Source organism: Colias croceus, chromosome 9 (genome assembly GCF_905220415.1).
Source record: "Colias croceus chromosome 9, ilColCroc2.1".
Lineage (NCBI taxonomy): Eukaryota > Metazoa > Arthropoda > Insecta > Lepidoptera > Pieridae > Colias > Colias croceus.
The window spans coordinates 10,001-111,419 of NC_059545.1; the positions used below are offsets into that span (position 1 = coordinate 10,001).

Below are 101,419 nucleotides of genomic sequence, written 5' to 3' on the forward strand. Positions count from 1 at the left end.
TATTTATTTGATTGAAAGCAAAATAAACATCTCTGGACAATATTCCAGAGGAAAGCATACAACACCCTGAGATGGCGGGTGCTTTTCAATAAAAAAAAAAAAAAAAAAAAAAAAAAAAAAAAAAAAAAAAAAAAAAAAACCTAACCTAACCTAACCTAACCTAACCTAACCTAACCTAACCTAACCTAACCTAACCTAACCTAACCTAACCTAACCTAACCTAACCTAACCTAACCTAACCTAACCTAACCTAACCTAACCTAACCTAACCTAACCTAACCTAACCTAACCTAACCTAACCTAACCTAACCTAACCTAACCTAACCTAACCTAACCTAACCTAACCTAACCTAACCTAACCTAACCTAACCTAACCTAACCTAACCTAACCTAACCTAACCTAACCTAACCTAACCTAACCTAACCTAACCTAACCTAACCTAACCTAACCTAACCTAACCTAACCTAACCTAACCTAACCTAACCTAACCTAACCTAACCTAACCTAACCTAACCTAACCTAACCTAACCTAACCTAACCTAACCTAACCTAACCTAACCTAACCTAACCTAACCTAACCTAACCTAACCTAACCTAACCTAACCTAACCTAACCTAACCTAACCTAACCTAACCTAACCTAACCTAACCTAACCTAACCTAACCTAACCTAACCTAACCTAACCTAACCTAACCTAACCTAACCTAACCTAACCTAACCTAACCTAACCTAACCTAACCTAACCTAACCTAACCTAACCTAACCTAACCTAACCTAACCTAACCTAACCTAACCTAACCTAACCTAACCTAACCTAACCTAACCTAACCTAACCTAACCTAACCTAACCTAACCTAACCTAACCTAACCTAACCTAACCTAACCTAACCTAACCTAACCTAACCTAACCTAACCTAACCTAACCTAACCTAACCTAACCTAACCTTTTTTTTTTTTTTTTTTTTTTTTTTTTTTTTTTTTTTTTTTTTTTTTTTTTTTTTTTTTTTTTTTTTATAGTGGAGAATGCATTTAGGCATACCCAGAGCGCTCGGGGAAAGGGCCCTGGGTTATGTCGGACTCACACCGCAGAATGCGGCGACTACCGACTAAACTCCACTGTGTTCCGTCACTCCGCTGTATTGGCAGGGTCGCGGGTATTTGGTCGAACCACTTCCGCAACCCCGTCAGCGGCAGCCTATTTTTTATATAGGCCCATCGCGATTAAGGCCTGGCTTGAGTTCGCCAGTTTCTCCTTCCTGGGGGGCGGCGTGAACGGAACACGTCTCACGCCGCCTCACCGCACCGGACGATGGATTATGTCCCCGTTCCACCGTCCGGCACCCATCATTAGGGAAGCAAGTCGCGACCGTGTACAGCGGTTGCGACTCGGCGACTGCGCCCAATAAGACGTCGCCGCCGAATAGGATCTGCGTTGGGATCTCCCTCGCGGACTCGCTCTGCTTCCTCCTTCTGCGACATCACATCTTCACAGAATGTGATAGCCGCGCGCCACGACCTGTCGCTGCCAACCATTGCGAACCTAACCTAACCTAACCTAACCTAACCTAACCTAACCTAACCTAACCTAACCTAACCTAACCTAACCTAACCTAACCTAACCTAACCTAACCTAACCTAACCTAACCTAACCTAACCTAACCTAACCTAACCTAACCTAACCTAACCTAACCTAACCTAACCTAACCTAACCTAACCTAACCTAACCTAACCTAACCTAACCTAACCTAACCTAACCTAACCTAACCTAACCTAACCTAACCTAACCTAACCTAACCTAACCTAACCTAACCTAACCTAACCTAACCTAACCTAACCTAACCTAACCTAACCTAACCTATCCTAACCTAACCTAACCTAACCTAACCTAACCTAACCTAACCTAACCTAACCTAACCTAACCTAACCTAACCTAACCTAACCTAACCTAACCTAACCTCGTGGCTAATAGCCACGTACATAGGATCTACACGGACGGCAGCAAGATTGAGGGTCGAGTCGGAGCCGCCCTTTCCGTATGGGAGGGGGAGGCCGAGACGAAGGCCGTCAAGCTTGCTTTGCCGCCGTATTGCACCGTCTACCAGGCCGAACTCCTAGCGCTCCAAAGAGCAGTAATTAGAGCCTGCAAGAGTGGAGTGTCGAAGGTCGGCATCTTCAGCGACTCCAGATCGGCCCTCCAGGCAGTCACACTCGGTTCCCCCCACCCCCTTGCTGTGCAAACAAGGGCGGCCCTCCGAAAAGCTGCTTTGCAGAGGCGGGAGGTCGCTCTGTTTTGGATCAAGGCGCACGCAGGGCTAAGGGGGAACGAAAGATTGGACCAGTTAGCCAAGGAGGCCGCTCTGGGGTCGAAGAGGAAACCCGACTACGATCTGTGTCCTGTTTCATTCGTCAAACGTATCTTGAGACAGGATACGATTGACGAATGGGACAGGAGATACGATGTGGGGGAGACGGCTGGAGGCACGAAGCTCTTTTTCCCAAGCGCTGCTGCTGCATACAAAATAGTACGGAAAATAGACATCACACACCACACCACACAAGTACTGACTGGACACGGTGGATCCGCCTTCTACTTGAACAGATTCAAGCTGAAAGAGAATCCATCGTGCCTGTGTCAGCCCGGAGTCGACGAGACGGTTTCTCACCTGTTGCTCGAGTGTCCGATTTTTGCAAGAGATAGATATGTTATTGAGCAAAAATTGGGCATCGTGATGACGGGTGAGAATCTGCCTGCGGCCCTGGGGGACAAAATGAGGAATGAATTCCTGGGATATTGTAAGTACATTGTTGGGGTGGTAAACAAACGAAACTGTGATAAGCTGTGATGTTAGGGTTAAGTTTTATTGTTGTGCCGTACTGTTTCAATTGTATTTTTATTGTAATGTTTTTATTAATGTAAGTTTTAAATGTAATATTGAATTTGTAATTTTATGTTTCAAATGTGACTTTTTATTATTGTTTATTATAATCAATTTAAATTTTTATTGGACATTGTTAATTTGTATTTATTTATTTTTGTATTGCTAATTTGTAATTGTAATTTTAATTGTATTTAATTAAGGCCCAAATTGTTAATAAATAATATTGTGTTTTTATTTGATTAAAAGGCAAACAAATACCTCTGGACTATATTCCAGAGACAAGCACACAACACCCTGAGATGGCGGGTGCTTTAAAAAAAAAAAAAAAAAACCTAACCTAACCTAACCTAACCTAACCTAACCTAACCTAACCTAACCTAACCTAACCTAACCTATTTAAGGAACAGATTCAAGCTGAAGGAGAATCCATCGTGTCTGTGGCAGCCCGGAGTCGACGAGACGGTTTCTCACCTGTTGCTCGAGTGTCCGTGAAGTGTTGTGCCGTATTGTTTTATTTCTATTTATAAATTTCATTGTAATGTTTTTAATTTATGTAGGTTTTAAATGCAATATTTAATTTTAGTATTTTATTTGTAAATTTTAAATTGTATTAATTTATTTTATTTTATTTTTTATTATTCCCATTGCAATGTTTTAATTAATGTAATATTTAATTATGTAATTTTTATGTTTTATGATTAATTTGGAAATATTATTGTAAATTATTGTTAACTTGTATTTTTTACTTAAAATTGTATTTATTTAGGCCTAATTGTGAATAAAAAATTCTTGGTATTTATTTGATTAAAAGCAAAATAAACATCTCTGGACAATATTCCAGAGGAAAGCATACAACACCCTGAGATGGCGGGTGCTTTTTAAAAAAAAAAAAAACCTAACCCAACCCAACCCTTTTTTTTTTTTTCAAGTGGGGAAATCTTGCCTAAGATACCCACGGCTCCCGGGGAAGGAGCCGTGGGTTATGTCGGATTCCTACCGACTAAAACCCCACCGTGTACCAACGCGCTGCTTTAGACGGGATGCGGGTACACATTCGCAATCTTCCGCATGTCCCGCCCAGCAGTTGCCCGTTTCCAGGCCCTCCGCCACTTGCCCGTTTCCAGGCCCTCCACCAAATGCCCACCCCGGGGCGGCGCAAGCTGTACACGAGCTCACGCCACCCGCTCGCCGATGATGGATTGTTCCCCGTTCCATCATCGGCGTTCCCCAAACCCTCGACCCCAGCATCGACCGGCCGAAGGGCGCGCGCCGAAAGGCCCTCTGAAACGTGATTCACGCGTCGAAGGACCCTCCGGCGCACTTTTATAGAGGTTTCCCTCGCAGCCCCCACCTCACACCAGAGGTGGCGGCCCTCGGTCCGGCCCCACGGACCGGATTACGAGTTGGCAGACGGCTGTCACAGGACAGCCGCCGCCCTACACCCACCTACAGGAGTCACCGCGTGTCACAAAAGTGACGCGTCGGGATCCCGCCCCCTGTTTTGTTGGTAGTTAGACTACCAACAAAAAACAACGCGCGCGGCCTCTGGCCGCCATCCACCGCCGCAAAGCGCAGCCGCCTGCCAGTCGGTCGGAACGAGACCCAAACGAGGCCCAATCGACCTTCCAACCCCATTTTGCCCAGCCAAATTGCCAGGCCGCGACCACTAGCCGCCATACCTCGCCGTACCACAACGGCACCTGAGCCAATCCTGGCCCCCCGGAGGATCCTAGCCAGCTAGCCAGCCATCCAGCCAGCCAGCCAGCCAGCCGGACAACCAGCCGGTGACAGCATGCCAGCCAGCCGCCGCGGCTCAAAGCAGCCAGCCAGCCAACCGGTGGGCCGGTTTCAGCCAGCCTGCCAGCCGGCCCCCTAGCCAGCCAGCGAGGCAGCCGGTGTGACCAGCCGGTTCCAGCCAGCCCGGCCAGCCTGCCTTCAAGCCAGCCAGCCAGCTATATGGATCCCTGGCCGTCGAACCAATCATGTCGTCAGACGACAGACCGGCCTTTCAGCCCCTCCGCGTCCAATTAGCTTCACTCAGAGTACACGAGTGCACTCCAAGCTACTGAGCCCCCCCGGCCACGACAAGGCTTGGAACTGATGGGGGGATCAATCGATTGATCAATCAATCGATCAATCAATCAATCGATCAAATTAATAAATCGATCAATCAAGCGATCAATCGATCAATAATCGATCAATCGATCGATCAATAAATCGATCAATCTATCAATAATCGATCGATTGAATCGATCAATCATTCAATCAATCGAGCAATCGATCGATCAATCAATCAATAAATTGATCAATCAATCGATCAATCGATCAATAATCGATCAATCAATCGATCAATCATTCAATCGATTGAATCAATCAATCATTCAATCGATTGAATCAATCAATCAATCAATCGATTGAATAGATCAATAAATCGATCAATCGATCAATCAATCAATCGATTGAATCAATCGATCGATCAATAATCGATCAATCAATCGATCAATCAATGTCTGTAAAGTCGGTTTACTGACGATAGTTGAACGTAACAACGTCCGATTGTGCTTCTTTGTCGCTCGTTCCGTGCTCTCGCTCGCACTTCAAGCCTTACATGGAACGTCTCAGATGAGTCAGAGCGAGGTAACGCCGCATGAGTCATGTTTTTTCGTTCGTGCAGCCGGCTTTATCAAATTATAAGACGTTGTCACGTCAAAAATAAATATAAGTATGGATGAAGGTACAAACATTGAAAAAAATGTTAATGAAATAGTGAATCAAAATCCAAATTACTTAAAATAACCGTAAATAGTTTTCAACCAATTATTATGTATTGCTAACTCTATGAATATTTTTTTTTCAACACTGAACTTAGCGCAACCTGCTGGTGCATTTGAAAACTAATTCACGTTCCAAATAAGCATCAGCATAATTATTCGGCATTGTGCGCCACTGAGTCGCATTATGCTCTGTAATTGGAAAACTACCACTAACAGGAGTACTCCGCTAGGAGTACTAGTGTTCTGTGGTTCATAACAAGATGGCAATTCGAAAATGAAACGTCATACTCGTTCTGTCAATGTCATTCAACTGTCACAAAGTACCTGATAGACCTGATAGAGTTGATATTTCACGTAATTATTTTTTATTTATCAAGAGAATTATTACATATTCTTTAATATTAAAAATCAATCGAAAAAAAGATATAAAAATTTAAATAAACCACGAATTTTGACTAACTTGAAATGTAAAGTGAACGCAATGTGGTGTTGGGCTATTTGTGTCGGTTGGTAAACGAGATGTCGATAGAGTACGTGGTAGTAAGCGAGGGCGAACAAGATGAGCCCATCGAGCTGCCGACCGAGGAAGACGGCTCTTTGTTACTGAGCACGATTTCCGCGCAGTTCGCCGGAGCTAGTGGTCTGAAGTATAGATCCGGAGGTCGACTACGTGGATTGCGACTGTCGGATGACCGTGTCCTACCGCCAGCAGAGGGGTGGGCGGCCTTTCGCTATTTTTGCGCCTTCCCGCGATCGGATGTCCCAACTTCTGCACCTCGACCGCGCTGCTCGGATCTCATAGTACTCGGGCTACCGTGGAAGACGGGCGAGGACGCTGTGCGTGATTACTTTACCGCGTTTGGAGAACTGCTTATGGTGCAAGTGAAGCGGGACACGAAAACGGGACTTTCTAAAGGTTTCGGTTTTATTAAGTTCGCTGATTATGAGGCTCAAATGAGAGCCCTCGGAAGAAGACACATGATCGATGGTCGTTGGTGTGATGTACGCATCCCTAATAGTAAGGATGGAGGCTCTGCAGCTCATCGCAAAGTTTTTGTGGGACGTTGCACCGAAAGCCTCACAGCTGATGACCTCCGAGAGTACTTTGGTGCGTTCGGACAGGTGACTGATGTGTTTGTGCCTAAACCGTTTCGGGCTTTTAGCTTTGTAACATTTTTAGACCCTGAGGTTGCCCAATCCTTATGCGGGCAAGACCACATTATTAAAGGGGTGTCAGTGAACATTTCAACTGCATCCCCCAAGCGGGACCGCAGTGCGCGCTCCCAACTGCTGGGCTGGGGGCTGCTAGAGGGTGGCGCGCCGCGCGTGTACAGCTGGCCCCCCGACGCCTGGCAGCACTCGGCCCATTCACACAACGCAGCATTGCCTGATACCAAACCCTACCTCAAATATGAGTGACGCCTATTGCGCCTTGTTGATTGTTCACAGATTTTATATGAAAGCAAATATGTAAATAATATAATATAGTATTGTATGAAGTTCAATTATTTGTATTATTTAAGCATTGTATTGCATATAACAACCATTGATCATCCTCAGTTATTTCTTATTGCATCATTGCAAACCTTTTATTTAAAGGAAAAATAATAATACACAAAATTATATCTAAATGCTTTTATTTTACAATGAAGGATGTCTTTAACGTAGATATTTTGCAGCCCAATCAACACGAGATGCACCGCTACCCACGGCAGCCGCTTCTAAACGAATAAAAACATATTATAAATAAATTATAACGAACAACTTTTAACATTTTAGACTATAATACATATTAGGTAGTCAGTTTTTATTTCATTTATTCCTCACTTACTCACTTATAAAGACTACTACTACCTATCCTCACTTATAAAGACACACAATACTACAAAATGTAAATGTAATTTATTTAATTTGTTTATTTAAAAGACAAATGCTCTGAAACTACTGGACCAGTTTGAAATAAGAATTCTTTCACCAGAAGAAAATTACTAGAATATTATTCCGGAATGACAGAACATTATTAGGAATATTGAGCCATTGAGTTATAATATGTACTATGCATAGAGATATTATATGTAGTAAGTACATATTATTATCTCTATGGTACTACTACATAGTACATATTAACTAAATGTATTGAGCCTATTTATTCCGGGTCATCTGTGCCTATTAAAAAATGTTATTTATTTTTTTCCCATGATTCCCATTCGATTTTTATTAGTAATTGCCACAGTCTAAACTCTAAGACTCTAACCCATACGAAATAACTTGAGATGTTATTTTCAACAATAATATAATTAATATTATAGGCTTTCCAAAATGTATCCAACCAGTTTTACATACTTGGGTACTTTGGGTACCTACCTAGTAAAAACTAATATTATGTCGCATTCCAGCAGTCTCAAGTTAAAATTGTCTATTTTAAGACGAATTTATTAGCTTATTTTCTTTTTTCATTAAATGACACCTTTTAATCGCAATACCTACATATTAAATTATTAAGGTACTGTCGGTCCGCCCCGGCTTCGCTCGTGGTACATAATATTTCGCAATAAAAGGTAGCCTATGTTCTTTCTCAGGGTCTAAAGATTTTCTATGCCAAATTTTTTTAGAGGTTTAAGCGGGAAAGCGTAAACAGACAGACATAGTTACTTTCGCATTTATAATATACATACATATAATATCTATACTAATATTATAAAGCTGAAGAGTTTGTTTGTTTGTTTGAACGCGCTAATCTCGGGAACTACTGGTCCGGTTTTTAAAATTCTTTCGGTTTTATAAAGTTCATTTATCGAGGAAGGCTATAGGCTATATATCATCACGTTAAGACCAACAGGAGCTCAGCCACGCGGGTGAAACCGCGGGGCTCAGCTAATTCTATATACATAATAAATATCATGGACCTTCCTTTACCATAATTTGAAAATAGATGTCGCTACTGTTAATAACTTATATTAAAAAAATATTAAACTTTCTTACAAAAACTTAAACATAAACATACATCAAATCACTTTTTTTATATCTTAAATATTTGTACTATTTTTAACCGACTTCAAAAAAAGGAGGATGATCTCAATTCAACCGGTATAAATATAATATGTTTTTATTATGTATACAATGTATGTTCATCGATTGAGCCGATTTTACTGAACCGATTTACGTGATTCTTATTTTGATTGATGCAGAGTATTCCGGACTTTTCATTACGGAACCCAAAAAATATTAGACACAATAATTACAATAGGGTAACAAGACCTTTCGTTCTGTTTCATCATACCATGCAAAGAACGGAGCGGGAGTGGACGAAAAAGGGAAGTGTCGATACGGGCGCCTGTGACGTAACGCGTCGTGTTCAGATATGCGGCCGCGGCGCCTTCCGCCAGCGCGCCCGCGCCGCACGCGCGCCCTCGCGCTTGGCCCGCCTTGGACGCGGGGGCCGCTTGCAGCGGCGCGAGCACGCTGCGCCCGCGCTTATCGCCCACACCGGCCCGGGAAATGTGAGACGAATGAACCACTTCTCCCCTATACGACAAAATTTCGAAATTATTTTTCCAACGTAAAGAGGAGATCGATCGAAAGTCCCAACATGTTTCCAATTTATGACCGACCCCAAAATGTCTGCGAAACGGTCCTGTGGCGGCATCAATGCGACAGCAGGTAGATTGCTAAGTTCGTTAGTGTTTGGAAGAATATTTTCCGCTTCACCACGCGTACTGCTTCTGAAATATTAATTAACTTCATTTACGATTGAATTATACATAGATGAAACAGGATGAAACTTTTGATCTTAGAGTTTAATGCTCTAAGCTTTGGGTCGACATAATCTCATTATAGCAGTGTAGGTAACTAGCCGAACCAGATAGCCCAAGTAAATTTTCAAAAAGAAAAGCAAGAGTAGCAGCTATTTTTATATAAAAAAAAGACGGGTTGCACTCCAGGAGTGCCGGCAGAAGTGAAAACTTGATTATTAACGTTGAGTTCTCTCCATCCGTCTTACGCTTTTCGTGTCCTGACGCGAGTTTAAGATTTTATACCCATTACAGAAAAAGTGCTTGTTGAGTAGTGCCTTTGCCCCCGTAGGTTGCCCCAAATAATAAAGCCTTTCCTTCGACTGCTTTATTACTCTTCACAATACATAAGTGTTATTTATGCTAGCCGTTATGCACTACTGACTTTAAATTCTAATAAATCTAAAAAGCGTCGGGGAAACAATGTGGACGCACACATATACAAAAAGCTCGATCAGCGAATTGTACATGTGTGTCCCTACATTATTCCCCCCCTTTTTCAAAAAAAAAAAATAATAATTATACACTCCAAAAAATACAAAGACAAACACAGAAATTGCCGTAAAATACAAATGAGATAACAATGCAATACTGAATACATATTAATTCGTAATATTTCATAATGTCACAACAATAAAAATAAGATCTTACATCTAAACGGCTTAGCCTAATTAAAATTGATCGGATTACACTTCACTACACGAATTTATCCATATGTTACAATTAATACAAGTTTAATAAAAATGCTAAATGAGTGACGATATTATTACCTATGTAATCCGATATAACTCACTAAGTAAATAGGTACTAATTATTACAAAAACAGGAAATACTAAATAAGCATCTTCAATGCGTAAAAACAAAACTATCGTATTACTTTATTCTTTCGCAATAGTTACACAAAAATGTAAAATATGCACAATATAATGTTAATCATATTTATGTAAAACATAAAATGAAATGATTAAACAATAATATGAAACAATAAAAACTTTTACTTCAAAACGTTGTATAGTGAACAATTAATATAAAAATTTGTATAAGACGCAATATTACATGTAAACAAATATAAACTTACATTCTAACAAAAATGTATATAACACACAAGTATAATAAATTGAATTACATACAATACAGATAATACTTCGAATTAAAGACAATAGCTAAATACTGTGTGAAAGTACTATATCGCAAATCGCACGGGTCGTCGGATTACGCGACCGCTCCTAGTTACGCTTATGGGTGGCGCATGCTTAACCGACTTCGATAAAGATGTATTATGTGGAACAATATTGTTCTCAACTGTAACATCATCTTTTAATATAAAGGCTGGCTTTAACCTGTCAATGGAAACGCGTGCGACTCTATCCGGAAATTGTATTTTAAAAACTTTAGAACTACGTTCTAACACTTGATAAGGACCATCATAAGGCGGTTTTAGAGACCTGTGTACTGCGTCATCTCTAACAAAAACGTGACTACAACTTTGTAAATCGGAATAAACGAATATTTTCTTTGCGTTCGTCTTATCTCTCGTCGGACGATACTGAGATATAGTTTCACGGATTTTCTCTACCAAACTATAAGGATCGTTTACATCACAGTCATTTGTAGAATTATCGTAGAACTCGCCAGGCAAACGTAAAGTTTTACCGAAGGCCAATTCTGCGGCACTAACATTACTATCAGTTCGTATTGCTGCTCTCAACCCTAACATAACAGTGGGTAATTCGTCTAACCACGTTTTATTACTACTAAGCAGTCTTGCCATAAGGGCTGCCTTCAACGATCTATGCCACCTTTCCACCGCGCCATTACTTTGTGGGTGGTAAGGTGTAGTACGAATTTTATTAATGCCCAAAAATGACATTAACTTTAAAAATAGATTCGACTCAAACTGACGTCCTTGATCGCTAGTAATACGGACGGGACAACCATACCTAACTATCCATCCTTCATAAATATGCTTAGCAACGACGTCTGCAGTAATTTCTTTAACGGGAAATGCTTCAGGCCAACGCGTACATCTATCTATAATTGTTAATAAATATCTAAATCCCTGTGGAGATGTCGGCAATGGACCAACTAAATCCACATGGATATGCTCGAATCGCGAAACTTCCGGGAATTTCCCTATATCCGAAACAACGTGACGCGAAATCTTCGACCTTTGACATGATACACACGCTTTGGTCCATTTCCCTATATCTTTATTCATACTAGGCCAAAAAAATTGTTTAGTGACCATCTTACGAGTCGTACGTATACCGGGATGACTTAAATTGTGAACACTATCGAAAGCAATTTTTCTAAAATACTCTGTTAAATAAGGTCTAATAATATTATTTGAAACTTCGCAATATACTCCTTTTTTACAAGTCGGTAAATACATTTTCTTAAATTTTACATTATTATCGCTATGCCCACTACGTGTCATATTAATCAAGTACTCGTCTTTCGCTTGCGAGTCAGCAAGTTCGTTGAAGTCGAGTACAGTCGGGCAAACAATTGTTTCTACGCGCGATAAAGTATCGGCTACAATATTATCTTTACCGCTAATATGCTGTATGTCGACCGTAAATTCACTTATAAAAAGTAATTGTCGCGTCCTTCTAGGCGTTTCTTTACTGTCATTACCTATTTTAGAAAATGCATGACATAATGGCTTATGATCTGTATATATTGTTAAAGGACGGCCTTCAAACAATTTCCTAAAATATTTAATAGCTTGAAAAATCGCTAGTAATTCCCTATCATAAGTAGAATACTTTTGCTCGGTAGGCGAAAATTTTTTGGAAAAATATCCTAGGGGTATCCACTTACCTTTTACTCGCTGTTGCAATACCGCACCCATACAGGTATTGGAAGCGTCGGTCATCAAGGCTAAGGGAACATCTAAAAGGGGATGTGACAATGTGACGGCATTTTGTAGTCCTATCTTACATTGCACAAAAGCATTATCACTAACATTGTTCCAAATAATTTTCGATTTATCATTTTTCCTAGAATTTACTAAATATTTATTGAGTTCGCATTGATGTGACGCTAAATGAGGTAAATGTGGTCTATAAAAATTGATCATTCCTAAAAATCGTCTTAAATCCGATACTGTAACGGGTTTAGGAAAATTAACTATGGCCTCGACCTTGTCTTTGAGTGGTTTAATTCCATCTACACTTACTTCGTGACCTAAGAATTCTATACGCGACTGTCCGAAGCTACACTTGCTTAAGTTTATAGATATGCCGTATGTATTGAAACGTTCGAATACTAACTTCAAATGTTCTTGATGTAAAGTCTCATTTTCGCTGGCAATTATGACGTCATCTAAGTAACAAAACAAAAAATCGAGACCTTGTAAAACGGTATTGTTCATAAAACGTTGAAACGTTTGTGCGGCGTTCCTTAGGCCAAAACTCATACGGGGAAATTCGAAAAGTCCAAAAGGGGTAATAATAGCAGTTTTTTCTATATCGCATGGGGCAACTTTTATGCAGTGATAGGCTCTATTTATGTCTACTTTTGAATATATTTTTTTATTAGCCAATATAAAAGTGAAGTCGTGTAATCGCGGAACTGGATATCTGTCGGGCTTTGTAATTGCGTTGAGCTGTCGATAGTCTCCGCACGGCCTTAACTCGCCATTCTTTTTAACTACAACATGAAGCGGACTAGCCCAAGCACTTTTAGAAGGCCTACAGATACCTAATTCTTGCATAACCCTGAACTCTTCCTTCACCTTTTTGTATCTATCCGGGGGCAACGGTCTAGCTCGAGCATGAATAGGTGGGCCGCTCGTCTCTATATAATGCAAAACGTTATGCGATGTAGTTTCTTTAAACGACATCGGCTTAATAATGTCAGGAAACATACTTAATAAATCGTAATACGGGTGACTTTTGCACACAGAATTTAGCGATTGTTGCGTACACGAAACTAAGGAGGCTAATACATGTAAATCGGTAACTTGATCTATTAACTTTTTTCGATACAAATCAACTAATAATTTATGATGTGTTAAAAAATCAGCTCCCAATATTGGCTGTTTGACATCTGCTAAAATAAAATCCCAACGGTACGGTCTTCTTAAATTAAGATTTAAAACAATAGATTTAATGCCATAGGTTGCAATTTCTGTACCGTTAGCAGCGTATAACTTAAGATTGGATCGACATAATTTATTGTATTTAAATGGATTTCTAGGTACGGGTAAAACGGAGACATTGGCACCGGTATCTACTAAAAATTTTAAGTTAGTATTTAAATCTGTTACCATGAGACGGCTGCACGGCGTGATGGTACAGACCTCCGCCGTAGTCTGCACCTGCCTCGCTAGTTTTCCGGCTGGGCGGCTGCTGCGCTGGGGCTGGGGCTTCTCTTCCAGGCACACGGTGGGATGCACTTGTGAGCGCGCTGCCGGAACCTGAAGTGGTAGCTGCACAACCAGTCAGGTGCGCCGGGACGACGTCGCTTCGAAGATGACCTTGAAGACTCTCGAAAATTGCGTGACGGTGTTCTGGGTCGCCGGTGTACCGCTCGTGATCGTGAGCGCTCGATGTTTGAGAGACGCTCGTTGATTTTCGCCAATTCCGCCGAAAGGGTGCCGAAACGGTTAGATGTAGGCATCGCCATGTTAAAATTTAAATTCTTCCAATAAATTGTCTTCAAAATAATTTTATTTTATTATAATTTCTTGTTGTTCTTTGTCGGGGTCACCAATGTTGAGTAGTGCCTTTGCCCCCGTAGGTTGCCCAAATAATAAAACCTTTCCTTCAACTGCTTTATTACTCTTCACAATATATAAGTGTTATTTATGCTAGCCGTTATGCACTACTGACTTTAAATTCTAATAAATCTAAAAAGCGTCGGGGAAACAATGTGGACGCACACATATACAAAAAGCTCGATCAGCGAATTGTACATGTGTGTCCCTACAATCGGTATCTCTTTTTGAAGTGAAAACTTCTTTAGCGGCGTTGAGCACTGTAGGGACACACATGTACAATTCGCTGATCGAGCTTTTTGTATATGTGTGCGTCCACATTGTTTCCCCGACGCTTTTTAGATTTATTAGAATTTAAAGTCAGTAGTGCATAACGGCTAGCATAAATAACACTTATGTATTGTGAAGAGTAATAAAGCAGTCGAAGGAAAGGCTTTATTATTTGGGGCAACCTACGGGGGCAAAGGCACTACTCAACATTGGTGACCCCGACGTGATTCTAAAGTTTTTAAAATACAATTTCCGGATAGAGTCGCACGCGTTTCCATTGACAGGTTAAAGCCAGCCTTTATATTAAAAGATGATGTTACAGGTGAGAACAATATTGTTCCACATAATACATCTTTATCGAAGTCGGTTAAGCATGCGCCACCCATAAGCGTAACTAGGAGCGGTCGCGTAATCCGACGACCCGTGCGATTTGCGATATAGTACTTTCACACAGTATTTAGCTATTGTCTTTAATTAGAAGTATTATCTGTATTGTATGTAATTCAATTTATTATACTTGTGTGTTATATACATTTTTGTTAGAATGTAAGTTTATATTTTTTTACATGTAGCTTTTGCGTCTTATACAAATTTTTATATTAATTGTTCACTATACAACGTTTTGAAGTATGTAATTTAATTTGTTTTTATTGTTTCATATTATTGCTAATCATTTCATTTTATGTTTTACATAAATATGATTAACATTATATTGTGCATATTTTACATTTTTGTGTAACAATTGCGAAAGAATAAAGTAATACGATAGTTTTGTTTTTACGCATTGAAGATGCTTATTTAGTATTTCCTGTTTTTGTAATAATTAGTACTTATTTACTTAGTAAGTTATATCGGATTACATAGGTAATAATATCGTCACTCATTTAGCATTTTTATTAAACTTGTATTAATTGTAAAATATGGATAAATTCGTGTAGTGAAGTGTAATCCGATCAATTTTAATTAGGCTAAGCCGTTTAGATGTAAGATCTTATTTTTATTGTTGTGACATTATGAAATATTACGAATTAATATGTATTCAGTATTGCATTGTTATCTCATTTGTATTTTACGGCAATTTCTGTGTTTGTCTTTGTATTTTTTGGAGTGTATAATTATTATTTTTTTTTTTTTTTTTTGAAAAAGGGGGGGAATAATGTAGGGACACACATGTACAATTCGCTGATCGAGCTTTTTGTATATGTGTGCGTCCACATTGTTTCCCCGACGCTTTTTAGATTTATTAGAATTTAAAGTCAGTAGTGCATAACGGCTAGCATAAATAACACTTATATATTGTGAAGAGCAATAAAGCAGTTGAAGGAAAGGTTTTATTATTTTGGGCAACCTTGGGGGAAAGGCGCTACTCAACACCGATATAACATTATTGTATGTGTGTATTATGAAAAACCAAAAAAACAAACAAACAAAAAATTAACTAATATCTATAAGACACTAGTCACTAAGATAAGGTAGTCGCATATACAACAATAAAACTAATCAAACCTTCTTGAATGTGATATTGGTGGTGGAAGAACTAATGCGGTACCAACTGCAAAATAAGGAAATCTGGAAAACAATTTATAGTATACGGTAGAATTAAACGATGTATTTGATTTTACTAAATTTTTGAATAGTAGTTGTATCATACCGAAGAGCTTGCACAGCGGTGGGGCGGTCTCGCGGTGGGTAACGAAGCAGCGCAGCCAGCAGAGCCACGGCAGCTTGAGAAGCATTCTGCACAACCCGCCCGAGGGGAACGCCGGTGCTGGCAGGAAACCTGAACCTTAAAACTTCAGCGAGACCATAACCTTCGGGCCACTCTTCACGAGATGGAGTCCCCAATATTGAACAAATTTTATATAACTGATCTATTTCAGAATTGCCCGGAAAAAGGGGTCGACATGTGTAAAGCTCAGCCATAATACACCCAAGAGCCCATAGGTCTATCGGCGCGCCATAGTGAGTATCGTGCAGTAAAACTTCCGGTGCACGATACCATCGAGTAGATACGTAATCTGTGTAAGGTGGTCGAGATCGAACTTCCCTTGCTAGGCCTAAGTCAGCTATTTTGACAAGTTCGGGTCCAGCGCATAATAAATTTTCTGGTTTTAAGTCACGATGAAAAAAGCCATGTCGATGCATATGTTGAAGACCTTGCAAAACTTGGTACAAAATGTTTCGCAAAACTGGTTCGGCAAACGGCCGTTCTGCATCACGTATGAGTTGGTACAAATTGCCCCGCATATATTCAAACACAAAATAAAGCGTATCGTTTTCTCTGATCACCTCGCGTAACTTTACGATGTTTGCATGATTGAGTTTCTTTAGTGATTTGACTTCTCGGAGATTCATCGCTTCATCCCAGGAATAGTACTTGCGTTTCATTCGTTTGATAGCTACTTTTTCTCCAGTATCTCGGCGTTGCGCTAATGCCACCGATCCATAAGTACCATCACCGAGTTGCTGTAGCATTACGTAGCGATTCATAATAAAATTTATTATCTTCTCTAGGTCGTAAATATATTATAAACTCACTCATCGGTTTGTACTTGAGATTATAATTTAAGAAGTACATAAAATTATTTTAGCATAGATAAATTTAATGGAATGCAGAATACCTTACAATATTCATGTATGCAATATCGAAGTACTCATTGTAAAAATGTCGGAGATAAACAATTTTTTTACTTATTCTCATTGTTCTTTAACCATACTTTATATTTATGGCTAAAAATTCTTCATAAATTACTCAGTCTCGAATGAAACAATGATGACAAAAATCGTTGCTATGGAAATTTCTAATGAATTCATTGCACGCTTATCTATACATGTAATAGATCTGTGTGGCATATACATATTTATATTCCCTTTTTTGTAAGTAACAGATAAATATACTTTGAAAATGTTCACTTTAAAATCAAATCCAAATCCGTTACCTACACATAATCTTATTTTATAATATTATGTCCTGAAAATAACTTCCTATTTTAAAACGAAAATGATTCACTCACTTGGAAACAATCTTGGAAATTGAAATTGATTCCTTATCAGTTGACACATGTCATAAGTCAAAACAACACTGACTCAGTCATGAGTCAAAAATTGAAGCCTATCTTCAAGTACCTATGCTCGAAAAAAACTAAAAATACCTTTAGAAAATACTACAGAATATAAATTTATCATAAATTAATGAAGTTTTAAATAAATTTGACCATTATTTATTGTTCGCGTTAATGTCTTATTGATGATAACGTGTATTCTGTAAACATTTGAAATTATTAAAATCAGCAAAGATATATTTTATGAAAAGTATCTCCTCAAGCTTTACCTTAGCTCATATTCAAATGAATATCTTGCAAAAGTCTTTAACTTCGCTTCGTTTCGTTTTAAGCTTTAGGAAACGATATTCCGCTCGATTCGTCAATACACAACTCAATAATGTAAAGGTTATCAAATAATGTGCCCACTACTATGTATTTACAATAATTTAGTGTGTATTGAATGCTTCTTAGATAAATGTTTGAGAAGCATACAGTAATTGTTTAAAATACTTTTTGTTAATTTTAGGTGAAAGAAGATTTTGAACAAAATGAAAAGACTGAAATGGCAACTGAGAATAAGGATACCGAAAGGAATTGGCCTAAGAGAATAGTGACCGGGTTGCAGCCGACAGGCACTCTGCATGTTGGCAACTATTTCTCAGCAGTGCAGCGGTGTGTTAAGTTACAAAATGAAGGCAATGATGTTATGATATTTATAGCTGATTTACATGCATTGACAACTAAACAAGTGAGCATTGTTATTTATATATATGTAAATGATATACATAATATATACTTTTATAATAAATATTATGACCATCAGAAAATACTTTGATACACTAAGCTCAAAGCTTGGTAAAAACCAAAAATATATACTTGACACAAAAAAAATAAAGCCTAAAAAACTAATATTTCTAGCTGTTTTATTCACGACTGTAGTTCAAATTGTATTTGGGGACCAAATTTTTGCGAGCAAATTGATGTTCTATTTTTGCCCATCAAACCACTATTTAATTCAATAAATCTAATAAAAGATTTATTGAAAATGACCCTTATTTGTTTTAGAACAAAATTTGTGGTAGAACAAATGCACAAGAAATATTTTTTTAGTGGTTAATCAGTTTAGATAGGTACATATACGAAACGAACTTGAAAACATTTTACAATAGTAAAGGGTCAAACTAGGAGTTTAGTGTTTGGTTAAAAAATAAAACATAATTCTGCAAATCTCCAGAACAGAACTAAACTGAAGCATGAGGGTAAAACAGTATCTTTAATTTGTCATTCATTCGCATGACCTTGTTTACATTTGTATAGATTAAATATTGTCTTTGACTAGAGTTTTTATTATGTTACTTTTCTGAAGTAGATCAGAACTTAAATCATTCCTGAGTGGTTAATAAATATGGAATGGAGTGTTTGGAATTCAGGATCCATCAGCGCTCCAAGAGCGCACACTGGAGCTGACGGCGTGCCTGCTGGCGAGCGGCGTGGACCCGGCGCGCACGGTGCTGTTCGCACAGTCGGCCGTGCCGCGCCACGCCGAGCTGTGCTGGCTGCTGGCCTGCCTCGCCACGCACGCGCGCCTCGCGCACCTGCCGCAGTACAAGGAGAAGGCCGCCGCCGTCAAGGAGGTGCCTCTGGGCCTGTTGCTGTATCCCGTCCTGCAGGTATCTTGTCATTCGAACGTTTATTTTTACTCCTAGGCCACCGACTAGGAGTTCTAAATAAACGGTACAATAATCGTTATCGTTTATTTATTACATAATTGCAATGATTGAAAAAAAAATATTGGATAGCGTGATGAGGAGCATTATTTTGTGCAGGCGGCCGACGTGCTGGTGTACCGCGGCACGCACGTGCCCGTGGGCGCGGACCAGCTGCAGCACCTGCAGGTGGCGTCGCAGCTGGTGCGCACGTTCCGCCACCGCTTCGGGCCCGCCTTCCCCACGCCGCGCGCGCTGCTGCCCGGTACGACATACATTCATTCGACTCATATATTGCCAGAGTCCATTCCATATTCTTATTAGAAAAGCAAATGTAACCCTGTCAGCATTAAAGCGTTAAAATTTGGTACAAAGAGAGTTTGACACTTGAGATGATGTAGAATAATTTTTATCATGGAAATTCTGAAACGGAGACTATGTGGATAAAACACAGGAATTCATGATTTACACGCTCATCGAGGCCTATGTCGGAAAGCTAGTGGAATATAATATCGTTAATTCTGATAATATAAATTCGCAAGTTATCGGCTCCTATCCTAGTCCTCGGCTCGGTATCTTAAATAATTAACAAGTGATAACTGCGTTAAAAACAACCGACTTCAAACTTGCACTTGCAACATTTACAAATACAGACAAAAATGCTCATAAAATAAAAACTACTGGGCCTATCTGAATAAAATTTTTATGAGACCAATTTGACACCATCCCGCATCGAACAAAAAAAGAATCTCGTAAATCGGTTCAGAAACCTCCGAGTAATTGGTGTACATACATAAAAAAAAACATACCGGCCGAATTGATAACCTCCTCCTTTTTTTTGAAGTCGGTTAAAAAACATAAGATACACGTATCTACTATATATATACTGTGTATTCTATATCAATAATAATAAAATTGGAATAAATAAAATTGGAGCGTTTGTTTTTAATATTAAAATAAGAGCTAGCGCGCACGAGCAACTTTGTCTCCGCAACTTTTTTGTCTCCGCAACTATTTTGTCTCTCCCACCCATGGGCTAGTATGAAAGTGCGCGCACGTAGCGACGCAACTCCCCATACAATTGATGGGAGAGACAAAATAGTTGCGGAGACAAAGTTGCTCGTGCGCGCTGGCTCTAACCGATTTTTACTACATGTTAATATATTGTTAGACGTAACTGTTTACGACCTACCGTCACTTTATTTTATATTTTTGTTCACGCGAATTGTAATATGCATTGTCATTGTGTCATCTTAGCGTCTGAGTATTGATCACATCCAAGAAGCTTATATCTAATGTGGGCTGTATGTTTACGACCTACCGTCACTTTATTTTATATTTTTGTTCACGCGAATTGTAATATGCATTGTCATTGTGTCATCTTAGCGTCTGAGATCACATCTAATATTAAAATTTGTGTTGTAATTAATATAAACCTGTGCTAAAGAAAGTAATGTGTATTTAAATTGCTCATTGTGTATTGTGTCATGTTAACATACAAGTTGAAGCAAATAAACCGAAAGTTTATATGTATGCAGTTTTATCATTTCACAATTTCAATGGGTGTTAACAAAGAAAACGATAGATGAAGCCATCAGCGATACATAAAAAGGGAGTTTTTATTCAGTAACTTTTGATTTAAGGACGCTATAACGTATTTTTACAAAAACACGCTGTTTTTCGGTACCATTTTAACTTAAAGCAATTACAGGTGAGAACATAGTAATATCTTAATTTAAAGATAATATATTCAGCTCTACGTTCATCTTATAAAAATTGTACGACGTCATACAAAATTGTCGCTGAAATACGTTTTTTCCATCACAATAAACGCATAAAATGCAAAAAATGGGGTCTAAACCGGTACCATTTTAGGAAAATTAAGAGCCTAATCTATCTTCTTAACTATATCTTATTGAGGGATATATAGTCCTTTATATATGGTGTAATTTTTATGAATCTAAATGAAAATTTTATTTCAATAATGAGCTAAATTAAAAATACTTGTCGATTTCTTCATACATTTTGTTCTCGCGGTTCGTCAGACCGCGCTCAGAAGCGCTCTTGGAAGGACGGGTGTATCGCTCCTCGTGCCAAAAATAAAAACGAAATAAAAAAGATTATTGTGCGTGCACAGTCTTTTTCGTGATTTGAAATATTTGATACTTTATATGAGTAAAGTTCTGTATGAGTTTCATATTCCAATTATTTGTAATTTAAAATTATGTTTTTAAAATTACCTTGCCTGAGATCCTCTTTTTTATGGGTTGTTGAATAGATTGGTGGGGTAAAACAATTCAAGATGGCGTCGACAAAAATTTGGCTTTTTTTCGTGATGGGTGTCATTTTCATAGTTTTTGGGGTAGCTATTACCGAATATGAGGTCAAAACTGAAATCCAAGATGGCGCCGACGAAAATTTTACATCTTTTCGTCATAGGTGTCATTTTCATGGTTTTTGGGGTAGCTATTAACGAATATGAGGTCAAAACTATAATCCAAGATGGCGCCGACAAAAATTTTACATCTTTTCGTCATGGGTGTCATTTTCATGGTTTTTGGGGTAGCTATTAACCAATATGAGGTCAAAACTGAAATCCAAGATGGCGCCGACGAAAATTTTACATCTTTTCGTCATGGGTGTCATTTTCATGGTTTTTGGGGTAGCTATTAACGAATATGAGGTCAAAACTATAATCCAAGATGGCGCCGACGAAAATTTTACATCTTTTCGTCATAGGTGTCATTTTCATGGTTTTTGAGGTAGCTATTAACGAATATGAGGTCAAAACTATAATCCAAGATGGCGCCGACAAAAATTTTACATCTTTTCGTCATGGGTGTCATTTTCATGGTTTTTGGGGTAGCTATTAACCAATATGAGGTCAAAACTGAAATCCAAGATGGCGCCGACGAAAATTTTACATCTTTTCGTCATGGGTGTCATTTTCATGGTTTTTGGGGTAGCTATTAACGAATATGAGGTCAAAACTATAATCCAAGATGGCGCCGACAAAAATTTTACATCTTTTCGTCATGGGTGTCATTTTCATGGTTTTTGGGGTAGCTATTAACCAATTTGAAGTCAAAACCAAAATCCAAGATGGCGCCGACGAAAAATTTTACATCTTTTCATCATGGGTGTCATTTTCATGGTTTTTGGGATAGCTATTAACGAATATGAGGTCAAAACTATAATCCAAGATGGCGCTGACGAAAATTTGACATTTTTCGTGATGGGTGTCATTTTCATGGTTTTTGGGGTAGCTATTAACGAATATGAGGTCAAAACTAAAATCCAAGATGGTCGTCGAATTTCAAGATGGCGTCATGGTAATACTGTCGCGTTATGGAGCAAGGCGGCGATTTTGGTATCTATGAATCTCGCCCAAGAAGTTTCACTCCTGACACGTTTTCTCGGCACACACGTTCTTTTTTATTTTATTCTCTTTGTTTAAATGTTTTAGATAAACTTTTTTTTAAATAAAGTTTAGCGAATATATTTAAAGTTAATAATATCTGTCAGAATATTAACATTATTGCCACAGAGTTGCGTTTTATATTAAATTTCTAAATATGCATTTCAATGTTCTTTAAAATTGTTTTTTTTTTAAGACTTTCTACAAAACTGTGGTTGTTAACGTTTTTGTTATTTTATTTAAGTTTACTTTAAAGGAGTAAGAAAAATATACCTAATTATCGACGGTTACATTGGGGATTTGGTAATAGCTGTCTCAAAAACTTTGAAAATGACACCCATGCCGAAAAGATGTAAAGTTTCGTCGACACCATCTTCGATTTTAGTTTTGACCTCATGTTGGTTAATAGCTACCCCAAAAACCATGAAAATGACACCAGTGTCGAAAAGATGTAAAATTTTCGTCGGCGCCATCTTGGATTTTAGTTTTGACCTCATATTGGTTAATAGATACCCCAATAACCATGAAAATGACACCCATGACGAAAATATGTAAAATTTTCGTCGGCGCCATCTTGGATTTTAGTTTTGACCCCATATTGGTTAATAGATACCCCAATAACCATGAAAATGACACCCATGACGAAAATATGTAAAATTTTCGTCGGCGCCATCTTGGATTTTAGTTTTGACCTCATATTGGTTAATAGCTACCCCAATAACCATGAAAATGACATCCATGAAGAAAATATATAAAATTTTTGTCGGCGCCATCTTGGATTTTAGTTTTGACCTCATATTCGTTAATAGTTACCCCAATAACCATAAAAATGACACCCATGAAGAAAATATATAAAATTTTTGTCGGCGCCATCTTGGATTTTAGTTTTGACCTCATATTGGTTAATAGCTACCCCAAAAACCATGAAAATGACACCCGTGACGAAATGATGTCAAATTGTCGTCGGCGCCATTTTGGATTTTAGATTTGACCTCATATTGATTAATAGCGACTCCAACTCCTTGAAAATGACACCCATGACGAAAAGATTTCAAATTTTCGTCGGCGCCATCTTGGATTTTAGTTTTGACCTCATATTGGTTAATAGCTACCCCAAAAACCACCCACATTTGCAAATGTGTTTGCTACTTAGGAAAAGTTCAGATTTAAAGATATAGGTAATGTGAATGTGTGGTAACGAATTTAATTTATTTCATTCCGACTGTTTCTCGAAATAACATACATTTACTAAGAATTGCATACAATGCCGGGTTTAATATATTGCCGGTAACATAATATTATGTATGATAATAATTCTTAAAAAAGTATTTTATACATTTCTTAAAAAGCTTCGATATTGTATACAATAATACAATTCATATTCAAATTGTTGTAAAATAGTCACACTTTTTTAAGTTGGTTGAATACACTAAAATACTTATAAGGATCGTACCTACTAATAATAGTAACAAAATGAATTTTTAAAGTTCCCAGTAATCTTCTGGAATCAATTTCAATAAATATATAAAAAAATAATAATAATATCAAGTATGAAGATGGTCTATAAAATGGAATGCGCTATGTTTACGTCTTTTACGTGAGCGTGATGTTCCCGCGAACCACGTGGCGACGTTAGATACCTAAATTTGAGTAACGCAGATTTGTGACAGCGTCCTTAATATTAAAGTGAAACTTTTATTACATCGTCTCAAACTTTTTGGTCTGTGTAGCGCATGTCGCGTGACGTACAAATCGTACAAATACGATAATTATCGTAAGTTTCACTTTTACCGTGGTTTCATAAAACCACACAACATTTTTTTTGTGTGAATCGTGCCTAGGGGCTCGGACGTTGTTTATACGACGTTCGACCGAACTACCCTCACTTTGCTAATAGTCGTTGACTTGCTGCGATTTGTTATCAACTACCTACATCAATTATGTAGCTGTGTAGAATTGCAGTACATTCTTATTACATTCAAACTAATATTTAACCCGGCCTCGCGTATTATTTCTTATAATATTATATTACTGTATGTTAATAAAGTTTAATCTGGATTAATGCGAAGGCTAATAGCTGCACCTGTATTTCAGAGGACGGCAGCGACCGCATCCGCAGCCTGCGCGACCCAAGCAGGAAGATGTCGAAGTCGGACTCGGACCCCAAGTCGCGCGTGCTGCTCAGCGACTCGGACGACACCATCGCCCTCAAGATAAGGAAAGCGGTCACCGACTTCACGCCGCAGGTCGAGTCTCTCACTCTTTTTTTTCTAGTGGGCTCTTCGTAACTCTCAGTTTTAAAACACTGCTTATACATAATTCAAAGGGAAGGAAAAGAAAAGACATTCATATTTTACTTTGATTTTTATTTATCGAGTTGCATCTTACATCTCATAGCATATCATCGTATTTTTCACTGTCGCAGGTCACGTTCGACCCCGAGAATCGACCGGGCGTGTCTAATCTCATCACGCTACACTGTCTCGCGGCAGACAAGTTACCGGAGGAGGTGAGGGTCGATTTTCGTGACGTCCATTATGATATGGTGTAGATAGGTCACCGACGCGACACTCGATTCTCTAAGAAGGCTCCTTAACGCACACACGATTAGACGTCAAAGTGAGATGGCACGATTCAACAGTACTATCGTTAGAGAAAAAGTGACAACTGAAGGAAAATGTGGCTAAATAAACACATTTCGACGCGCCACTCCCGGAGCTAATCCATCTTATAATATCATCATGTTACTAGTCATCCAATATTATTCTCTCTCTCTCTATCGACGGCGACGGTATCGAGCCATTCAAAAGTCTGTCGGGCCGCACAGGTGGTGGAGGAGAGCGAGGGGCTGACGACGGCGCAGTACAAGCGCGTGGTGGCGGCGGCGCTGTGCGGCGCGCTGGGCCCCGTGCGCGCGCGCGCCGCCGAGCTGCGCGCGCGCCCCGCCCTGCTGTGCGACGCGCTGCAGCACGGCGCCGCCCGCGCGCGCGCCCGCGCCGACGAGGTGTACGCCGACGTGGCGGCGCGCGTGGGGCTCGGCCCGCCCGCCGCGGCCCGCCGGCCCGCCGCGCGCGCGCCGCGCTAGAGCCGGTGGTGGTGGTGCTGCATGGCGAGCGCGTGCTCGTGCGGCGGCGGCGGGGGCGCGGGCGCGGGCGGCGGCGCGCGCTCGCGCAGCAGCGCCACTAGGTCGCGCAGCAGCTCCACGGCCTGCGCGACGGCCTCGGCCTGCTTCTCGGCGGCGAGCGCGGTGCGCATGGCGGCCTCGGCGAGCAGCTCCTCGGTGGCGAGGCGCGGCTCGGGCGCGGCGCCCGACCCCTCCGAGTACATGTCGTCGTCCAACGACGGCTTGCGCTCCTCGTCCGACTGTCCGCCTCCGACACCGGCGCCTACGCTGCTTGCTGCAATGGATTACATTAACTGTCTAAAGAAATTCTGAATATTACAATTAGAATGTATAAAACTTTGTGAATAAATAGTGTGTAATAATTAAAATGTTAAATAAATGCTTTTATTTTATTTACTTGTTTGGTATGTATAGCATCACATAAAAGGAGGTTTTAAGACTGATTCAGTGCCCTTACGCACTAGCAGTTAACCGCGGGGGCGGCTAACCGCGAGTGCGTAAGGGCACTCAGTGTTACCTATAAAGTTTTTCAAAACCCTCCTCTTATGTATGATTCCATTTTCTTGTCCACAATAATATTATTATTAAATGTTATAAAATGATCAGTTATACTAAAACTCCCAATTTGACATAATAGATGGAAATATGATAAGACTTTTTGTCTGTATTGTACACATTGCCAGCCATCTCCCACAGGTTGGCATTATCACTTCTAATATCCTTAGTCCTTATATTCATTTAAAATTTTATATTTGAGTTTGAGTTTTAAAATATTATGTAAACATTTTATTTGTGTACTACATTATTGCAGACTATGTTTGCCGCTTGAAGGAGTAGCACTTATTAGATGAGAGGTAACATAGGATAATCATTTCGAGTTTCGAGCTCTCAAGTAAATGTAATAATATAAAGCAAATAATAACAATGGTTCAAGATACAAACATTCGGCTTTACAATTAAGGAGGTTCTGTAGTCGCTCTTCAGCAGTGGAAAGATCCCCTAGAGCACCTCCTGCAGCAGACTTCTTTCTAGCTTTGTACTTTACATCTGCCCAGTACTGAAAAAGATTGATTTCAGGATCAAATTTGAAACAAAATTATCAGCACACTGAAATGTTCAGTAGGTCTTATTCAAAGTATACTTTAGATTTTTTATTAATAATCACATACTCGGCACCATTTATCGGGTGACTTGCGAGCTCCACCGGTATCTGCCGCGGCAGCGTTAAGTCTTTCAGCAAGAAGGCGCCACAATTTACTTGCACTGAATCGAGAGTAAATAGATTGTTTGCCTGCCGCAAAATCGCGGTGCTCTTCCATAAACGTCAGCAGCAGATCTAGTTGCTCTGCGCTCACTCTACTCCTGGATAAGGCTGTGTTCATCTCTCATACTCAGCGTAAAACACACGTAAGCTCACTATAAAAGTAGGAGCTGCAGGCTGCACCGAGTAGAAAATATATTATGTTTTTCAGTTTAAGTTCAGTTTATACAGTATCTTGTCATTTTGATTGAAAGTAGTTTTGGGATTCTGGTAGGTATGCCGTAGCCCGTATGTTCCACAGTATGTTTTGTTATAATAATATTTTTATTTAGAATTTATAAAAAAGTAGGTTAAATACTAGTCAGTTCATTAAAGAAACGAATCTTCAATGGCGGCCAAAGCTGACTTTGACAGATGGTAGGATCAGCAAAAAAGAAAATAAAAATAACGTAAATTGATACCTACCTAATTATTTTATTAATTATTTCAAATTGTTTGTTGACAAACTTTTTTGTTATTGTATTTGTGTATTTATATGAATTATCATATTTACGTATACAGGATGTAATAAAATCCCCATAATACTTGTAATAAGCCCATAAAACTGAACAACTTTTCCCAAAGAAAATATTTTGTCAAATTCCAATAAAACATTATTTACTTTCGCAAATGCATAATTGTCATTGTAAATTTATGATAAAAACTATTAGAGGGAAAATCAAATACATTTTAGTGATTTTATTTTTCCCTTTTTTTTTGCGTACCGTACGGCCGTGTGTGAGCGAGAGGGAATGATAAGCGCCGCCATTGAAGATTCGTTTCTGTAAAGAACTGATTAATACCTACCTTTATTATTTATTATGTCTTGTCAAACGTAGACAGAGTGACCCTCAGAGCGTTTTCACATTATCCGATCCGATATCGGATATCGGACGCCGATAGCCGATATCCGATATCGGAGGGAAGTAAAATGTATGAAATACGTAGACAGAGTAACTAATAGACCCAATGACGATACCTTTCTCACTTACACAAGAAAGAGAGCGAAAATACCATAACAAATGCATAAGACAAAGACACAAATACCCAATTTTTTGTCCCTTAGTGTGTAACCTGTTTTTCAAGATCCGCAACTTGAGTTGCGAAACAAACTTTGACAGTTCGTGCCTTCATCGTGCTTGGTGTTCGAATTTTGGATATTATTTAGTAAAAAATCGATACGAGTACATTGAAAAGACGGTGAAATTATCTTAATATAGACATCGAAGTAAATAGAATGGTGCGTTGTCGTGTTATTGCATGTATAAGCGATAGTGAGAAGAAAATTGCCGTTGTGTCTTTTCACGCGTGTACGACTTTATTGTCCTTATTTATAGTTTCTCAGTGATGATTATTTATACTTTAGCCTAAAGTAACAACAAGTCGCGTTAAAACAAGGAAAATATTAGCGTAATATCGATTTTTACATTCAATAACCTATAAACATCAACAAGTAAGTGTTGCCAGTGTCGGGAAAAATAATACCACGATCATCAATAAAAAAATATTGATTTGACAATATGGTGAAACTCGAAAGTAAATGAATATGAAATCCCATAATAACCCAGTGTTTCGGGAAGACTTCGGCATCGAAAACATATTTTAATTTATTATTTCTCATAGTAATAATTGTGATTGACATAAAATTACACTTATAATTTTAGAGAACCTGAACTACCTGCGAGCATTAATTATTATTAACCTATGTTTATCGATTTGTTTCCAGATGATCCAAACCTACGTAATTAATGGATCGAAGTGGTAGAAAAGATTGGATTCTCACAAAATATTGTAAAATATGAACAAGCCAATGAAAAAGTAAGAAATGTGTTTCGTCATCAATAATCAATCTGCTTATATTTTTTGTATCTACTAAATTGATTATAAAGACAAAAGAAAAATCTCATAACTGGTTTTATTTAATTGCTCCTAAAAATATTTACCCTTTCCAAAACATCCGGGAGCTCGGATACTGTGGCAACATTCAACTTATACATTGACAAACTATCTTTGTCTCAGTCGCGGTTACAGAGTACCTTTGTCTATTAGTTTCTCAGTCTACGATGAAATATGTACCTGTCTTTCACATTGTCCGGTCCGATATCGGATATCGGAGCCGACACCGATATGCCAGCGGCTATCGGACGATAATGTTCAGTGTTGCCAACTCAATTTTCGAAAGGGCAGTTTACCAACAGCAAAAAAGCAAAAAGCAAAGAAGCGCTAAATCTTTAAAAAAATTATTTGCTTTAACCTAAAACCCTTTCTATTAAAAGAAACCTTTTTTTATTAAGAAAACACACATTTAAGTATTTATAGGCATTAAAAATACGATTTATACGGCAGCTATTTTAATTACCGTATTACAATATATACGGCAATTAGCTGAACTGAAGTAAACAAAAATAATATATTGCGTTCTTAAGTTCAAATATCTATCTATCGAAAACATTAGTGTCTATCATAATATTTATTGTACTCCTACTCGGATGTTGGTTGTGCTGTTTATTGTATTGTTGTCATTGAGTGCTTTGTTTTTAACCGACTTCAAAAAAAGGAGGAGATTTCACACCGATTTTATTTTTATTTTGAATTTACAACAAAGAATACAAAGTTTGAAAACTCTTAATTCTAAAATAATTGCATAAGACGATAAAATAATTTATGTATCTTTACTTACAGGAAATTACAACAATCATATTACAAATATATTTGAACGGGTGACAATATTATTTTAGGATATTACAGTGTAATAAGAAAAAGAAAAGAAAATGTGAACAAAGATTGTATCACATAATAAATTTATCATAGGTAGGTACTACATGAACTTTTATAAATAGTTATAGTATATAGTGAAAAAATGACTAAATGACTAGGTACGTCTAGATAAAAATACATTTAATAGATTTTGAAAGGTATTTACTAATAATATGTATTACTTGTGAGAGAATTATAACATAGTAGTTGTTATGTGGCTATACCTTCCTATTATAATGAACTCTATGGTGTACAACATAGTGTTGATATTCAATTGATATGAAATGCATGGGGTGTCGGGCCATGCTATGGTTTATATTCTTTGAGTCAGTAGCTCGATGATATAGTCTCGGTACTACCATCGACCGCGCAAGGTGTGCGCACTGAGTCATTATTTAATATTATTTCACATATCTGCCTAACTATAATTAATTATGGAGAGTTATTTAAATTCTCTGACAGCAGCGGTGGGATCGGCACTTAATACCCCCGATTTCAATAAGAATAAGACTACGTTAAACGATGCAAATCTGCAAGTGAGTGAAACGAGTGATAGTGTTAGTGAAGTTCAAGAAGAAATAGATAGTGTTAATGAGGTTCGAGAAGAACCAGAGTTTCCACCAATAAATCGTGAGAATGTTAACACAACAACAACAACATCATGTGTTGTGTGTGGGTTGTAAAGCACCATGTCGTGCGCATCTCTGTTAAAAGAAATGGCAGATACACTTTCCTAAAACGAAACATTTTGTTTCCGGGTCTAACGCATAAGTAAGGAAGACCCACTACGAGGCCAGCCTTCATCTACCTGTGTGGACATTATTTTTAACGTGAAAAGAAGCTAAGAAGCAAAAGGAAATACCTTTTCGAGATATGGTATGGTAAAAAAGTGATCGAGTTTCAACATACATCGAGTGCTCCACTACAAAGTTGGCGCTAATCGACCGGCTGAGAACGGGCTGGAACTATGCGAATATAGTAAATTCGTGGTAGAAGGTATTGCAGATGACCAGGTATGATCTGATTTATTATGATACACGCCGATTGATTTTGTGGGTCTTGATAGACATTTTGGCATAAATCATTTAAAGCGTCGCATGTTGCAAATTGATTGCTATAACTGTGTGTTCACATGTCATTACAAACGTGACTGTAAATCTCGCCCATGAAACAAAATCAGTGAGTTTAATCGATAAGAATAACAAAGGTCCGCTCAATATTTAAGAAATAGTTTTATTGTCATAAATTTGGTCACATAGAAGAGGTTTGTTTTTCTAAGCAACGGGCGGCACGCTCAGAAACAATACCCTTATTAATGTGTGTTTACAGCACGATACCCCGCTTACAGTCACAGACGTTGCCGGCGTAAAGTTCAAGTGCCTTATTGACAGCAGGTCCGATTGTTTTTTTTTTTTCCTTTGTAAAAGGATAGCCGATAGCATGACCGGGCCTCTAGAATTTGTATACACTCGCGTAACAAGAACTGGCACTGTATCAACCTATTCATTCGCCCGTACAATATTACCCATCACTGTTAATGATGTAAATATGAGCTTTGGTTATTGTAGACTCTCGAGTACTTCCTGGGATGGAGTAACAGGTCGAGATGTTTTTACTAGAGCCGGACGTAGTTTGATTATGGATAACAAATTAAAACCTAAAGATGCTCAAATTACTCGTGAATTTAAAATAAACAATATTTGTTATTGCGGACAATAATTTTGAATCTATAGACACGGATTTAAATGATTTTAATGATGTTCATCGTGTGAGATCCATTATTGAAAGTAAAGCACAAATTTTGTGAAATGGGAATAAGCCTTGTGAATACAACCCTAGCACAATCTACAGTTCTTTCAACATTGATAAGGTTTTGTAATGCCCTTGTTGTTAAACAAGGACTAGATAAATTACGTGACTTCATAGCTACTTTTTTATTATCAACGATGTTCTCGAGTTTCAAAATCATAAGAGGTTATATTCTTTTGTTTAAAAAGAATATTGAAAGTCTCGCTTGCGCAGAGTTTTCATTTAATTGGAATAAATGCAAGTTGCTGTTGCAACATTGAATAGGTATTCACCACAAGGTTTCATAACATCGAATGGTAGACTTTGCAGATAAAAAAAAATAAGGCTCTTGCTGAAGCATTATTGTCAAAAGAACGTTTAAGTTCGCGAAATATTTTAGAATGATAAAAAAAAAGATTTCTGCTTCTTTATTAACGATTTTCGGACAAAGCTCGTTGTTGAAGTACAAACAGATTCCTGTTCAATAGATTAAATAGTGGTTCAGTTTTCCTACAAGAAAGTAATGATCAACTTAAAAATCGAATATTATCAAAGAATCACTGACACAGAAAGTTGTTATCATAGTTATTAAATAGAGTTATAAGATTTAAGAAGACCTCAAGCATAATCTATTAAGCGTTAACATTTTAGAATATTAACAGACTGAAATAGTCTCAAAGCATCATGTCATAAGAAAAATATTTTCTCCTCGTGTTCATAGATGATGGGCTTACATACAAGCTTTTGATTTCGAAGTCGGTACCTACGCAAGGGTCCAAGAATACCGCGTGTAGATTTTATTAGTAGAAACTAGTTGTCTTCACATAATGTTCAATTTGGGCAAAAATAGTAAAGATTCGCGACGACTACAAGCCGAACAACTTAGATCCGAACATAAGTAAAGTAATTGAAGCCGATAAAATGATATTATTGATTTAAATTTAAGGTGTCACATACGATAAAAAAAATGCTTGCTGTATAGACATTTTCTTTTGTTTGGTGCAAAGTGCAAACGAAGTGTTATCAATCATTTATTGATACAATCATTTCATGATTACTTATTTGAAACATTTTAGTTTGGAAAAACCTGCAAACTTTGTGTACTTACTTCGTTAGAACGTACATTGAAAGTTTTTAGATTGCAAAGTTAATAAAAGGCCCTCTAGAGCTAGACAGTTGATTTGACATCCGATAGAAAATGTATCAGAACCACTTCATACATAACCATCGATACGAATGGCACTTACGAGTAGCAGTATAGAATGCGCATTGGTAATTGTTGACGCATTTATTGGTTAATATTTTCACCTAGCTCCTGTTAAAAATGTGTCTTCAAAAAAAAAAGAGCATGTTAAGCGCTTTGTTTTTGTTGTGCGCTGAAAGGAATAGTAGCCGATCAAGCTACGTCATTCGCAGGTAGCGAACTCATAGACTTGAGTTGGCAGTGTTCTTTTGAGTTTTACAAAATTACAAGCGGGTTGAGTTGCGCTAACGGGTTATTTTAAAAGGTTTACGTCTGTTCTTAAGTTCATTGTTTCAGTATCGCTGAAAATCATGAACCTAGATGATGGTATTCTTCAGTTATTGGCGAAATTCAACTTACTTTGAATTGTATTGTATAAAAGAAACGCACAGCACAGGCGACAGCCCATTGCAATTGTCTATAGGCTGCAAGACCACTGCGTTATAATGATTTAGTACGAGTGTCAACACTTTAGTAGTTAACCTGTTTGAAATTAGAAATAACGCAAAAGTCAGGATGGACGAGCAATTGCACGTCTGTTAAATGTTGATGATTTTGTGTTAGTAAGAAAGAAAAGCCGATTGTAACATCAATACTATTTTACTTGTTTTGACGGTCATTTTATGATTATTGAATTGTCTGAAGGTAGACCATGAGAATGTGATATTGTCGGTAGTGGTAAATGATATGGAAGTTGGTGCGACTTTAGAACCGGGTTCTGTCCTCGTAAATTAATTATTAGCTGTTACTCTGCCCCGTAAAGTATTTATTATACGTTGTTAGTATACATCAAGTTATAAGTGCAAGGTGGTTTTGTGTATTCCTGTAAATACACTAAATATGTCACTGGACGACAAATTGATGGCGTGTCATACGATGTTAATTACTAAGTTAGGAGAAAAGTTCTCCAGTCCATACAAAATTATGAGATTATAGACTTTGCGATAACGAGAGGTATCGAATCGAGCCTCAAACTGGAGGCCATGCTCAGTACATAATTGTGTCAAGAACTTCCAAATTCATCTAAGCAGTTGGAAAGTGAGACAATGAATAAAAATGTATTCCACAAATGTTACTCCTTACTTCCAGTAATTTGCAAGTTGCCTGGCAGAGATTGCTGTGTAGCAATAAGGCCGCATATTGTGCAAAATATTTTTACCTTATAAGTTTGTACTAGATTTTCTTACATTGTTTTGTACAATAAAGTATTGTAAAAAAAAAAATACTCCGTATATTTTTATTTTTGTTTTATTTTATTATTTTTACCTATTTATTTCCTCGGTTGTTACACAATTCCGTATAGTTAATCTAAGTATTACACAAAAGTTTCATAACACACATGCACACCACACTTTAATAGCTCAATAATAGCTCTGTGTTTGACATAGCAAGGCGTGTATGTCATATTGTACATTGGAAGCTACGCGCTTCGTGTAGTTGTGGGTAGCGCTTGCGCTCCTTGTGATCACAGTACATGGCAGGCTCCGCGCTGCATGTAGTTCCAGATGTTGTGGGTAGCATTGCGCTCCTTGTGATCACAGTACATTGGAAGCTTCGCGCTTCGTGTAGTTCCAGTTGTTGTGGGTAGCTTTAAGCTCCTTGTAGTCACAGTACATATGAGGCTCCGCGCTGTATGTAGTTCCAGATTTTGTGCGAAGCATTGCGCTTCATGTGACTACAGTACATGTCAGGCTCCGCGCTGAATGTAGTTCCAGTATTTGTTCAGAGCTCTACATTTACATTATAATACACACACACCAGTACATGACAGGCTCCGCGCTGTATGTAGTTCCAGATTTTGTGCGAAGCATTGCGCTTCATGTGACTACAGTACATGTCAGGCTCCGCGCTGCATGTAGTTCCAGATGTTATGGGTAGCATTGCGCTCCTTGTGATCACAGTACATGGCAGGCTCCGCGCTGCATGTAGTTCCAGATGTTATGGGTAGCATTGCGCTCCTTGTGATCACAGTACATTGGAAGCTTCGCGCTTCGTGTAGTTCCTGTTGTTGTGGGTAGCTTTAAGCTCCTTGTAGTCACAGTACATGACAGGCTCCGCGCTGTATGTAGTTCCAGATTTTGTGCGAAGCATTGCGCTTCATGTGACTACAGTACATGTCTGGCTCCGCGCTGCATGTAGTTCCAGTATTTGTTCAGAGCTCTACACTTACAATATAATACACACAAACACAATACATTCAAAGCTTCGTCTTTAGGCGACAGTAGCCGTTGTTGATATCACCGATGATGACGATGATGAGTAATAATTTGTGAGTCGGTGTGAAAAGTTACAAACCGTGAAGGGAAAAGAGTTTGAATACAACAAATGAAATAGCAACGCAGTAAGTAATCTCGCAAAATTACTAGTCGAATGTTCGCGCGAGAACGCGCTCGTTGTCAGAATGGCCGTGTGAGAGAATTATAACATAGTAGTTGTTATGTGGCTATACCTTCCTATTATAATGAACTCTATGGTGTACAACATAGTGTTGATATTCAATTGATATGAAATGCATGGGGTGTCGGGCCATGCTATGGTTTATATTCTTTGAGTCAGTAGCTCGATGATATAGTCTCGGTACTACCATCGACCGCGCAAGGTGTGCGCACTGAGTCATTATTTAATATTATTTCACATATCTGCCTAACTATAATTAATTATGGAGAGTTATTTAAATTCTCTGACATACTAAAACTATTAACTAATACTAGGTTGTAGTAGGTATTGATATAAATTTATATAATTTATAATGTGTTAACATATACTATACAAATGACCGATATCAAAACTATTTAGTAAATAGCACATCTAAATAATATGCAGTAATTAATGATATAAAATATTTTTTACATTTTACTTTTCTTTTTTAGAAGTTTTTATATTTTTTTAACTTATTTATTTTTAATGTGTAGGTATGTACAACTATGATCTATCATTTGATTTTTTTTTAATTATACCTTTTTTTGTCAACTGGCAATTTAGTTTAGTTTTCTCTAAAAATTTCTGGCAACACTCATGATGATATCGGAACGATTTTATCGGACAATGTGAAAGGGCAAATTGTATCCGATATCGGATATCGGCTATCGGCGTCCGATATCCGATATCGGATCGGATAATGTGAAAACGCTCTGAGTGACCTGTGAGAGTGACTTAAAAAAAGGTACTCTGTGCAGAGCAATGTGCAGAGCAAAGAGTATAATGTATAATAGGGCGTGCAGAGTGACCAAGACGTGACATTGACATCTTCAATCTATATTCCGGTAATTCTTATGTGTATAGTACTATAGTATAAAATAAAATATCTTAGATCATTAATAAAATATAATAATAAATATAATTTCACATTAATATTATTGGGAATGGGAATACGCATGAAACTCGAATTAGTGTAAAATATTGTTTTTTAATAAACTTTATTATTTTTTAATGAAGTCATTGATATTTTTTGATATCATTTTTATTTTTACTAAGCATTTTTAATCCATATAAAAGTCTGATGCGGTAATATGTGCAAATGATTTTTGTAACCATCAATATCTTCTTCTCGCATTTCTACTAGCAATTGAGTACATATTGTGGAGAACATACTCCAAGTTTTTCACTTCTACATAGGCACAGAATACTTAATAGTAGCTAACGCTAACATAGTATCGTATCCGTACATTACTTACTCTGTGATCATACCAGCACACACGTCTAAGGCCGTATTCAGAAAGAAAGCTGGAAACTTATAAGCGCTTACCGGCGCATGTCAGCGCTGGTTCGTTCTTTCACAAAGGAAGCAGGTTGAAGCAGACCAAGACAAATTTTATATGGCAGCGCCCAGCGCTGACCAGCAAATATTGAAGCTTGTCGGCGCCATTCAGCGCTTATTGCCGCGTGTTCATATATTTTCCTGCGCGGGTTACCAGCGCTGACAAGCGCTGACCTGCCCTTATATACAAGTAGGTACGCGTACTTGTATAATATTATACTATACAGGTCAGTGCTTAGATCATTAAGGTGGTTTTCCAATTACAGAGCATAATGCGACTCAGTGGCGCACAATGCCGAATTATGCTGATGCTTAATTGGAAGGTGAAAAGTTCAGTGTTGAAAAAAAAAATATTCATATAGTTAGCAATAACCCACAATAACCTCATTAATTGTGTAAATAAAGTGGTATACATAATAATTGGTTGAAAACTATTTACGGTTAATTTAAGTAATTTGGAATTTGATTATTTCATTAACATTTTTTTCAATGTTGGTACCTTCATCCATACTTATATTGATTTTTTTACACAATTTGAATTAACTTTGATTATTTCGAAAAAACTACAATGAAACGAAAGCTTTAAAATTTTTTCCAACAATTAATAATTACTAACGATAAATCGATTGCACGCATCAATTCACGCGCATTACTTTTAAGAGTGCTCGATTGTGCGAAGCACGTTTGGAAAACACGGCATGTAATGATCTAAGGGTCAGTGTTCAGCATCCTCTCAGCATCCGATGAGAAATGAATTTGACTTTTGACAGATGACATAATAATATTACCGATCCGACCTCCGACCTATATTACTTGCTCTGTGGATCCGACCATTGATCCGACCTCATCCGACTTCCGATTGTATCAATTGTGTAAATAAATGTCAGAACTCAGAATCAGAATTCAGAAAATCAGAAGTCAAAACTCATTAACTCAAAACTAAATAGGTACTTCAACTTTAATAGTAAAACAGCTGTATCACAAGACGGAAATGTGAAGGAAAATTTCGTTGCTATAAAGCAATACATACTTAAAATAAATGAAATATGAACACGATAATTGCCTTAACAATTTATTTTTCTATATGATGTGAATTATAGACTTTTATTATGTTAAACAAAAAAAGAGTTATAGTCTGTTATTTATAAATATTCTTTTCACTCATCTAAACTTTAATTTTAATTGTATCGGTCGAAATCTCAGAGCAGTTTATATTTTTCATTACTTATAAATTAGCAGTGAGTATAAAAAAGGATTTCATAATATTCAAATAATAATAGAAATCGCCATAACCTCTTCGGTGCAGAGGTTAATCTTTGGGATCTAAGGTTATTTTGGTTATTCCTATCCTATGTCCCTTCTGAGGATTCACTGTCTTTCTTGTCTTTATGTACCAAATTTAATTCATGCCATTTCAGTAGTTTAAGTGTGAAGAAGGTTAGAAAGACGTAAACATTTATTTTATTTGTAGGGATTATAACACAGATTATTTTTTTAAAAGTCCCTAGTTCAAAACAGATACAGGTTAATGAATATTTTAACTTCATTACTTACTTAAATTACTCTGAATTTTCACTTATATTGTAAATGATTGTTACTGTAAAAAAAAAAACTAGAATGAAAGAAAGAAAAAACATTTATTTATACACAATGGAAATGGATATGCTTTCAGCTTTTTAACACAATATTTTATTTTTCACAAAATTGCTTTAATAATTTAATTTTATTATTTTGATAACGTTATTACAGTAAAAAGAATGTTAGAAAGCCAAGTGAAAAGTGTGGCTAGCAGAATGAGGGCGTGGCGAGTGCACAGCTATGGCGGCCTGGCAGAGCTGCAACTGGACAGTGCTCGTGTGCCAGCTCTGAGGAGCACTGACGATGTGCTTGTTAAAGTACATGCTGCATCTCTAAATCCACTTGATGTGGCTATGCTCGGTATGTCTACTTTTTGCCTTATGTGTGAGAATGGCTGGCCACTCAAACTCATTCTACTATCCTGCTAATATTATGAACATCAAAGTTTGTAAGCATGGGATGGATCGATGTCTGTTACTCTTTCACTAAAAAACTACTAGACAGATTCCGATGAAATTTTACAGAAATTTAAGTTATACATCACATTAACACATGAGGTATAGAAGTACTTGAATTTGTATCTGGGTACGGCCGCGGGTGAAACTGCGCGACACAGGTAGTTCTAAGTAGTCTGATGTTGCATTACAATTTTTACTAGAATGGAAAGTGTCATAATATGCTTTCACTGTGTGTGCGCTTGGAATAGAAGGTAGGCAGTTAAGGTGGCGCAGCTCAGGAACATATAAATATATTGTGCGGGAGCAGGTGGGTACGGGTCGCGCGTGCTGAACGTGCTGCGGCGCGCGGAGAGCGCGGCGGGCGCGGCGGAGCTGAGCGAGCTGCCGCTGGTGCCGGGGCGCGACTTCTGCGGGCGCGTGGAGCGCGCGGGGCCGGCGGCGCGCCTGCGGCCGGGCGCGCGCGTGTGGGGCGTGCTGCCGCCGCACCGACCCGGCGCGCTCGCCGACTACGTGCTCGTCAAGGACCGCTGGGTGCGTGCCTCCGATTCCTCTGCTCTCTGAATTTAATACGATACGCATAATAAAGAAGAAAATGTGTTAAAGGTCTCTGAACGATTGCTGCTTCTTGTCAAGAAAAAATAAAACCCAATACAGAATTGTATGCTTATAGCTATCGCGTTGAGATTTGAGCGTATGTTAAAGCCTCACCTGAATGTTTGTATGTATTGTATGTTTGTATGACTCGATTTTGACCCACTATATACGGACATTGAATTTTGATTGAATTCAAACTTTGTAAACTTAACAAGGATCGGTGGATTTTGTTTTAACTGTATTAATTATTTTTCGTATATTTTGAGCAACTTATCTGTAAAGATCAATTTCAAAACGTTCAGACTCTCGATGACATTTTGAATATAAACAGACAATAGTATTATCGTTCATCTTCATCTGTCACATTCTGACATGTAAACATTGTGTCCTTAAATATTTGTTATTTAAAAATAGTTAAAGTGGTCTAAAGTTGTGTTGTTATTGAGGGAACATTTTAAGAGTCTCCAAATTGTCATCCTAAATTTGAAAATAGTTCCAAAACATAATAAAACGTCGGTGAATCGGCTGAGAGCAAGAAGCTTATATCTAATACACTGGAGATTGCACTATGACCATTGACTTGTCACAAGAAAATATAACCTTGAATGACGTCAGTGTTGTTTTTTGTCTCTTTCTGTGGGTGACCACACTGGTTTGTATATTCAGGATTTTTCAAAATAGAAAAAACTAAAAATCATGGTCTATAAATAATAACGACATATATTTTTAACAGTATTAATTATATTATAATATTACTGGCCATACTTTATAGGTACATACAATTTTAATTGGTATAGAATGATAGTTTTAAATAACTCTTGGCTACAAAGCCTGGATATGAACCGATATATAGCATTAACATCCTTTGTAAATAGAGGAAAGTTGTGTTTTGCATCAGATGCTGTTTACCAAATTGTAAGCTACTCAGATCTTCTTTTTAAACGCGTTGCTTCGACGGGTCAATTTCAAGCCAAAATCATCAAAGAAAAACTGTTTATAATATTATGTTACTTTAATAAAATAAGTATATAATACCTTTTGAAAAATAAGTATGTTATTTTTCAAAAGGTATTTTTTTCTGGGTCGTAATCCTCAGTAATTTTACCCTTGATGGGCACATATATATTTTCTTTTTATTTTACTTTTTGGAAAGCTGAAATACCTAAAACAAAAAATATGAGGTAAGTTAAAAAAGTATAAATTTCGAACGAACAATCTTATAACTACATGTGAGTGCAATACCGATGTCGAGTGTTGTTTCATTACTAGTAAAAATCTTGAAAATGGTGTTCTAAATTTCATCATAATATTGTTATTACAATATATTCTCTTCACTATCCATAAAAACTCGTCATCATGGTTACCTTACTTGTTAATTTTGTTTATTGAAAACTTGTTGAAAAATGATAAAGTATTAGGAAAATAACAAATTTAACATGACTGCTTTCTAAAATGATGCAAAATTTTACAATTTTTACCATTGAAATGATTCTAAACAGGTGAATGCAGGAGTATTGAGGAATATTGTAAATAACGTAAATATACACTTGCCTGTGAAATTCTATGCCAGAATTTGGTGTCCAAACACTTCTGCAATTTTTCACAATGCAATACATTATTTATATTCGGAAAATATTTATTAAATACGCAACAATCTTAGATTACAAAATAAAAGACAGATGGAGCGTTGCCGAACTAAACCGAATAATTTATCGTCATTTTCAATAAAGCTATGTGTGCTGTCATTTCGCCGCTGCACTGTACGTACACGGTGCTTCTGTGTGCGTGTAATGTTGCCAGATATTGAAATATTTCCCAAATTTTTCCCCGACTACGCAAAAAAGAGGGTTATGTTTTTCGAGTTTATGGATGTATGTATAATATTTCTTTGACACGCCCTGCAGTATAAACCGTTGGACCGATTTTGAGTTGTGAGGTTTCATTGCAATGATCTGAATTATTATGTTAGTGGCGGTAGTGACGTAGGCTTTATACATAAATTAGCAGTCAAGTTTTAATTTTTATTTAAATTCTTTTATTACATAAAGTACCTGCCTACTAAAGTTATATATGGACAAAAAAATTGTATTCAATTTTTTATTAAATAAATTACATAAAAAAGTTTCAATATTAACTATATAATAATTATATTATTTTTTATTTTTCATAATATATGAATATTGAATACGAATAGCGGTAGTTTTTAGTCGAGAATACGGGACACTTTATTTTCATCATATCCATCATGGAGTTCACATAAATTAAATCGCTAGCGAAAACGACTATGACGTTTTTAAGCTTTATAAAAGTAACAAAATAATGTATTATGCTTATTAAAATAATCTAATAATTATCATGAACCTTTAGTGCACTATACAAATAATCACATTCACGATCGAAAAATCCAACAGCATTACCAGGCATTACCCTGAAGATCCTTTAACCATTTTACCGTTTTACCAATAAAAATGGCAAATTCATTTTCAAAATACTGGCAACATACGTTGAAGTTTTGTATTCCTTCATATCTGTAAAATTATTATTCGTATTAAAGAAATAAATCAGCCAAATAATCTACAGAAAACCTGTGAAACGATGTTTTATCTTTTTTTTTGTTTTCGGGAACAAATTTTACAGCGATTTATTATCACAAGACGGCATTTTTTTACTAAAATTGCAAATCCTTTTTGACGTATTGCATGACACTATATGCGCTATAGCACTGGTGCAGCGACGTATTTGTTTTTGATTTCGTATTTTCTTTGACAAGGGCGACGGGCGGTTGTCATGCTCCATCTGTACTTTATTTTGTAATCTAAGGCAACAATATTAACTTAAATATTCGAAGCGACGCAATTTTTTTGACACTTATGCCATATTGTCAAAGTGAGAGTTGCTACAATTTTATTATGGTAACTACCCATAATCAGGGAGTATCGCTTTTTAATAATTGGTCCAGACACTTATTTTATTTAGCATAAATAATAATTGTCTCATCCAACAATGCTTCTGAATGACGTTGTTGGCAATTTATCAACAAACTCATGTACAAAAACTAACCTTTTGCACAGAATATTACGGCATACATAGTAGCCTTGGGAAAACTTCGTATTAACAGTGGCAATACCAAGTTAGGTGTGAAAGTGATAAAACACAACAATTTTCTTGTTACACGTCTAATGTTCATACCGAAATCTCCAGTGTATAAGATATAAGCTTCTTGGCTGAGAGTTATTGTTGATTGAAATCGTGTGTTATACGTGAACTCACCTGGCTTATTGCGATTGATTACATTATTTATCAATCCTGTTAAACAATAAACAATATAAAGTGCAAACAGTGCGAAATTGTGCTAGTGGAAGTATTTATTAACGATATAAGTGTACGTTATTGATTTTTATTTTATATTACCCTCAGTCATAACTGATAAAAATAAATTAAAAAATCCGAAGAATATCGCGTAATTTGACTGGACGCTCAACGGTTGGATTGGCTTCGTGTAACATACATCGGTATTAGATAGAATCTTGAGTCCTCGGTTCGATCCCACGTAATATCAAATATTTTTTTTTTTTATCATCTACTTTAACAAGAACTTACATAATCTTTTACCGATTATAAGGATAAAGAGAGGAAAAAAAGAAAAATATATAAATAATAATATTATAGTTAAACAAAGTAAATTAAATGTGGCCTCTAGTAATAAAGGTCTCTTGTGTTGTGCATGCCCAAATATCATTAGTGGTCTCGAATACCTATCTTGTCTACACTGCACAAGTCGTTTCGATCTGTTGTGCGCTAACATCCCCCTTAAAAAATTCAACTTAATGTCGGAATCGCAAAAAAGGGGTTGGATTTGTCAGGCATGCCACAATAAAAAGATTCCTTGACAATTCAAATACCCCTGTTCGCCCAAATGCACTTACACATAAAAGTACAAGCTCTTCAGATGACGAGCAAATAATTCAAAACAACATTACTCATCGAAAGAAATCGGCGCAGAACCAATCTAAGTCAACAATTTGTGATCCGAACTTATTATCCTTAATAAAAAGTGAAATTCAATCAGCAGTGCATGAGGCTGTTAAAGCATCAATCGATTCTAATATATCGAAGGAGTTAAATGGGATCAGAGACCAATTATCAGTTTTAAATGACTTTCAAAAGACTTTAGATTTCTTATGCGCCGACTATGACCAATTAAAGTGTGAATTTAAACACATTCAAGATACTACTTCGATTTTGAAAAAAGAAAATTCTGTATTGCAATCTAATCAATCTAATAATAAATAATAAATAATGTCAGCGATTTATCAATGCGCATTAATTTATTAGATGTTGTTCTAATAATTGCACGTGAGAATAATGTGGAGGTGAACGGACTGCCTGAAAATAAAGCCGAAAACTTAATTTCGATCTTCTTTTCCCTCTAGGATGAAATTAGGAAATTTGTCTTCCGATACTGGACCTGGCATTTCCGAGCTCTTTGCTTCTCATTTTAATTCAATATTCTCATGTTATAGTGACCAGCAGGTATTTACCGCGGATAATGATATATATTCACAATTCTCCATATATAATATCGAGGTAATTGAGAGCCATATTCTAAAATTGCTCCGTTCCCTCGATCCTAGTAAGGGCGCAGGACCGGATGGAATCCCGCCATTTTTTATTTTTAAAACCAGCCATAATCTTTCCTTTCCACTCAAAATCATATTTCAGAAATCCCTAGAGTCTTCGATTTTTCCAACCGCGTGGAAGACAGCAAATATCGTCCCTATTTACAAGAAAGGCGATAAAGATGATGTCAAGAATTACCGTCCGGTTTCTCTACTAAACACTTTCTCAAAAATATTTGAACGTTTGGTACTATCCGCCGTTACTCCATACTTAAGCAACCTTATCAATGATTTTCAGCATGGATTTTGCAAAAATCGGTGTCAAATTTACTGCACTATTCAACATATCGCACCTTCGGTAGAACAAGGGCACAATTACAGTTTTTGCAATTTTACAGGAGAGCCATTTTAAGATATTTGTAGTACTTAATGTGGTCTAGCTATGATAATATTTTTTTTATGGTTGTTCTGCTTTGTATGACATAAACTATATACTATATTCTTTTAGGTGTATCGTTTACAAATATTAAAAACTGCTAGTTTTTTTTTAATAATATTTTTTTCTTAAGTAGGTGTACATTTGTGCCCTTGTTCCACCAACAAGAAAATTAATTTGTAAATATGGCCATATCTAAAGCTTTAAGTTAATAATTTTGGAATGATAATAACGTGTTTTTTTGTATAAATGTTTTATTTTCTTAAACACTTTAGAGAGCCGTAGTACTTTATCACAAAAATAGAGATCAAAACTTACTAATCAGCCATTACACATCTTCAACAATCTGAAACTATTATGTTTCCTAGCAAAATTCTTTGGAATCGCTTTAAAAATTGGAATAATATTATATTAAGATAACAGAACAAGAAAGAATCATAATTCAATTCCTTGACATTAAATAATTCCTCCTTTTTCGTGGCATTTTTTATAAGGCTTATGTATTCTGCCGGAGTGCATATTGATATTGGGCCAGCTTTTTTTGCACGTTTTACATTCCAGAATGGACGGCATCGGCTTTATGCTGGGTCCCCTAATTTATGTATGATCGATTTTATAGGCAATGTGTTCACAGCAAAATAATACATTCCAAAAACAAATTTGAAAAAGAAAAATAATTATTTACGAATAAATATCTTACTAATATTATTATTTATTATGTAAACTCGAAAGTTTTTGAGTATAGATTTGTGGGTGTGAGGGTATGTTTGTTGTATTTTAATTGGCAGTCCTATCATTTAAATTTCTAAAAAACTAACTTGTTTTTTTGCTCTCTACAGCAATTATCGGAATAAAATGTTACTTTTAAGACCATGGAGTATAACAAATCTTGGACAGACAAGGGCACAATTGTCTGAACGACTTTGTCCTCCCAATTTTTAAATCGTAAACTAGGCATAAGTGTGACAGATATGGCCTTGTCGTTCCAGAAATCAAAAACATTATAGGGCATATTTACATAAACGACGTTAGCGCTCCAAGTGACAGCTAGCTCAGTCCCCGCCGATGGCACAACTAACCAATGAGACTTTGTCTCGCCAAGAGAGAAACAAAATAGCGCCAAAATGACAACGCCACTATTTCAATCTGGCTGTTTTTTGTAGGAATTAAACGAATGTCTTTGTCCCTCCAGTTGAAAGGGCCTTTTTAAAGCATTTCTGCATATTTAAGTCATTTTGGCAATTTATGACAATTATGCCCTTGTTCTACCGAAGGTGCGATATATCAGCGAATGCTTAGATAGAGGCTCTGAAACGGATGCCATATACACAGACTTCAGCAGTGCATTTGACAAAGTCGACCATACAACACTGTTGGTAAAATTGAAGAATTATGGCTTCCACGGAACTCTCATCCAATGGTTTCATTCTTATCTTCACCATAGGGTTCAAAGGGTGACCATGGGTGGATTCAGGTCTCGTGAATATATTGCGACGTCAGGGGTTCCCCAAGGGTCACACCTAGGCCCGACTCTCTTCTTAATCTTTATCAACGACATATCTAACTGCATTTGTTATAGTAATTGCTCAATCTTTGCCGATGACCTAAAACTTTATCGTAGTGTGAACAATTCTGATGACGCATATCTTCTGCAGCATGATATAAATGTTATTCAAGTCTGGTGTAGGAATAATAAAATGGAGATTAACGCTGACAAGTGCCTTCACATAAAATTTTCTAGAAAAAAGAATTCTTTTAATTCAGCATACACGATTAATCAAAAACCTGTTAAGGAAGTGTCAGTAGTTCGTGATCTAGGTATATTATTTGACAAAAAACTAAACTTTTCAAAGCATATCTTCATATATGTTCTAAAGCTTGGCAGATGTTAGGTTTTATAAAACGTAATACAAAAGATTTCAGAAAAGCAAGTACGATAATTTGCCTATTTAATGCCCTAGTACGTAGTCATTTAGAATATGCTAGTACGATTTGGAATCCGCATTATCAAATTCATATAGGCCGCATTGAACGCCTACAGAAAGCTTTCACAAAGTACTTAGCTTTTAAGGATCACCGTAATTCGGTTAGGGCAGATTACAGAGATAGACTGGATCATTTTAAATTGGGCTCATTGGAGAATCGCCGTCATTTACTTGAATTACTTGATTTATATACATTGCATAAAATTATTCATGGGAACCTTAGCTCTAACCTAATTATGTATTTGAATTTGTCAGTTCCACGCTCTATTCCACGTTACGGTGTTTCTAGTACTTTCTGCCCAAGTCTATCCCGTACTAATTTAAAAAAGAATAGTCCATTTAATAGGCTAATGAAAACGTACAATAGTGTTACCAATAAAAGAAATAGCTTACAACATAGTATTAACGTTGACATTGACATCTTTCACGATAATTTTTATAGTTTTAAAAATAAAATAGTAAAGTTTATTCAGTGACTGTTTTGGATTTTGATGTATTTGACATATTTTCTTTTATGTGTTTTTATTTTGTATTGTATGTGTTTTAGCCATGTTTTAATTGAATTTTACATTTTTTTTTTCTTTTTTATTTCATGGATGTACAAAATTTCAAAATTTTATTCAAGTTATTATTGTAGTATTAATTTTATGTATTCTTGATAAATTTTTAATTGTGTAATGAATTTGATTAACTATGTATTTTTAGACTTAAAACTGAAAAATTTTAAGACCTGTTTTTTTATAATTGTTGTATACGCCTGCTATATGGCCAATTCAGTTTAGGAAATTATGATTAACTAGCGGTCCGCCCCGGCTTCGCCCGTGGTACATATTAACGTTTTCTCTACATAAGAACCATCCTCGTACTTCAAGGAATATAATAAAAAAAGAATTATCGAAATCGGTTCAGCCGTTCTCGAGTTATGGAATTACAACGAAAAGTGGCATTGATTTTTATATATTAGAGATGTACTTCTGTAAATTGTATTAATTGAGTCATTATTGGTGTGTCTAATAAATAAATAAATAAATAACGAGTAATAATAACGATAACGAGGACACGCAGGCGGGGCGGGCGCCGCAGTCGCTGGACGAGTGGCAGGCGGGCGGCGCGCTGTACGCGGCGCTGACGGCGTGCAGCGCGCTGCGGGCGGCGGGTGTGCGGGTCGGGGCGCAGGGCGCGGGGGGGCGGGGCACGCGCGTGCTGCTCCTGGGGCTGGGCGGCGTGGGGCAGGCCGCGCTGCAGCTGCTGGTGCACTCGGGGGCGCACGTGGCGGTGGGCTGCGCGGCCGAGCTGGCGCCGCTGGCCGACGCGCTCGGCGCCGCCGCGACGCTGGACCGACACGCGCCCGACTACGACCGGCAGCTAGATGACGCCGGACCGTAAGCCTGTCGATTTTGCTTTTTGAAATTAAAACGACTCATAAAATCATACATAAAACCAGGTGGCAAACGAAATGTTTATTATACATATACACGGATTTCAACAATTTAATTACCTAACTATTTATCGAGTCCGCAACTAAAAGAGGCGCACGCGTCGCAGGTACGACGTAATACTGGACTGCTGCGGCGCAGGCGGGTGGGAGGCTGGCGCGCGGCGCTGGCGGTTCGCGCGCTACGTGACGCTGAGCACGCCGCTGCTGGCGCTGACGGACGCGCGCGGGCTGGCGGCGGGCGCGGCCTGCGCGCTGGCCGCGCTGGCGGGGCAGGCGCTGGCGGCGGCGCGCAGCCCGCCCGCCGCGCCCGCACTCACTGCGCCCTGCCCGCCGCACGTGCGCTGGGCCTATTTCGTGCCGCGCGCCGATGACATTGAGATGCTGAGGCGCCTCGCGGAACGGGGGAAGGTAAATACTGGACGCCGATTAAATTAATCAAAAGGCTATACCGAGCTTTATAGTCTCACAAATAGGTACCCGCGCGGCGGTTTCACCCGTTTACTAGAATGCATAAAGGCGCCACGCATCAAATTGGAGTAACTCGCGTAATTATATACCTTTCCTTACATTTCTCATTACTTTCCGTATTCTTATACTAAAAATATAGATAATTAATGAGAAGCATGGTTGTTTGTTCATTTGTTGTCTTTTCACGTCGCAAAAGCGCGATTTCATTATACGATTTTTGTATCTAAGTTGGTCTTAGAGGTAGTTAGAAAGTCATCGACGTTATGACGTATTTCTTTACCGCGATAAAGATTTTATTCCCATGGGAATTTTTTCCTCGTCTACGTGGGAAAAACCTGCCAGGCGGTTTCCGAAGTCACCCGACTGCCGGATCCCAGTTTTCTAGATTCAATATGAAACCTCAAGTAATATCAAATAACTAGTAAAACGGTGGTGGTCAGTTCAAGGTGCAGGTGGAGCAGGTGTACGGGTGGTGGGACGCGGCGCGCGCGCTGCAGCGCGTGCAGCGCGGCCACGCGCGCGGCAAGCTCGTGCTCGACTTCACCGCGCCCGCCCCAACCGCCCCGCCCGCAGACACCATCGCGCCTACCTAGAATAACTCAAGTCTGGCGTTGCGTTCCCACTGGAATCTAGGGAGTTCATTTTGAGAACGTTAATAGTTAGTGTTATAGTTATTGAAGTATTATTATTGTTTGTTAATGAAAATTATGTTATGAATAAAAAGAATTGGTATTTTTATTTTTTCCACTACGTCCCACTTTCAACGTTTATAACGCCGCGGTTAGATTCTAACTATATATCTAACTGCGACATTAAAAAGTGTTGATAAATTGTGATTCGAAACATTTGCTTACAATTTAACGCACTTTTTACCTTCTTCTCTTAATTCATGGCTTTCAAATTTCAATAAGTAAGTGTTATAGTTAAGTCCTTCCTTCCGTCCTTCGATTGTAATAAGATCATAGAATATCCTATCCTACTTCCTACTAATATTATAAATGCGAGTTTGTGTAGGATGGATGTGTGTGTGTATGTTTGTTACTCTTTCACGCAAATACTACTGAACCGATTACAATGAAATTTAGCACACATATAGAGGGTAACTTATGTCAACGCATAGGATATGTTTTATCCCGGAAATCCCACGGGAACGGGAACGATGCCGGTTTTTCCTTGAAAACGCGGGCGGAAAGCTAGTATTCTGTGCTTTAACGCTGTTGAAAGCCACCCCGGTTGGCCGCTAGGTACAGTTTATAAATTATAATTATTGAGCAGGTTGCGAGTCGACGGAAAATGTTCACGAAAAATGTATCGTTTTTTATGTAGGTAGATACTAGCTTACCGCCCGCGGCTTCGCCCGCTTTGTCTAAAACCTAATTATAGGTACTGAAACCTTCCTCTTGAATCACTCTATCTATTAAAGATTTAAGCATTCATAGGGACAGAGAATGCGACTTTGTTTTATACTATGTAGTGATGTAGTGATTATGAATTGTTTTTAACCGACTTCAAAAAAAGGAGGAGGTTATCAATTCGGCCGGTATATTTTTTTTATGTATGTACACCGATTACTCCGAGGTTTCTGAACCGATTTACGTGATTCTTTTTTTGTTTGATGATTGGGCTGACATTTTGTATACATATGTAAATTGGATAGCGATGAAACCACAGATGAAACATTATCATGACATAGAGCAGATAATATGATGATGGAATCGGAAGGTGGCCATAGGAACTGAGTAATAGGTATATTGACTCAACTTTATAACTTTATCGAGTTTTTTTTTTTTTTTTATGGTGGGCTCGTTTGATTCGTGTTGAAAAATACACCAAAAACTAAAAAGTATTAAATAAAAATTAATACTAAGTGTTTGGCACCGACTTCAAACCTATTTAGTAAATAGCACATCTAAATAATATGCAGTTATTAATAATATCAAATCTTTTAATTTTTAGTTCCCCGTTTTTGAAGTCGGTTATTTTTAACGTAGTTATTTTTATTTATCTTAATTAGTTAACTAACTAGTAAGTATATAGCATAGCCATTTTTTGTATGTGCCAATCCAATATGCTACTGAAAAGCTAATGATGATATTTTTGAGAATAGTAGGTATCAAACTACTATTGATGATAAAAATAAAAATTATGTGTCTCTTAATATATGTTTTAAATATAAAAGCACAGAATATAATAATTACAGGTTTCACTTCCCGCTCCGAAATTATCAAAGCAAGTTAAAGCATATTACGCAAGTTGTTTTTATGATAAAAGACATGAAAAACGTGTTTAATTACAGTTTTGTGTAGAATTGGTCATTTTGTAAGGTCGTGAGACTGCTCGGATGTGCTGTGCGGCGCGCGGTATTGCGGCCGCGTGCGGCGCGGTCGGTGCGTCGCCGCACACAACACGCGCACACCAGCAAGTCAGGAGGAACATAATAAACATGACCGCTATGACGTCGGAGAACCGGTCCGGCTGGTTTGCGAATTCAATACCGATACATACATATTTTAACATGCATCTATTAAAAACGAGAGTACGTGAATCCTAAAGGATTTTTAATATTTATTAAATACTAACTAATTAAGAATCTGATTTTAAAATAATGATAAGATGGACGTTCATTTTACCATGGGAGTGAATTGCGAATAACAATAATTATGCGCACGCATGATTGTTACATTTCGTAAAAAAGCAATCATTAAACCTAGGTAATATCATTCCACCCCATAGCACCACTGAACATCTCAATTCTCAACGTTCAGTTGGCTGCTAACATCCCTCTTTAGTTGATGTAACATTTTGCTTACAAAACCACAATATACAGATACATACAGTAGGAAACTTCATACAAAATGTTCGAAATGGCTCCCCCCCATCAAGCGTGTTTACGAGGGTATTGAGGGGGATCGATAGTAGTGGGTGACACATCCACAGATTTTGAATATAGTATGGAAAAAAGTTTAAAGTGATGTCAATTCACATTAAATAAATATCGATTGTTTCAGTTTGTAGCCCTTTCAATAAATATATTTGTAAATACCGTATCTGACTACAAGTTAAAAAGAGACTATTTTTTAATTTCTATAGATATGGCAGTATGAGTTTTAAATTATGTTGACATATTTTCTACCAAAATGATAGCTACAAATCTTTGTCAAGCACTAAGCCTGTCAAACTATTTTTTTTTTCATCCTAAAACAAAAAGGTGGAGGTTCTATGCTCGTATAATAATAATTTTAATTTATTTTTGCATATTTTGTGTTTTTTTATTTAATTTAATTTATCGTTTTAAAAATAATTTAGTAGGTATACCTACATACAAGTATTGTAAATTCTGGTTTAAAATAATTATTGAATATGTATAATACAAATATAAAGCATTATAAATAATTTAGGTACATTAAATAGCCTTCGGCGTCCATAACAAAACAAGATTTCGAAATATTTTAAATTATGTTGACATATTTTCTCTCAAAATGATAGCTACAAATAGTCACTATTAATTAGCCTATTAGGAGTCCAGTCTGTTTAAAGATCGCATCTATTTTTTACGCAATCTAGAAGAGCACAAAAATCTAAAAAAATGGAAACCTTAAAAAATATTGTTTAAATTTATGTGCATAATTGCGTAAATATTAGGGATGAAAAAGATAGATATTATAATTATTGTATTTTTATCGATACGTGACTTTACCACTTTGTCAAGCACTAAGCCTGTCACACTATTTTCTTTTTCATCCTAAAACAAAAAGGTGGAGGTTCTATGCTAAAAAATAATTTACCGAATATATGCAATAAATCTTAAAATTCACAGTTAAAATTATTTTAATTTTAATAATTATTAATTATTACCTTAATGTTGAAATTCATTTTATTTGAAAAGAGATGCAGAAATATTTTATCGAAAGCAGTAAGTACTTTTTGGAATATTTACATTCTTCCCTCTGACACTCATATAGTGCTCTCGCGTTCGTACTCACGGCTGAATATTTTTTGTGTTTAGTGGATTTTTGGTCATTCCAATTTGTCTGACTGATTAAATATAATTTTGTAATAGTTATGTTGATAACATATTAAAAAATCAGACATTAAAAAATAAGTAAAGTTTATTTATTTTTGGTGGAGCTTTAAAGCGTCTGACAAAAGTTTTGGTCCATGAAAAGTGTCTGATACTTGCGATACCATTTGAGAATGATATTCTATAAAATATATCTAAAAATCAGCCATCTAAATTTAAGTAAAGTAACTCTTATTTTTAGTCACCTTTCTCACTTGGTACCTTCCCAGGCTTAGAGCATTAAATGCTCTAAGTTCCCAGGTGTCACTGGGCAAACTTCACAAACACGCAGGTATACAAAGTACATGAGACACTACTGAGAACTTAAAGTTTCATCTTTTAGAAAATAAGTTATGTCTTATCGCTCTGGGATCTTGGACTATTAAATGTCTTATCATTTTATGATGCAGACAAATGGCTAGGTAGGTACTTAACTATGTAGGTAATTAAAAAAAGTATTTTTTTAATAAACATGATATAAGTAGGTACAATAGGTAAGTAAATCATGCTATTTTTATTAAATAGCGAACAAAAACATTTCAGGAACAGAGAAGTGAAGTAAATGTTAATTGGAAAAAAAAATAATGAAGGAAACCCCTCGAAATAATTTGAAGTCTAAAATAAATATTATAATAATATGTATGAGATAAAGCTGCGACCTCGATAATTTCAAGTTAATGACATTCAACATACCGTATACCTACCTACCTATTAATACAAAACAGATAGGCAGCACGTAATTATCACGTTAATATCATATATACTAAAACACGAGTTTATTTGTGGCAAAACAAGATTTTTTTATCAACTGGATATACCTAAGTACCTATTACATCTTCGACGAAATATATGGCGAAACATAATATGTACTTATATATAAAAATGCGGACCTTCTCAGTACTGTTAACAAATAATTTGAATTATTATAATTTTTTGTTACGAATTATATGCATTGTAAAAACAATCTTATGCAAAAGCATACTTATAAGCTTACTAATATCTTAGATGGTTATAAAAATAACCATCTAAGATATTAGTCATTTTAATAAAGATCCAAACAAGATTACAGTAGCGACGCGATACTACTTAGGATATGCGGAAACGGCGGAAACTAAAAACGGCTCCGACTTCTACTTCATCCACAGTCCGTTCTAAAATGTAAATATCCATGTCTTGTTGTTGTTAATTTAAAATGATTAATTATTTATAGTATACAGGTGTCCCACTATTGGTATACTAAGTGCGAAGGGACTTGTAGTTTTGTATACACTGATCAATTACATGTACATCAAAAATTTTTTGCTAATTTTTTCCTGAAAATCCATGTTTTCTTCTCTAGCTTCGCGCAGCCGGCTTATACCGCTTCTCTAATATGAGCGTTTTGTCTATGAAAACATAATCTTAAACGATAGCCCACGTGCTGGTGGCAAAGTTGGGCGGGTTGCTTGTTATGGATGTACACATAGAGTTTTAAGAATTCATATATTTGAAAAAAAAAATGCGTCTGTTTTTTTATAAGTAGGTATTTTTTATGTAGGTACTCAGCGTATGCAAAACTATAACCTCCTTTGAGCTTAGTATACCAACAGTGGGCTGTGGGACACCCTGTATAGTGGTATATACAGGTATAGGTATACGTATATATATTCGTTTTATATTCGGTATTACAGGGGGTGTTCTCATTTAATTTAGCTTGTTTCTGAAAATTTGAAGGCCTTGAATTTTTTTTAATAGTTTTTTATTTGTAGTTAAATAATTCAGGATTTCACGGTTTTCGTTTCATTTGTTTTATCGAGTTTATAAGAAAGATTTCATTCTTATAATAATTTTGAAGCATGGTAAAATTACCATGCTTAAAAATTATATAGGTAATGAAATAAAAAAATAAAATAAAAATAAAAAACCTTTTATTTCATGTAAAGTAATGAAAAAAATATTAAATAATGTAAGTAAGTATATAAAGTTGTGCAAAAGTTGTTTACATGAACCCCTCCTCAAGTGAGGGTGAAGGTCTCCTCTAAAGAATTCCATGTATCTCTGTCTTGAGCTATTTGTGGCCAGCAGGTGCCAGCTGTTTTTATCAAATCGTCTGCCCACCTTGTGTAGGGTCTGCCTTTGAGACGTTTGCCGATAGGGCCTTTCCACGTTGTTACCCTGCTGGTCCATCTCTCGTCCTTTAGCCTCGCTACGTGCCCAGCCCATTTCCATTTTAGTCTCTTAGCGTGGGTTAGAGCATCCTTCGCTTTGGTGGTTTCTCTAATTTTTGTATGACGTATTTTGTATATCTTTTTAATATTGAGCATACTTCTTTCTATTCCACGTTGGCAGGTAGTGATTTTGTTTTTTGTTTTTGTTGAATATTTCCACGTTTGACATGCATAGGTTAGACAAGGTAGGAGGCATGACGTCATGACTTTCGTTTTGATACTTGTTGGCATGTTACTTTTAAAAATCTCTTTCAATGACCAGTACTTATTCCAAGTGCTTTTTACCCTTCGATCTATTTCTAGTTCATTTTGTTTTCTGTTGAAGCCTATTTGTTTTCCAAGGTAGATGTAATTTTCTGTATATTTCAGATTTTCGTTGTCCACTGATATTCTTCTCTGTATACTATTTGTTGTGACCATTGTTTTCGAAAGATTCATTTCCAGCCCTACTTGCTTGCTAGCTGTGTTTAGTGTATCAATCATGTTTTGTAATTGTGTGCTAGATTCTGATAACAGGACTAAGTCATCTGCGAAGCGAAGGTGGGATAAGTACTTGCCATCAATGTTTAGTCCTGTTTTTTCCCAGTTGAATCTTTTTATTATGAACTCCAGTATGGATATAAATAATTTTGGAGACAGCGAAATGAAATAATTATATTATATAAATAGGTAAATACCTACTGCCACAGGTAAAATAAAAAAAATCTAGGTAGGTATGTCGGTAAAATCTATACTAATATTATAAAGCTGAAGAGTTTGTTTGTTTGAACGCGCTAATCTCGGGAACTACTGGTCCGATTTGAAAAATTCTTTCGGTATTAGATAGCTTATTTATCGAGGAAGGCTATTACTGTATATCAACTGTATATCATCACGCTACGACTAACAGGAGTGGAGCCACGGGGGGGAAACCGCGCGGAGCAGCTAGTGTCTTATATTTTTTCGTAATGATTTCATAATTACCTCTTCATCATACGGTCATACCTATCCGAATTTAAACAAGGCGCTTTATCGTTGGATGATTGAGGAATTTAAAATTTTAGGTAATTACTTACAAAATTCAAATGTGACCGCGAATCATGAAATCAAAATGAAAGCGAAAGCGAGAAGGAATATTATAGGTCATAGGAGATTGGTGGGTAGAAGGTGGGTATGACGTATGAGTCGAATTCGAATAGGTACCTATATTATGGGGAAATGGAATGATAAATACATCATCAAAAAGCAGCTGTTATAGTATACGATAAAAGCTATTCATTTGGCAAAAAGTAGAAATATTTTAGAGTGCCTAGGTTAGAAATCGCACCGATAATATCATGAATCGGTATAGGTAAAGTACTATATGTATGTATTAGATATTATAAGCTTGCCTAATGCCTAGAGCAATCAAGAGCTTGCTTGAAAGCATGTAGAAGAACATCACCAATGATATTATTAACTATTAAGTGAGAGCTACGAGGTCAATGATCCAAGTTGCATTATCAGTCTGGCGTGTCAGTCAGCTGCTCGAAGAATGTCAATGTGGGGTTGTGCCCCCGTGCGTCACCTCGCAGCGACGACTGGCACTGTCAAGGGCCAGGCCGAGCGCGCCGCACAGCACGCAGGGCAGGCGGCTCGGGCCCGCAGGCCGACTGGCGACTGCACAGTGCACCGCGCGGCCGCGTCACGGCGCCGCCACGACTCCGCGGCGTGCCGCGGCCGGCTCCGAGACGCACACCACGACCCGACACCGAGCCGCCGCGCCATTGGCCGCGTGCACGTGGCCTGATCTCGCACCATAGCAACGCAAAGCGCCCTCCCCGCTCCGCCGACCCTCGTCCCTCGCACACTCTGCGATAGATATTCGCACAAGGAGTCGCTTTTGACTCACAGTCGCGTTGCGCTCTCGCGACGATTTGCTTTATCGTATCGAGTAAAATAGTTCGCGTCCGTTCTTCATAATATTATTATAATAGAACGAGTGCCGGTCGATACGACACATTAACGACACGTAATTTATACACGACGTGAACTTATTATCTTTTTTTAAATAAGGTGGCAAGTGGCAGTGACAGCTCTACCGACTCCACGCTGAAGCTCGCCTACTATCTGAACTTCAGGCAATTGTTTCGGATTAATTGGATTAAACTATCTTCATAGTACATTTTATGTGAGTATTGCAGACAATAATTGTCAACGTTTATGTATTAAAATTAATTTATTACCTACATAATACAATGTTAGTGAAATATCACGATTTTATAGGTAGGTATATACCTAAAATAAAAATATTAAATAATTTCGTACCTAATAGGTACCTAATATTATTTAGGTAGGTTTTTATTGTGTCTTTTTTATTTGTATATTTGAGTCCAATTAGGTAGGTAATACTTACCTATAATGATAATTATTTTGTATTACCTACGGAATCAAAATATTATCACATGATTACGGATTTTTGGTAATTAAGTAGGTAACTAACTAGGTAGGTATATAAACAAAAAAAAAGAAAATATTTTAATCATACTTACTTATTCGATAATACAATAGGTATATATACTTTTATAGCCTATAGGTACTTACCTAGTACTTAGATTCTAGGTCTGCTTTATTAAATACATTATTTTTATTAAAACAATATAGTTAGGTATACCTAGTATAATGTAAATAAACGTAGGTAATATAATATGCTAAATTATCATGACAAAAAAATAATGAAAAAACGTTTATTTATTCACACATAATAAAATATAAATTAAATAATAGCTAAATTATCATCTGAATAATATTATCATATTATAGGTACCTACTACCTACTTCAGTACATACCTAGGTAATACAGGAATATTAAATGAAAAAAAAAAAAACTCTTCGCTTAAAATTATAAACAAGCATTAATTGTTTTTATTAGTATACCTACCTAATTTATAAAAATGTTCCCTTTTTATATTATATACTTCTATACATATAATAAATCTGTAGAAGGGTCAATTCTGTACATTGAAAATATTGAAAAAATAAATAGCAGGGGGTGTTACTGGATCGATACCAAGCCCAAATATGTGATTAAAAAAATTTTTGTCTGTCTGTCTGTCTGTCTGTCTGTATGTTCAGGCATCACGTGAAAACTAACGGTTCGATTTCGATGAAACTTGGTATAATTATTCCTTATTATCCTGGGCATAAAATAGGATACTTTTTATCCCGGAAAAATACGTAGAAAAAAATAAATCTTAATTTTTCTTAATTTTTCCGCGCGGACGGAGTCGCGGGCGGAAGCTAGTATGTAATATAAATAAAATTTAAGTAAGTTCCTACCTATAGGTACCTAGTTGATCCAAAAGATGCTGGAGTGACGAAATTTGTGCATTATAATTTGAAAAAAAAAGTAGAGTTGGTAGGTATCTCTACTTGTCCAGTTCTATAAAAATATGACCTTGAATAAGTAAACAAATCAACATAACACGATTTGAAGGTATGAAATATTTATTAGTTAACTAGCTTTCCACCCGCAGCTTCGCCCGCACAGTCAAAGAAAAACCCGCATAGTTCCCTTTCCCGTGGGATTTCCGGGATAAAACCTATCCTATTTCCCGGGGTAAAAAGTAGCCTATGTCCTTTCTCGGGTATCAAAATATCTCTATACCTACCAAATTTCATGCAAATTGGTTCAGTAGTTAAGGCGTGATTGAGTAACAGACAGACAGACAGAGTTACTTTCGCATTTATAATATTAGTATGGATCTACTCGCGCACACCTCACGGTCACGGCAGATAGCGCTGTCTTCGATGCGATGCACTATATGTTTTAGGCCCGAAAAAGTGACATTCTTGTTTTATTGGAAATATCTAAGGAGCTTCTCTTTTTAAATGCACGAGTAGAACACCCAGAGTTTTTTTCAAAAACACGATTTTTTAAAAAAATATTTAAAATATTGGAATGTTCGCGGCCGAATGAGCTAAATAAATTCGTATAAAAAAAATAGATACACTAGATAATTTATTATGTTGCTAATATATGTAGTGATTACAGGCACAAATTAATCCTTTTTGAAATTTTCGATATTGTCGATAGAGGCGAAAGTATTGTAATTTTTATTGATTTTCGTTTTTATTTTTTTATATGAAATGCAGGCGTTAGTAGAAGCTCTGTTTAGTACCAAAAGAAGCCAAGAACTGAGGTCTACATGTGACAAAAATACCACATTCTAACCACGAAGTTATTACGAGAAATAGATTTTCAAAGAATTCAACGATAGCTCACACGCACGTGAGCTATCGTTTAAGATTATGTTTTCATAGACAAAATACTCACATGAGCGAAACGGTATATGCCGGCTGCACGAAGTTAGAGAAGAAAACATGGATTTTCAGGAAAAATTTAGCAAATTTCTTTTGATGTAATTTTGTTGTTTAATTATTTTTACGTGATTTGTGTATGCAAAACTACAAGTCCCTTAGCACTTAGTATACTGATAGTGGGACAACCTGTATAGTCGAATTCTTATATACTACGAGAGAGTCTTAAAAATAATCTTAAAGAGCATTGAAATACATGTTTAGGAATCATCGTTGGCGCCATATTGGATTTTAGTTTTGACCTCATATTGGTTAATAGCTACCCCAAAAACCATGAAAATGACACCCATGACAAAAAGATGTAAAATTTTCGGCGGCGCCATTTTAAATTTTAGTTTTGACCTCATATTGGTTAATAGCTATCCCAAAAACCATGAAAATGACACCCATGACGAAAATATGTCAAATTTTCGTCGGCGCCATCTTGGATTTTAGTTTTGACCTCATATGGGTAATAGCTTCCCCAAAAACCACCCACATTTGCAAATGTGTTTGCTCCTTAGGAAAAGTTCAGATTTCCTAGGTAATGTGACGAAACTAATTTATTTAATTCGGACCGTATCTCGGAATAACATACATACATATTTTCTAAGAATTGTATACAATGCCGGATTTAATACATTACCGGTAACATAATATTATGTATGATAATTATTCTTAAAAAAGTATTTTAAACATTTCTTAAAAAGCTGATATAGCATTAACAATTCCTAGAGGTTTTGTAAAACACACACTTTTTTTAAACTTAGTTACAGCTAACATACTTATCAGATTAATTATTGTACCTACTAATAAAAGTACAAAAATGAATTTTTAAAATTCGTTATAAATTAAAAATAAGTAATATCAAGTATGAAGATGGTCTATAAAATGGAATGCGCTATGTTTACGTGAGCGTGATGTTCCCGCAAACCACGTGGCGGCGTTAGATACCTAAATTTGAGTAACGCAGATTTGTGACAGCGTCCTTAAATCGAGAGCCTAGGCTATTAATGAATTATGAAGCGACTGATATAATTTAAAATTAATATTTTGGTATTTCATCCGTTGTGTTATGTGTAGGTAGGTAGTGATTTTAAACCTTGATACCTATAAGAATATTTTTATGAATTTCTTTTGTACAATTTTGCAAGGTTTTATATAGTGATGTAACGATACATGATTTTGCCGATACGATACCGATACCGATATTTGTAATAAAATATCGGCGATACCAATACCGATACCGATATCGATGGCTTGGTAGAATAATAAATAGTGAATTATGCATAAAAGTTACCAACATTTAACAGAGACTCAACTGTAAATTGTATTCTTTTAAATAACAATGCCAAATCAGAAAACAAGAAAACCATTTATTTTAGTATTATTATTTTGCAAAGTCAGTTAAACTTTAAGTTATACACATACAATCAGTACCTAATAAAAGTTTACTATTGGCATGGACGAATATAATCTAAGATATTTATTGGGTCCATGCTATTGGTAGAGTTTTTTTTAGAAAACAAAGTGCGCACGCGCGGGCGGTCTCCCGCATTGGGCGCGGTTTTTTGAATTGTTTGATATCGGTATGGGTTGTTTTATAATCGGTGATACCGATTATATCGGCCGATATATCGGTATCGTTACATCCCTAGTTTTAAAAAATTTACAATATTTATTTTATTTATTTATTTAGGACAACTTACAAAACATACACCATTACATGATTACAGATATAAATTATAAAAGATACAAATATATGTATCCCACCAAAAACATTTTCATGTAAAATGTTGCCAAGACGAGCCCATTTGACTCGCACTGTCAAAAAGTTATCAGATCTCATGTAGAGCCAAGCTTCTAACACTACACGCCCTAACTCTACAAGGCCTAACTTCACAAACTCTACACCTTAGTCAAAATATGTGGCTTGGCCATTTCGCTACATTCACATCGGCGTAAGGTGAAAAATTAATTCACTGTTCATTACTTTTGTGTTATACAATAGTTCTTGTAGTAACGAACGGCCAAGCCACACATATTTTGACTAAGGTGTAGAGTTTGTGAAGTTAGGCCTTGTAGACTTAGGGCGTGTAGTGTTAGAAGCTTGGCTCTACATGAGATCTGATAACTTTTTGACAGTGCGAGTCAAATGGGCTCGTCTTGGCAACATTTTACATGAAAATGTTTTTGGTGGGATTTCATTTCTTTTTGTAAGTTGTTTGTCAAAAAATTTTATATGTCGATTAAATTTAATTTTTTTTTTAACAAGGAGTACATATTATATATATCTAGGGGAACCAAGTTTTAGATTATTAGATTAGACCTGTAGCGTCATCAAAATTTATATTAAAATTACAGGTCTCATACAAACTCCCATCCCCTAGTTTAAGGGGTTGGGGGATGAAAGTTACAAGTTTTATAATTTTTTTGTTGTTTGTGTGCTAATACTAGCTTACATACAAAATTTCAGCTTTCTAGGACATTAGGAAATACCTTAAGAATTTTGATGATCATCAGTGAGTCAGTGACGAAATTAGCGTTTTTTAGATATAAATAAAATCTGAAGTATAAAAGCTAATGTAATTAAAACTTAATATTTTCAATAAGTCCGCTATTGGCAATATATCCCGAAAATTTTGTTGATCTAGCATAATCCAAACCCAAGTTATGAGGGTTCAAAAAAACGTTGAAGCGCTTCGAGAAAAGGTAGGTAGTGCCCGTGCGCTTCGCTTGTTCGCTTGGCTCGTCTTGGCGGGGGCACTACCGTGCCCCCAGATAGCCAAGTGTTGTTTTAATTACAAGTTATCACGGCTTGTTAACGGACAATAAAAAAAATACTTATTCGATTTTTACATAAAATGATTATTTTGATTATTAACAAAATAAATCTTAATTGAAAAAAATACCTACATATTTAAGTTAAAAACTGCAAACTACATTAAAATTAAAATTCATTAAAATATAAACATTTAAATTCATAAAAATCAGTAGGGAATATAAAATATAACTCTTACATATTTATTTCGCTGTGATAATATCACAGCGAAAATGTTTTTAAATGTGGATTAAGCTACAAGGCACATTTAATACAATAAGCAGGTAATTATAATCTGACTAAAACTAAAATGTAGGTACATTAATCCATTAGTCTAAACAATAAAACGTAAATTTAAACTACAATTAAAAACCAATTATTAACAGTGTAAATAATGTATACTTATAACCACAGCCTATAACAATGTAAATAGGGTTTTTTTTTATATATCATAGGGGTAAATCAATAAAAAAATCATACACACAAAACTTAACCGAGACCAAGAAGACCGAGACCAATGATGTTAATCATGAAACAAATGATACAACAACATTATTTTTAAATTTTGGAAGACAGTCTGAGAATATGTCTATGTCTATTGCACGATCTTTTGACAATCTGTAACTAGAAAAACACAAAATAGACATAGGTAGGTATCTCAGAAAACATTTTTAAAATAAAATAATACCTACCTATTTAATAATAAAATTTCAAGTAGGTACATAGGTACACTAGGTTACAATCAGTCGCTATAATATGTATTGTATAGATATTAGATAGACCGTAGACGGTCGTAACTCGTAATGCTTTCGATAAATTGAATTAAATTTAAAAACGAATACTTACGAATTTATAGAATAGGTACCTACTACCTACCTACCAACCGTCCTGGCAAAAGTTCTTTGCTCTAAGCAAAAGCTGTTTTGCTTCTTATCATTTAGATTTTAGAGGGATGAATTGCTTATGATTATGAATTTATGATAATCGGTCAAGCCGTTTCGGAGGAGTTCAACTACAAACCAAGCGACACGAGAAGAAACTCTTCTTAAAATAATATTTGACGATAAACGTATTTATTTTAATCTTTTTCTTTCTCTTTTCATTTCTTTGATCTGTTTTCGAGTTTTAAATTTTATCAAAATTTCTAGCCGTGCCCTTTGGTTATTAAATGATCATTTTGCCTAAGAGAAAGAGGCGGCCAACAGTGCTCTTGTATAGCAAGCTATATATTCAGTTAATGTAGGTACTTTCTTCCATGCAGAAATCACAATAATTCAGCTATTCGGTGCATTATGCATACTGCACGCGGAGAGCAGGGATTGTGTGTTATAACTTCCAAAATTATAATATGTATAAGTAATAATAAACTTCGTTCCAATAAGAATTTGCTAATGACAAGCTATGGGGCCTTCTCTGATTTGACCGGAAAAACAGATACAAACAAAGGTGTCGGTAAAATTCGAATAAAAATGTGACGTTAATGCCTATCTTTACACAACCTTCAATAGTCGGTAAACATAATTGTGGCATCTATGATTTTATAGTGTTTAGTGTTTACATACAACCGCGTTCGAGGCTCGTAGAAGTGCGTCGTTATATAATGCATGTAATATCGTTCAATACAAGGTGTAGTCAGTAGTGTGGTGTAGGCGTAGTCGTGGTGTCCGGCACACGTGCGGCGCTGAGGGGTCCGGTCGGTGTGCCGATCGGGCGAGCCGACGTCACCGCCAGCTGATGGAGGCTCCCACCTCCCCCCGCACCACCCGCACCGTCGCCTCGCGCCACTTGCCCACTTCACCGACATTTTCCTTTTGATCTATACTAATACACAGCTAAAGAATTTCTAAAGAAGTTTGTTTGAACGCGCTAATCACAGGAACAACCACGGAACAACTGGTCCTATTTTTAAATTCTTTCGGTGTTAGATAGCCCCTTTTATCGAGGAAGGCTAAGTTATCAAAGACTAGTTAGGTACCTATATGTTGTTTGGCGCGAATTTTTTGAATCTAGAAACCTCTGCGACCGCGGGACGCAGAGTAGTAATAATAATTAATTAACAATTATGCTATAAGTATAATATGATTAGCTATGCCTCGGTTATAGAACGTGCTATTGGTTATCACTTAGTCCTTAGACGCTCTTCCATTCGCTAAGAGTCGCTTCCTCCATGCAATTTTTTTAAAAGGCACTCGCCATCACAAGGTTTTCGCGCCACTAGTGGATTATAGTCCAGACATTTTTTTATTTAATTATGTTATTGGCGCAAATAATTTAATAATACAATAGTATAATATAATTAATCTAAAATACAATTATTAAAAAATTTAAATACAATAGTAAATTACAGACTTGAAATAATAATATTAAAATACTGGTTAATTAAAATACAAATATAATTATAATACAATTGGTAAAAAATACTTAATATAAATTACAATATAAAAATAAAAATAAAAATTGTTATGTAAAATCCAATAAAAACAAGGCACAAAAACACTCGAACTTAATCCTATATCACATAGTAAAAAGAGCTAAAACTAATATCACACACTATTCTTTTGGTTTACTCCGACTACTATACGCCTACAATGTCGTAGGAACTAGGAACGCATCCCTACACGTCTTGTGCATGCAATGGTGGCAAGTGCGTGTGCAAAATCTTCATGCTCCAACTGGTCCCTGGGCTCCTCTTACTAATTGTAGGTATCTACAATCTACATAATGCATATATAATAATTAATAACTAGGGACTATTTTATTTCAAAAGCATTTTTAATTTTTAGCTTCTAATAACCGTTGATAAATAGCTTTGCGTAGTGCGTACTTGCGTCTGTTTTGCAGATGCAGCAAATGCTGAGAGGTCTCCCTTTCTGTACGACGCATTTTCACCACTGCCTTCCAAGCTAGAGGTCGTGGGTTCGATTACCACCTAGGGCAAATATTTTTATGATGAACATCAATGTTTACTCTGTGTCTGGGTGTTCATTATCTAGATATAAGTATTATATAATTTTTAAAATTATATATGTATGTTTATCAGCCATTTGGTTTCCATAACACATGCGAAAACCTTAGTATGGGATCAGATCGTGCCGTGTGTGAAAAATGTTCTGAATCTGAAATATCTTCCTAATTTGAGACACCAAACACGTGACTCTCGGATAGCATTGTTGTTGTTGTGATTATTGGAACGAAGTTACTTATCGCGCCTTGCGAAAGGGGGCTAGATAGGGGCTAGACGGAAAAAATTAAGCTGAAAAGTGACACTTTTTTTTTGCTATAGTTGTAAGACGAGCGGCGTGCGCGTCTGTCTCTATATTATTCAACCAACCTCTATATTATCCAACTTGCCAATTTAGGTGTGAAAGGGACAAAAAACAACCAGGCGTCATTCAAGGTCATACCTTCCCGTGACAAGTCAACGTTCATAGTGCAATCTCCAGTGTATTAGATATAAGCTTCTTGGTTCGGTCACACTACCAAGTACCAACGACGACGACGACAACGACCAAAATTGTCATCTAGACAAAATTGGTTCAAAATAAAATATCAAAATTTCCCGTCATACAGCATACTGGTACTCGGAAAGAAAAAAAATTCGAGAATTGTACTTAGATCATAAAATTATTTATAAAAATCTTCAAATACATTTTTTCTAGGAGCCACCGTTTCTACGAAAAATCTATTTTTTCATTCATCTCAATCTCAAAAAAAAATTCCAAGCAGCAGAACGATAGGAAATTTTAATATTTTATTTTTAGGAAATTTTAATATTTTATTGTGTTTTGCACAATTTTTTTTTAAATTGCGACTGGATGAACATTTTGGTCGTGGTCGTCGTCGTCGTTGGTAGGGTGAACAAATCCTTAGCAAAACATCATACGCTTATGTCAATTAGTATCGAAAGCGCATTCTATTCCTTTGCGTTTTGACGTTTTCTCGGCGCTCTGATACAATAATAAAGCGAAATGTTAACTGTAGTTTTCCACGGATATCTGGTGACCTGTGAGCCGCGCACCCGCGCTGTGCCCGCGCTGACCCCGGCCCCAGCCGTGCCCTGCCGTGCCGCGCCGCGCCGCGTCTGTTATTGCTATCTCTAAGCACCTGTTACGTAGGTAGCTGTGAATAAGCGCACTTTGACGATGTTCTTTTGGAAATAAACATATAAAGCACGGAAATAACAAGGGATTTTACAACAACTTTAGTTATTCCAAAAAATTAAATACAACAACCTTTATAACGTTTTTAATCATATTTTCTTTGTCTACATTACATTTATTTAATTATTGAAGGTCAGATTGGAATTAATTATATTTATGGTGTAGGTACATGTCCACCTTTATACTCAAGTACCTTTTTTTGGACTGAACAAATTAATTTAGTTTTTCCTTCTTTTTTCTTGTCAGAAACCGTTTTGACGGTTGTATACCTAAATAATGACGAAACTAGCTGTGCTCCGAGGTTAAACCCACAGTGCTCCGCTCCTGTTGGTCTTAGCGAGATGATATGAGCCTTAGCCTTCCTCGATAAATGGGCTATCTAACACCGAAAGAATTTTTCAAATCGAAATCAAATCGGACAAGTAGTTCCCGAGATTAGCGCGTTCAAACAAACAAACAGACACTTCAGCTTTATAATATTAAGTATAGATTAGGTTTTTACGATTTTCCTAAAAAAAAAGAAGAGAGTACTGAGGTAACAATCGAAAAGAAAAAAAAAACTACAATCGAATTGAGAACCTCCTCGTTTTTGAAGTCGGTTGAAATCAGACCAACGCGAACGTCGTTGTATGAACTACGACAGACTTTTCTATCTTTCTATCAGAATTATATAAAAAAAAAATATTGACAATAACACAGTTGACAGATATATACTACGTACATACTGTTAGGAAACTAAGCCCCTGCGATGAAATTATGACGTATAGCTATAGGGCTGTTACTTTTTGGTATTTAACCGACTTCAAAAATAAAGGAGGAGGTTATCAATTCGGCCTGTATATTTCTGTTTGCTTTTTTTCACAGTTGATTTAGTGATAATTTTGAGATTAAAACCCGTTAAAATAAATGGTGTAGCCTAAATATGAATTTACAAGAAGAAACAATCCGAATTAATACAGCTTGTAAAAGTAAATACGTTTTTATCAGTGCTATATTTCGAAATCTTGTTTTGTTATGGACGCCGAAGGCTATTTAATGTACCTAAATTATTTATAATGCTTGATATTTGTATTTTGTATTATACATATTCAATAATTATTTTAAACCAGAATTTAAAATACTTGTGTGTAGGTATACCTACTAAATTATTTTTAAAACGATAAATTAAATTAAATTAAAAAACACAAAATATGCAAAAATAAATTAAAGTTATTATTATACGACCATAGAACCTCCACTTTTTTGTTTTAGGATGAAAAAGAAAATAGTTTGACAGGCTTAGTGCTTGACAAAGTGGTAAAGTCACGTATCGATAAAAATACAATAATTATAATATCTATCTTTTTCTTCCCTAATATTTACGTAATTATGCACATAAATTTAAACAAGATTTTTTTAAGGTTTCCATTTTTTTAGATTTTCTTGCTCTTCTAGATTGCGTAAAAAATAGATGCGATCTTTAAACAGACTGGACTCCTAATAGATACTATTTGTAGCTATCATTTTGATAGAAAATATGTCAACATTATTTAAAACTCATACTGCCATATCTATAGAAATTAAAAAATAGTCTCTTTTTAACTTGTAGTCAGATACGGTATTTACAAATATATTTATTGAAAGGGCTACAAACTGAAACAATCGATATTTATTTAATGTGAATTGACATCACTTTAAACTTTTTTCCATACTATATTCAAAATCTGTGGATGTGTCACCCACTACTATCGATCCCCCTCACTACCCTCGTAAATACGCTGGGGGGGAGCCATTTCGAACATTTTGTATGAAGTTTCCTTACTGTATGTATCTGTATATTGTGACAATAATGATACCTTGATGGTATGTTTTGTTATATACTTACGTACTTACCTATCTAACTGAGATGAAGGTTTACACGACGTATTTCCATATTGCGTTTCAGCACAGAATACTTAAATTTATTATTACGTGTAACTCTACGTAAACATTATGCGGACCCCGCAATATGTATTATTATATTTCATCAGCTCAGGTTCAGAGTTCGGGCCTGTAACTTGCGCCCTTGTTGTTTCTACCAGTTTGTTTATTCTACCAGTATTATTATATTCCGAGCTTTATAGTTTTTTAACGACTTAAAAATAAGTTGCATTTAGCATAGATAGAAATTAATCATTCATAAAATGTATGTAGAATTATGTTTCTTCATTTCACCGGTTCGCCCGGCCCGGGTGTTACTCAAAACATCGTTGCTTTACCAATGTTAGTTTTTGTTATACCTAAGTATTAGGTTTGAATTAACACTTCGATAATGGTAATTTAAATGTAAAGCAATGGAAGTATGATTATTGATTATATATATCTGACATCTGTAGTACGTAAGAGGCGGCTGTGAACCGAGTCGCACTTTAAGTGCCTCGGCCGATAGGTCTACTCAATTGGAATACAAAGAGACGGCAGCGGCCGCCGGGGCCAAGGGACTACGGGAGCGGCCGCGGCGCGCTGGCCTGATCATTTAACGAACTATGTACTCTATCTGAATCAATATCTGCGTAAAACATGTATACCGCAACAAACTGCGCGTGATTTACACACAACAGATAATAATATGATGACAATCGATCGGCGGGTCACGCAATCGACGCATCGCAGATACCGTGCAGAGGTCGAATCGGACGCCGATGTTGCATCTCTCGAGTTTCGTCACCGGGCAACGGACACCGGACGTTGCAGTCAGTGGAAAGGGGCTACGAGGCGCAAGCGGACGGCTGTGCGGGTGCAGCCAGGGTGCGGAAGAGCCGGCGACCTTGCTCGTCCTTGCGGCGCGATAACGCGGCTCCGTGGAAACGTGGTGGCGAGTCGCGACCCCGCTATCGCGCCCTTTTAACCGACCGCGCCGCGGCCGCAGGCTCACTCGCAGCGTGCACCTCCCGCGGCCGACACGCGAGCTAATGCTGATACACTCGCGACTCGCACCTCCAAATAGCAACGCCATCCTCCGCCGCCGAACTCGACTCTCGTGCTAGGTTAGCGTCCCGCACTATTCCCGATATCGCTATGCTAATACCGTATGTGAACTAACGACGAGCCTTTAAATTTCAGATCGAGCGTAGATTACGATGCCGGGTGCAGTGATGAACGGCGGGCGGGCAGCGAGCGGCGAGGACGTGGTGCTGACGGGGCTGTCGGGCCGCCTGCCGCAGTCTGACAACATCGAGGAGTTCGCGCAGCAGCTGTTCGACGGGGTCGACCTGGTGACGGCTGACGACCGACGCTGGACGCCCGGTAATTCTCTTATTTACTACTCTTATGTTATAGAGTTATAGAGTATATTCGTTCGCGTTATATTGTTATTTATGTGAAATAACATTGTAACGCGAACGCCGAACTTAATAAAAATTATCTTGATAACTAAGTTCTTGATTCATGCAGAACACGTTCTCAGCTTTACATAATTTTTTGTATTAAAAAAAAATCTTAACATAAAAGTTAAATATACAGAGTGTCCCACTATCGGTATACCTACTAAGCGCGAAGGGCCTTGTAGTACTGCATACACTGATCACGTAAAAAATACTTAAACAACAAAATTACTTACGCCAAAAATTTTTTGTTATAATTTTACTTAAAATTCATGTTTTCACTTTTCTTCTCTAGCATCGCGCAGACGGCATAATATAACGCTTCGCTAATGTGAGCATTTTGTCTATGGGTTATATATAAACGGGTTGCTTGTTAGGGGTGTATACAAAGAGTTTTAAGAATTCAACTACATATTTGAAAAAAAAAATGCATCTGGAATTTTAAAAGTATTTTTTACGTACTCGGCGCATGCAAAACTATAACCTCCATTGAGCTTCGAATAACGATGGTGGGACATCCTGTATAGTTAGTAGTACCACATACTTTTTTGTTTGACTAATAAAGACCACCATTTTTGGTCAAAGTTTGTTCGTTTGTGTCAAACCGTTTAGTCAGAATACGCCGGTGAAGCATCTCATCTCATTCGCTTTTCCTCGATTTGATGTACATAATACAAATACATATACCAACACATAAACTATGACTGCTTACAGATTTTTTTGTTCAACCATAACGTCACTAATGAATGGTGTTGCTTTCAGTTAGATAGTGCAATAAACATTCGCAAATAAGATTATAATCCATAATTAAAAATTTAAATTTAAAGATTTGAATCCATAACATAGTAAAGAAATTAAACTTATGAATATGTATTAATAAAAAAAATTGCGCATATTCATAAATTATTGAAAACCCTACTTAATACATATATTATGTGCATTGAATTATTTATTCTATCTTGAATTTATAATCCAACTTAATTTTCCTATTGATGTGTACATATTACAAGCTTTTTGTAACATAATTCTTGAAATTCATGGTAATTGGTAGGTATTTAACGTAAATATACCCTACATTGAGAGTGACTATATTAGTGAAGGAAATATAGTTTAGTAATTAATTCATCCTCATTGAAATCAAAATAACTCACATTTGATTTTTACCGTTGACACATGTTTGTGTAAACAAGTAGCAGTTTACGTAAACATGTTCTGTTGACGCGCCAAGTGTAGGAAAATAAAGCGTTTTCCGTTCCTTGTGGAGTGCCCCCCGCTCCCCCCGCGTCTCCCGCGCGCTGCAAGCGCTCCTGCGGCCTGCGCTGATAACGTTCGCTCACGCTCACGCATCCTCATCGGTTTTCCTTCTCCATTTGCTTTTGCAATTATCCTTATTATTACAAAATCATGTTCAAATTTGTGCTGATACTATCAAATATTATAATGAAAACATAGTTATTGTAAAATCCAGTTATCGTAATCTTTACTTAGGTATATAGTAATTTAAATGTACATAAAAATTTACATAATATCATATATATGTTGCTTTATAAAAAGTACATCTATACTTCTATACTTAAATTATAAAGAGAAAAGGTTTGTAATTGTATGTATGGTTTACACGCATAAACTACTTGACCGATTTCAAAAATTCTTTCACCTTTAGAAAGCTGCATCTTCACTGAGCAACATAGGTTAGGTTTTATCCCGGAAATCCCGCGGGAACGGGGATTCTTTGAAAACCCGGGTGAGGCCGAAGGCGGAAAGCTAGTTGAGAATAAAGATATAAAAGGCTTTAGTAAAGAGCGATATTTTTATTGTCGTTCTTTTATAATTACGCATCCGAACTTTTGGTTATTCACCACTATAACCCGAGCAGATAGAGAATAGATCTGAAGATGGCATCCGCTCGCATGCGTTCTCGCTCACTCTCTATCGCTGTCTATACTCACACAGTGAAGTACGCGTTGCAAAAAGATAATCAGGCGGGATTCGCTTTCTAAGCTAGGTACTTGACGCACTCCGAGTTATAGTTGCTTGTATTGATATTGTTGTTTTTGTTGAGTTTGAATGTTATATTGTTTGCGTTACATTTGATTGTTATTTATCTTCGTTAAGTTTTTGTTACAAACTTTAAATAAAAATGGATGAACCAATAAAACGATGTTAGGGAACTTAATTTGCCAACCCTACCATAAGTACCCGTCGCCATCTTCAGATCTATTCTCTATCTGCTCGGGTTATACGAGCTATTTACGTTACTAATCGCAATGTAATGCAAACAAGGCAAACTTTTCTTGAAAAATATGCAAAGTTTCTACCGAAATCGAATTGTCGAATATCTTATAGGTACCTAGTTTAACTAAGCATAATAGTACGTATATTTCAATTTTCAGGTAGGAAATATAAACAATTAATTGGTTTTCTACTTCCATTTTAATTACAGCAATAAATCAATATAGGAAATTAATAAAATCTAATGAGAAAGAAAAAAACACAAATAAAATAATCGAATAAGATTAATGAATACTTAATTATTATGATATATTTCCTCTGATTGCTGTTAGGGTTGCCTTGTAGAGATCGCTAACTACCGATAAGGCCACCCTTGCTGTTTCTGTTAAGTATTGTCTTTGTTTTATTTTATGTATTTATTTTCAAAGCAATAAAGCATTTATTTTATTATGATAATTACTGTCTATCTGCCTTTCAACACCTTTCAATGAACTATTAACTATTCTGTGCTTCCAGTTAATCGTTCACGGATTCAAAACCGCTCCGGTTTGAATCAATGAAATGAAAATATTCAATTATTCTTAATCATGGTCAATCATAATTCATAATCTATTTAAGAAATTTATTTATTTATTTATAAACATATACTAACATTACAGTTTCCCAATACGATAGTGGTTTTACATTTAATTGGTTACATCGAAATTAGAAATATTGAACATACAAACTAAATACATACATTACTTTTTATAACATAATACAAATAAAGCTACTCGCGTGAATTCATCCCAAGTGCAACAAAATATATCCGTTTTGATTGCTATTTCATTGAGTGAACGAAGTGCACGCGTCATAGGTGCCTGACCTAGCAAGTTGGTGCGAGCGGACGGCACCAGCAGCAGCGGAGGCCGGTTAACTCTGCTAGATCGGTTAAACGGGGCGAAAAATGAGATGGCAGCTTTATTTCGGGGCCATGTGGCGGGAGAACTTGAACATTTATTTATTCAATTAAACTTCTGATACAATTTCGACATAACTTCGATTCAAATATTTACTGCTGGTTCGGAAAGCAGTTAAATGTTAATATTGATGTTTCGTCACACAGAACTATATCGAGATATAGTTCTGTGTTTCGTCATCCTTTCGTTTACTAGCTAGGTATTATCAATTAAGTATTCTTAGATCTATTATACTTATTTATTGTAGCAAGGTAATTAAAATATACCTAAAAGAAAAAAAAAGTAACACCGAAGGCCTCGAAATTCATATCGATTAAGGTAGGTATGACATAATAATATTACCTATAGTAGATAATATACTGTACTGTATAATTTAAACTTCATTGTTACCATAGTCCATACTATGCCATACTACTGATAGTGTACGATTATTCATTAAACCATTAATATGTATTTTGTGTTAAAATAATCTCAAAAAAGCAAGTGAAAGTTTGATAATACATAAATAAATTAATAATTAAATGATGTTACAGCTACATGACATACCTACATTAACGGTAAAAAGTCCATCCGAACCAAATACAGTGTATGTTCCAATATATTCTAGTGTAGATTCCACACTAATATTATATAGAAGAAAGATTTTTATTTGTGTACATGTAACCTACTGTATAGAATACATCACCAATAACTGCCAAATATATTCCCCGGGTTAAATAGAGTCTCGATGATCGTGTAGTGTGCTATAAATTTAAACATTTAAAAAATATTCTGTAGTTATCCTATTAGAATCCCATTAGAACTAAGTGAAAATTTCTAGTGCGGTAGTTTTAGTTTAGTGTACACTGACTACATTGTACAAGACAGTGTAGAGTAGATATAAGCGTCATTACTTACATTTTATTATACCGTGTAAAATGCAGTAAAGGATTAACAACAACTGTTATAAAATTAATAGGTACCTACTTTATAGTAAAGTGTAATTGAGTTGATAAACATAAAAAATGCATAAAAGAGAGCAAATAGTTTATATTATATTAATAGAGGAATTACAATAAATTTGTGATGGATTCGCTCATTCTTGTGAGTGTGAAATGAATGAGTCGTATTTACTAAGAAATGAGAAATCATTAGAATAGTGTGGTGTCAGTGATAAGAAGAAGCGGGCGCGACTTCCGAGACCTTAATTCGTCGCTTACGCATCAGATATACTCGTATTATTAAGAGTATTCTGCACTATCTTATCTAAATCGGATGCGTTTTCCGCTTATCGATTGCTTTTTGATATTATCTTTATATGTATAGGTATGCCGCAAGTACATATTGTCAAACCGTTACATACCTAATATGTATTATGATTTCTTTATATAGATCTGAACTTTTTTGTGAATATGTTACCGGAAATGTATGAAATCAAGGAATTGTATACAAATCCTAGGAAATGTGTACAATTCCGATAAAGGGTATCGGAATTGTACACATTTCCTAGGATTTGTGTACAATTCCTTGATTTTGTAAGAAATGTATAAAATATTGTTTAATAAGCTATTTAATGCATAGATATCCTAGGAATTGTATACAATTCCAATATCGTATTAGGAAATGTATAAAATAAATGATTTCTGTAATAAAACACTTTACGGGTAACAGTCTTACCGTAAAATAATATTAATATGTTCATATTATCTTACTAATTAACATTTCTTAAATCAACTTATATTCAATCAAATCAAATTTTCATTTGGTTAGTAATCAGTCCCCTCGTCCCGCTGTCCCCTTGTACACGTCCCAGTCGGATTGTATAATCCGCCGTATTACAAACGGCCGGCATTTTGTAATATGCCGAAAATCGTCTTTTTCCAAAATTCTACAAAAAGAGGTCGTGAGCTGACGGAGCCCCACTTCGTGGGGCTCCTATTTCTATCTAGTTTTTCAAAAACACGAACCTAACCTAACCCAACCCCTTATCCAAACCAAGAATTCTGATTACGAATTTTCGGCCCTCCCCCCATCGACCCGCGTACCTTCTAATATCTTAGATGTTTTACATTTCCGATTGCTATTTAGGAAATGTATAGATTTCCTAGGCAATGTGTATAAAATAATTTATTTCATACATTTCCCTGCGATTTTAGGAATTACATACATTTCCTAGGAATTGTATACAATGACGGATTACATACATTTCCGGTAACAGATATATTTTTTTTATTTCTTAAAATATTTATTTGTTAGGTAGGTGCTTGTATCGATGTTTGAGAATATGAATGAGACTGTATACCTATCTACTGAATTTACATACATGTACTATTTATTAATTTTATTATATCCTCATAGTTTCGATAAACATCACACAATAACTCTGTTGTATTTACAGTTTTGGTTACGCATTTAGCACCGTTTAGGTCATAATTGACTATTAAGAAATTTCAAGGTCATTTATCAGGAACGTTAATAGAATTATTAACAAATATACCATAGAAATAAAACATAATGTCTTGTTTTGCAAAAAAATAAAAAGTTATATTACTTTTAGTCAGTCAATCTTTAAATATCCACCAGGAAAATATAAAATAAAAATAAATGGTATTGTGTACAATTTTTGTAGAAATATACACTGCAGCCCGGATTCTGATTCGTGTGCGTTGTAGATTGCGTCAACATTTAATGAAATGACGCAATATACGTTTTTTTCATTGTATAGAAAATTAATGATGTGTAATAAGTACATTTTAATATGTAGTGACATATTTAAATCGTTAGTAATAAAAAAATTAAAAGCAATTATTTTTGTTATTATTGCAATGGTGCAGTCGACTCGCTTTTCTTTTGGTGGTGGCGTGATCGTAATACATTATACAAAACACGTCGCTGTGGCGTCCGCGGGTGGTTGTGCGCACGTCGCACGTCGCACACGCCACACAGCGCTCGGCGAGCGGCGCGGCGGCGAGCGTCCGTCCACACCACAGGTCCACACGGAAGGCTGAGCGCACACAGCGGCGCCTTTCGCAGGATCGTTCGATAGCTCTGCGATACAATTGACGGCGGAATGCGAGCAGCGCGGACGGGAGCCTCCATTCAGTATTCACTCGCCCGCTAAATGAGCATTTGATGCGGAATGGGTGCATGACTCATGCGGCGGTATCAGCGAACTCAATAAAATATTATCGTCTTTATTTCGCAGAGTACTACAACATTTTTATAGTGCACGCTATACTTTTCACGAGGAAATAAATAATATTTACGTAACGGAACGGAAAGTTTTTATTATTTTTATTTCCGCGTTAATATTACTAGAAGGACTGAATGACCTTCAGGTTAAAGTAAATATTCACTTGTGATGTAAATTTGATCGTTTATGCCAACTTTGGTGCTCAATACTAAAAAAAAACAACTCAATTGACGTCAAGTGAGATATTTATAGTATACTTGTGGTAGGTATTATACCACATTATGATTAGTTACAACCCCTATTAACAATGTCATTAGATTTTATTAGATGATATTATAATCATGTGATGTTTTATTTTCCAAATAGTTATCGCCCGACTGTAAAACATACAGTTTTGAAATCAAATACCTATTCATTTTGCTTTATTTTGCGCAGGTCTCCACGGATTGCCAGAGCGCAATGGCAAGTTAAAAGACCTGTCCCACTTCGACGCCACATTCTTCGGCGTGCACGCGAAGCAGGCGCACCTGATGGACCCGCAGCTGCGGCTGCTGCTGGAGATCACGCACGAAGCCATCGTGGACGCCGGCCTCAACCCCGCCGAGCTGCGCGGCTCGCGCACCGGCGTCTTCGTCGGCGTCTCCAACTCCGAGACGGAGGAGTTGTGGACATCGGACCCGGACAAGATCAACGGCTACGCCCTCACCGGGTGCTGTCGAGCCATGTTTCCGAACCGCATCTCGTACACGTTCGACCTGAAGGGGCCGTCGTACGCCATAGACACCGCGTGCTCCAGCTCGATGTTCGCGCTGGCGCAGGCGGTGAGCGCCATCCGCGCGGGGCAGTGCGACGCGGCGGTGGTGGCCGGCAGCAACCTGTGCCTGAAGCCGGGCACGTCGCTCAACTTCCACCGGCTGAGCATGCTGTCGCCGGAGGGCCGCTGCGCCGCGTTCGACGCGAGCGGGCGCGGCTACGTGCGCTCGGAGGCGGCCGTGGCCGTGCTGCTGCAGCGGCGCGGCGCCGCGCGGCGCGTGTACGCGTCCGTGCGCGGCGCGCGCATGAACACGGACGGCCACAAGCCGCAGGGCATCACCTTCCCCACGGGCGACATGCAGCGCCGGCTGGCCGAGGAGACCTTCCGCGAGGCGTGCGTGCGCCCGCAGGACGTCGTCTACGTCGAGGCGCACGGCACTGGCACCAAGGTACGGTGAACGTACCAAATACATTTATTTATATACAAATTAGTAGTATTTATTTTTATTAAATACTTTAGTGTATTTTTGTATTGTCAAATAGTTACTATGGCCGCTTTCTGGCTCCTCGATCGGGCCCTAGAGGTTTGTAGTTGCCACCCGCATTAAAGTGCTCGTTGACTCGAACGAGCCCTAACTCGATAAAGTTGAGTCAATTAATTACTGAGTTCCACCTTCCGATTCCATTATCAAATTAGCTCTATGTCATGATAATTTTTCATGGCTGTCCAATTTACATACAAAATTTCAGCTTAATCGGTAAACGGGATTCAAATTCGGTAATAAGAAAAGAATACTCATAAAATAAAAACTAGTGGGCCTATCAAATTTCTCATGGGACCAATTCGAAACTATTCCGCATCAATTAAAATAGAAATCACGTAAATCGGTTCAGATACCTCGGCGCAATCGGTGTACACACATAAAAAATCATATGTCATAAAATAATTATATCTACCCTCATGGATTTTAGTACTCGATCTCAGCACCATAAATATATAGGAAAGCATAAACCTGCTACTCTGTTAAACAAATGAGAACCAGATCCATAAAATATATACATAGATTTAAACATGAAACTGCGACGAACAAAGAAAAAAAAAATACGCCTTTAAAGGGGTGACAGACGTACGAGTAAGTACGCGAACTTGTGGCTCGACGACCTTTTTCGCTCGTGTGTCACCCCAAGTACGCGTACTTTAAAACCGTCGAGTAAGTTCGTTGACGATCCAACATGTTTGAAATTTTACTCGAAGCCCGCCTTGGCTCGCACGTCTGTCACCGCCGCGAGCCGAGTAAGTACGCGAACTTTAAAACCGCGACTTTAAAGTTCGTACGTCTATCAGCCCTTTTAGTCTGTTAAAAACAAACAATAAGAAATATAAACCAGAACAATTCAAATTAATAAATATTTAATTACAGTTTTTTTGCCTAGAAGCGGTCTTTTATTTACACAGAATGAAATAAACTTTACGTACGCACAGACTAACGTAACTTTTGACCGATTAGATAGTTACTGTACTCAAAAAATGCATCAGAATATGGCCGCTGGCTCTATAGCAGGTCGGTAAAGGAACGGCTCGTTGCGACAGGTGGGCGACCCACAAGAGGTGAACGCGATAGCCGAGTTCTTCTGCAAGGAGCGCACGACGCCGCTGCTGCTGGGCTCGGTGAAGTCCAACATGGGCCACTCGGAGCCGGCCTCGGGCCTGTGCTCCATCGCCAAGGTGCTGGTGGCCATGGAGCGCGGCCGCATCCCCGCCAACCTGCACTACGCGGCGCCCAACCCCGACATCCCCGCGCTCAGCGACGGCCGCATTAAGGTATTGCGACGCACGCGCATTTCATTCTGCCTTTTCAATTTTTTTATCGTTCAACATAATATTATGATGAATACAAATGTAGATAAAATTGTATTATATTATTACGTGATATGACATAACGCGCAAGGCCTTTTTGGCCTAACGTGTCGATACGATACTGTTATCTCTCGTAGACGTATTATGCAAATACATTTTTTATTGTTATTATTCGCCAGTTTCGAGTTAACAATGCGATTTGACCGAATATAATAATGAATACGTGCAGGTGGTGGACCGCAACACGGCGTGGGAGGGCGGGCTGGTGGCGGTGAACTCGTTCGGGTTCGGCGGCGCCAACGCGCACGTGATCCTCGAGTCGGAGCCGAGCCGGCCTCGCGCCGCGGCGCAGTACGCCGTGCCGCGCCTCGTGCTGGCCTCGGGCCGCACCGAGGAGGCCGTGCAGGTACGCCCGACTCGTATCTCTCTCTTCTCGCAGTCGATTATCCCTATATCCCACTACGTTATTCGATAATATAAACGATTCATGAATCGATTTATTTCTGATGATCGAGTTGAAATCGAAAGGCGTCACGGTCGCTGTGAAATGGTTGAATGTGAATTCAGGAACTTCTGAACCTGGCGGCGGAGAACGCTACGGACGCGGGGCTGCACGCGCTGCTGGACGCCGTGCACGCGCAGAACATCCCCGGGCACGCGCACCGCGGGTACCGCCTGCTGGCCGACCCGCCCGCGCAGGAGATACTCGTGAGTTGCCCTCTTACGAGACATATATTTTTGTCTTATTTTACCTAGCGTTCATTATGATGAGGCTTCTTTTCGCACACGATTCTATCGATTCGATTAACTTTTATCGTAATAGTTACTTATATATTCATATGTCATACCGCTATGGTGTAACATAATGTAAACTTTTAAAGTTTTATTAGTGGTTACTCCGTTCACTAATAAAACTAGTATCGTAATGAGGAACAATGTTACATCCTCAATTTTAGAACGAGTTTGACTTTTTAACATATTTTCATATGTATTATCGAGTTTCGTCAAAAACATATTTGAATTTATAATCGCTTGGAACGGAATAGTAACGTTGCGTCGGGTGGTCGCAGGAAGTGGAGAGCGGGTCGCCGCGGCCCGTGTGGTTCGTGTTCTCGGGCATGGGCTCGCAGTGGGCCGGCATGGGCCGCACGCTGCTGCAGCTGCCGCAGTTCGCGCAGAGCGTGCGGCGCAGCGCAGCGGCCCTGCAGCCGCACGGCGTGGACCTGCTGCACGTGCTCACGGACGCGCCCGACTCGGCCTTCGACGACGTCATCGCGTCCTTCGTGTCCATCGCCGCCGTGCAGGTGGCGCTGGTGGACGTGCTGCGCGCCGTCGGCATCGTGCCCGACGGCATCGTCGGACACTCCGTGGGCGAGATCGGTAATTTCATTCGATTCATCATATCATCTCTTATCTTATTCAATGCAGCGCTTTCGATTTTGTTCTATTGATAAATTATATTGTAATTATGGTCATCGATAAAAGTCGACCCTCCTAGCGGTGACCTATGTAGGTCATAAAAGGGTCATTTGAAGAAAAAATTCTATTAAATTTATTAAAATTACGCAAATTGTTAATTATTATTAAATAATTAATAAAGTTCGACCTCGAAACCTCCTTCCGTTATATATTCCGTTATATAAATACAGCAAATAAATAATACTCTCAGATATAAACAATTTGAAACAAATCACAATACCTAAAATTATATTATATACTAGCTTCCGCCCGCGACTCCGTCCGCGCGGAAAAATTAAAATTTTTTTTTTCTTCGTATTTTTCCGAGATAAAAAGTATCCTATTTTATGCCCAGGATAATAAGGTTTAATTATACTAAGTTTCATCGAAATCGAACTGTTAGTTTTCACGTGATGCCTGAACATACATACAGACAGACAGACAGACAAAAATTTTTTTAATCACATATTTGGGTTTGGTATCGATCCAGTAACACCTCCTGCTATTGCTTACTGCTTTTTTCAATATTTTCATTGTACAGAATTGACCCTTCTACAGATTTATTATATGTATAGACTATTTTAACCGTATGAGCAATATTTTTATTTCATTTTTTTTCCTTTTATGTTTTATAAAAGTTTTAAATAAAAAAATACACCTGATCAAAACAATCTGCCTTTAAGCGGTCCAATGAGGTCACAGGCGAATCGAATCCACAGACCTCTGCGCCGTGCCAAAATAAGTTAACTCCAATAATCTATATCTAAGTTATTTATTGTTGGATTTCCGAAATGCATTCGGTTATTGATTAGTTTTAATCTATATTTGAACACGGTTACGATGTATAATATATAATATTCCCAGCATCATGAAACTTCTCATATGAACGAATAAAAGAAAATAAACAAACGCAAAAAACCGTTATTATTATAAACAAAGCGATTAACATGCAAACTAAAAAAAATCCGTTTATTCCGAGTACTTAATAAATAATGGGCTCGTTTCATCGAGAATGAATCAGTTAAATGGTAGGTTCTAATGATCGGCCGTGACAGGAAGATAACAATAGACTAAGTTACTTAATGCAAATAATACGGAACTTTAACGTAATAACGGAATAAAATCAACATAAGATTAAGATCAATTAGTCACACAGCGAACACCTATTAAAAGCGTGTATTTTATTGAGGAAAATTTATGAATGTTGCAAATAAAAAAGTAATTATGAAATAATTATTATCATGTAATAACATTAATAAAAAATGTAGGGATTGCGTACCAATACGAAAATTTTGCTTATATTTGCGTATCGTGAGAAACATAATATCCTAATAATATATAGAAAATACGAAAGTACTTGTAAGTTCCTCGGTCTTCTTCACGCTTAAACAACCGAACCGATTTGTATGAAATATGAAACAAAGATAGCCGGGTGATTACAGGTAGGTACCTCTTAAAGCAATACTCATTGACTACGAGTGCCATAAGTACATTTACAATTTTTTAGGAGTTTTATTATTTTATATTTGGGTAGTTACGTTGGCGTAAAATAAAAAAATAAAATAAAAATAAATATTTCGGTTCGGTTGCGTGACGTTAATGACGACATTCCAAACGTTATTTCAGCTAAGTAGCTATAATGGAAACCAATTTCACAAATAATTAAAGTAGGTCACTGAAGTGATTTCCAGGTTGCCGTATAACTCATATCGATATATTTGGCGGGGCAGGTTGCGCGTACGCGGACGAGACGCTGACGGGCGAGCAGGCCGTGCTGGCGGCGTACTGGCGCGGGCGCAGCATCGTGGACGCCAAGCTGCCGCCGGGCGCCATGGCCGCCGTGGGGCTCTCGTGGGACGACGCGGCCGCGCGCTGCCCGCCCGACGTCGTGCCCGCCTGCCACAACGCGGCCGACAGCGTCACGGTCAGTAGCGCCCGCCGCCCGCGCACCATCGTGGACGTCCTCGAAATGCGTTTTTCGTCATGAAATATTATATTATAACAAGGTATTCTATTAATAATAATTGGCGCAATCTACAATAAAGGAAAACTGTTTCGGCAGGTGTCGGGCCCGGTGGCGTCCGTGGAGAAGTTCGTGTCGGAGCTGAGCGGCGCGGGCGCGTTCGCGCGGCGCGTGAACAGCTCGGGCGTGGCGTTCCACAGCAAGTACATCGCGGCGGCCGCGCCGCTGCTGCGCCGCTCGCTGGAGCGCGTCATCCCCGCGCCCCGCCCGCGCTCCGCCCGCTGGGTGTCCTCCTCGCTGCCGCGCGACCAGTGGGACTCCCACATCGGTGAGTCCCCCCCAGCCCTCGCGCTCGCCCGGCTGGATACCGCTGCGCCTTTTCTACATATAACTCTCTGGGTGCCAGATTAATTATCTATGTATAATAATTTCATAAAGGACATTTATTAATTATTATCTAAAAAGTTTGTATAACAAATATGTGAACGATCGCTCGCCCCTCGCAGCCAAGCTGAGCGACGCGGCGTACCACGTGAACAACCTGCTGTCGCCGGTGCGGTTCGCGGAGGCGCTGCGCGAGGTGCCCGAGCGCGCCGTGCTGGTGGAGGTGGCGCCGCACGCGCTGCTGCAGGCCGTGCTGAAGCGCGCGCGGCCCGGCGCGGCGCACGTGCCGCTGGTGCGGCGCGACAGCGCGTCGCCGGCCGCGCACCTGCTGGCGGCGCTGGGCCGGCTGTACGCGGCGGGCGCGCAGCCGCGCGCGCACGCGCTGTACCCGCCCGTGCCCTTCCCCGTGCCGCGCGGCACGCCGGGCCTGGCCTCGCGCGTGCGCTGGGACCACTCCGTCGAGTGGAGCGTGGCCGACTTCGGCAGCGCGCGCTCCGGCGAGAACGTCATCGAGTACGACATCTCCAAGAACGACGACTCCTTCATCTCCGGACACAATATCGACGGCCGCGTCCTCTTCCCGGCCACCGGATACTTGGTGAGTGCCTCCTTATTCGCTTCGAATCGAATGTGCGTAAAAAGCTGAAGTCGAAAGCGCGTACGATGCTTTCGTAATCTAAATGCATACATGCTTCGTTTCGGTCGTGTATCTTAGATATGTTTTGTATGAAATGTGACAGAGAAATAAATATTGTGCATGCAATCTTAAGGATTCTAATATCAATTACTTTAAATCTCTAGAGCATTTTAAAAACAAAAACATGTAAACACAAAAAAAAAAAAACTGATTTGATTTCATTTGAATACTGGTTTCAACTGACGATGAACGACGTCATTGTCGTGAATATAAATATGTTTCCCACAGTAATCATTCTCATTCAAATTAAAACTAAAAATTATATAAATAATGGTAAGTTTGTGCGACCCATGAAGTTCATTTATGATGAGGAACTAAATAATTATAGGATCCGGTTGTATATTTTTAATATGTTTTATAGATGTTTATCCAAGTTAACCAAAGTCACGATGAATAATGACGAAAACCTATTCAAAATTGCTCAATTAATACTACACTCGTAAATAAATCTTCAAATAACAAGAAAATAGTGTCCGTTGCAATTATTTTATAATGTACAAACTGTTAAAATTGGGTAACAATAAAACGAGTTACTAAAAAAATTATGTGACTGATGATGTGATACTGTTTTAATAGCTTGAGCGGTTGATAGTTTAAGATATTTAAATTCTAAGTGAGCGACTAAATTACTAGGTGATAGTCATTTTTGGCTTATAGTGTTTTTTCAAATAGATATTTTATATAATAAAAAAATGAACTCATAGTTCCTACCCTGCCCATTACAATATTTATCAAAGTGGTATAAATAAATCATAAATCAAGTAATGAAGAAATGCAGTGTCGAGTTTGAAGTGTCGTGTATGAAGTGTCGAGTTTGAAGTGTCGTGTATGAAGTGTCGAGTTTGAAGTGTCGTGTATGAAGTGTCGATTTTGAAGTGTCAGGTGTTGAGTATCGTATTCGTAGTGTCTGTGTGTAGTGATGGGTATTAAGTGTCGTGTATGAAGTGTCGAGTTTGAAGTGTCACGTGTATGAAGCGACGAGTTTGAAGTGTCGTGTATGAAGTGTGGAGTTTGAAGTGTCGCGTATGAAGTGTCGAGTTTGAAGTGTCGTGTATGAAGTGTCGATTTTGGAGTGTCAGGTGTTGAGTATCGTATTCGTAGTGTCTGTGTGTAGTGTCGGGTATTAAGTGTCGAGTTTGAAGTGTCGTGTATGAAGTGTCGAGTTTTAAGTGTCGTGTATGAAGTGTCAGGTGTTATGTATCGTATTCGTTTATGTATCGTATTTGTAGTGTCTGTGTGTAGTGTCGGGTATTAAGTGTCGGGTTTGAAGTGTCGTGTATGAAGTGTCGAGTTTGTGTGTCACCTGACACTTCAAACTCGACACTTCATACACGTAACACGACACTTAATACCCGACACTACACACAGACACTATGAATACGATACATAACACATGACACTTCAAACTCGACACTTTATACACGACACTTCAAACTCAACACTACTCACAGACACTACGAATACGATACATAACACCTGACACTTCAAACTCGACACTTCATACACGACACTTCAAACTCGACAATTTATACCCGACACTACACACAGACATTACGAATACGATACATAACACCTGATACTTCATTCATGACACTTCAAACTCGACACTTCATACTCGACACTTAAAACTCGACACTTCATACACGACTCCTACACACAGACACTACGATTACGATACTCAACACCTGACACTTCAAAATCGACACTTCATACACGACACTTCAAACTCGACACTTCATACACGACACTTCAAACTCGACACTTCATACACGACACTTCAAACTCGTCGCTTCATACACGTGACACTTCAAACTCGACACTTCATACACGACACTTCAAACTCGACACTTAATACCCATCACTACACACAGCCACTACGAATACGATACTCAACACCTGACACTTCAAAATCGACACTTCATACACGACACTTCAAACTCGACACTTAATACACGACACTACAAAATCGACACTTCATACACGACACTTCAAACTCGACACTTCAAACTCAACACTTCATACACGTAACACGACACTTAATACCCGACACTACACACAGACACTACGAATACGATAAATAACACCTGACACTTCAAACTCGACACTTCAAACTCGACACTTCATACACGACACTTAATACCCGACACTACACACAGACACTACGAATACGATACATAACACATGACAATTCAAAATCGGCACTTCATACACGACACTTCAAACTCGACACTTCATACACGACACTTCATACACGACACTACACACAGACACTACGAATACGATACATAAACGAATACGATACATACACGACACTTCAAACTCGACACTTCATACACGACACTTAAAACTCGACACTTTATACACGACACTTCATACACGACACTTCAAACTCGACACTTAATACCCGACACTACACACAGACACTACGAATACGATACCCAACACCTGACACTTCAAAATTTATTAGGTCGCTCAAATATTATGAAGCTGCTCATTTTGTATTTTAAGTAACTAAAATGTTTGATAGTCGCTGTTCTATTGATTTTTCGTCACTCGCTCACTAGTAATTCTGTATCACAATTAATTATTTTGTCACCAAAAACTTTAATTCAAAGTCACTCCTTTAAACTACCCTTAAAAGTTTACCGTCTAATTATCTAATAAATTACACGTATTATATTTTAACGTATTTTTATACGTCTGTAGGATAGACGTGATCGTATGCCAATTTGATTGTATTTTACTATTACCTATAATTAATCTGGTTTCGCTTACAGCTGGCACACGACCACGGCTGACTTTTTACTATGATCTACCTACCATATTTACAGTCGTAATTAATAGTTTAAATAAAATTATTATCGTAAATTCTAACTTCGCCTGAAATGTATTACATTACATTATTTATTTAAATCAGAACAAAATAAATTAACAAAAATGTTTATCACCCCGTAGACTTTAGTGTGGAGAACGATGGCGAAGATAAACAACAAGAAACCTGAAGAGACGCCCATCATACTAGAGAACGTGCAGTTCAGGCGCGCGACCATCGTGTCGCGGGACGCGCCCGTGCGGTTCCTCATCAACGTGCTCGAGGGCACGGGCGAGTTCGACGTGTGCGAGGGCGGCGCGGTCGTGGTCACGGGCACCGTGCGCCTGGCCCGCGAGCCCGCGCTCGAGCGCCTGCCCGCCGACGGCGCCGCGCCGCCCGCCGAGCCCGACCTGCTCGCGCTCGTCGCCGACGACATCTACAAGGAGCTGCGCCTGCGCGGCTACAACTACGGCGGCGTCTTCCGCGGCATCCGCTCGTCCGACCCGCGCGGCACGGCCGGCGAGATCGCGTGGAACGACAACTGGATCGCGTTCATGGACGCGATGCTGCAGTTCGGCATCATCGGCGCGGACACGCGCGAGCTGTACCTGCCCACGCGGCTGCAGCGCGCGCTGATCGACCCGGCGGCGCAGGCGGCGGCGCTGGCGGGCGCGCGGGGCGGCGCGCTGCCGGTGCGCATGCGCCGCGACATCGACGTGATCGCGTGCGGCGGCGTCGAGTTCCGCGGCGTCAAGACGAGCCTGGCGCCGCGCCGCGCCAACCCGCAGGCGGCGCCCAAGCTCGAGAAGTACGTCTTCCTGCCCTACGACAACGCCAACGTCGGCACCGAGGTGAATATGTATAATAATATAAGTTAAGTTATATATTTCTTTTTATAGATTTGTATAATATATATATTTTAATAATTTTGTTCTTGTGACCGATTCATACCTATAGAGGTGAGATTTTGCAAATAAAAATATCTCGAAACTAATTATATTATTCTGTAATGACCTTAGAGTATATTTACAGGGTGTAATCGTTAAGTGTGTACAGGCGATTTTTCCGTAAGTATTACAGATAACAAAAAACTTTAAACTGATATCGAAAGTACTTAACCTAATGAGTAAAACGGCCGTAATAAATTTTTTAAAATAAATCGAGAAATATAAAAAAAAAATATCTTTAAACCCTTCCATACATTAAGTATGAAATATGATTAACCCATATACATTTAATATGAAAGATTTTAGCTTTCTTTTTCTTTTTTTGGTTTTCTGCTTTAATTACTTCGCAAATTTGAAAATGTCTGGGAAATACCCGGAAAATGCCAGGAAAATTCTCGGAAAATATCCGGAAAATGCGTGAAAATGTCAGGGAAAAGCGTGGAAAATGTCTGGGAAATACCCGGAAAATGCCAGGAAAATCCCCGGAAAATATCCGGAAAATGCGTGAAAATGTCCGGGAAAAGCGTGGAAAATGCCTGGAAAATCCCAGGAAAATGCCAGGGAAATGTCCGGAAAATGTCTGGGAATAGCCTGGAAAATATCCGGAAAATGTCTGGGAAATGCTTGGAAAATCCCCGGAAAATGCCTGGGAAATTCCCGGAAAATGCCTGGGGAATGCCCGGAAAAATCCCGGAAAATGCGTGAAAATGTCTGGGAAAAGCGTGGAAAATGCCAGGAAAATCCCCGGAAAATGCCAGGGAAATGTCTGGAAATATCCGGAAAATGCCAGGGAAATGCCTGGAAAATATCCGGAAAATATCCGGAAAATGTCTGGCAAATTCCCGGAAAATATCCGGAAAACGCGTGAACATGTTCGGAAAAAGCGTGGAAAATGCCACTTCTTTGCGAAGTAATTAAAGCAGAAAACCATAAAAAGAAAAAGAAAGCTAAAATCTTTCATATTAATTAATGTATATGGGATATTCATATTTCATACTTAAGTATGGGGGTTAAAGATAATTTTTTTGATATTTCTCGATTTATTTTTAAAAATTTATTACGGCCATTTTACTCATTAGGATAAGTACTTTCGATATCAGTTTAAGGTTTTTTGTTATCTGTAATAGGTACTTACGGAAAAATCGCCTGTGCACACTTAACGATTACACCCTGTATAAAGCTAGGTAGTGAGTTAGTAAAAGTTACTGTTGTTTATTGTCTGAACATCGAATACATACGCACACAGTATTGCTAGAAAATTATTCGTTTGAATTTTGAAGTGTGGATATAATAGTCGTGCGGTCTGCGTCGGCAGGACACGTCGCGGTCGAAGCGCGACGCGATGACGGTGAGCGTGCAGCTGGCGCTGGAGGCGGCGGGCTCGCTGCGGCTGCGGCTGGCCGAGGCGGTGCTGGCGCGCGGGCCCGACGCGCTGCTGGCGCCCGCCGCGCTGGCCGCGCTGGAGGCCGAGCCGCTCGTGCGCGTGGACGCGGCGCTGGCGGCCGGCGGCAACCACGCCGCCTACGCCGCGCTCGCCGGCGACATCGGCGCCAAAGTGAGTGCCCCGCTGCGGGCTGTAGACGCGAGAGAGATCATTTTTATTAATTTTCTCTATACTATAGATCTATTTCATCTGAAAAAGATATTAGATAAAACGACAATTATTATTTCTAAACAGGTGACCCAAAAGGACGCCCGCAGCGGCCCGCCGGACGCGGACTGCCACCTGGTGCTCGCGACCGACGTGCTGTCCCGCCACGGCGCCAGCGTGCTGGCCAACCTCGCGGCCGCGCTCGCCGACACCGGCTTCGTCCTGCTGGAGGAGCCGCACGCGGCGCTCGACGACCCCGACTCTAAGGACGCGATCGAGAAGTGCGGCCTGATCGTCGTCTCGCGCCAAGTGGCCGCCAACAGCGACTACATTCTGTTGCGCAAGCGGCCCGTGCTCCCCGAAGTCAGCATAGTCGTCGAGATCGAGGAGAACTCGTACGCGTGGGTGGAGAAGCTGCGCGACGCGATGAAGCGCGCGGAGAGCGAGGACGTGCGCGTATACGCGGTGTCGCGCGCGGCGGCGTCGGGCGTGCTGGGGCTGGGCACGTGCCTGCGCGGCGAGGCGGGCGGCCGCTGCCTGCGCACGTTCCTGCTGGGCGGCGCGCGCGAACCCTTCGCGCCCGACGCGCCCGCCTACCGCGACCAGGTGCGCCGAGACCTGCCCGTCAACGTGCTGCGCGCCGGCGTCTGGGGCTCCTACCGCCATCTGCTGCTCGCCGACGCTTCTGAGGCCCAGTTGCAGGTGACGTCGTCGCTCCGCTTATTTTTTTTATAAAAAATTCCGGTTCCACGATATTTACCTTTACTTTTTTCAACGTCGACGTCGCAGGTCGAGCACGCGTACGTGAACACGCTGGTGCGCGGCGACCTGTCGTCGCTGCGCTGGATCGAGAGCGAGCTGCGCACGGCGGCTGCGCTGCCGAGCGGCGGCGAGCGCGCCGAGCTGTGCCGCGTGTACTGCGCGCCGCTCAACTTCCGCGACATCATGCTGGCCACCGGCAAGCTGCCGCCCGACGCGCTGCCCGGCAACCTCGCCGGGGAGGTACGAGCCTAATTACGTATTGTCAATTATGTCAATGAGACATTTTTATGAGTTCCATGTTATTGCTAGTAAATAATAGGGAAGATGCAATATTTTAGTTTTGATTTCATTTTAAAGAATTTCGTGTAAAATAGGTCATAAATGTATTAAAAAATTAAAACAATCTAATTTATCGTAAAAATGCGGTTTTAAACGGACCGTTAAAATTTTCGCGCCAAAACAGACCTATAGCCGTGATGACGTCATTCCTGTACGTAAATGGTTGTGCTTGCCGGCGTTGGTTGTCATAATTGTCGCAAAATTCTCGACTTTCTACTTATTTTTTGTAATAATTTAAAATTTAATATCCACTAACATCTAAAAATTAATCAATCGATTCGAAGAAAATTGCAAAGCTTCAATCCACCATTGAAAGAGTAATTTAATAAATTTTCACATAACCTTTGATTGCGTTATCGCCATAAGATTCTCTTGTTGAGCTCAAATAAGTTGAGCTTGAGCTGAAATAGCTGCTATGTTTAGAAACCGCTGAATGCAAACAAATTTTCAATCTTTTTTCACTTGGAACTCAACTCAAAACTCTGGACATTCGACAAAAAAGTTACTTCCATGTCGACACTAACTCTTGGTTTAAAATTCTTGGAGTCTGAATTGATAAACCAATCTTCCATTTTATTAACTTCTATAATAATGCGTTTCGTGTTATATAATTTTAATTCGTACTTATTGTTAAAAATGAACATAATATAAAATAAAAATGTTGAAGTTGTCCTTCTTTTATGCTTTTCTAACATTTTAATCGTATTTTTTTATAAAAATATCATATTTGCATCTTCGCTTTTATCGGTTTACGCAAAAATCCCACTCATATCTTCGAGCATCGATTGCTAACGATTTAATTTTTTGTTTCATTGAATCGAAATGTAATAGATGTATTGAATGTTATTGTTGTGTCCGGCAGGAGTGCATCCTGGGCCTGGAGTTCAGCGGGCGCGGCGCGGACGGGCGGCGCGTGATGGGCATGGTGGCGGCGCGGGGCCTGGCCACCAGCGTGCGGGCCGACCGCGCCTTCCTGTGGGACGTGCCCGACAACTGGTCCGTACTCGTCTGTTATATATGTGTATATATTGTACTCTAAATTGATCGTTCAGTAGAAGGGCTAATAGATCAGAGGTGTTTTTCTTTGTGAACATCTATATTATATTATTGTACTTATGACATAATGTATGATCTAATAGTTTCGTAGATCGAAATAACAATGGTATTCGGATCGCAGGAGTCTGGAGGAGGCGTCGACGGTGCCGGTGGCGTACGCGACGGCGTACTACGCGCTGAGCGTGCGCGGGCGCATGGCGCGCGGCGAGAGCGTGCTGGTGCACGCGGGCTCGGGCGGCGTGGGGCAGGCCGCCATCGCCGTCGCGCTGCACGCCGGCTGCCGCGTGTTCGCCACGGTGGGCACGCCCGACAAGCGCGCCTTCCTGCGCGAGCGCTTCCCGGCGCTGGCCGACGAGGACATCGGCAACTCGCGCGACACGTCGTTCGAGCAGCTCGTGCTGCGCCGCACGTGCGGTCGCGGCGTGGACCTGGTGCTCAACTCGCTGGCCGCCGACAAGCTGGCCGCCTCCGTGCGCTGCCTGGCCAACGGCGGCCGCTTCCTCGAGATCGGCAAGCTCGACCTCTCCAATAACACCCCCTTGGTGAGTTCCCGCGCATACGTGTTTCGCATTAGAAATCATTTTACTCTGTTCAATTATTTTTAATAATTTTTAAGTTCAAAACTTATTAACTCTCAAATGAAACGATTCAATAACATAAAGATGAAAAGCTACAGTACAATACTTTACAGTGAATTGTAAAATAATATTGTGCGTATATGTCATCGGAAGACAACAAGATCTGCAAGCTTATAAAAGGAAATTGATAAATTTGCGATTCTTATTTTCCGGTGGCTTATACACATAATATCCATCTTTTCTCAAAACTCAAACTGAAACTCAAACATTTATTTATTCAATTAGACTACTATTTAGTAGCACTTTCGAATCGTCATTACATAAGTATTTTTAACATTTACCAAATGTCTCGGAAACTATAATGATTAATATAAAAACAGAAGTCGTAAGATGTATATATGAAATAGCAGTGAGAATGAGGGCGTGTGTGCGCAGGGCATGTCGGTATTCCTGAAGAACACGACGTTCCACGGCATCCTGCTGGACGCGCTGTTCGACGCGGCTGAGGACAGCGCGGAGCGGCGCGCGGTGGTGCGCTGCGTGCGCGACGGCATCGCCGCCGGCGCCGTGCGCCCGCTGCCCGCCACCGTCTTCGGCGACCAGCAGCTCGAGCAGGCCTTCCGCTACATGGCCACCGGCAAGCACATCGGAAAGGTCAGCGCTGTCGATCGACATTACCGGATCGATATTATGTTTAAACAAAATCCATATCTAATTTTCTGAATAAAATACTCGCAACGTGTTTTACGTACTTACGTAATTTGGCTCGAAATTATAATCATGGACCCAATAAATATCTAGAGGACTTATCATAGCCATAGTAAACAGCGTAATTCGTTTCTCAGTTCCCAATTTAGTCGATAGATGTCACTCGCAGTATCATTTGGCATTTTTTTATAATTGAATGGTTCTTGTCTCAACTAGATGTCGCTTCTAAAAAAAATAAATGTGCCAAATAGTATCTGGTATCTTGACGTAAAATATAATACGCAAAAAACGTAAACTATAACGTAAAATATAAAACGTAAAATATTATAAAGGCAAGAGGCGGCTCGTGACAAAATTGTACGGGTGTTCAATTATTGAACTAAAACAAAGAAAATACAGTAGCGTAGTAAATTCATAACAAAAAAAAAATGAGCACCACATTATAAATGTCTATTTAAACACTAAAAATTATAAAGTACAGGCTATTTCAAAACGAATTCAATGATTATCAATTAATAATTAGAAAATCCCCGAATTTGCTTTCGCGAGCGTATTTTTATTGTTTGTTTATAATATAGGAGTGGCAACTGGCAACGTCGCGCGCTTGTCGCGCGCAATTGCTGCTGTCATGCGATGCGGCAACATCGCGGTTTCGCGCAGGACCTCCGCAGGACTGTCGCAAAATTTCTCTTTCACTCTTATTGGATTCCGTATTTAGGCATTTGATATTGGAGTTTAGGTATACGATAAATTTAATTTTAAATTAAAGATATATTAATTGTTAAATGAATGAGCACAACTTTATTATAATAATTATTTATGAGAGTTCACTGCCCCAGCGCTCCTTAGGATGAATCGCCTATTTTTTCACTTCGATCATCGCTGTTCGAGAGTGACTTCGTGACCACCATCAGAACTGTTTTTATCTAAGAATTACTCGAACAATTAGAGCATAAATTTCAACGTAAGACGTATAAGTGTCTGTAGCTGTATTGACTGAGTCTCGTACTAATAAACTGATGGACGCTGGTTCAAATCATCGCCGTACATCTAGATTTTTTTTTCTTTTCCCGTATTTTTTGCTCATATAAATATGTAATACTGTTTACAAGGGAATAATTAAGAAGAAAAAAGATATAGACATTTTTTTTAACAGAAAATAAAGAATATGTATACACTACTCTGATCACTATGTCGAATGTTTGTAGTGGGTGTCGAAACCTTATTAAAGGTACTCACTTCTTTAGATGCTCCCTATGTTCTTTAGCGTATGACTTGCAGTGCGCTGGAACCAACGATAAGAGATTTTATGCCATGTTACCTGAAAAGAAGTATTCTTGGAAATGTCCAGCATGTCTTAGCCAGCGACCCAAACTTGATAACACCAACACAGTCAGTCGCTTACGTCAGTGTGAAGCGTACGTGTTTGATCAAGCGGGTAACAAATTAAATTCAAATCTAATTGAAATAGTATATCTTGTTGGAAGTTTTTATTAGTGGTGCTTAAGTTATCAAAAACAATCTGATTTGTGGACGAATACGCGTTATACATCACGATTTATTATTAAAATTAACATTGGAAACTTTTTGCGTAAAAGTGATAAAAGTGGTTGACGGTATATTAAAAACAAAAGTTACAAATTAACATTGTCATCTATCGTGACGATTTACCAGATACAATAAGAAACATAATTTCGTTGAAAATTACAAGACACTCGTAGCTCTGTACAAAGTTAACTGGACTTAGAACAGTTAGTAGGAAGATCGATCCTGACAGGGGTCATATTATCAGAAATTTATTACTATACTAGCGGTCCGCCCCGGCTTCGCCCGTGGTACATAATATTAACGTTTTCTCTACATAAGAACCATCCTCGTACTTCAAGGAATATAATAAAAAAAGAATTATCGAAATCGGTTCAGCCGTTCTCGAGTTATGGAATTACAACGAAAAGTGGCATTGATTTTTATATATTAGATTTTTTTTTCTTAATTACTTAAATTTTCCAATCATTATGAAGTTTGCCTGTTGCAAAGCTACAACAGAAGGCAGCGCTGGGATTTTATCTTGCCCTCATTGTAAACGAAATTATCATATTGCATGTTTGTCTGTCATGTCATGTCATGTCATGTCATGTTTGTCAACTGACAAAAAGAAACAATTGACAAGCGAATTTAAAAAAAATGGTTTTGCCCTGAATGTTCCACTCATCAGTCAAGATCTCTGAATACTGAAAATACCCCAGTACGCTCATGCGCTCAATTGTTACAACGAAGTCCTGATAACATTACAACACGTAGAGGTGGCACATCTTCTTTTAAATCCCCTATCGCTGTGAATAATAATGCATTATCAGCTGACTCTATTCGAGAGATTATATCCGAAGAGATGGAAAAGCTGCGGCGCTCACTGGAATCATCAATATTATGAATAGGATTTCGTCAGATTTAAATTGTATAAAGCAAGAAATTATTCGTTTAAAAGACAGTATCACATTTATAAACAGCAGATATGATGATTTCAGCAAAACTATTTCAACGCTTGAAAAAATTAATAATTCTAATTCGTAATTCTGCACTAAGCCCTAAACACCGGAGTTTTTAAAACAACGCCCTCTAGATGTAATAATTGAAAATCGATAGTTTGCTGTTTCCATAGTTCTAAAATTGGTCACTAGTGGTGCTTTTAAAGCTGCAAATTAAATAATAAGCTCAAATCAGAGCGCCATCTAGTAATAGTCTGAAATTACGGGGTACGATCTCTAGTATGACCATTATCAGTCCTTTTAGATTATATTCGTCCATGATTATAATATTAAATAACCGAGACAAAAAGTAACCAACTACACTATACTAAGGATTTTTTTACCGAAACTAAACGAGTCGTGTGTGGTTGCAGGTGGTGCTGCGCGTGCGCGAGGAGGAGGCGGACGGCGCGCGGCCCGCGCTGCGCCTGCTGCACGCGCTGCCCCGCACATACATGCACCCCGCCAAGAGCTACGTGCTCGTCGGTCAGTGCGCCACTCTTATCCGTCACCGTTACATTTAACAACGTGTTAAACGACATACGGTTCGGAATCGTAAAGATGGAATTAATAAGTGAAACTTTCATCAGTTATAATTTATTGATTTTTCATTTATGAATGTCGGTAATTTACACAACTTACGAAATATCAGGCAATTTAATAAAACATAAATAAGATTTTAAGGAGCGTTTATGGTGGATCATTAATCGAATTAATCGTGACGTGCAGGCGGTTTGGGCGGTTTCGGCCTGGAGCTGGCGCAGTGGCTCGTGAAGCGCGGCGCGCGCGCTCTAGTGTTCAACTCGCGCAGCGGCGTGCGCACCGGCTACCAGTCGTGGTGCATCCGCAGGTGCGTGTGTGTGTGTGGGGGGGTGGGGGGCGGATGTGCAGAGCGAGCGACTGACCGCCCCGTGCATGTGCAGGTGGCGCGAGCGCGGCGTGCGCGTGTTGGTGTCGACGGCGGACGTGTCGCGGGCGGCGGGCGCGCGCGCGCTGCTGGGCGACGCGGGCGCGCTGGCGCCGGTGGGCGGCATCTTCAACCTCGCCGCCGTGCTGCGCGACGCCTTCCTCGAGAACCTCACGCCGGACGACTTCCGCGCCGTCGCCACGCCCAAGATTGATGGTGAGAGCTCAAAATCTGTCATTACGACGTTAAAATTGTATATAAACCATATTGTATATTATATATATGAGTGTATATCATATTATGTATCATATAATATGTATGACCGAAAACCGCTATACATATAATTATTATGTTGTGGCCGTATCGTAGATTTGCATTGCAATTGGTCGCATTTCTATTTCTATATGGACAATCAAAAGCGCGGCTTCATGTCGAGATTATTTGATCATATCGTAAAGTAGTTACATTAATCACCGTTTATGCGTTAAGAGAAAAGTAAAAGTCCATGGACTATTACTGACAGTTGAGAGCAAATCTACGATATGGCCACTTTATTTTAAACGAAAGACTGTAACGAGTGACTGTAAATCATAGTTGACAAGATAATGAATTGGGGTTACAAAATTACAAAGTGAGCGACTGCGTGCGACGAAAAATCACTAGAACAGCGACTAACAAACATTAATTTGAGTTACTCAAAATGAGCAGCTTTATAATATTTGAGCGACCTAATATTTGTTTAAGTGATAACTTACGTCCTGTATTTTTTCATTATTTGGCCAAGTTATTTGGCATATGATTTATTTATATTGAGTGACATTTTTATTTTAAACTAGCTTTCCACCCGCGGCCTCGTCCGCGCAGTCAAAGAAAAACCCGCATAGTTTCCGTTCCCGTGGGATTTCCGGGATAAAACCTATCCTATGTCCCGGGGTAAAAAGTAGCCTATGTCCTTTCTCGGGTATCAAAATATCTCTATACCAAATTTCATGCAAATTGGTTTAGTAGTTAAGGCGTGATTGAGTAACAGACAGACAGACAGAGTTACTTTCGCATTTAAGTATGAATGGAAAATATTTTTTTGAGCAGAGTAGGTACTATGAGTTCGTTTTTTTTTTAATTTATGATATAATTATTTGAAGTTACTCTTAAGCCGTAAAAGTTAATTTACACTCTATGTATTTATAGTCGTTTAATTTAGTCGCTCACTTAGTAATTTAGTTGCTCACCTAAAAATTTAGTCGCACACTTTAATCCATTTTAATATTTTAAATGCATTAATCACATCCCACGTTCAACCTGTATTTTATTATCGACCAATTATTGTTTGTGGTAATTCTCTTTTCCATATTTTTGTTTGTGGTAAAAAAAAGAAGAAAATAAAACTAATATTTTTTAATTATTTATTTTATAGAATACATTGGAATGTTTATCAAAGAAGCAACTCTAATCGTTTCCAGGAACAAAGATGCTGGACGCGGCGTCGCGCGAGCTGTGCCCCGAGCTGGACTACTTCGTGGCGTTCTCGTCGGTGTCGTGCGGGCGCGGCAACCCGGGCCAGAGCAACTACGGGCTCGCCAACTCCGCCATGGAGCGCGTGTGCGAGCTGCGCCAGGCCGACGGGCTGCCGGGCCTCGCCGTGCAGTGGGGCGCCATCGGTGAGCCCGCCGCTCGTGCTAGCCCGATAATATGTACCGTTGTACAAACGCTAACTCACAAATTACCGCTATCGACAAAATATTACAGGAGCGGTAATATAGTTACGACTACGTAAAGCGATAGCGGACATTAGGCCATCTCGACTATTCCACTGTTTATCTCGTACCAAAGTGGCATCTGTAGGTCTACCATGAGTTTACGCATACGATACTCGCTAGCGATTGTAGTAAGCGGTTTGTATGAAATTTCGTACAGCGCTCCTAGTGTGCCGTAGCGGAACTAAAAAGCCTACCATGAGGTGCAATAGTATACTACAATATATAACGTATTAGTAAACTATACTACACTAGCTGTATTAACCATACAATTTTTGCATCATGAGTTCTAATTTTGACATATGTCATAGATACGTCATTCACGGTAAATAGGAACTATATACGTTTACTATTGTAGTTACGTCGACGATTTAACTATGTCAACTCATGGTAGAGGTACTGTTCGGCGTGTCCGCAGGCGAGGTGGGGCTGATCGTGGACACGATGGGCGGCGACGAGGCGGTGGTGGGCGGCACGCTGCCGCAGCGCGTGGCGTCGTGCGTGGAGGCGCTGGGCGCGCTGCTGGCGCGGCCGCACGCCGTGTGCGCGTCCATGGTGCTGGCCGACAAGCGCCGCGCGACCGCCGCGCCCACGCAGGACCTCGTGCACGCCGTCGCCAACATCCTCGGTCAGTGCGAGCTACTGACATTTTTTTATTTAATTACATTACGGTGCAACTTTTTTATTATAATATTTTGAAATCAGTAGTTAAAAATAAAACCACTCAAGATTCTTAATATTGTAATAATGTAAATTTGTATTCGCGTACATAATTGCAGGCTGTGTTCACCTGTAGAAGGTCTAGCACCTATTACTTGTGATGAATCATAGAATAACCATATCTATTTTTTTTAGTGCTATGTCCAGTTTGGTGAACCTAATAAAAAAAAAAGAATTTTCTTGAGTCGAAAATATTTAATTTCGAATCATGTTATGTTGTTAACATGATAATTTACATATTTACGCGGAGATCGAATCGTTGTTCCTATTTATCTTTGCTAGATAGTTTTTATGAAACGACGATTCGATGTCGCGTCACATTCGGTCGCTCGAGTTGACGCTATATTATTAGGAGACGCTTTTAATATTAATTATTTAAATAAAGTAAGGCTTTAATAACAATTTACTTTTTAATTTTATAGGCATCAAAGATCCGTCCAAAGTATCGGAAACGGCCAACCTCGCGGAGCTCGGTATGGACTCGCTCATGGGCGCCGAAATCAAACAGACGCTGGAACGCGGCTACGATCTCGTCCTGGGAGTGCAAGAAATCCGCGCCCTCACTTTCGCTAAGTTAAAATCTCTGTCGGGCGGCGAAGAGAACGCAGAAGACAAGGCGAAGGAAGAGACGAAAGAGGAGACCGCGAGCGCCGTCTCGGACCTGGCACAGTTCGCGAACTTGAGCGAGATCATGCCCAAGCAGGTCGTCGTGAAGCTGCCCAGCGCCGCGCCGGACTCCAAATCCAACGTGTTCATGGTGAGTATCATTTTGCCATGGACGTATAAAAAAAGACGGACGCCGTTTTACGAACAAACAACGTGAAGCCACCGTAGTAAGCTAGCGATCGTGTAAAGACAATGAACACGCACACACTCTCACCATAGTAAGCTAGTCGGCCGCCATTACGTCGTGAACTACCGACTGATTAACTGCGTCACTGTTTCACAAAAATATTTAAAATGCCGTCTTGCGTGGTTAAATGGTGTCGCAACAGTACAATTTTAAATAATAAAACACAGGGGATTACATTCCACAGGGAAGAAAGTTATATCTTTTATGTTTTAATGACAAAATTATTACGACAAAATTTATAGAAAAAAATACAGCCGCCATTGTCATCAGGACAGCTGTTGCTAAAGTGTTGCCATTATTTCAAAATTTCATTCTCCCAAAAGTCGGGTAGTTGATGTAAAGTTAATTAATTTTAAAATTACGATAAAATAATTTCAAACAAAATTCAAATTTGTTTTTTCATTTTCTTCTGACAAAAACATGTAGTAGGTATACATGTTTTGTATGTAGTATACATGTTTTTGCTAATCCTTATATTACAACCATATTTAAAAAAAATATCACAGCCTACGAAATACTGTCTACGAAATCTGTTAGACAGAAATTAGTTCAGACAGTTAATTTGAAGTATTGAGTGTATACTGAAATGGTATGAAGCATGTTTCCTATTTGTTTGGTTATAAACAGACATTTTTTAATTTTTATAATTATTAAGGTTACATTACCTCTCCTCCCCCCAATATTGGTTGAACAAGTTTTCATACATTTTCCTTTGGTTTCGCGTCCAGTGATTGATTCGTTAAAGCTAAATAGTAATTTATTTGATGCATAGGTTCTAACAGTTTGAAAAAAGTATAACAAATTGAAAAATAAAACTACTAAAGTGTGGGGTAATTTTATTGCATCTGGCAATCAACCTGGCACACACACACGGATGTGTCGCCGCCATTACTAGGCTTCATTCAATGTTTAGGCGATACTCCGTCCGTCTTTTTTTATACGTCCATGCCTTTTGCATCCTCCGGATGCGCTATACGAAGTGTAACGGTGGTGGGTGGCAGGTGCACCCGATCGAGGGCGTGGCGGGCATGCTGCGCGGCGTGGCGCGCGGCGTGCGCGGCGCGGCGCTGGGCCTGCAGTGCGTGGCGGCCGCGCCGCTGGCCGACATGCGCGCGCTGGCCGCCTTCTACGTGCGCCACGTGCGGGCGCTGCAGCCCGACGACCCCTACACGCTGCTCGGCTACTCGTTCGGCGCCGGCGTCGCCTTCGAGATGGCGCTGCAGCTCGAGCAGGTACTCTTCGCGCTCTCTCTTACGCGATTTCACAAGGAAATATTTTTCAGTCGCGAGAGTTAGTTAAATATGATTCGATTTACAATAGTCGGCAGTTTGTTTTTTTATGATTTTTCTATGCATAATATTATATTATGACTAATGTGCGTGCAGGAGGGCAAGCGCGTGCGCGTGGTGCTGGTGGACGGCTCGCCCGCGTTCGTGGCGGCGCACACGCGGCGCAGCACACAGAAGCGCGCCGCGCGCTCGCCCGCCACCGACGAGGCCGACGCGCTCGCATACTTCCTGCAGCTCTTCAACGAGAAGCTCGACATCGTCAAGGTTCGTCTATACATACATATATTCTTTCTCCTCTTTAACTTTGTATAGAATACAAATAATACTCCAGTGACTTAATTGCGGTTTTTACTATTCGAATTAATTCACATCTCTTGCCCTATTCGATGGACGAAGGTGAATAGGCCTATCGCCTCGTGTTTAAGTCGAAAACGAAATGATCACTTTTAAAAAGATGAGCTAATAAAACGAGTCGCACTATTCCGTGAAATCATCATTTATTTAAAGCGACAATATTTGAGATATTATGTACATATAAACATTACTTTTATAAGCTAAGTATCTAAACAACCCGACAAATAACGACAGGTATCGAACGAGCTCGCGAAGCTGTCGAGCTGGGAGCAGCGCGTGCAGCGCACGGCGGAGCTGGCGGCTGCTGCGGGGCCCGCAGGGCGCGACGCCGCCGCACTGGCCGCCGCTGCGGAGTCCTTCTACCGCAAGCTCGTCATCGCCGACTCGTACAAGCCCAGCGGCAAGCTGAGCGCGCCCGTCACGCTGTTCACGGCGCGCGACAACTACGTGGAGCTGGCGGCCGACTACGGGCTGAGCGGCGTGTGCGCGGGCCCGCTGGCCGTGCGCCAGCTGCCGGCCAACCACCGCTCCATCCTGGCGGGCGACGCGGCGCGCGCCATCGCCGACCACGTGTCCGAGCTGCTGGCGCAGTAGCCGCGCGCAGCACGACGCGCCGCCCGCGCCGACCACGTGTCCGAGCTGCTGGCGCAGTAGCCGCGCGCAGCTCGACGCGCCGCCCGCGCCGCCCGCAGCTAGTGCACAGTGGACGATATACAATTTGTGGATATGGCATCAGATCTATATAGGTTTATCGCGTCGGCCGTCTCCATTGGAGACGACCGTCGACGTGAACGCGAGAGCGACGCCGCTGGCGTCCGCGCGGATCAGTTGCGGTCGCGCACGCGTAGTGCACGCGACTTTCTATTGAATTACGCACATCCGAGCGTGTCGCCCCGCAACTGCGGTCCCAGTTTGTTGCCTCCGTTCGATATCGATTCATACGTACTCGAACGATCACGATCTTTGTATTTTAGTTTGTGTCTTGTGACGTTTATTTATATTATTTAGTCGTTGACATCACAATATTTATATCAGGGACGCACGTCGCGCTGTACATAGCATTATGTACGACACGCGCGAGTCCGTTTACGTTTCGTAGACGGCCTAGCATAAGGGCCGGCGCACGCTTACCGCGTCGACGCAGGGTTTTGGGGCATTTAATAATATTAGAAAACAACTTTTCAACAATAGTACAAACCGGTATTCTGTAGTTAGGGCAAGGTTTCGCACAGGGTCGACGCGGTCGGTGCGCTCCGCCCGCACGAGATGCCTCTCTATGTAATATAAAGTTGCGGGGTTCTTAGTTAAATTGTATTTATATTTAAATTAATTAATTTATGATTAGGGTCGAGCGAGGCTCGTGCTTGTGATACATAGCATTCCTCTAGTTGTAAGTGACAGTAGTTAAAACGAGAGTGTGGTTGTTGTGGTGTTTATTTAGTAACAGATTTGGCTTCAGCCCTGTGATAAATAAAAAGTGCATTATTTTTATTAATCTTGTTTTCTTTTCATATTCCTTTCCCTTTCCTATGCTTAAAACCTTTCATATGGTAAATGTAATGAGTAGATATAATATTCATCAAAATAAATTCCTATTATGTCAGATAATTAAATTGTCATTTAAAAATCCTAAAATGGCTTTTGTTTTAGTTTTTTGTATTAATAAGTCGTTTAAGAACTTTAAAAAATCA

The 101,419-nt window shown here is 38.7% G+C and overlaps 7 protein-coding genes and 1 long non-coding RNA gene across 18 annotated transcripts in view; 5 read left to right on the top strand and 3 right to left on the bottom strand.

Annotated features, from left to right (window-relative positions):
• The window catches only part of LOC123694627, a 4,836-nt gene extending 1,928 nt beyond the window's left edge, over window positions 1-2,908 (top strand). Inside the window, exon 2 of the mRNA XM_045640112.1 lies at window positions 1,979-2,908. Coding sequence (XP_045496068.1) covers window positions 1,979-2,844 — 866 coding nt within the window. The 3' untranslated portion in view covers window positions 2,845-2,908. The remainder of the gene's footprint in view (window positions 1-1,978) is intronic.
• A 3,083-nt stretch (window positions 2,909-5,991) lies between these two features.
• Window positions 5,992-7,159, top strand: LOC123694152 (TAR DNA-binding protein 43-like). Its single transcript, XM_045639477.1, has one exon. It carries the CDS (start codon window positions 6,174-6,176, stop codon window positions 7,071-7,073), a length of 900 nt encoding a protein of 299 aa, XP_045495433.1. The 5' UTR covers window positions 5,992-6,173; the 3' UTR covers window positions 7,074-7,159.
• Window positions 7,160-7,274: 115 nt separating this feature from the next.
• LOC123694150 (serine/threonine-protein kinase MAK) lies at window positions 7,275-17,117 on the bottom strand. 2 transcript variants are annotated; one of them, XM_045639475.1, is made up of 5 exons: window positions 16,090-17,117; window positions 15,945-16,007; window positions 9,266-9,376; window positions 8,935-9,179; window positions 7,275-7,375 (listed from the first exon to the last, which is right to left on the bottom strand). In XM_045639475.1, the coding sequence occupies exons 1-5, from the start codon at window positions 16,926-16,928 to the stop codon at window positions 7,314-7,316; spliced, it is 1,320 nt and encodes a 439-aa protein (XP_045495431.1). In that variant the 5' UTR covers window positions 16,929-17,117; the 3' UTR covers window positions 7,275-7,313. The 2 variants fall into 2 exon arrangements, with proteins under 2 accessions (XP_045495431.1, XP_045495432.1); XM_045639476.1 differs by lacking the exon at window positions 9,266-9,376.
• Window positions 17,118-17,505: 388 nt separating this feature from the next.
• Window positions 17,506-26,122, top strand: LOC123694153 (tryptophan--tRNA ligase, mitochondrial). 4 transcript variants are annotated; one of them, XM_045639480.1, is made up of 7 exons: window positions 17,506-17,931; window positions 18,009-18,230; window positions 18,913-19,152; window positions 19,309-19,453; window positions 24,701-24,852; window positions 25,032-25,115; window positions 25,434-26,122. In XM_045639480.1, exons 1-7 carry the CDS (start codon window positions 17,899-17,901, stop codon window positions 25,689-25,691), a joined length of 1,134 nt encoding a protein of 377 aa, XP_045495436.1. In that variant the 5' UTR covers window positions 17,506-17,898; the 3' UTR covers window positions 25,692-26,122. The 4 variants fall into 4 exon arrangements, with proteins under 4 accessions (XP_045495436.1, XP_045495434.1, XP_045495435.1 ...); XM_045639478.1 differs by having other exon boundaries at window positions 17,506-17,887; XM_045639479.1 differs by having other exon boundaries at window positions 17,506-17,881.
• LOC123694154 lies at window positions 25,663-27,445 on the bottom strand. The gene is made up of 3 exons (XM_045639483.1): window positions 26,900-27,445; window positions 26,673-26,787; window positions 25,663-26,004 (listed from the first exon to the last, which is right to left on the bottom strand). Exons 1-3 carry the CDS (start codon window positions 27,110-27,112, stop codon window positions 25,688-25,690), a joined length of 645 nt encoding a protein of 214 aa, XP_045495439.1. The 5' UTR covers window positions 27,113-27,445; the 3' UTR covers window positions 25,663-25,687.
• An 8,564-nt stretch (window positions 27,446-36,009) lies between these two features.
• Window positions 36,010-48,877, top strand: LOC123694605 (reticulon-4-interacting protein 1 homolog, mitochondrial-like). Of its 5 annotated transcripts, none has more exons than XM_045640085.1 (6): window positions 36,010-36,081; window positions 38,325-38,513; window positions 38,919-39,142; window positions 47,311-47,627; window positions 47,791-48,091; window positions 48,592-48,877. In XM_045640085.1, the coding sequence occupies exons 2-6, from the start codon at window positions 38,333-38,335 to the stop codon at window positions 48,742-48,744; spliced, it is 1,176 nt and encodes a 391-aa protein (XP_045496041.1). In that variant the 5' UTR covers window positions 36,010-36,081; window positions 38,325-38,332; the 3' UTR covers window positions 48,745-48,877. The 5 variants fall into 5 exon arrangements, with proteins under 5 accessions (XP_045496041.1, XP_045496040.1, XP_045496037.1 ...); XM_045640084.1 differs by lacking the exon at window positions 36,010-36,081 and adding an exon at window positions 37,479-37,522; XM_045640081.1 differs by lacking the exon at window positions 36,010-36,081 and adding an exon at window positions 37,529-38,099.
• Window positions 38,194-39,744, bottom strand: LOC123694607. Its single transcript, XR_006751822.1, has 2 exons — window positions 39,320-39,744; window positions 38,194-39,168 (listed from the first exon to the last, which is right to left on the bottom strand). It is a non-coding gene; the product is annotated as an uncharacterized LOC123694607 (long non-coding RNA).
• Window positions 48,878-56,235: 7,358 nt separating the features above from the next.
• LOC123694608 (fatty acid synthase) lies at window positions 56,236-101,219 on the top strand. 3 transcript variants are annotated; one of them, XM_045640088.1, is made up of 27 exons: window positions 56,236-56,567; window positions 68,798-68,980; window positions 75,856-76,622; window positions 77,765-77,995; window positions 78,261-78,437; window positions 78,599-78,739; window positions 79,102-79,411; window positions 81,220-81,413; window positions 81,552-81,780; window positions 81,959-82,434; window positions 85,489-86,196; window positions 87,608-87,847; window positions 87,971-88,585; window positions 88,673-88,885; window positions 89,847-89,980; window positions 90,162-90,582; window positions 91,054-91,272; window positions 94,226-94,337; window positions 94,581-94,701; window positions 94,775-94,974; window positions 96,219-96,416; window positions 96,931-97,140; window positions 97,655-97,989; window positions 99,087-99,317; window positions 99,471-99,638; window positions 99,963-100,346; window positions 100,398-101,219. In XM_045640088.1, the coding sequence occupies exons 2-26, from the start codon at window positions 68,815-68,817 to the stop codon at window positions 100,320-100,322; spliced, it is 7,176 nt and encodes a 2,391-aa protein (XP_045496044.1). In that variant the 5' UTR covers window positions 56,236-56,567; window positions 68,798-68,814; the 3' UTR covers window positions 100,323-100,346; window positions 100,398-101,219. The 3 variants fall into 3 exon arrangements, with proteins under 3 accessions (XP_045496044.1, XP_045496043.1, XP_045496042.1); XM_045640087.1 differs by lacking the exon at window positions 56,236-56,567 and adding an exon at window positions 68,316-68,721 and having other exon boundaries at window positions 99,963-100,349; window positions 100,401-101,219; XM_045640086.1 differs by lacking the exon at window positions 56,236-56,567 and adding an exon at window positions 68,316-68,721.
• The last annotated feature ends 200 nt before the right edge of the window (window positions 101,220-101,419 follow it).

Coding starts and splice junctions, on each gene's coding strand:
- LOC123694152 (XM_045639477.1), top strand. CDS start 6,174: ATGTCGATAGAGTACGTGGTAGTAAGCGAGGGCGAACAAGATGAGCCC.
- LOC123694150 (XM_045639475.1), bottom strand. CDS start 16,928: ATGAATCGCTACGTAATGCTACAGCAACTCGGTGATGGTACTTATGGA. Junction 9,180..9,265: donor CGTTTCGCAGACATTTTGGG/GTCGGTCATAAA, acceptor TTTGTCGTATAG/GGGAGAAGTGGTTCATTCGT. Junction 7,376..8,934: donor CCCGCTCCGTTCTTTGCATG/GTATGATGAAAC, acceptor TTATTCGTTTAG/AAGCGGCTGCCGTGGGTAGC.
- LOC123694153 (XM_045639478.1), top strand. CDS start 17,744: ATGAAAAGTATCTCCTCAAGCTTTACCTTAGCTCATATTCAAATGAAT. Junction 17,888..18,008: donor CACAACTCAATAATGTAAAG/GTTATCAAATAA, acceptor TGTTAATTTTAG/GTGAAAGAAGATTTTGAACA. Junction 25,116..25,433: donor CAGACAAGTTACCGGAGGAG/GTGAGGGTCGAT, acceptor CGGGCCGCACAG/GTGGTGGAGGAGAGCGAGGG.
- LOC123694154 (XM_045639483.1), bottom strand. CDS start 27,112: ATGAACACAGCCTTATCCAGGAGTAGAGTGAGCGCAGAGCAACTAGAT. Junction 26,788..26,899: donor CACCCGATAAATGGTGCCGA/GTATGTGATTAT, acceptor AATCTTTTTCAG/TACTGGGCAGATGTAAAGTA. Junction 26,005..26,672: donor CCTTAATTGTAAAGCCGAAT/GTTTGTATCTTG, acceptor AATCCATTGCAG/CAAGCAGCGTAGGCGCCGGT.
- LOC123694605 (XM_045640085.1), top strand. CDS start 38,333: ATGTTAGAAAGCCAAGTGAAAAGTGTGGCTAGCAGAATGAGGGCGTGG. Junction 47,628..47,790: donor CAGCTAGATGACGCCGGACC/GTAAGCCTGTCG, acceptor CACGCGTCGCAG/GTACGACGTAATACTGGACT. Junction 48,092..48,591: donor GCCTCGCGGAACGGGGGAAG/GTAAATACTGGA, acceptor GGTGGTGGTCAG/TTCAAGGTGCAGGTGGAGCA.
- LOC123694608 (XM_045640088.1), top strand. CDS start 68,815: ATGCCGGGTGCAGTGATGAACGGCGGGCGGGCAGCGAGCGGCGAGGAC. Junction 87,848..87,970: donor CCGGCGACATCGGCGCCAAA/GTGAGTGCCCCG, acceptor ATTTCTAAACAG/GTGACCCAAAAGGACGCCCG. Junction 90,583..91,053: donor TCTCCAATAACACCCCCTTG/GTGAGTTCCCGC, acceptor GTGTGTGCGCAG/GGCATGTCGGTATTCCTGAA.